Raw genomic sequence first — 121,896 nt, forward strand, 5'->3', positions numbered from 1 at the left:
ACTGGGGAGGAAGTAAGGAAAGAGTAATGGATGGAACGGGAGGTGAGAGACAAGGCCCGCAGGGAAATCCGGAGCGAGGACAGCAGAAAACGTAGCCCTGCCGGCAGTGCCTTCTCCAGCCACGTATGGACAGCGAGGTCTCCACGCCACCGGTCACGGCGGATCCAGAGCCACATGCTTCCAGAAAAATAAGGCAGCTGGGGCCCTCCCCTCCAGGTCCAAATAGGCAGCTGCACAGCCCTTCCCTGGGTGATTTATTGTGGCTCAGAACCCTAACCCAGCTCCAATTTCAGCGGAACCAGGGGGATTTCAGCCCAGTGCTCTGAGCTGCCATCAACAAGCAGCAGGGAAGTGAGTTGAAATAACGGTTTCAGGGGCACCTGGGTGGCTCAGTGGTGTGATCCCAGAGTCCTGGGATCGAGTCCTGCATCGGACTCCCCACCAGAGCCTGCTTCTCCCTCTGCCTGTGTCTCTGCCTCTCTCTGTGCATCTCTCATGAATAAATAAATAAAATCTTTTTTAAAAAATAAAATAAAACTGTTTCAGGGCATGCTTCCTCCTCCCACTCCCCACTCCCAGGTGTCCCCAAAGTTCACGTTGAGCCCCAGGCAACGCACTTCGACTCCTTGTGAACACACCTGACTCTGACATCGCCGCGGACCTGCAGAGGGACAACGTCCCGTTCGCCCTAAGAGAAGGCTGGGCACTCGGAGGGTGCTGAGCAGCTGTGGCTGCCGCCACCAGGGAGCCTCCAGGGAGGTGGCAAAAACCAGGTGAGGAGTCGCAGGGAGCAGTGCCCTCCAGGCAGAGTCAGGGCTTTGTTTGTGCAAAGAATGGGTGCCCTTTGAGCTATCACTGGGTGCCAGGCACTGGGCTAAGTGCTTTGTTTCTGTATACCAAGGGACAGAAACCATTGGGACTTCACAGGCTCAGGTACCCAGGGGTAGTCCTGGCGCCACTAGACCCAAGAGCATAAACAGTGAATGGTACCATCAGCCATGTGCTTGAGCTCTTGCTCTCTTTCACTCTCGCTCTTACTCTCTCTCCCCTTGTCTCTCTTTCTGTCTCTGGATGTGTGTCTCTGTCTCTGGCCCTGTGTGTGTCTCTGTTTCTCTCTCTGTCTCTCTCTCTCTGTTTCCTCCTTCTCGCATATACTCAGAGGTATTTATGCTAAGTGGGGGTTTTCAAAGAGCTTTCACAACTGAGTTATCATCTGGGATCTCTCTCCGACTCCATCTGCTCCCAGAATTGTGTGCAAACAGCAACATCCAAAGCTCCAAAAAAGAGGGGGCATAAAACATTTTTATTTGTTCTGACCTGAAAACCCATATGATCCACAATGTATGAGAGAAAGTCAGAAAAAGGAAGGAAGAGCAGATTGTCAGGCTTGGAGCCCACCAGGAGCCCCTCAGACCCAAATCCTGTGGCTCAATAGTACATAAAGGAAGCCTCAAGAATGTGCCTTGTGCCTGACAGTGAATCTTTCCAAGCTGCCATGCTTTGCCCATTGGAAGAACTTGCAGGCCCGGGTTGAAATCCTGGTTCTACAGCTTTCTGCTATGTGACCTTGAACAAATTACTTAACTTCTCTGAACCTCAGTCCCCTCCACTGTAAAACAAGACAAATAACTCTCACTGAGGAGGAGTATTGTGAGGATGAAGTCCCTGGAAAGCCATTTGCATGGTGTTTGGCCTGTTACAGGACCTAAGAAATGGTGACCACAGTGACAGGGGAGACCCTGGTGCTGATGGTGTTGGCAGTGGTCATGTTGGAGGCAGGGGCAGAACCAGCAGCCGTAAACATGGCAGAGCTGGATGTGGTTCGCGGTGGGTGGGGGGATGAGGATGCTGTTGGTGGAGGGAGAGATGGTGGAGAGCATGTCAGTGGGGGTGGTAGTTTTGGAACCTGCCTGTTGGTTCCTTTCCTTTCTACACCCTACTTGCACCTTAAGAAGCCAACTGTGTGAGCCACAGTGCCCCTGCCCTCCAGATGCACTTCTCTCTTGGAGCCTTCCAGAATCACCGTTCAGCATCCCCAGCCCCTCAGCCTCATTCTCTGGGTCACTGCAGATGAGTTGCCTTCCCTGGCATCACTGAGCCAGGCTCCAGGGTGGGCCCCAGGAGACCAGCTGAGCAACGATGCACGCGTTCTCTCTCCTGGCTCTGCCCTTGTCCTGTCCGTGTCCTGCCCCCATCCACAACCTGGCTTCCTTACTAGCTCCCCCACATTTCTCCCCACCTTTCTTTCTGCTCCAAAGACCTGATCTCTTGGTTCCTGTTGTACCTGAGATCTTGCCCCAGGGAAACCAAAGTGAACGACAAAAATACAGATTTTCTCAATACAAGAACTTCTTCTTGCCTTGCCCTGAAGTTACCCTGAAGAGATCCCTCAACATTCAGAGGACAAACTGTAAGAACCAAGGAAAGCCTCCTAATTGCAAAGCCAAGTTGGATTTAGAACAGAAGTATCTAGAATGGAGTAGTGTGGAAAAAAGGGAACCTGTTGGTGGGAATGTAAGCTGGTGCAGCCACTCTGGAAAACACTATGGAGGTTCCTCAAAATGTCCAAAATAGAGCTAATCTATGACCCAGCAAATGCACTACTAGGTATTTATCCAAAGGATACAAACATAGTGATTCGAAGGGGCACATGCACCCCAATGTTTAGAGCAGCAATGTTCACAATAGCCAAACTATGGAAAGAGCCCAGATGTCTACCATAGACAAATGACTGGTTAAAGAAGATGATGTATACACACACACACACACACACACACACACACACACACACAGGAATATTACTCAACCATCAAAAAGAATGCAATCTTGCCATTTGCAACTATGTGGATAGAACTAGAGGGTATTATGCTAAGTGAGATAAGTCAATCAGAGAAAGACAAATACCATATGATTTCACTCATACATGGAGTTTAAGAAATGAAACAGATGAACACAGGGGAAGGGAAGGAAAAATAAGATGAAAATTGAGGGAAAGGCAAACCATAAAAGACGCTAAATTCTAGGAAACACGCTGAGGGTCACTGGAGGGGGGCGGGTAACTGGGTGACGGGCATTAAGGAGGGCACTTCATGTAATGAGCACTGAGTGTTATATGAAACTGATGAATCACTAAATTCTACCTCTGAATTGAATGGCAAACCTTAAAAGACAATATTTACCCAGAGCTCATTTTACCCTTAAGTGAACTGAAAGTTCTTATGAGCCGGAGAGACATTGTCCCATCAAGTTTTACAGAAAACATATAATCTTTGGAGATTTCAGTGAGTCTGATGCAAGGAGGGGAAAGAGCAGGTCCAGAACCAGAGGCCTGGGTTCAGGTCCTGGCTCCTTAGTAGCAAATCATGAGCCCTCCTCAAGCCCCAATTGCTATACCTGCAAATGTGAGATAAATGGGAAGTTTATCTCCATGCGCCTCCATGAGGGTGAAGGGCTTGGTTTGAAAGCTCTGCAAAGATAAGCCTTTTTTTATTCTCCTGAGACATTTGAGCATCTTTCTAGAATAACCAAACTTTCATCCTTCAGGGCAGAGCTGTGGCTCCCAGCTGTCCCAGTGCAATGTCCAAGAGCCAATCTCATTCTGTCTTCAAGCCCCTTCCTGAAAACTTAAGTAGCAATGAGGTCAGTGACGAACTCCCCTGAAAGAGGGTCAGGCAGGCCCATACACTGCCGCGAATCCTGGCCTGTGATTGAGTGTTATTAACAGAAGCCTCTGTGCATTGATTTCAGTGGGCCAGCGAATGTTCTGCTCACATATGTGTATATTGTCCTGGGCCTGGCAGTCTATTCCTGAGGAACTTTCCAGGGAAACTGGGAATGGAGGGATTTTTTTTTTTTTTAATTTATCGTGCCCTTCTCTGACAAATGCCATTGCCACCAGCCAGGAAATTTGTATGAGGTAGGGTGCAGCAAGAAGCCTGAGCGACACCACCAATTTCAACGGAGTCTCATTTAGAGAAGATTGTTGTAACATAGCATGGAGGGCAACACCGTAACAATTTGTGAAATGCTTGGGTTAGCTGGTTACTGAGTCACTGAAAGCCCACATCCACTCTCCACTCTACCTACACTTTCCACCTGTCCCCCTCCTTACCTGTCGGTTTGGTTTTTTTAAAACTCAATTCATGTTTCCCTTTTCTGGGAAGCCTTTCTTCTACCACCAGCCTCCTCTCCCACTTCCTCTAAGTGATGCCTGAACAGCTTGGACATAAATCTCTAGACTCCTTTCATCCTGTGCTGGAAGCCTTACTTCAGCTACGTTCCCTACACATGACTATGAGCACCTTAAAAACAATGTGCCTTCTTTCCATATACCTCCATGTCACCAAACCCAAGGGAACTGGGACGAACCTGCTAACTGGTGTCAAGGACATGTTTATAATTCAGAATCCTAATGTTGCAGGTTAAGAATTGCATTGATGGGGACATAGCTCAAAACAAAGGTCAACGTTTTGCCTGGAAACTTTTTAAAAGATTTTATTTATTTATTCCTGAGAGACACAGAAAGAGAGACAGAGATATAGGAAAGAGGGAGAAGGGGCAGCCCAGGTGGCTCAGTGGTTTGGCGCCTCCTTCAGCCCAGGGCCTGATCCTGGAGACCCGGGATCGAGCCCCACGTCGGGCTCCCTGCATGGAGCCTGCTTCTCCCTCTGCCTGTGTCTCTGCCTCTCTTTCTCTCTCTCTCTCTGTGTGTCTCTCATGAATAAATAAATAAAATCTTAAAAAAAAAAAAAAGGAAAGAAGGAGAAGCAGGTTCCTGTGGGTATCCCCATATAGGACTCAATCCCAGGACCCTGGGATCATGACCTGAGCCAAAAGAAAGCTCTCAACCACTGAGCCACCCAGGTGCCCCTTTGTCTGGAATTTTTTTTAATTTAATTCGAGAAATCAGTGGTGACCAGGATGCATGTCAGAAAAGGTCTTCTCCTCATGCATGGCCTTAAACACAAAGGGACATAAAAGAGGATGAATTGGATCACCTAAAGATCAGAACATAAACAAGAGACTTCTCTGCAGTGACTCTGGCTTCCCTAGTAACAGGGTGGTCTGGTTACTGTTGAGCCAGCCTGGCTCAAAGACACTTGACTTCCTTCTTTTTTTAGAGAGAGAGTTGGAGAGGAGGGGCAGAGGGAGAGAGAGAGAGAAAATCTTAAGCAGGCTCTACATTCAGCACAGAGCCTTACTCGGGGCTCAATCCCACAACCCTGAGATCATGACCTGAGCAGAAATCAGGAGTCTGACACTTAAGTGAATGAGCCATCCAGATGTCCTTTGGTTTCCTTCTTCAACTCACTAATGATCTTTGACCCCTAAAAGCATTGGAGAGTCCTCAGCAATGCAACAGGGATCCTCACTTCTATCCCCTATCTGTATCTCACCACTTTTGAAAACATGGATGGATTGTGTCTCTAACCATAGGGAACTATCCTAAGCTTCTCATAGCCAGGTGGTGTTCCCAAAAATCTTCCCTGTCACCAACCACCAGTGCCTGCCACTGTCACTGTTAGAAGCTGGATCTGGTTGCAAGCCAAAAAATCTTCAAGAATCCCAAACCAGAAGATTTTTTTGTACCACCTTTCTATGTTCTTACTGCTGTGTTTTCAACCCCCAAGTCTTGGCCAGTGAGGCAAACGGAGCCTGTGCCTTCTTGCTAAGCAGTAGATGTCCATCCACTGGCCAAGTAGGACAGTCTCTTTTAAAATCATGGCACAGAGGGGCACCTGGGTGGCTCAGTCAGTTAAGTGTCTGTTCAGGTCATGATTCTGGGGTCCTGGGATCATGTCCCACATTGGGCTCCCTACTCAGTGGGGATCCTGCTTCTCTCTCTCCCTCTACCTCTGCCCCTGTTTGTGCTTGCAGTCTCTCTCTCTCTTTAAAATAAAATAAAATAAAATAATAAAATAAAATAAAATAAAGGTACAGAAGAACATAACAGAGGAAAGTGACTCAGTTTGTCTTTAGTCAGAAAATGTAGCTGGATGGCTCCCCTGAAAAATATCTGGACTGGATATAATTCAGCTCTGCAAATGATTTTTTGGCAACTTTCCAGGGCACTGCTGCATGCTGAATAAAGAACTTAAGATTATCCCAGAGAAAAATAGACAAAGCACCTAAAGAAGATAATTAAAAAAGAAGAGGTACAAATGGCTCTAGAACATGTAACATGATACATTACTTCATCAATAATCTTTAAAAGGTACATTAAAATGACCATAAGTAACCATTTTATCATCAACCAAGTGACTACCGATACTACAGAATTATACCAACAGTTCTGAAAAAAGATACATAAACAAATATCTTTATATCTTTATCCACTGAAGGCAGGAATATGAAATGGTACCATTCTGGTAGATTACTTAAAAATATTGAGGGGCGCCTTGGTGGCTCAGTCAGCTAAGCATCTGCGTTTGGCTCAGGTCATGATCCTGGGGTCCTGGGACAGAGACCCATGCTGGGCTCCCTGCTCAACGGGGAGTCTGCTTCTCCCTCTCCCTCTGCCTGCCCCCCAATCCTGCTCTCTCTCTCTCTCTCTCTCAAGTAAATAAATAAAATCTTTTAAAAAAAAAGAAATTAAAAAAGAAAAAGAAATATTGAATCAAATTCTGCAAAATGTACCATCTTTTGATTCAGCAGTTCTGCTTCTAGGAAAATATCCTAAGCAAATAAAAAATTCTTGTCTTTGTGATATATGTTCAAGGATCTATATCTCTGTGTCGTCAAAATAGGAAAAATCTAGAAACAATGCAGTTGAACATTATGAGCAGAAGAATGTTACTATATGCACATATAGAGAATATTATGCTGCTCTGAAAAGCCATTCTAAGTAATAGAATTCAGCATTTTCTTTCAAGTGCCAGAGAGTAAATATTTTCAGCTTTGTGGGGCAAGAGCAAAATCAAGAATACTATGTAGTACTTATCTCAATGAGAGCAAACACATTCCCACAGACCTTCATTGACAAATTCAACATGGAAGAATGATTGAGTATGATTATTTTGTAATACAGGCCTACTAGTGAGAATAATTTAATTTTCTTCAGACTAATAACATTGTGCTTAACTGAGGTTCAAAGTCAGCTTTTCTAATTGTCAAATTGATTTCAAATGTTCATGTGTAAAAAAGCATGCTTAGCTCAGAGGCTGAAGGAAAACAGACAGCAGGCCAGTTTTGGCCTGTGTCCTGCAGTCTGCTGACCCCTACTAAGGAGGAATGCTGGTGAATGTGGGAGAAACTTCCTGAACTATTGGTAAGCAGACTCTAAAATAGTATGAGCAGTGTGTGGGGTGGTCATCGTTCTGTTCACCAAATATCTTCAGTCCTCTGCTTTTCCAGGCACCAGCTAGCACTGCACCTGCCAGCTCCCCTACACTGCATCTGACCACATGACCAGACCTGGCCACAGATCTCAAGTGGAGATAACATATGGCACGCCAAGGGCAGACTGGGGGCAGGGAGGAATATCTGCAAATCACATATCTGACTCCAATCCAGAATATATTTTTTAACACTCTCAATACCCAATAATAAGGAAACAAACAACCCAATTGTTTTAATGGGTAAAAGATTTAAAGGCCCTTCACCAAAGAAGACATATGGATTGCAAATAATGACATGAAGACATAGTCAACATCATTAGTCATTACAGAAATGCAAACTAAAACCATAATAAGATACCATTCCATACCTATCAGAACAGCTTAAATAACTATTTTGAAGATTTCATTATTCAGTAAACAAACATGGAGTTTCAACTTACAGCCCCAAGATCAAGAATCAAATGCTCTATGAACTGAGCCAGCCAAGTGCCCCTGAAACAATATTTTTTTAACTGACAATACCAAGTGTTGGGGAGGAAAAGAGGTAACTGGAATTTTCATACCTTGTTGGTGGGAATACAAAATGATACAGCCACTTTGGAATTCTTATAAAGTTGATCATATTTACCATATGACCCAATAATCCTGCTCATAGATATTTGTATATTAAAAAATGTATGTTCACATAAAAACCTATACCTAAATGTTTATCAGTAATCCCTCAAAACTGGAAACAGCCCAAATGCCATTTACCTGGAGGATAGACAAGGGATCTGTCACATATCCATACAATGGAATACTATTCAGCAATAAAAAAGAAGGGGACATTTGACAAAAGCAACATGGATGAATTTTAAATGTATTTTCTAAGTGAGAGTAGTCACACCCAACAGGTTATTTTAGGATTCCATTTATATTACAACATAGAAAAGGTAAAACTATAGGGACAGAGTATGGATAGTTGTCAAGTGCTGGGTATAGTGGGGGGTGGATTAACTACAAAAGATGACATGAAGGATACTTTGGGCAATGGGGAGTGATAGAACTGTTCTTTATCTTGATAGGGGTATAGGTCAAAATTGCACACCAAAAAATTTAATTTTACTGTATGTAAATTTTAAATAAAAATTGTTTAAAGTTTTTAATAACCATATCAAAAGGAAAAAGAGAAAAATATAAACACTACAGCCTACACCACATGGGTGGGTGGGCAGCTCAGTCCTGCTCGGTCTAAAGAGCAAGTCTCTCTGAGTCCAGCATGGGTGTAAGTGGAGGCCGAAGTCCTACTGGAGAAGTTGATTGGGCATTATTTGCCTAGAATGGCATCTTCCAGCACCTGACTCTGCCCTTTGCACAGTCTGGTCAAGCAACTCCCTACATCTGTAGGCAGGGGCTCAGCCACATGCACCTGAGCTTTCTGTTTCTCTTCTGTTACTCCTAAATCCTTTTAACCAGAAGCAAATGGAAAGAGAAGAAGAAAAGAAGCTAAAAGTTCATGGCAGAATCAGCAACCAGGGTTGAATGCCTATAGCTGAGGCCAAGTAGAGTGTAAAGAGGTTACAATAGGTACTGCGGAAGTCTTCTTCCCAAGCCCCAAGCTCAAGGTCTATGCTGCTGAGCCTACAGCATTCTGCAGGTTCAGTGAAATGAAACTCAATGCATAGCCCCAAGCAGCACCTAGCAAGTGTTGGGTGCTGACTTTTGTCACTGTGCCTTTTGTTTGACCCCTTGATCCTAAGATCTGCATCCTGGGGTGGGAGCCATGGTAGAAGGTAGAATATAAGCAATGAACTCATGTTGTATGACCACTTATATGGCCAAACATCCTACCACAAACCGTAGGGTGCACCCAGGTACTTCCCCCAACCCCACCACTCACAGAGCCAACAGGTTCAAAGAGGCTATGTGCTTCCACGAATGAGTGTGCAGCCAAAGCTCAATTCTGTATGAAACCAGACTCTCAGTCTCCTGGGGGAGGGAGAGGGGTCTCACCCAAGTTCCCAGTAGGCTTGGCAGCAAACATACACTTAGGCCACATAGGGTGGTAGGTGAGTGAATGAATGAATGAATGAATGAATCTTGCTGCATGCGCTGTCGTCTATCTGTATGTGTCAGATGGAATGATCAAAATTGGTGAATAAAGTATAGAGCACAAAGTAGGTAAGTTTGTGACATGTCCCTCCAAGAGCTGTATGAATAACAAATGAGGGAATTCATGAAAAGCATTTAGGACAATTCCAAGAACAAAGCAAGTATCAACCAATAGTGGCTCTTATTATCATTATCCTAATCATTATCACTATTCAGCTGTATCAAAAGAATGGAGTAGCCAAAATAGGAGTGAAATGTGGATGCTGCCTGCCTGCAAGACATGGATTGCAGACAGACTTAATGAAAGAGGTTGGAATAGCAGATTGCCTTGTAGTGCCTCTATCCCTGGAATAACAAGGAAGTACAATGGATAGGTTTTTAATGATCCTTTTTCCATCGTGAGCCTCCAGGAAGGAAAGGCAAGAGCCCAACAGCTCCCACTTACCACATCTTATATATTGTCCTCAGTCCCCTTTGCATATTGTTGCTATTTGTGCATTTATGTGTTTCTCCATTGCTTTGTCTGAGCAAATTTGATCTCATCAGCAGCTAGGAAACAACCAGCTGTGATTTCAAGTCTTTGGAAGGTCAGCTGGAGAGGCTGCATCTTCCTAGCAACAGTTGCCAGGCAAGATTTTGGGGGTGGACTCAAGACCCACTGGAGATGAAGATAGATGGACGGCTATTAATAATTGGTATTTGTCTGAATGGGGGGCTGGGGAGTTACCCCTACGAGGGGCATAAGCAATCTCTAGGTAGCGCGCAGCTCATCCTTTTGGTTAGGAGTTCAGGCTGAACTCCTTTTTGTCTTATTTGTCTTACTTGATGGCAATATTTCCTAAAATATTCAGATTGAAAACTATCCAGGGTTCCTACTTCTGTTAGACCCAACATTCCATTTTTGTAGTCAATATTTTGCAAATATCTCCCTTGCTATTCTTAAATAGAATCACAGATGTACAACTGACCCAAGCACATAATTTTAAAAATAAATATAATGAAAAAAATAAAATAAAAAATAAATATAATGCCCCATAATAGAGATGACATAAGTGAGAAATAAAGTAATTTCTAATAAGATAAGATGAATTTTAATATGCAAATGCTTATGAAAAATATACTTAAAAGACATAATGAATAAATCAGATGCTTATGTCTACTTTTGATGTATTACCCACATTCATTCTTTCTAGTTGACATTTTGAAGTAAGAGCTAAATAAATATACTAACAACAGATATAGACTCACCAAGAATTCAACGCCTACAAGGCGCAGAGTTAGAATACTATATTGAACCCTAAACACTAAGAATAGCATGAGCATCAGTGACATGATTTTTTCAAAATGGTGAACAACTCTTGGTAAAGCTACAATCAAACAAAGTATATGCTTCTTCCATATACATGTTACTTGCATAAATTCAGTGCATATTAAAACCATGAAACAATGGTGTGAGTTTATATGTAAAACAGAGTTGGGTTTGAGACTCAGGTGATCACAAACAAGTTTTTTTACCTACTTGAAAAGGGGCTTGGGACATGGCTCAGGATGCCTTGTACACTATAGGATACCATCACTCCCTGGTCTGTACCCACTAAATGCCAGTAGAACCATTCCCCATCACAGTGACAATCTGAAGTGTTCCTGTAATTTCCAAAATGTCCCCTAGGAGCACCAGTATTTAGCCCAATCCAATTTGTTATAAAGGTATAAACTGAGGTTCAAAGAGTAAGAAGTGGCTTGTTCAAGGAAAAGCCAAGATAAAATTCAGAGTCTTCTCACTCTCACATTAGGGATTAGAGCACTAGCTGAAATTTTGTGAATCCCCTTCACTCACTGGATATGTAAATCAGTTAAGAGATGAGGCATGTTGACATTATCCATGGTTCTATTTATCTCTGCCTCTATCCAGTTTCAGAAGTAACCTTGACTTCTGATTGCCAGTGATTTCTTGCCTCTGTACTCAGTTGTGAACTCTTTGGAAGCTCTGACTTTTGGCAGAAAGGCATCGTTCTTTAGAGAAAAGAATAATTTCTTTATTTGCTTATTTCACTTAGGATGACTCAACAATAGAATCTATCAATGCTCAACCAACAAAGGACCATAGAATAAAACCATATAAGAGGTCATAGTGAAGAGTTTTTATTTAATTCGCATACAAAAAAGGTGTGATATTGATATATATTAAGAAATATATATATAAAAAAAGAAATATATATTTGATTTTCATCCCCAGTTCCTGGACAGAACTGCTAAAACCCTTGGAATTCCTGAGTGGTAAGAGTACAAGGAATGTCTTTTGTTATTCACAGGCCCCTTTCAACCACACCTGAGTTTATGCTTAGGAGGTGACTCTTGAAGGAAGGGGGCTGGTGGCCAGGGAAACCAAAAATGTTATTAGAGGGGCAGAACTTCCAGCCTCACCCCCTAGCCTCCTAGGAGAAGGGGCTGAAGGTTGAGTTAATCACTAATGACCAACGATTTAATCAATCATGCCATGTAATGAAGCCCCCATTAAGAAAAATCTGAACTGAAAGGTTTAGAGAGCTTCCCTGTTGCTAAACACATGGGAGGTGCTGGGAGATTGGTGCCCCCCCACCCTACCCCACCCAGAGAGGGCATGGTAACTCCACACTCCTCCTCCTATACTTTGCCCTAGGCATCTCTGGAGGCCCAGATTGAAGGGTCATGGTGAGGAATAAGAGAGTTGACACCACAAGATTAAAGTAAATCACCTCCAAATAGACATGTAGAATGGGGTGGCGGGGGGTGGGGGGCTGGATACAAATTAAGGATAGAAGAAGCTTCAGGAAAGCCAAGGGGCGGGAAGAAGCAGAATGCTAAGAAAGGGCAATGAGAAGGAAGAAGCAAGAAAAAACAAAGAAAGCATTGTTAAAAAAGAAGAGCCACCAAGGACAGGGTCTTATGAAGTTTTACAACATACACTGTCTTGTTTAGTCCTCACCACAACACTGACAGGGAGGTAATATGATGAGACAGAAAAGAAAGGGTAAGTAACTTGTCCAAGAATGCACAGCTAGTAAGAAGCACAGCTAGTATTTGAAACCAAGTGATTGGACCACAAAGACTCTTCCCTCCAGCTAAGTTAAAGGAAACTACAGACTAAAAATTGTGCCTTGGATCAAGCATTTATAACAAAATGCTAAGGAAAACCCAGGGTTTCAGCCCACACAGTTGAGTTGGGAGGTGATGACGCCTGTTCCACGTAAAGCCCCTCAGGTGGGGGGGCAGAGCCAAGGATGAGAGTGAACTCCGCCATTCTCCCTTCATAATTCCTACCCTCATGCAGTCTTCAGCACAAGCATAAAGGTGGAAAAGCTATCACTGCAGATTACATTATCTTCCCAACAAAACAAGAATTACTCCCTCAAATAGATCTTCCCAAGTGAGTAAATGGATGAACAAAGAAAACATGGGTTCAATCTAGTCTATAGAGCAAATGAATTCGCTATTAAAATGTGGAAAGAAAAACTGATTATATCTCCAACACTGCTAATTTCTCACTCCTATCCTTAGCAGTCTGGTCATCCAGGCCTAAACTTAGGACTCATTGTAAGTGAAGAGCCCCGATCTCATCCCACAAAAGAAAACCAAGTTTGGACTAATTGGTCCAAGCCATTCCACAAGAATGGAGTCCTGCCATACTTAATAAAACTATCTTTATAGAAAAAATGATGAAATCCATGGCCATGAAATCCATGGTCCTCGACTTTGAAGGATATTTAACTTGGCCAATCTCCTTCAGGAGAGGAGAAACCAAGTGATGTTCAAACCAAAATAACAATCACAGCCCTAGTGAGGCGGTGGTGATGGAGATTAAGAGAAGTGGACAGATTTGAGAGAAACTTAAGAGGTAAAAATCAACATGAGTGTGCATGCATAAGATGTGGGAAGTGAGCGAGATGGAAGCATTGAGGATGACATGTAGGTGCCCACCTATAGAAATGGGGTCAGTCACTGATTTTGGAAAAGGATAGATTGAGGCAGAAAGATCACAATTGTGGTTGTGGGCATTCTGAACTAGAACCAAGAGGTGGTTAGGATTGGTCAGGATTTCTACAGAGGGGTCTGAGTTGAAATACAAATGACTGGGCCATCCTCATGTAAATGGTACCAGACACCATTAGGATGAAGGAGACCTCCCACGGTTTAAGAGAAACAGAGATGGCAATAGCACCAAGAATCCAGCACTTAAGGACCTCCCAACATTTAATGCCAATTAGAGGAGGGCAGTCCTGCAAAACTGGGGAAGTGTCACAATAGTCAAATGAAGAGAGTGTTTCGAGCAAGAGGGAGTGATCGTCATTGCTCAACACTGTGGAATTGTCAAGAGAGAGAACACAGTGTTTACAGTGACAGATCATTCATGCTTTTAGTAGGAACTGTTTCCATTGTTTCCACAGTGTAATGGGGGCAGGAGCAATATCGCCATAGTATGCACAGGGGCAGTAAGGAAATGAAGGTGTAAGTGCACCCTCAACCATACCTCCTACTGTGCTTAAATCTGGGCCATTCCGGAGTTTCCATACATGCGCAAAGCTGCATGCAGAGGGTGGCATGGCTGAGCCCTGCATCCTGCCTCCTGCACCCTGCACCCCTGTCCTGGGTCCTCGGTCTTCAGCAGACAGAGGTTCCTTTCCCACTTTCTCAGCCCACTTCCCCCAGGGGAGCAGAGAGGACATAACAGTCACACGTCTGGAGGTGCCTTACTGGCAGGAAATGAAAGCCATATGTTGGCCCCTGGGCTGAGCCCAACTGACCTGTGGCAGACCTCTCTAGGTTTCCCTTTCCAAACTGGGTTCTTTATATTTTAATGACAAGCTTCACTATCTTTTTTCATATACCCACTGCCTTTAATATCAATAACCAATAGGTTACTAATAACCAACCTTTGGAGCCACTGCTACTCAAAGTGGGGTCCCCGCAGCAACAGCACGATGTCACCTGCCAGAGAGGCAGAAGCATAGGCCTTGCCTCCGACTTGCTGAATCAGAGGCAGCATTTTCACAAGACACCCAGGTGGCTCATGTCTACTTTCAAGTCTGAAGGCATTCATTTGGAGAACACCTTATAGGCATCTATTCCTGATCCCTCAAGACAACCCTAGAAGTCAAGTGGGTTATCCCCATTTGGAGAAACAGGTTCTAAGAGGCTACATGGCCAATGCCACAGAGTGGGGGAGCCAGGATTTGAACCACTTCTCTTCATTACCACATACTTGCCTTGCTCAACTGTGAACCAAAGGAGATGCTAGTGGGCCTTTCCCACCTAAGGGAAGGCTTGGGGCTGCAGGGAGGATCCAGGCTGGCGGAACTCCTCTTCTTCCGCAGAACATAGCTCTGCACGAATTAAAGCCTCAATGGTCCTCTGCCCACCATCTCTGCAGTTCTGTACATTGGAGGGAATCAGGGCAGGACACTGGGAGAGATGTCAGGAAAAGAGACAGAGATTGTAGCAGTGAGTTGAACCTTGACATATGGGAGTCCCCAGGCAGATCTAGCAGACAGGGGGCACATCCAAGCAGAAGGAGACTGAAATGCAGCAAAAACTGGGGATCGCTGGTCTTAGCATGCAGCAAAGTCACCTGGGAGCTTGATTAAAAATTAAAGCCTGCTTCTCTGGCCTAATGACAACAATGACATCAAAAGCCAGCTCTGTATATCTGGATGGGGTGCGGAGGATGGGGGGGAAAAACACACCTGAGAACATGCATTTTTAGCTATCATCCCAGATAATTTCTATGCAGGTAGTCTCCAAGAGGAGCTCAAGAAACAAAACTAAGTGGGCGTGCCTGGCTGTCCTCCAGGGAGGAAGGAGGAAGCCATAGGAAATGAGAGTAGAGAGGGAAGCAGAGCCTTGTATTCCTGGAGGCTAAGAGACTGGGGAGAAAAATCCAGAGTCAGAGGTCAGATGGCCTCTTAGAGCATTCTCATCAACGGCTGCCTCTTCCGCTGAAATAGTAGCTCGCTGCTACCGCATTGCAACCCAAATGTTAGTGCATAGTAGGTGCGAAGTATTTCTGGAAGGAAGGAAAGGAGAAAGTGAGGGAGGGGGAAAGGAGGAAGAGTAGCAGGGTGCAGAGTGGTTTGGAAGGAGGTTATGGGGCTGGAAGTCTCTTACTGCGGTCTGAGCAGAAGATAGGAACCTGTCTGTGGCAGCGGAATGGGAGGGGAGACGAGGCACAGAACGTACTATCATTCTGGCTTATTCGAGGCCACAGAGGCCTTTCAGTGCTCTTTGGAGGCATTTCTATATTTCTGGCATATTTGAGAATGTCTATGAAACTAAAAAATTTATGGGACATAATCAGGACTGAAATGTATTGCAAAGCCTGAGCTCTACCCCACCCCAACCCTGGGAAGTAGTATTCTTCAAGCAGAGACAGCTGGGCAGTGGGATGGGGCGCCTGTTTTATCCAAACCAGAGCACACCCAGACCAGGCGGACATGATCGTAGCTGTTCTAGCCAGAGGTTTCGTTCTGGGTTTGGCAGTCACTTTGGGGTTTCTGCATCCTAGAGACATTTAACTCTGTACTTAATTTAGGTTTAATAGGCAGCTGTTATATTAAATAGAGACCAGCTGAACTGATTATTTAAGACCTAGTTATGGTCGTTTAACAACTGTGGTTTGACTACTACATCTCAATAAAGGTTTTCCAGTACTCCATTATTGTACGATTTTGCACTGGGCCGCTGTCCTCATCTCACCACGGCCCTCTAACTACTGCCCGAGGGCCTGGAAGCTCCCTGCTCTGCTTCTTCCCCCAGTTCGCAGCCTGCTGAGCATCTGAGAATGAATGAGTGATTACACAGATGAGAAACACAGAGCAGGAGGGCCAGGCTCTGTTGACACAGAGCAGGCTTCGGCTGCAGGCCAGCTCCAGTTCTACATCCCTGGCCATCAGGGTTCAGGACCTGCCTCCTAAAAGCAACTTTCTGTGGCTTTGCTGGGCAGCTCGGGGCCATAGCAGAGCCCAAGAAGGGACTAAGGCACTTGGGAACCATCTGGGAGAAAATAATCTGTACATAAGAAGGAGAACAAGGAAGAAAGTTGTATCGATGCAAATTCTCTGGAAGTCTTTGGTGTGGTGTTACTGGAAGTGTGATTCATGGCTCAGTGCTGGCGTGAGCCCTGTTCTCGCCAGGCCCCAGACAGAATGAGCATTGAGGAACGTGGAAAGTAATGGGAAACTGCTTGCTGCCAGCATGAGATCCATGGACCTGGCTGGTCGAACAGGGTGTAGACCAGTGTGGGCATCGTTGAACTCGCATGTGGAGGAGGCGCACATGGTCCGACCAGTTACCAGTCCCATGTACTAGAGACCTCAGAGCTTCCACCAACATTTGGAAATATGAAAACTGATCATTGTGCTCAGTTTGAGAACCGCTGCTGTGGTGCTGTATCCCCCACTTCATTTGTTTCCCTGCCCTACCTGCATGCTTCAGGGCACACAGCAGGAATTTTTAAATCTTCTTTGTGTACATTTACAGTTAAAATGGCAAATCATATGTGTGTGTATTTTTTCCACAATAAATAAAAAAAAAAACTTCCTTAACCTGAATACTTCTATTTCCACAATCAAATAGAACCAATCTGTTACTTTAAAAAAAAATCAAGAAAACTATGTATATACTAAAAATCACTTAATTGTACACATTTTAAAAGGGAAAATTCTATGGTAATTTTATGTGACTTTTATTTCAGAAAGCTACCATTTTTAAAAAGATATAGGATACGTGGATATAGACAGTGGATAGATGGATATAGATATCAATAATATGTATATATAAATACATAGACGATGGATGTATATAAATGATATATAAATACATGAATATATAAGTGGATGGGTGGGTAGATACAGATGATAGATAGATAGATAGATAGATAGATAGATAGAGAACAGACAGAAAGTCCATAAATGTCTTTGTGTCAAAAAATCATAAAGAAGAGTATGCACAGATGTGTTTTGCACAAACTATGTTGGACAGTCTTCTCTGGCCCTTCCAAACCCACTCTCCACCTTCTGTGCTATACCCAGGGCCTGGTCTCTACAGATGGCATCACTCCGAAGGACATCTTCTTAAGAGTAGAGGTCAAAGATCAGAGAAGTCAGAGCATTTGCCGTCCGGCACCCTGCATGTGTCCTACAGCTAGAACTCTAGTCCCAGTACCCGTGTCCTCTGGGTGCTAAAAGCTTCCTGCTGCCGCCAACCCCAGAGTACTTAACCATTCCCAACTGGTTTCTCTCAGCACTGCCCACACTTAAATACTCCTTCCACTAAATCTTGCCAATCATCCTTTTGGTAAATGCCATCTGCCCCTTGCCAGGAATCTGATTGAGACACGATGCACACAGATATCATAAATCATCTGCAAGCCGCACCTACTTTGTCCTGTTCTATTAGAAACAAAACCTTCCTCTCAGTGAGAGACAAAATACTGGTTCACAGGCCTAAAGGTAGGTATGAAATAGAGAAAAATGTTAGCTGTTGCAAAATTATTGGATATCCTTATCCTGGGTACATATATGACTTCTAAAAGATGTCTTGAATCTGTTTTATGCAACCTTTCAAACATAGGATGTACTTTTACCCAAGAGCTGCCTATACCCCAACCCAGATATATAGCTGGGGGGTCAGCACACACACACAAAAAGAATATCTCTGAAAAGAGAGCCCCAAAGGGATTCCCAGTCTATCTCTGACATTCACCACTGGGTTTATAACTCATATTTCCAACTGTGCACTGAACCTTCAGTTCACATTTCTCCACGTTTCTTTGTTTATAGATGGGGATACAAACACTAACCTAGTTCAGATTTATTGTAGGAAAAAAAAAACACAGAAAAATATGATTGAAAAACATTTTGAAAAAATAAGAGATAAATCAGTGTCTTATTTTTGCCTCAATATCTCCTAAGTGCCTCAGAATGCCATGTACACAAAATTGGCCAGGAACCTGATCTCTCCTCCTACTCCCTGATCTCCCCCCCAAAGCAGCTGCTTTTGTCAGACCTTCTTCAACATCTTAAACATCCATTAAATCCAAAGATCCATATTTCATGGGATTTGGGTACATTGTGTATGCCCGGAAAGTGGACCACTAATGGGAATGTGGAATGCACAAGGAGGTTTAAATACCTGAGTTTTTCATCTTATTACTTCACCGCCAATTTTTTTTTATTTCAAGTATATTTTTAATTGTCTCATTTGAAGACTTGACACTGTATAACAAACCTTGGTTTGTTTCCGTTTGTTTATCTTGGTTTGTCATCTTCTCTGACCCATCCTGTCACTGGCAGCTGGCTCAGGAGCAAGCACATGGACTCAACTCTTTCCCTGAGCTGGGAGAGAAGATGTTTTGGGGGGACTTCCGGGGAAGTATTCTTGTCCTTAAGGGAGATCAGAGAGTAAAGGGGGTCACTCTTTCTCCCCCTGGATGTGCGTTTGGCACCAGTAACTCCTGGCAGCCCTCTTACAAGCGCCTGAGGAACAGCCTTAGCATGAAAACATCTATATTCATTTCCTATCACTGTGTAACAAATTGCCACAAATCTAGCAACTTAGAAGACCAATGTATTATGTCTCATTTTAGGTATATACTAGGGGTGGATTCTGCTCTGGGTCTTACCAGGCTAAAATCAAAGTGATTCTAAATAAGCCAACTGTCTTTGATGCTGCTGCTGATTATAATATAAAAATAATAGCACCAGATATCAATAGCACCTATTCTGCACTCTTACCTATATGAACTCCCTTAACCTGACGAGGCAGTTACAATTCCGAGCCCATTTTACAGATGACAGAAAAGAGAAAAGTCAGGAAACTTGTCAAAGGCAGTACCACTAGCTAAATGAATCCTGGTTCTGGGTGCAAACCCAGGTAGTCCGGCTCCAGGGTCTATATGCCGACCACACAGGTGCCAATGCTTTGCTTTCTGTGTCCCCTAGTATGTGCTAATGCATTTCCTTATTGCTTATCCTGACTCTAGGTGAATTTTTTTACTTGTACCCCCAAAGCATTCTAATTGATAATAGTTCATCAATCAAAATCTTCACAATTTGCTGCTTGTTCATTCTTCATCCTTTTCATCTACTTTCCCTCACCAGGAGATTTTATTGCTTTCTTTTCCAGATGATCCTGAGTCCATAATCAATCCTGTCTAGACCATTTTGTGTGCCCATCCAGAGTAAATATTCTCAACAGGGCAGACAATCCTAGAAATGTGGGAGGTTTTCTATCATCTATGATTTAGTGGCCAGGAGACTGACTGAGATGTTAAAGATTTCAGTGCAGGGACTGTTTTTGCACAACTTTCAAATGTACCTATGGATATTTGTGTGAGTCAAAAATCTACTTAAAATATCTGAACTTAAAACCTAACTCCAGTTTAGAGGCACCTGGCTGGCTCAGTCAGTGGAGCGTGTGACTCTTGATCTTGGGGTTGTGAGTTTGAGCCGCATGCAAAGTGTAGAGATGGCTTTTAAAAAAATTTTTAAAGTCTATGGGCAGCCTGGGTGGCTCAGCAATTTAGTGCCACCTTCAGCCCAGGGTGTGATCCTGGAGTCCCGGGATCAAGTCCCACATCAAGCTCCCTGCATGGGGCCTGCTTCTCTCTCTGTCTGTATCCCACATCAAGCTCCCTGCATGGAGCCTGCTTCTCTCTCTGCCTGTGTCTCTGCCTCTCTTTCTCTCTTTCTGTGTCTCTCATAAATCAATAAAATCTTTTAAAAATTTAAAAAGTCTAAAACAAAATCTAACTCCAGTTTAGATATAAAAACAACGTCATTTTTTAGACAGTTTTCCAAAAATACAACTATAATAAAAAGTGTTTTAAGACTTTTTAGAAAATTTTAAAATGTTTCAAACTAAAATGTTAAGACGTAAAAATGTTTTATTTTTTTAAGAAGATTTTATTGATTTATTCATGAGAGAGGCAGAGACAAAGGCAGAGGGAAAAGCAAGCTCCCCGTGGGGATCCCAATGCGGGACTCGATCCCAGGATCCCAGGATCATGACCTGAGCCAAACAAAGGCAGATGTACAGCCACTGAGCCACCAGGCATCCCAAAACATTAAAATGTTTTAGAAAAATGCTATCACCTCTGGCAACACCATTCACAGCAGCTCCATGACCAGGAAACACACTTGAAACAGGTCCACAGTCTGAAGTAACCACACTCACAGTAATCCTATGAAAAGTCCACAAATACACATATTAACCCCTTACTTCAAAAGGTCAAATATTATTAAAGTTTCTAAATTATTTAGTTGGATATTATCTTATATTTCAAACAAACAAGATACAGTCTCCTGCAACTTTTGTACTTCATTGTTGAATACAAAATATTCTCCTATAAATATTTCTCATTATTTCTCCTTCAGGTGGCAGTGAAAGCCATATTTTTTAATTATCCGGGTAAATAGGTAATACAGACTATGAATTTCATTTCAGCAGAGTAGACAAGGCATTGCAACATGATTGCCATGGAAAGAGAAGGCTGGCCTGGTAGGGTTGCCTGTCTGGTTTGCCAAACACCACTGTCTCATATACACCACTGCGGGGCATAGATGGATAATTTCTCTCTCTCTCTCTCTCTCTCTCAGCTTCACAAGAATATTATAAAAAGAAATTAAATGGCTAATGAGCTCTTTAGAGAACTCACTGTATTAGGATTTGGTGAAATCATCTTCTATGAGCTCCTTTTACAAATGAAGTCAAGATGAAGTGCACATGTCGCTCACTGCACTCCTAGAAACCCCCGTGTCTGTGCCCTTGGCACCTTGAAGCCTAGCCCACTTAGAACCTCTCTGGTTTGGGATAAGTCTCAAGGGAGAAAAACTGCATAAAAGTGACCTTGGCCCACAGGTCAGGGATAGATCATTGACTCTCCGTTTGAGTTCTCCAGAGAAACACAACTAATTGGATAGACAAATGGATATTTATTATAGGAATTGGTTCATGCCATTATGAAGGCTGAGAAGGTCCATCATCTACCATCTGCAAGCTGGAGAACCAGGAAAGCTAGTGGTATACTTCAGTCAGAATCAAAAGTCCTAAGAACTGGAAGAAGCAATTGTGTAAGTTCAAGTCCAAATGCCCAAGAATAAAGGATGGGAAGAGATAGCATGAGACTCAGCCCAAATCTGAAGGTCAGAGAATCGAGAGTACCAATGTCTAAGGGCAAGAGAAGATGGATGACCTAGCCTGAGTAGAGAGAGCAAACTCACCCTTCCTCCACCTTTTTGTTCTGTTTAGGTCTTCAAAGGATTGGATGATGCCCACCTACATTGGTGATAGTGATCTTCTTCACTCTACTGATACTAATGCTAATCACTTCTGGAAACACCCTCACAAACATACCCAGAAATGTCTTACCAGATATCTGGGCATCTCATAAATAAATAAAAATTTTAAAAAAAAGATATCTGGGCATCCCTTAGCCCCGTCAAGTTGGCACATAAAATTAACCATCATGTATGTACTCACTCAGTCATTCAACAACCATCTGTCAATGCCAACTATTCCTCACTCACCAGCCAGGAACTGAGGATTGGCCTAAAACATACACCCTGAACTCTGGGGGCCAGTATTAGCCAGCAGAAGAGAAAAACTAGCTGTGACTCTCTGGGTTGAAAACTCACCCAAGCTGTATGAATAAAGAGCACTAAAGAGGGAGTAATAAATGCTTGTCTTGTTCACATCAGGGACCCTATACCATTGCAGATAAAACTTTGCCGCTTCTCCCTTTCCAGTAAACACAGGTCCATTTTAACAAGGCTTTTGGTATACAATATTTTGACCTTCAGGCGCTTTGCCCGGGTCCATCTATGAACTAAGGCTGCTCTGTAGTGCATGGGCTCCCCACCAAATGAGTCGACACTCCGCACTCCGCTCTCCCAGACTGGAGGTCTGGGGTTTTGCTGATTTTGACAGCAACTAGCTTTGACGTACTAAAGCTGAAGACAAATCTGGGGGAGAAAGGCTTCCCTGTGGGCTCCTCACGGGCCAAGATACTGAGCATCAGAAACACATGTTTCAATCTGAGACTCCGTGGAATGAAAAAAAAAAAAAAAAAAACCTGAGTATAAATCCCAAGAACAGAAATTAAAAAAAAAAAAAATCCCAAAGTTAGGATAATAATGCTTAGAATCTTTTCATTCATTGTCCAAAAAAAAGAATCATGATTCACGTTGACTTGTCAGCTAGAACTGTGAATGAAACACTTGAAGGATTTTACCAGCATCTTTTCAGATGAGGGAAATCAGACTTTTGGAGACAAGTCCTCAAAGGGTGCTTATTTTTTTTTAATGTTTTATTTATTTATTCATGAGCAACACAGAGACACAGGCAGAGGGAGAAGCAGGTTCCCTGTGGGGAGTCCAATGCAGGACTTGATCCCATGACCCCGGGACCACACAACCTGAGCCAAAGTCAGACGCTCAACCACTGAGCCACCCAGGTGTCCCTCAAAGGGTGTTTATTTTGGGCCTTGACAATGAGCAGGTAGCTTTCTGAATGCCTGAGAACAAATCAGAAGTCACGCTGGAATTACAGTAGCACCCCCCTTATCTGCAGGGGCCATGTTCCAAGACCCCTAGGGGGTGCCTGAAACCATGGATGCTATGAACCCCATAGACACTATGTTTTCCCTATACATACATACCTTTCATAAAGTTTAATTTATAAATTAGGCACAGGAAGAGGTTAACAACAACAGTGGAAAATAAAATAGAACAATCATAACCATGTACTGTAATAAAAGTTATGTGAATACGGCCTTTTCTCTCTCTCTTTCAAAAATCTTACTGCCCTGCACTCCCCCCCCTTCTTCTTGTTGGGCTGATGGGAGGTAATAAAATGCCCACGTGGCGAGATGAAGTGAGGACAGTGACGTAGGCAATGGGACATAGGGTTAGGCTACTAGTGACCTTCTGACGTCAGAAGGCGGGTCATCTGCTTCCAGACCACACCTGACCTCGGGTGACTGAACATGGAAAGCAAACCAGGGGTCAGGGGAGACTACTGTGTTTATGCTCTAATCAAGGCCAGCCTAGTGTGGATGATTTAAACCTAAACCCAGCCCAAAACATCCATCTGTCTCCCCTTCCCCTAAGCTAACTGTTCCTCCCTCCCCCAGCCCATGCACATTTCTCACCAACCCGTTTACATGCCACAAAATGACCCAATTTTGATTCCATCTTCTGTCCAGAAAACACTCTTGCCCAAAACGCTTATTCAAATGTTGTCCCAAATATCCCACTTCGCATTTCAAAAAACAAAGTCGCTTTCGCTAAGGCAACTTGTAACCGAAACCACGATCTCTGATTTTTGCTAGAAAGTTAGTGACTAACTGGTGAGTCGAAAAGCTGCTTTCAGCCAGTTCCAGCACAAATGGAATGTGCCTTCCCCACCTCCCTGCATTACAGACACAGGACTGTTGTCCATCACAGACCCCTGGCTCTCAAGTCCAAGTTTTCACCATAAATTCTGAGAGAAAAGACTGGCCTGGGTGTCTACATCATCCCAACCCGTGTTCCCAGACAATTCACAGGCATCTGGGCCTACGTATGTCTCCCCAGAGGCCCAGCACTGCAGACCTGCCAACAGCTGAAAGTTATAAATAGGACAGTTGGGGGGCAGGGGGCAGGGAGGATTGAGAAGCAAAATCTAATAAGTATTCAGATGCAATAGGCCAAGAAAGCTCTTTGGAGAGACAAAGAAGAGAAAGATCAGTGGTGTGTTTCTAAAACCCACAGAAATGGTTCGTTCACACGAACTTCATCGATTAAACCCATGGACCCTGAGGAACCAACTGTCAAAGAAAACCTGAGGAATGTCCCTAACCAGGAGACATTACCTGGGGACTGTTACTCCCTCAGATAAGATCCTAATCAGGTTAGTGTCTGGGGGGCACTGGTAGGTCCCTAGAGAATGGGAATTCGAGGTGACACTAGGAACCTCGGCATGATGGCTCATGCTAGACACGAAGCATGGCCTCATGGGAGGGTGTGACTGCGCCAGGGCCACTTTCCATCAGTTGGGTGCCTCATAGCATCTCCCCACCTGCACCTTAAGCTTTATCTCTGTCCTACTTGCCACTCAATCCCCGGCAGCACCTAGTACAGTGCCTGGCCCAGGCAGGTGTTCACTGTGTCCCGCCCTCACTGCCCGGCATGGGCCACCCCCGTCCTGAGCATGTGCCCGTCTCCCCAGAGCTCTGGGCTGCACTGTGCTGTGATTCTGCCTCCCTGTCTGCCTCCTCGTGGGACGTTGGCAGGCTGGTCCCGGGCAGCCACGTGGCCCTGGCGCCTTGCCTGCTGCCTGGCCACCGATGCTATGGAAGGATGAACTGGTCCCTAAGGAAGACACACAATCAAAAGAGCCCCTGCTTGTGATCCTTTAACAACTTAGAACTTCTGTGTTTATCCATGATGTCATATATTCCTTCCTTAGAAGTATCTTTGGCTTGGGAGCTATGAGTAAGCTGTTCCTTTATAAAACAACACAGGGGAGATGAGAAACCACAGGAAGGGAAGCAGTCCTATAGATATCGTGCCCAAACTGCTTCCCTAGTGATGCTTCCCTTTCTGACATACCAGGATTGGCAAGTTTTGTGTGACTGCAAATTTCCCCACCCAGGGACCACTCATCGATTTCCTTCCACAAGACTAAGAATCTTGGGACTTCAGGATCCACCCTGAACACACAGGAATCAGATTTTTCCTTTCATGCACCGACCACACTTTGGCTCCTTCCTAGAGCTCGGATGTGAGTGTTCACTGAGTTCCACTTTGCCCACAGTCCAGGGAGGCAGTTCCCTGTGTGTCAGGTGCCCTCACTCCATGTGGCTGACCTCGTGCCCTCAGAGGTAGGCCGACATGACCAGCACAGCTGAAATAAACATCAGCCCACGTGCTTCTCTCCCAAGGCCCGAAAGTCCTGGAGTGTGTGACAGAGGAAAGGGGCAGATCTGAATATATCTGCCCTCTGTCTTTGGGGAAGAAGGTGATGATTTTCCCCCTGCATCTTCAAATTATGTTTTACACCAAGAAATTCACTTTTAATCACCATCCAGTATATACTCACACTTATTCTGATGGTCATTTTGATGCGTCAATATGTCTAGCCTACAGTCCCCAGAGATTCAAACACAAAGCTAAGTATTGCCACGAATGCATTCTGGAGATGTAATTAAAGACTATAATCAGTTTACTTTATCATTTTTTTAATGATTTTATTTATTCATGAGAGACAGAGAGGAAGAGGGAGGCAGAGACAGAGGGAGAAGCAGGCTCACCATGGAGCAGGGAGCCTAATGCAGGACTCGATCCCAGGACCCTGAGATTATGACCTGAGCTGAAGGCAGATGCCCAACCGACTGAGCCACCCAGGTGCCCATAATCAGTTTACTTTAAATAAGGCAGACTATTTTAGATAATCTGGTGGGCCTGGTCTGATCAGTTGAAAGGTTCTACGAGCAGAGCTGAAGCTTCCCTAAAGTAGAAAAAATTCTGCCTGTAGACAGAGACTTCAGCTTAAGACCTGAGAGGTCTGGCCAACTCTTCCTTCAGGTCTGTGCTACGGATCTGCCTAGGCAGCCCCCACAGTTACGTAAACCAATTCCTCCCAATAAAGCCTTCATTCTCTCTCTCTCTCTCTCTCTCTCTCTCTCTCTCTCTCTCTCTCATATATACAGATCTGTAGATGATATATACATATATATTCATGCACCCAGATCTGTGTGTGTATAAATATTCTACACATAAATACAGATATAGATATAGATCTATTTCCTACTGGTTCTCTTTCTCTGGTGGAACCCTGAACACTACACATATGCACAAGTAAAACTAAAGCAAAAGATACTCAAGACAATATTTACTCTTCTTATTTCTAATGAACTCTATATTCAGTGTCAGTTCAATAGGCTAAATCAATTTTATATCCTATTTAAGGATCATAAGTTGCAGTGTGAAAAATTATATGATGATAGTGAAACTTCACACACACACGCACGCGCACACACTCACACACACACACAGGTCTCAGGGTTAGAAAATTCACCTTTTTCCAAAAGGAATTTTGAGGGAAAATGCAAACAGAACTATAATTCGAGGTTCTGTCCACTTGGCATCAGCAAGGCTCTGCAGGGCAGCCTCTGGAGAAAGAGGGTGCATGTGAATCTCCAGAGGAAGGGAGGAGTCTCTCCAAGGTCACTTGAGAGACAAAGAGAAAAGACATACCAACGGGCTCCCATGGTGAACACAGCATTAGAGGGATTAAGTTGTTCCTGCCCAAGAGCGGAGAACAAGCCAAGAAAATCCTTGCAGAAATCTAGTGGGAGACAGCATCATGGAGCGACAGGACAAGGCCTGGGCAGTGAAAATAGTGCAGGTGGCAGGCTTCCCATAGAGACGGGGACTCAAGAGAACCTCAGCCGCTGGGTTGATGGGCCCAGTGGAAGGGAGTTATATTGATCACAACACACCCAGAACAGAGGGTCCCTATCCTGAGAATACTCATGGGAAAAGAAATATGAGGGCTTTAGCTCCTCGTGTGCTCAGTCTGAACCAATAGTGTTTAAAAACAAACAGATCCATCATGATATATCAGCAACAAGTTGCAGAAAACATGACACACTCTACCTAGTTGACATGGAAAAGGAGTCGGGTCCTTATGAAACTGGTGGTGGGGCTGGAGGAGCAGGCCCAGGGCTGAGCTTCCAGGAACCATTCCGGACAAGCAGCCGCTGCCCCAGTCATGACTAAGAAGCCGGGTAAGGAGGAGGCCACTGTCTCAGCTGCTGGCACCAGGGCCACCTCACATCCCACTCAGCCTCCCATGTACCTGCTAGACCCCGGGACCTCTGCTGCGGCTATCATTGAAAGCCCAACACCTCCAGGATGAGGAAGAAGCAAGTGCAAACACAGCCCACGCATCATGCTGTCAACCTCTCCTTCCACATCTCATGGGATGCATCCATTAGCCAGAGCCAAGCTGCAAGGAGTCCACGTGAATACAGAGCCTACAGCTCAGCAGCCTCCCAGGAGGGATGCAGGAGTGCTATCTGCAGGAGCTGCCCCACCCCACTTACCACTTATGTATCTAGGAACGCACAGAAAAGCAAACAAGCCAACAAAAAATCCAGAAACCATAGCACCACTAAGAGCCTGGAATGCACAGCAGACCTGCTACTAAAATCTTGAAAGAAGTGGTATCAGGGTGTGTTGGGGGTGTCTTGGGGACCCAATCAGTGGCAGGCAGAGGACTTTGTCCTGCACTAGAAGCAGTTTGTGGATTAAGATAAGGTAAGGAGATCTTTCCTAGGGATCAGAAAACAGAACAACAATCTTGGATTCTGGGGGACTATTTTCAAAGATAACCAAAATACTGTATTTTTACCCCCAAAACCCTCCCTCCAGCCCACCTGCAAATCAACAGCACAAAGTTTAAATAGCATAAGCTCTAGAAGAGGCAGACTACCTGAGTTTAAATTCTGACCTCCCCACTTATAGCTGTGTGACCTTGGACAATTAACCTCTCTGTGCTTCTGTGTCCTTTAAAAAAAAAAAAAGGAAGAAAGGAAATGCAGAGAAAAGAAAATTGTAACCATCTGCTTAAGTGACTTAATACATATAAAGCTCCAAGAAGCATGGTAAATTGTGAGCTGTTGCTGTGAGAGATTATATACCCATTTAAGACTGAATCTCACAGTCCCAGAAAGGCAGCGACGAGAGTAGGATCAGTATGCAGGGGTGGCAGCAACAATCAAACAACACACACTAGCACCATGTGGTGCAGATATCACATGGGGTTCTTTGGGGGGAATTTAGGAACAGGAGAAGTGGTGGAGAACAGGGGATCCCACAAACTGTCTCCCCAGCCTGGGTCAATCAAGGGCAGACTGCATGTCCCAAGACCACAGCTCCAGGAGGAGAGAAACCCCTCCCACATGCTCCCCATATTCATGGGGCCATGGGCAGCTACAGGTAGGTACTTTGGGAACTATGTGGCAAGAGAAAGCAGACAGTACCTGAAATTCAGAGGCTGGCTCCAGCGCTTCTGCCATTGCTAAAGCAAGCGGGCTATGCAGCCAAAAGGGAAATGAGGAAATGAGTCTCCCGCTGTGCAGACATGTCTCCCTTCTGTCCACTCCTGGGCTCTTGGAGATTTATTAACTACATGCTCCTCCATAGGCTCTGGCTGACACCCGGATTAGTGGTTTCTTTAGTAATGTCAGACGGAGGGTGGACATAGCCATACTCATGAGCAGATGGCATTGAGTCTTTGCCTGGGGCAAAGCCATTTGGGGCAGTGCATATCCATGCCTGGAAAACAAGAATTATTCATAGATCCCCATTAGCCCTTCACACAATTCCCCAGGACAATATGCTCATATCTTTCTAATCAAGTTCTCTCTTCCTTAGCTCAGGGGATGAGCCAGACAGTTTCTCCTTTCTTCCCAGTGATAAAGTCTATAAGGATCCAGGTGCCACCTTTTGTCATAGTAAGTGATCTTAGGGACTGGGGAGGGGATTGCAGAATCACCCAAGGCAAAGTCAGTTTCAAGTTCATGTCTATTCGGATGTCCTGAATCTGACCAATATGAACCCTCAGATGACATAACATAAATTACCATCTATCTCCTGAGGCCAAAGTAGGTAAAGAAAGTAAAGCGAAAAGGGCATGGTTCTTCTTTAAATGTGTCCTGTTTGAAAGAAAGGGGGTGTATGCAGTTGCCAGAGTCAGTCGGACAAGCAGGCTCTTGGAAGTTGTCACTAGAGATGCTGGCAAAGTTGACATATAGCCACCTCTGTGGGGAACACTGGCCTCTCCTTCAGCACCCCAGTCCATGATGAGGCCTCTGTTCCCCCAGTGGATTCCAGCATGGATCCAGGGGGCTAGAGTAGAGGCGGTAGTCTCACATGTTGAAGCTCTGGGTACAGTTAGTTGTTTCACATACCTGAGTAACATGTGTAATGTGTACATGAGTAACATAAAGATAAAGTTTGTGATCAGCTCCTTGCATTCATTTCCATAGGCAATTGCCTCCATTGAGTGATGATCGTAATGGTCTAATCCCAGATGCCTGGTCATATAGTTAGGTCATTAGCAACGGTCTGTGCAATGGTTAAAGCCAGGCTGGGGCATTAATTGGAAATGCTATTTCCATCTCACAATGGGATTTTCTAGAGTGTGTGCCACCTTCTGAGAATTTAGTTCCACTCAGTATTGCTACAGAATCCGGGACAGTGAAAGTGAAAGTATGCTCCTTGCAGGAGGAGCCAACTGGAGAAGTAGAGGCAGCAGAGGCGGTTCACGTACACCCAAGGCCACCTACCAGATGCAGCAGTAGCCACCCAAAGCTGGTCATTAAAGTGATGCAGATTCAAGAGTGAGGGCCTGCTGGTAGTCTGGGAAGGGGGAATGGCTTAGCTGAGTCTGGGGAAAATCTACAAGACTGTGCAAGCTTTGCGGCTGAAAGCCAGGGACAATTGAAAGGAACAAGATTGTAGTCAGAATAAAGCCACAGATTTCAATGTTTCCATTAATTAAAATAATACAGAAACTTAACATTCAATTTGAGAACTTCTAAGTCCAAGGAGGGTAGATGAGAGGGTATGATAAAGATAAAGCAGAAATCAAGGAAATTAACAGCCAGCAGAAATGATTGAAAATTCTAAGACCAGCTTTTACAAACATGCATTTCAATAGAGAAATGTCTGAAAACCCTAATACAGATTGAAAAGGAAAGAAAAGAGTGAGAGAAATCATACACAAAACAGGGGACTAGGAAATACGATGTCATAACAGATATGAAGGAAGGTTTTTTTGGCTGTAAGAATACAGTGGTACAACTTCGTGCTAATGTATTTGAAAGTCTCAAGTAAAATGAATCATTTTCTGAGAAAACACAAATTACTAAATTTGTCTCAAAAAGAAGTTTTAAAAAAATCTGCAATGACCAAAAAGCATGGAAGAAACCAAATCAATTTCAAAGAAACTGCCTCCCCCTAAAAGGCTTTGGGGTCAGACTTTTGTCACAGGGTGTTCTTTCAAATGCTCATGGAACAGATAATTCTCACGTTATATAAAGGGTTCCAAAGTACAGAAAAAGATGGAAAACAATCCAATTTATTTTATAAGTCTAGCACAGCCTTAAGAACAAAACCTTTAAAAACAGAAAAGGGATATAGCAGCAAAGTGAATGGATTAATTTCAGTAAGAAATAAAGACACAAAGACTCTAATTAAACCCTAATTCAATATTAGCACGTTGAATTCAACCGTACAACAAAAGACAGTGGCAGCTTCTGGGGAGACACGGTAGGGTGCACAAACTCTTCCATTTGCCACAGCAAGGGCACAGACACCTCCTGCACCCCGAGAGGGCAGGGGCTCCCCAGGTTCCCCCAGAATAACTCCTCTGTGTGCCCAAGATTCTCATGCCTGCCAGAGAGGGAGCGCTGAGAGCCAGGTGGAAAAAGAGACACAGGGACTAAAATGACAGAAGGAAGATTGCTGTCTTCTCTCTGCTCCTCATCCCAATGCACTGAACGAGCTGCCTCGAAATGGAGGGGACACTGGGAGATAGTAGTAGGTCCAAGAGCCAGAGGTCCACAATTGAGTCTGTCCCGAAGAAGGCAAAGCAGCAGGATTTAAACTAAATTTGAAATTAAAGTGTGAAACCAGGCTGACTATCCGTAACTCAGAGGGACCTGAAGGCCACTGTGGGTCCAGACAATCCCAGAGTCTGCCTGAAAGAAGTGCCCAACAAACTGGTCTTATTTTTTCTTTTCTTTTTTTTTTTTTTTTATTGCCTGTGTTTTCCTAATTTCCGTTATGAGCATACATCACTTTTATAAACAGAAAATTTTGGGATGAAAACTGCCCCTGCTGTTCGTATGGAAAGGAAACGTTTGCCATTTAAGGAATGTGTGGAGGAAGCTGTGATGTTTCACCCAGGGAAGACTTAGGCCCTTAGCACATATCTACAGAGGTATCCTTCATAACCATCGACTCCATACCAATGTAAGCTATAAACGATAATAGTAATGATGGAAGAAAGGATGGGCTTGTTCTGGGATTTCGCAGATACCACAACAAGTCACTGATTTCTAACCTCAGGGAGACAGATTTCAGTTCCATGTGAGAACATTTTCTACCCACTGGGGCAGCCCAGCACAGACCAGCTGCCAGTCCATTGTCCTATACTAAGCCATATTACCTGCTTCCAAAGAATGGATGGCCTCAGTGGTCTGTCCAACACCAGTGTTCCAGGATTCCTGCCTACCAGGCTGGCCTACAGCTGGCTGTTGAATGCTAAATCCAGCTGAGGAGGGCAAGGCCATAGCTGGCATCATCAGCAAATAGTGGGGGCCTCAGATCACCTCAAACTCACATACCTGAGGCGGTGTATTTAAAATATTCACTCTGATATGCTTGTAGGATATGGTATCCCAAAAAAGCTCGCTTGGGGTCACAGGGATAGATGGCGCATGATGGGGGCAAGGGGAAGGCAGTGGAAGCCTTTGGAAAAGTTTGGGAGGCAAACTTGCCCTCCTCCCCAGAGATGGGCAACGGGGCCACCCAGTATGCCCATGCCTGGACAGAAGCCCAAACCCAGTGGTGCTGGGAACACTCCTCTGTGAAGTGAAGCTAGGCTCACCATGCCCTGCTGAGTAGCCCCTGGGCCATATCAGAAGCTTGACCCAGAGAGGCCCAGGGGCCCTCTTCCTTTATCAGCACATGGGAAAATAAGAGCCCCAGGCCAGGCCTCAAAGCCCTCAACAAACAACTCTCCACCAGACCCTGGCCACCTTCCAGCACAAAAGGAAGAGACTCTGCTTGGCCCTGAAGTCCTCCTCCCCCCAGGCCCCTCAGGCTTCTCCAGGCAGGGTCACATGCACCCAGGTGACTCGATTGCAAAGGACCCGAGGAAGAGCGGCACAACTTTGTCTCTCTCTGTTCTTCACAGTAGAACGGTGAGATCGTTCAGGAAGCTGAAGCAGCTGGGAGGAAGCTGGACTTGGCGTGTGCCTGGGAAGTGATGGCTCTGGTTTAGTGGCCACGGAGCCTGACTTTGCAGGGACGCTTCGGTGATCAGGCTGCCATTGGTCCTATGGGTCATCAGCAACTCAGACTTCCCCTAAAGTAATGAAGGATCATGCCCAGAATTAGGAGGGATCAAGCCACCAGAGTTCCCAAGACAATGGTGACGGTGCCCTGCAGGATCCTTTACAGTCAGAGACTCTGAGCTAGCGCCTGGCTACCCGTCCACTCTCAGCAAGTCCAGCCTCCCTTCCTCTAGCCCCCAGCACCAGGCTCCCAACATGCCCCCCTCCCGGCTTTCTGCAGCAACCCCCCAATCAGCCTTTCGGTCTTTCTGGCCATCTCCTTGCCTGCTCAAGATGCATTTTGTTGCTACCTCCCCATTCTCTGCTAGTGACTTGGGCATGCCTCTCTCAAAGCCTTGATGACACTTTGCTCCCACTCCTGTGGGCCCCCAAGGGTAGGACCTCTGTTGTCTCCTCAACTCTGCACCAGGCCTGGCACTCCACAAGCCCGGCTGACTGATGGAAAAAGCAACCACACCTCCCAGAGTAGATGTGTCCCTTTTGTAAATCCATGCAGCCACTGGTATTCTAAAGCCAAAGTGACTGCATTTGGTAGTGCTTAAAATCCTGATGGCCCACCATCCCTTCCATAACTCTCTAAAGCACACTCTCTGCCCCGTAAATCAATCTAGGTGGACACAATTATTGTGCACTTTGGTTAATTGCAAACCCAATCAGCTCCCATAAAAAGCTGGCATTTTACACAGAGCTGAAACGGGCCACTGGTTTTGGAAGTGCAGGTGATGCGGTTTCCTGATGGGCAGAGGAACTTCAGGGAAATATTTATCGTGTTCATGAATGACTTTCGAGCTATTGTCCATGTTCCTTTTTATGGCATCGTAAAGATTACTTTTTACGGTCAGGCCGGCTGACATCTTCATCAAATGCCCTAATGTGGGCACTCACCGAAGGATCGTTTGTACCAATGAGTAATGTTCAGCAACATTCAACAAAGGCTTATTGAGTGCCTGCTATGAGCAGGGCACTGAAGAATGAGATCTGTCTCCCAAGCTTTCAAATCCACTAAAAATATTCTCAATTTCACCAGCAGTGAGGACAAATATATGTATGTATGTATGTATATAGTCTGCTCTGGTCTCCCTGCTGGAGCTCACTGGTTGAAAATGCACCTAGAGTGGCCTAGGGAAATAAAACCTCCGTTCACAGACCTTCCAGGCCTCCTGCAAGGTTTTGTTCCCCACTAGCTCTGGAGAACTCGGTGTGGCACTCCTTGTGGAAGCCCTGTTTCTAAGCAGTGGAGCAATGCCTCAGCCCCAGGAACTTGCTAGTCCAGACCCAGAGATGGGGCAGCGGGGACACTGGCCCATCGTTTTCTCCCCCACCCCTGTCAAAGTTCAAAGACACCTTCAAAGCAGAGGGAACCACATGGTTACTTAACTCCTGAGTCCCCAGCCTTACCTCCTGGGAAGGTTATGAAAATTAAACATAATATACTTAAACCACTTAGCGTAGTGTGAGGCATCAAGTAGGTACCCATAAAAGGTTCATCTCTTTGCATTTTCTTGGGTCATGCAATGGCTAGACAAGATCCCCCACCAGCCCCCTCCCCACAGGCCAGCTACCATGCAGAAGTGGTAGAGAAGACACAGAAGAGAGGACCAACCAAGGAGGAACCTGTCAGAAGGAGACTCAGGGACAGACCAGGCATGGGAGGGGAGAGGGAGGGTTGACGATCATGCCAAGGCTTCTAGCCCAGTGACCATGTGGATGGTGACACCGTGCACACAGCAAGGGCAGAGCCGCATTTGCTTTGAAAGCTCCTGGCTCTGGCTCTTTTTCACTCACCAAGCTCTGCTCCCTAACCCACCCACTCCTTATAGCTGCAGTGCCACCTCCAGGAAGCCCTCCTTCACACTAGAAAAGGAAACAAATCTCTCTCTCCTTTAGGATTGTATTTGTCACAGCATCCCAAATCATTGGCCCAATCCCTCTGTTAGAGGGGAGTGATGTATCTGGGTGCTTGGGATAAGAAGACAAGTAGTCCTGAAAAAAAAATCAGGAATGAACAAACTGTACCCATCAGCACTTCAGCAGAAAACAGAATCCAACTCAGTAGATCAGATCAAGAGACTACTGAGGGAGGTTTTCAGAGATTCTAGTAGGGTTTAGGGAAGAAACTGGGGATGCTGAGGCACCCAGAGGCAAATACCAATGCCAGGCTGAGGGGCCCTCTTACCATCTGTGGGGGGGAGGGGAGCAGAGGAGGAAAAGACGCTCCCTTTGCCCATTGGGTGCAGATGCAGAAGGGGAGGAGAGCAGGCTGGGCCCTTCCTGCTCCCTCAGTTCTCAGCCCATGGCTCCTATTGGCTACTGCTGGGGGCTGAGTTGTACCCTACCCCCCTCTCCCACAAAATTTATATGTAGAAGTCTTAACCTGCACCACCGCAGAATGGACTGTGTCTGGAGATGGGCCAAAAGAGGTAATTAAGGTAACTGGGTTCATTAGGTGGGCCCTAGTGCAATAGGACTGGCGTCCTGATAGCAAGAGGAGATTTGTACACAGGAATACATGTGGGGCTGAGGGCGGAGCCATGTGAAGACAAGAGAAGACAGAGGCAGCATCTGTGGGCCAACAAGAGACACTGTGTAGGTGTCCACTCAGTGGACACCTGGATCTCAGATCTCCAGCCTCCAGAACTGTGGGAGAAAATCACTCCATGGTCTAAGCCTCCTGGTCCGGGTGGGTCATTAACAGCGGACTGAGCAAGCACATACAGCTACCCAGCTGGAATCCAGTAGGCAAAACAACAAGGCTAGATGGTCCTTAGGGGTCAGCCTCCTGGATGCCAGAGCAAAGGAGAAGAGGACAGGGCACAAATAGGGGCTCAGGGCAGGGGGCAAAGGAAGATTAGCCACAAATCATCAGTTCATCCTGGATACTGAGTGTGAGGCTCAGAGGAGTCCTTTCTGTGCTCAGAACTCAGCATGAGGGGCACCTGGGCGGCTCAGCAGTTGAGCATCCGCCTTTGGCTCAGGTTGTGATCCTGGGGTCCTGGGATGGAGTGCCGCATCAGGCTCCTCCCAGGACGCCTGCTTCTCCCTCTGCCTACGTCTCTGCCTCTCTCTCTGTCTCTCTGTCTCTCATGAATAATAAAATAAAATCTTAAAAAAAAAAAAAAAAAAGGACTCAGCATGACTTTGGAAGTTGGAGCTGTTTCGGAGGGAAAAGCCTCTGCTTATGAGCCAGGTAGTGCCCCAGCAGAGGGGAAACCCAGGGTTCAGAGAGCCTCGGCAGACAGGAATACAGAGATCACACTGAATCACACCTGGAGAAGCAACATGCATAAGTGGTTTACCCCGCAAGTCCAGGACACAAATGGTACCTACCGGCAGGTCTACTCCACAGACTCTGTGAGCTGGTGTTTCCAGGAGCCGTGCAAACTGCAAGCACCATGACCAGCATGGAGGTGCTGCCATCACGTAGTACCTTCCACACGTCTGACTGTGCATGCGCTGCATTTCATGCACGTAATCTCATTTCATGATCCCAAGATGTCCGAGCAAGAATTGAGCTCTAATTTGCAGGGAAGGAGACTGAACGATGCTCCAGAGAGAGTCTTGGATGTGCCGAGAGAGAATCTTGACTTTGTTCTTGGCACTGGACCCAAAACCAGTGAACCTAAGAAGCACCAGAGGAGCGCATTCAAAATGCAGATTCCGGGACACCTGGGTGGCTCGGGGGCTATTATCTGCTTTGGGCTCAGGGCGTGATCCTGGGGTCCTAGGATCGAGTCCCACATTAACCTCCAGAGAAGGGCCTACTCCTCCACCTCTCTCTGTGTCTCTCATGAATAAATAAATAAAAGCTTTTTTTAAAATGCAGATTCCAGGTGCCCTCCTCCTAGATAGACCCTCTCCGCCAGCACTTAGAACCACCTCCCTCCAGAGCCATGCGGCCCGCCCACCGAGCGACTAGGCCCCACCCCTCACGTGTCAGCAAGCAGCCCCGAGCCACCAGTCCCTCCTGCGGGTGCTGGACCGGCTGGAGGAAGGAAGGGAAGCACGATCCTTCTTTCCTCTTCCCCTTGTCCAGCCTTTCCCTCCTCCTCCGGGTCCTGTCTGGTTGGTGACCCTCCAGGCCAAGGCCTGTTAGGGGAGAAGGGCCTAGTCACGTTGTCTGGGCACTGCTGTCCAGCTGCCATCACTCCTGCACCCCACAATTCCAGGGACGGGACTCAGAACTCAGTCCTCGGTGTCCTCAAATCCAGGGGAGGATGAATCTCCACCCGTCTCTCTGAGGTCTGCCCTTTCCAGCCAGGCTTGAGACAGGGAGAGCTCCGTCCTCCCATACCTCTTCTTGACCCTCTTCAAGGAGACCCACCTCACAAGCCCTCCCCTTAGGACTCTGCATCTTCCTCATCCTCCAGGAGGTCATGGAGAGGCTCAGGAGTCTGCAATCATTCCCAAATGCCTGCTTGGAAAAATCAGTGATGCAGCTGAGCTCTTCCCTTTGCTATGGGAGCTGAAGTCCTGTAGAGTTGACAATCGTAATACCCTGTTGATCACACTTGAGTGACTTCAATAACACTAACCCTCTGTTTGCTCCTCTGTCCTTTTGGTTTTGATGGCATTTATTTATTGCACATCCTTCCTGACCATCTCTGGAATCTAGGACCCACTTCCCCCTATTGAAAGACCAGTCTTCATTATCTCTAAACCCATGACTTGTCTCTACTTCCAGGCCAACACTCTCTGCCCAAGTCCCTCCTCCTGCCACCAGACAACCTATTCTCTACCAGTCAGTTCTACTCCTTGGCTTCAAGACCTTCAGTGGCTGCCCACTGTCTGAGAAAGAAAGTGAAGGAAGGACTCCAGGAGGAAGTCCTGACTTCTAAGCATTTTACAAGTGAGCCTCAGCCTCTTCCCTCCAAAGCCTGGCGGAGGGACTCAGGCTCTCTGGTGAGGTTTGCCTCCTGGGGCCTCAGCCATTTTGCACTGCTATTCCCTAAACCCAGGAGGCTCTTTCCTACCCCCATTCCTTCCAGCTAGCCTGAACTCAAATGTGATGCTTTTTGCAAGTCTTCACGTTGTAAGATGGGTTCGCTTGGTAAACTCCCAGGATAGGGTGGTTTTTTAAAGTATTTATTTAAATTCAATTAGCCAACATCTAGTACATCATTGTTTCAATGTAGTGTTCAGTAATTTATTAATTGCATATGACACCCAGTGCTCAACACATCATATGCCCTCCTTGATGCCCATCACCCAGTTACCCCATTCCCCCACTCACCGCCTCTCCAGCAACCCTCAGTTTTTAAACCCCATCATCACTGTCTTTATCTTACCACACAGCAACTGTTTGCTAACACGTTGGTCTCCCCTCTGGGTGGTGGAGGGTCAGGCTTGGGGGCCCAAATATGTCATCGCTATGTGCCCAAGACCTAGCCTGGTGGTAAACACATTTGAAATGGAGGGGTAGCTGGATGGATAAATGGATATACAAATGGATGGATCTTTTTTCAGAGTCACTTTTTAAATAGATCTTTTTAAAGATCTATTTAAAGATCTCTTAAAAGATCTTTTAAAAGATCTTTAAAGATCTTTTTAAAATAGATCTGATCTTTTTAAAATAGATAAATAAAGGTAAGATAACAATATAATAACAATGATAATAATAAAAAAAAAACAGCTATTGGACAAGCATCTTCTGTGCCGTGGGGTTGGGGTCCCAATTTCTAACTCCTTCCCTGACCTTCCTGGCTCAAAATTACAATTCTTGTCAAATCCTCTGCAATTAGGAGAGGCCACCTACAGCATTTGTTCTCCAACATGTGTATCCGAGAGCACAGAGGACACCAACACAGGCACACAGCCATGTACCATCACTCCCACTGCTAGGGACACTCCTTAGATGGCAGCAGCCCCTGCTCATCTCTCAGGCCTCTTATTTCTCAGCTGGTTACTCCTTCAGGAGCTATCCCACAGCCTGAGCCTGTCATGATGACAGTGATATGACACCACTTCTGTGAGGTAGGCAGGCCTGGGTCTGGCATCTGAGAGGCGGATTTCCTACCACCCTTGTCCAATAGATTTTTCTGAGACTTTTAGGACAACGAAATCCTTTTTTTAAATGAGAGCCTCTTGGGCAGCCCGGGTGTTGTGGCAGTTTAGCGCCGCCTGCAGCCGGGGGTATGATCCTGGAGAACTGGGATCAAGTCCTGCGTGGGGCTCCCTGCATGGAGCCTGCTTCTCCCTCTGCCTGTGTCTCTGTCTCTCTCTCTGTGTCTCTATGAATAAATAAATACAATCTTAAAAAAAAAAGTATATTCTTTAAAAAAATAAAATAAAATAAATGAGAGCCTCTCAGCTGTGTAGGGACCCTCTTGAACTAGGGCTGCTCCTCCTCATCCCTTCGCCCTTCAGCATTTTCATGGATATGAATGTAAGATATGTAAATATATAAACCTGAGGCTTTAACAACTGTAATACAACCTTTGAATTAGTTACGTGTATAGATAATTAAATTCGTCATATCAAAGTTTAAAAAATAAAAAATAAAAATAAATGAGAGCCTCTTATTAAGCTGGGTACAGTTGCCAGATCCACCCCCCTTCCCACCGAGCAGCCACTCCTACCCTGAGATGTCACCAAGCCAAGCCACAGGGCTCTGTGGCAGCAAGTTTAAAATCCACTGCCTTTGTCCTGAGTCTGGGCTTGAGACTTGACCTCCTCCTACCCACTGAAGGTGCACGGGCATCCTTCGGGCTATCACAGGCTTTTCTAAAACCAGTGTCCTGACTGAACCCCAGGAACCTAGCTGGGCCCCAGAGGCCCCACCTGCCCCAGGCAGTCTCCTCTTCTCATCATACTAGGCCCCTACCACGAATGGAGAGATTGCCCAGAATTATAATGTGACCCAAAACTTCTGTTGCCGAGCTCTACCTCATTGCAAGACTCCTATTGTTTTGTTTTACTGATTCAACTGGTTCAGAATATTTCTTGGAGGAACATTTTCCCCCCATCACCACCACCACCACCATTTCCATTCCCATTCCGTATCATTGGGATAGGGCTGTCTCCATCTCTCCCTATCTCAACATGGAGACACCCTACCCAAGCCAGATCAATCAGAGCATCCAGCCCTCTAACCCAAATGAGATTCAGTTCTGGGATGTCAACCAGTACTTTTTTCCAACTGATATTGCTAGGTTGCATGAAAGAAACCACAGCTGCTGGTGGCCACTGCATGAGTAAAGCCTGTCCCACAAAGGGGTCACACAAAGGAAAGAGAAAAGAGATGACAGGAGACATCTCGGTACATTGGAGCATCTGTATCCCATCACGCCTGATGCTGGCCTGCCCCCGGACTTCTCAGTAATAGGAGCCAACATTACTTTCCTTCCCTTAAACCAGTTTGAGCTGGCCATGAATCCAATCCTCCTAGCAGCTGGATTCCAACTCTCCCTGACCTTGCTTAGAGGTCATATGCCCCTTAGAGGGGAATAAGTGTCCTTCTTTACCCAAGCAGCTTCCCAGTTCTTTGTCCCCAGCACCTTACCTCCGAGGCCATTGTGGATTGGGGGCATCCTCCAGGGGCTGTTGTCACAAGATGCCTGGGGCCCTCATCCAACCACGCTCCTCTTACGATCCACATTGCCACTTCTTCCAGCCCTCCAACTCAGTCTTCCTGGACTCTGATGGCTGAAAGGATGAAACAATCACTCAAAACAAACAGGAACATTTTTTCAATGTGTTTTTTTTTTTTCCATGACTGCTGCATGCACAGCCCTGTTTGCCCACTACACCTGTCACTCCCGGCAGAGGCATCTGAGGCAGAGTCGATGAGGGACATTTAACTTGTGAGAAAAACTATTGATTGTTGACACACTGCTGGATCCCAGCATATCAATAGCTCATCAGTGCCTCTTCCTGAGTATTGAGGAACTTACCCCCTTCCCTGCTCCAAGAGAACAGGGGCAGGTCCCACCCTGGGAAAGAAACAGGAGTTGGCTACATGGCACATAAAACAGATTTTCCTTGTTTTAAATGCTTTGTTTCAGGGATGCCTGGGTAGCAAGGTGGTTGAGCATCTCTGCCTTTGCCTCAGGGTGTGATCCCAGGGTCCTGGGATCAAGTCCCACATCACAGTCCCTGCAGGAAGCCTCCTTCTCCCTATGCCTATGTCTCTGCCTCTCTCTGTGTGTCTTTCATGAATAAATAAATAAATAAAATATTTTTTAAATGCTTTGTTTCAAATTATCTGCATCCCACGACCTCAAGACCAAGCCACCACAATCTCCAGCTTAGGTATTCCTTGAACCCACAAACAGCCACTCTGATACTAAATACACCAAATTCAGACCCTGAGCCATCTACGCAGAAACCATGGCCCAATTTACACAGGCATCTTACCCCATCAGCAAAGTTTCCATGCAAGTCCAGGGACTGACCCTTACTGACACTGAGACAGCTTCTCTCCTCGGTACAAGGGATGCTGCTGCCTCTTTCAACACCATAAGGGCAATGTGTGTGAGAAATGTTAAATGCAAATGCTATTGTCCAATGAGGCTCCATTGATCTGTAACCTCCCTGACAATCTCATCCACCATGGATTCCATTTCTTTTTTTTTTTTTTTTTTTTTTAAATTTTATTTATTTATTTATGATAGTCACACAGAGAGAGAGAGAGAGAGAGAGAGAGAGAGGCAGAGACACAGGCAGAGGGAGAAGCAGGCTCCATGCACCGGGAGCCCGACGTGGGATTCGATCCCGGGTCTCCAGGATCGTGCCCTGGGCCAAAGGCAGGCGCCAAACCGCGGCGCCACCCAGGGATCCCATGGATTCCATTTCTGCTCTGAAGCTCTGTTCCCAGGTCTGAATGTCTCTGATGTAACAATATCTTTGAACCCCAAACTTCAGGTCCCTACCTTCAGAGCATTTTCAGATAACCTGCAGACACCTCAGACTTGGTCTGTGCAAAACCGAATTCAGTATCTTCCCCACAAACTTGATCATCAATCCATGTCTCCTGTTTCAGTCTACTGAACCACATGTGAGCATATTCTTGAAAATCATTCTCAACTCTTCCTTTGACCAACTGCCATCACCAGAGCCTGTGTGTGCTCGATGCTTGACATCTCTCTGTCACTCACTTTTCTCCATCCCGACAGCTGGGCTAGAACCACAGCCTTCCAACTGATCCCTCATTTCCCCCCCAACCCACCTTTTGCCCTCTAGCCAGTGTGATCTTCTCTAAAATGCAAATCTAGCCCCGGTCTGCCCAGTGCTGACCTGCTAGCATAAACGATACTTCCAAACCTGGTGGTCCAGTCGGATAGATATACCTGCAGTTCCCCAAGACATTTCATGCCTGCAGCCCTCATTCAGGCTGTCTGCTCCTCCAGAAAGCCCTTCTCTGGGCCACCTTCCCTGACACTTGTCCCCACCTTCAGTGTTGGTCACTCCACCCTCTGGGTCCCCCATTACTCAAGCCTTCCTCTAACATGGCATACACTGCTATGTGCCTTGCGGTCCTTCACTTCTGGGTCACTCTCACTCATTAGGAATGTGAGCTCTGTGCTTTACCCCTGGGTGGATCTCCAGCATCTAAGCAACATTCAGAAAATCCCTTCCAACTAAGGATCAGAAGGAGAGTTTCTGCTTTATCAGTAATGCTGCCCTTCTTAGGATGGCTCTGAAATGGCCTAAAATGCCTCCAGTCTTTAGGTCCCCAGACTTGCATAGACTCTGTGAACAAGAACTCTTAGGGCAATTCAGATTGCCAGCCTGAAGGAAGGTGCCCCAAAAGCTTACAGCAGGGGAGTCTGCCCTTTAGGGGAAGAGAAAATGATGCAAGCCCCCAGCAAGCCCAGTATACCCCCCAGAAAACTCCTCCCATCCCCATTCATTCTCTCTGGTCACCTAGAAACCCTGCTCGGGGGATCCCTGGGTGGCGCAGCGGTTTGGCGCCTGCCTTTGGCCCAGGGCGCGATCCTGGAGACCCGGGATCGAATCCCACATCAGGCTCCCGGTGCATGGAGCCTGCTTCTCCCTCTGCCTATGTCTCTGCCTCTCTCTCTCTCTGTGACTATCATAAAATAAAATAAAATAAAAAAATTTAAAAAAAAAAAAAAAAAAAAGAAACCCTGCTCGGTATTTATGAGTGCAGGGAATGCTACTGTTAAGGTCTTTTTCCTTCTATTCTATTGTCCAGAAACATGTTATGATTTAATGCTTGCTGTTCTTCTCAAATGCAGAAATGTTAATGGCTACTTACCCTGAAGACCTGACTTCATTCTTAGAGGATCACTTCACCTGGAAGTAATCTACAGAATGGCCTGTTCAAGAGTCCCAGCCTGTCCTCTGGAAAAGCCACCAGGATGTGGCCTTCAAACCCCAGAAGCCCCAGCTCACAAGACAGCTTCGTCCCCAGATGAAAATGAAGGAAGAGATGAAGAGCAAGAATCCATGCTTCTCAACAGATTCCAAAACACCAAGTGATACCTCATCCAAAGGCATCATAAAGCACACATACTTTTTTTTCATACTTCCCATCTATTGATAATATTCAAATTAACAAAAGTAATAATATTCATGGCTAGAAAATGGACAAACCAGAAAAGAACAACATGATAGAATGCGGTTCTTCCCAAAAAATTATGCTTATTAACATACATTATTTGTATAGATTTTTTGTTTGTTTGTTTTAAAAGTTAACACAAGGAGCACCTGGGTGGCTCAGTGGCTGAGTGTCTGCCTTTTGCTCATGTCGTGATCCCAAGGTTCCGGGACAGAGTCCCACATCAGGCTCCCTGCAGCAAGCCTGCTTCTCCCTCTGTCTATGTCTCTGCCTCTCTCCTGAATAAATAAATAAAATCTTAAAAAACAAGTTAACATAAAATGAATCATTATTCCACATATTGATTTTTTACTTAGTAGAATGCCTTGATCTTTCTATACAAATATATATAAAGTTATATGTTCTTTTTTGCTTTTTAATGAAGTCATAATATTCCATAAAATATATCATATATAAGTACCTTTATTATATATGGAATACAGTGTATATAACCACAAGCATTTACATCCTCTAATATGCCTTCAGAATTCCTTTAATGACAATCACTTAGGTTTTTTTCCCTATGTTTTGCTTCTACAAGCATTGCCCACAAAAAAACATCCTTGTCCATATATCCTTGTGTGTTCGTGTGAATATTATTGTTTTATAGATTTCTAGATTTGGGATTCTGACTTAAGGCATATGAGCACTTAAAATTTTGCAGACTACTATCTACCTTCCCTTCCAAAAATCTATACCAGTTTACACTTCTTCCTTTTTTTTTTTTTTTTAACAGAGGGAGAGTGGGGAGGGGCAGAGAGAATCATCTTAAGCAGGCTTCACACCCAATGCAGAGCCAGAGGTAGGGCTGAACTAAAGCACACATACTTTAAAATGATATTCTCAAATAAGTGCATTCATTACAGAAGTCACCACATGCCACCAGCCTTTACTCAAAACACTGGCAACCCAAGGCCTTCAGTGAATTTAGAATCAGATGGTCAGAGAGAGCAGCAGGGAGGCTGAGGCAGGAGTAGAACCAAACGATCAATCAGTCAACCAATAGCTACTAAGCTCCTACTACATGCAGGCCCTGGAGGCTCAGAGCCTCATGGGTCAGAAGAGTCCCTGCTTTGATTCTACTGAGCGGTGGCAGACAGTGGACAAAACTAGGAGGTGCCTAAAGCCGAGAGGAATATAGATTTCATTCTAGGGGCAACCAGAGGTCGTCAGGGGCTCTTAAGCTAGAAAGTGACTTTCTCTGGTTTATACTTTTTTTTTTATTTCATTTACTTATTTGAGAGAGAGAGAGATCATGTGTGGGGAAAGGGGCAGAGGGAGAGGGAGAACCAGACTTCCCCCTAAGCTGGGAGCCCAACTCAGGACCCCATCCCAAGACCTTGAGACCTGACCTGAGCCAAAGGTAGACATTTAACCTGCTGAGCCACCCAGGAGTCCCCTAGTTTATACTTTGAATGTGCCACCAGGCAGTTAGGGAAATAATGGGTTGTTGGAGGACAACAGTAGATGCAAGAAGGTCAGGTAAGAGTTACTGTAGATCCAGCAACTAAGGGAGTTAGTCTGGGGGCGGCTCTGGAGATGCACAGCTTGGGAAGGAACTTCAGGTGCACCTTTGGGGAATGCCAGTGAATGCAGTGCGGTATGTGAGAGGAGGACAAGCATCAGGTGCAAGAGGAAGTGTTGTCCAATCGCGATGTTGTACACCTAAAGCTAGGTAATAAGGTAATATTGTATGTCAGCTATACTTCAACAATAATTTTTTTAAAAGCATCAAAGATGCCTCCTCACTTGAGCAGCAAGGGGAACAGTGGTGCTATGTATAAGATGGACAGAACGAGTGCAGGGAGGAATCGTTTTGGGGAAGGGGTCCATCAGAGTCTTCTGTTAGTCATGTCTGAAGTTTGAGATGTCAGCATAACCATGTCAAGGAAGCAGTCGGTTCACACGAGCCTGCGGCTTGTGGGCTATGATCTGTGTTGTAGGCAAGGCCACCACGAAGCCCACCAGCGGGGGAGGGTTTAAAAAAATTACCTAGTAAATCCTGATTCCTTAAGCTCAGAGCCTGGCATAAGATCCAAAGGGCTCGATAATCACTCAATGTAAGAGTCTGGTCCCCACAGTGGGGGGGGGGGGGGGGGGAGGCAGGAGAGAGGGAGGGGGCGGGATGAAGGGGAGAAGGTGCTATTGCTAAAACTAATGATAAATATTGATTCTTTCAAAAATAAAATAAATGTATGCATGCACACGTCTGGAACTGAACTCCAAGTCAACGAGTGACAAGGCGAGGATGAGGGAGTAGCGGAGTAGAACTGGCTGAGATTCGGCCATGACGAGGAATGAAGGCTGATTCCTGCTCCCCCTGCCCCATGGACGTTATGCAAAGCGTAACAAGCAGCTACAGAAGACCAGATACTACATAAGCCCATTTACGTGAAATAATTGAAATGTTACAATAGCTAAATCCACAGAGACAGAAGGTGGATTCGTGCCTACCTGGGGCTGTGGGGGAGAGGGGAATTGGAGGGGGTGGTGGGGAGAATGATGAAAGGGTCCAGGGTGTGTTTTGAGGGGAATGAAAATGTTCTAGAATTGACGGTGGTGATAGCTGCGCAACTTTGGGAATATACTTTAAAAAATCATTGAATTGTCTACTTTAAGGGTAAATAGCATGTTATGTGAATTACATCTCACAAAAGCAGTCATATATTTTTTAAGTGCGCTGAGGCTCTTGTTCTTGTTCTATTGGCAGGGTGGGGATGGGGAGGGGTATAGATCCGGATTAGCTCTAAGTGATTATAGATGAAATGCCAACTATTAATTCAATTACTGAAGAGCCACTCCTCTGTCACAGGAGGGCAGAGGCTAATCAAGAAATATTGCTTTCAAAACCTACTTGCTGAACACATTCTATTCCTAGATTTATCTGGAGGGGGAAAGGAATGTCACAGCTGGTTGTTGGGGAGATGGGATAAAATGAAATCCATGTTTTATAATAAATGTCACTTCTGTCAATTCTGGCAGTTGCAATGTGTGCGAGGCCAGAACTCTCCCCACAGGGTGTGAAAGAGACCCTGTGCTCTGCGGAGCTGGGGGGCAGAGCCAGGGAGAGGTGGCCTCCCCTGTGGAGATGGCACTGGACACACAGGGAGCAGGTGCAGGCGAGGCTTGCTGGCTGTAGGAGGAAAAGATGGGTGCCTTGCCACCCATAATTCTGGGGGCCAGGAGAAAGTAGACTTGCTGGCTATTAAAACTGAATTCTACTTACACTTTCTGCTCTTCACATCTAGTTTTCCCCTCATCCAGTGGGTTCTCAAATGTGAGCATGCATCAGAATCATCCAGAGCGTTTATTAGGACACAGCTTCCTGGGCCTCATCTTAGAGTTCCTAACTCAGTACTTCTGGGGTGGGGCCCCAGGATTTACATCTGGCCTCACAAGGGCCAGATGATACTGATGCTAAAATGGAATCAACTGATCTGTGGACCACACTGAGTAGCATGATGAAAGGAACCTGCCAAATGCATCCCAGTGCTGGACAGGAAGACACTAGGCACTCTTCAACAGGCACTTGGTAAGACCACTTTGGAGATGTTCCAGGAACAGAAAGGGTTAAGAGAGAGGCGTTGTGTCCCTAGATGACCAGCTGGGGCCCTCATGCAGTTGAGATTGGATTCTAGGCTTCTTGCTTATTGATTGTCATCAATCAAGGTACCCCTGTAACAAATTGCCTTAAATTATTGAAATGGTAATAGGCGCAGCTGGGTAAATAATGCACAGGATGGTGCAAGCCTATATTCATTAAAAGGTTGCCCACACTGCATGGCTCCCACTGAGTCTGACTCAAACTGATTTGTTCCCACCAACCTGATATTTCTTGGTGCTTTGCCCATCTGCAAACTTGCCATTTGAGGAGATTGAAATCCCTCGTGGATTTCTTGCCAGTCTCTGAACACAGGTTTCAAGGTTTTGATGCATAGATCCGTGCAGCAGTCACACAGACACACATCCCCAGTGTCATCAAGCTGCTTCACAGCATGTATGCTAAGTCTTTACTATCTCCTGATGATAACACCAGCTCACAACCAGAAACAAGTTACTCTCAACTATGGGATGCATTAGAGAGAGGCAAATCAGTGAATTTGAATCCAACAGGTCTCTGCTTCCAAAGTACAAATTTTTTTTCCCAGCTTCATGGAGATATAATTGACACATCGAATGATATAAAGTTAAACGTGATGATTTGACACACATTTGGATCGTGAAATGATCACCACAGTAAAGTCAGTTAACACATCCATCACCTCAAATAGTTGGCATCGTGTACACGTGTGTGTGTGTGTGTGTGTGTGTGTGTGTGTGTTGAGAGCATTTAATATCTACTCTCTAAGCAAATTTCAAATATATGTAGTACAAAATTGTTAACTCTAGTTACTATGCAGTACTTTGGGATTTTTGCCCTGGTGGAAGAAGCATTAGGAAATACATTGTTTTCTTAAGGAAACTTTCCCTGTAATGAGATACGGTGGAGACTAGTCTCTATAGGGCTGACGAGATTAAGATAGGCTCCTTAGAAAGCATCATGAGACAGAATGTGCAAATCACCATGGAAACCAAGCCATGTTTTCATTGTATAATAGGTTTGCTAATTATCCTAAAAAGGTAAGAAAGCCCACTGGCTCGGGGGAGATCCGGGTGAGTAGTAAGGAGTACTATGCCCAGCAAAAGGATGAACAGGGCAACTAGAAGTGCCCATCTCTCCCAGACCTGCCAAGCAGGGGTGATATGTGGGGCTGGGCAATAGAGTGTCTCACTGTCCCATTGGAAGCAGAGACAGGGCTCTCAGCTGTGGACTAATGCCCAGTTTCCCCAGCCTCTGAGGCTGGTTGCTATCTCTCTGATGTTTCTGGTACCCAGACAGCCCATGGGGGAGCAGACCAGTGGAAGCAGCTCTGTTGCTGCTGTGCGAGCAGGGGAAGTGAGCCTGGCCCCAAAGCAGGTGCCCTACAGGTGAGAGGCTGCAGAACACAAAGTCAGAAAAGGAGGGTCCAGACCCATCCTAGGTGCCTGCCCTGGGAACTTTCACCCACCTTAGCTCATTGAATGCTCTCTTAAAGCCTGGTCCAGACAAAACTTAACACTTGCTCAAGACCACTGATATGCCACATTGACCCCTTTACTTTTTAATTTCTGAGCATAAAGGGATATGAAGTAAGACATCAGGCAACCTTCTAGATAGACACAGGCTAGATTTAACATATATAGACTGGTCACATTTAATTCAGACCTTTTTATCTTTTTTTAAGATTTTATTTATTCATTAGAGACACACAGAGAGAGGCAGAGACACAGGCAGAGGTAGAAGCAGGCTCCCTGCAGGGAGCCTGATGGCAGGACCCAATCCCAGGACCCTGGGATCACGACCTGAGCCAAAGGCAGATGCTCAACCACTGAGCCCCCCAGGTGCCCCAGACTTTTTATCTTCTAAACACACATCTCTGATATAATTTGGTAACTTCTGAAACACTAACCTACAGTTGGGTAAATCCTTCCACTTCTCCATGCTTTTACTCTTCTAAATTTCCTTTAAAAAAACAAACAAATAAAAAAAATAAAAAATAATAAAATAAAAAAAACAAACAATACTGTGTTTTAGATTTTACATAACTGGTATCAAGTTGTATTTCTATTCTGTCCCTTCACTTTCTCATTTGACATTGAGTATTCAAGAACTGTGGGTATTGACAGTGTAGATCAATAAGTGAGTTCAGCAACATTGCTGAGTTTATGCCATGAATACAAGGAATACAAGGCTGTTGCAAGGAATACAGTCAGTACAATATGTATTTTTAAGGCTTAAGGCTTTGAGACCTAGAATACCATGAGTCCACGGAAATGTCCCATGTGGGCCCAAGAACATGCATTGTCTCTGTTTATGGAGTCCTGTCTAATGCTTATTAGATGGAGCATGTAAGTGGCATATACTTACTACTGTGTGTCTATTTAATCTAGTTTCTAAGGAAAATTGAAATCATTGAAATCTTATTGTGCTTAATATTATAGTAATTGGACTTGATCTGTGTCAGTTATTTGCTTATCCTAACTCTTTAGAAACATATATGATAGGAGTCTTGGAGATGAAGAAACATGAAGCTCAACACCGGGAAGTAACAGACTCCGGATTGGAAACTATTTGCTTTCAAAGGCAAGCATTCCTCCAGGAGTCGATGTCCACAACTGAAGAAAAGCTCTAGCCACCTGTGCAAAGAGAGGCTTCTGGGCCTACATTTAAATCCAGGCCAGTGAGGCCCTGGATTTAAATAACTCTGGACCTCTAAACCATTGTACAAAATCTAGCCAACAAAAGTCTGGCCTCTCTGAACAACATCCTGCTCTTCTGCACTTGGCCTTTCAGTTGACCTTGCTGGCTGACATGGGACTGGTCCCCCTGACTTTCCCCAGTGTGGACTACCTCCCGTGGATGTCCCTAGAAGTACTAGACTCTCCAGGCCTCATGCCCACCCTCTCACACCTGTCAGGGTTCCCCGGACTGACAGTGGGCTAGCAAGGGCAGGTTCATAAATCAATAACCAAAGCCCAATCCCAAGTGTCTTCTGATTATATCTGCATTTCCTCCCTATTAGAATGGAAATTGAAAAGGCAGATTGACCATGACATTAACATGGCTTATGCATACGGCCCCTCCCATACAAGGGGCCCCTGTACTTAATTCTGTATTCATAATTAATTTGTTTTCTCAAAAAGAACTCCAAAAATTGTTAGAACTTCAGGCCACCCAAAACCTGGATCCTCCACTGTAGAAATAACTTCTCTTAGGGATCTCCTAGTCAAGTGGTGAGGCATTCTTGGGGAATTTACAGGTCATAATCTCAGGATTAAAGTTTAGATCAGAGGCACAGGCTGAGGCCTCCCTGTGCCCAGCCTCCTTCCACTGGTGTGTCAGGCTGGGTGCCTTCTCCAAGCCTGTGGGACACACTGGCCTTGGTCAGCCCTGTGGCCGTCAAGCCAAGAGAAGGCCACAGCTCCCAGCTCAGCAATCCGCCTGGGCCCCGCCCTGCTCCAGCTGTGTCCACTGGGCTCTTGGGGAAGGGCCAGCCCAAACCAGATGATCTGACATGATGAAAAGGGAAATTCTCAGCATTCCTTCTACAGAAGACATTTGCCAAATGCAATGCAGTGAGGAGAAGCAGGCTGGGGTTTTCTTGGGCAGCCAAATGCATCTTCAACCCCAACAGAGTTCAATGTAGCAAAAACTGGGTCACATCTAATTAAGTTGAGTTTCAGGGGGAACTAGTGTCTGCTGTGGACAGACCAGGGGGCCACGGAAGGGAGGATGCAAGACAAAGCATCGAGATACTCTCCCAATGCACACGGACTTCCAGTGTTGGAAAAATGTCTTCATATTCCCAGAAATGACCCAATGGAACAATCAGATTACATTATTTTCTCCAGCCATCAATGCACAGTGATGGTTCCAGTTGGAAGAGGACAGAATCCTGTTTTTAACTCTGTCTTGACTCTCACACAACCAATTGCCTGAAGTTTCTCATAAAGGCACTTTCTCCCAGATGCTCATTTTCCTTTCTCACCAAGAACAAAGGAGGTTTGGTGGGGGAAATGTCAGTCTATCAGTTTGAACCTTCCAAGCCAGCTTCAGCTGGTCAGCTTCTACCAGGATATCTGAGGGGTTCTCCAGAAAGTTGACCAGAGCTCTCTTACGCCCACAGCTAGTGGGCAGTCTGTGGCTCTGGAATTGCCTCCTAATCGTCCCTCTTAGAAGCTTGTGCATTGTAGTTATTAGAAGTGTTAGATGACCTGGTCATGTTGGCAAAGCCAAATATTCCTTTCAAGATTCAGCTGATCACCTCCTCCATGAAGCCCTATCTGACTGCCTCTCACCTTGAAGCTGAATCATCTCCTCCCCCCACCCCCTGCCATGAACATCTCTATAATAGCAGTTATGATTTTATATGCCACCTTCCTCACCAGCCTAGAGGCACCATACACAGAGGCTTTCTATATCCCCAGCACCCTCTAGAGTTCACAAAGATCTGTCACTTACCACCCGGTTAGTCATGATGATAATCCTCCACTTTACAAACAAGGAAGCTGAGACTTGGAAAGATGGCTTCTGCTAGTCCTACCATCACCAAGCACCTGCCACGCCCCATGTCCTAATCCTCATAGAATCTTCCCAACAATCCTCTAAGACAGGCCCCAGCCTGTCCTCTCCTATAGATGGGAAGAACAAGGCCCAGAGAAGGGGAAAATACTCAAACAGTAAAGCTAAGAGTTGCACCCAAGTCAAAGAAATCCCAGAATCCACCCCCAATGACACCAGTTGTACAATCTCCATGGGTGCTATGATTATCCCCATGTTACAGACGGCAAAAGAGGTCAGAGAGGTTACGGATTTCCTAAACATCACACCCAACCTGCAAAAAAGCAGAGTTCACGATTACATCAGGTCAACAATAAGCTCAGACCCAAGGAGCAGTTCTCCATCCACTTCTAAATTTTAACACAGGCTTAGTTGAAATGAAAAAAAAAAAGGACTACAATAAACAGAAGAAAAAAGTTTAATGCTGGCTTTGCTCTAATCCCTACTAATCATGCCTTTAATTAAAAAGCTACAAAAAGGTACACATGAGCTTAACATGTTGGCTCTTTCCCTTCATTGGTGAGTCTGATTTCTTCTCTCTTTACAAGTATGCTCTTGCCTCGACGCCTCTTGCTACTCAATGTGTGGTCCATGGAGCAGCAATAGCAGCAGCTGGGGGTTTCCCAGGAATGTGGGGTCCTTGGCCTCAGCCAGACTCACTGCATCAGAGTCTGCACATTAACAAAATTGCCAAGTGATTTCTGTGCACCTGGAAAGTTTGAGAACTGGGCTATATGACCCCAAGAAATGTCAAATGTCAGCTATTTTTGTGAATAATTCTCTTCCATGTATCTAAAGATGACATTGAAGAGGCGCCTGGGTGGCTCAGTAAAGTGCCCAACTCTTGGTTTTGGCTCAAGGCATGATCTCAGGGTGGTGAGATCAACCCCCACATAGAGCTCCACACTCAATGTGGAGTCTGCTTGAAGATTCTCTCCTTCTCCCTCCACTGCCACTCTTTCTGTCTCTCAAATAAATAAATAAAATTAAAAAAAAAAAAAGCATTCACTAGTCAATGTCATCCTTTTTTTAAAGATTTATTTATCCAGTTTTTAAAAAAGATTTTATTTACTTATTTGAGAGAGAGAGCACAAGCAGGGGGGATAGGGAGAACCAGACTCCCTGCTGAGCAGGGAGCCCGACACACATCATGATCCCAGGACCCTAGGATCATGACCTGAGCCAAAGGCAGACACTTAACCAACTGAGCCACCCAACTGCCTCAAAAATGCTAGTTTAAAAAAAAAAAAAATCTACCCACTGACACAGCTCCCAAGCAAGAACAGCCTGAGGACATCACAATGAAATATCTCAGAAATCTCAGTTTACAGGTGAGTGAGTGCACTTTTGGGGGCCCCAAATTAAACCTGAGCCCTCAATTGCCCTGCACCCAGCCCTTAGCATCATCTGCCACAGCTACTCTGCCTCAAACCTTTACCCAACACACCCAACATACCCATCGAACCTTCGGCAAGTGTTCTGAGTCTGTTTTTCATAGAGCTACAGGGTGTCATGGCTTTCAGACTCCTTGCTGAACAACTAGAGAAAAACTGATCTTTTGCCACATGGAAAAATGCACCCAAAAATGAAGTAATAGGGGAATATCCATGAACCTTAGGGGCTGTCCATAAAGCAAGCCTAGGATGGGTTTGAGAATGTCCTTATAAAGCCATATGGTGATTCCTTGGTGGCCGAGCTGTGGGTGGTATGGGGCTGAGACCAGAATCATGGAATCCTGGGTTATAGGAAGGTCGGAACTACTTTGGTCACCAGCCAAATCTACAATTAGTCCTTGGGGGAGATGCACGGGGAAGGGACCCTTGGCTAGAAGAAGGACCCAAACCCGGGAAAGCCAGAAGCCTTCCCCAGAAGGCAGTGCTCAGCTTTTCCTGGGGCCTGCTGGAATTTCATTATCCTGTTCACACTGTACAGATGGGAATTTAATAATTAATTAGGGAATAACTCACCCCAGAGCCCAGGGAGGGGGATTATACAAATCAACTGAGATGTGGCAAGGGGCTGAATATTTCATAGTGTGTTTAATTTGCAAATACTGCCCACTGAGAAGGCTTAGGCAGGAAACCTATCGACATAATTATTATTACTCCTGCAAAACGACTTGAATTCCATCAGGCCTCCTTCCTTTCGATTGTTTTTGCCAAAGCTTCTTCCAAGAAATGTAATATTTTCTAAAAGGGGGGGGGGCGGAAATGTAAAAGAATATTTATTAGGAATGAAATGAACCTGTTCAGATAAAATAAAAACTAACCCTAGACTTACTACATCTGCTCAGCCTGCAACTCTAATGTGCAAATAGTTCCATCCTGATCATTTCCTCTCCTCCCCTGTGTATTCTGAGAACCAACTGAGTGAGGGAATTGGACACCAAAAGAAAGCAAGGCATTATTTCTCCTGTGTTCCATGTGACTTTATGTATCAATTAAGCCACCCACCGATTCTGAGCACCCCTGATATCCTTCCTATAAATTCTCCTCCCCTTACCTAAGCCAGAGTAATTCTCTACTGTCTCTGCAACAAGAACCCTAACTACCCTAGCTCACATTGATAATGGGAGCTAGAGAATCACACATCCATGGGCTTCTAGCTACTTCCATCTGTTCTACCACCACTATCATCACAGGTTGAAAACCCAATCATCTAGCACAGGGTCAGCAAACTTTTCCTATAAAAGGATAAATAGTAAATAGTTTAGGCTTTGCAGTCCATATGGTCTCTGTTGGAACTTCTCAACCCTGCTATCTTAGGAGAAAGCAGCCACAGAGAGTATGTAAACAAATGAACATGGCTGTGTTTCAATAAAACTTTATTTACAAAAACAGATAACAGGCCAGATTTGGCTGCCATCCAAATTTTCTAGTACTTGAGGTTCTTCTATTGCATTTCTTAAGACTTCATCCAATTTTATTCTTTAAAAAAGAGAGAGGGAGAGAGAGGCTCTGGGAGAGACTGTAGTGGCCTATGTAGTTTCCATGGGGACTGAAGATGGCACCAGGAGGTGAGTTTCCAGAGGGAAATGGCTGGTGTTCACCTCCACCACTTGAAATCCTGTTCTTTCTGAACAGGTGGTATTATGCTACCCCATTTCTTGCTGGAATTCTTCATATTTCTGTATAAAGCTCTCCTGCTACTATATCCAATGGCCAATATAGTACTAGGTGTGGTGATGCTTCTTTACCTTGGAATTGAAGTATTTCGACTATTTTTTGATACAAAGGGAAATGGCTGCCAATTAAAGATGCCACTTGGTATTAGCATGGCCTTGAACCTTCCCATCTGACATGATGGCCTCCTATTATCTGCTGCTGCCTGGAAGCCATTCTGAACAGCATCTCGCTCTTCTGTGTTTCAGAGCTGCTGCTTGAGGTGCTCACCCTGACTACTCTTTCCAGTATGGACAGGACTAGAAGTACAAAAATTTCAACCAGTAGCCCTCAGTGGGCTGAGACCACAGATACTTCTGGTCTTTATCCACACCAGAGAGAATTCATGGGTCAAGTTGTCCTGAAAGGTTGCAGCTTTTCCTTAGCACAGACATTTGGGCAACAAACTGAGCATGACACCACCAGGTATCATCTTCCTAACCAAGACCATCAGTCTAAGAGACTGTTCACTCCAGTGTCAGGGAGGAGCAAGGCTGTCCTATCCCGGCCCTTGTCAGAACCAGTTCCCTGCGGTCCTCAAGTTCTCTTTGATCCTCAAGGCCAGAGCATCTTGTGTGGACCATGGAGGCTCCCCATATGTGCCATACCACACCTGTCTCAGAAGCAGAGAGCCTCAGGATGCTCTGCTCCTAGAGTGACACAAAAGCCTCTCACCTCAGTCCTCAGAGACCAAGCTCTGAAACCTTTTTGGAGCTCACACTCTTATTGTTCTACTCTTATCATAGAATAAACATTATTTCATAATAAATGTGCATTTACTGTCCAAAAAACCAACAATGAAGGATTTTCTCTATGACTCTGAGTGTGTGTCTAAGCAGACCAAAGTCTATTCGATTAAACCAGTGGTTCTCGAATTTGGCAATGTCTGGAGACCAGGGTTAGCCTCGTGGGTGAATATGTTGCACAGTCGAATGGGGTACCATAAATAGAAGGGCCCCAGCCCCACACTTGACTTAATGCTCTGCTGTCACTATCTTGAAATTCTCAATAGTTTTTATGCAAGAGGCCCCACATTTCTGTTTTGCACCAGGCCCCACAGATTGTGTTGCCAGTCCTGCAGGAAACATAGAAAACATCAGAGATTGTCACACGTGGGGAGGTGCGGCCGGCATCCTAGCGGGTCAAGGCCAGGGATGCCACTCAACATCCTAGAACTCATAGTACAACCCCCACAAAATGGTATTGAAATGTCAGTAATGCCAAGATTGAGACATCCTGGGTGTGACCACGTGAAATCACCGATATTCTGCTATCTTTGACCTACAGGTAAAGTCATTTGATATGGTGCAGCATCATGGAACTATGCTTTACGTCTTTGAAACTCTTATTTTATCAAAACATATACAGACCAGGAAAAAAAAAAAACCTGTTTAAATGTTTAAATCTGCCCCCAATTCGTGTCCTTGTGTGTTTATTTTTCCGTTTCCTGGCTTTTGCGGGAAGTAATAAATGCAAGTGGCACAAATATTTAAGATTCTGAAACATTCTAGGTAAAAGTGTATCTCCTGCCTGTCCTGTCTCCAGTCCCTGCTGCCCTTTTCAGTGCAACCCCATTTATCATTTTTTCACCTGTCCCCGCAGACATTCTATAAATGGGGCATTCTGCACATGCAGTTCTGCTCCTCTTTTCCTTAGGATGTCCCTTATCGGTGCACCTAAAATGTTCATCAGTGATCCCCTGTGCCTGGTCCCAGCCTGCTTTGTTTCCCATTTTTCTGGGGCCACCTACTTCAGTAACGAGGACCCCAAACATTCCAGAGTCTTCTCCAGCCACTCTTCTTCCTGATACCAGCTTATTGGATTCCCTTACTCCCTCATCTTTTGAAGTCCTGGCTGAATAAAAAAATAACATTCCATCTTCCATTTCCTAATTTCTCTCCCTCGGTGCTCTTTGTCACAGAATGTATGATTGCTCTATTTAAAGTCTGCTGGGACCCAGCGCCTGTCAACGTTGCTGAACAGAATAAAAAGCTCTTGAGCTTGATTCAGGCCAAACCTATACATAGACTTGACCCTCCTTTCTGTTCCAAGAAGAGCAGGAAAGAGCCGGATGTTGGAGGCTCTAACTTCCCTCGTATTGATTTTGACACGCAGAGTAAAGGGGGGGGCCTCCTCTCCCTCCGCGTGACAGCATGAGTGTATGTGACCACACGTTTGCTCATAAATTATTAATACCACCTTTGAATCAAAAAGGAAAAAGACAAGCAAAAGCAACCAGAAAAGCAGAAGCAGGCAGAGAACACCAGTTCAAGAGAACTATGAATTATTTAGAGGTATTTAACCACTGTGTTGATGCAAGGGCAACATTTCTAGTTGGGAGAAGTGAGAAGCCTGTAGGACAATGGGGCTGCAGCCCCAGCCAGCAGCATGTGGCTGCCGAGAGGACAGCAAGTCCCTGGGAACCTGTCCTACCTTTTCTTCTCAACCTTCCATCTCTCACGGCCACCATACTTTGTCTCCCAGAAGGAAGGCTGCAAACTCTGGTTTCCTCTGGTCCTCCAAGGAGGTGACAATGGGGCGCCCCAGGAATGGTCATCCCAACTGCCTGATGATGGAGGTGGCAGAGAGAAGGCCGGGCCCCACCTATGCTGATGGGGAAGTGTGGTCTTAGAAACCCAAGCAGGTCTGGCGATCACCTCCCCCAGGCACTACTTGTGATCCTGCCCCAGACAGGATCTGGGGCTCTGGGGCTTGAAGGAAGGCCCTCCACCAGCTCTCCTGGTTTACCTTTTCCATCTTCCAGCACTTTTTTGTCCTTCTGGGCACCATTGGGTTTGTCCTAGTCGTGGCCACATTCCTGTCTAAATGAATGTCTTGAGATGGTGATGTTGGGGAGACAGGTGCAAGGTAAGCTAGGGTAAAAGAATGGAAAGTAAGCTTTTGGGATGGTGAAGTAGTCTCAATGTTAAGTTCCCAGATTCGTTGCCCTAGAAAACGAATTTGGGGAGGGGGTTGGTAATAAAATACGTATAACATACAATTTACCATTTTTACCTAATTTATCAACTTTAGCCATTTCAAAGCATACAGTCCAGTGGCATTAAGTGTGTTCACATTGTTGTGCAAACTTCACCACCATCTGTCTCCAGAACTTTCTCATCCTCCCAAACTGCTCCCCACTCTCCCTTCCCCCACCCCCTGGCATCTGGCATCCTTTCTCCCTCTGTTGCATTTGGCTACTCCAGTTACCTCATGCACATGGAATCATACAGTATTTGTCCTTTTGCGACTGGTTGATTTCACTTAGCATAGTGGCCATCTATGGGTCCATCTATGCTGGGTCAGGATCTCATTTTTGGAACATTCTGCTCAACATCTCATCTTCTAACCATGAGGAGCGTAGACTCTGGAGTTCCTAGAAAGGGGGACTTTGTCTAACCAAACCTGCAGTATGTATTATCCCAGCTTGTATAATACTTATTTCGTTATTGCTTCATCAGATTCTACAGGGCATTTTTAGGGAACCATCCTGTAGGGGTCTGTGATATTTTACAAATCATGCCCAGTGCCCTTCAGAATGCTACATACGTATATTATTCCTGCCTAGATGAATCGATGAGTGGATGCGTACTCCTCATATGTCTTGAGCTGACCTGTTTGAGTGCTGCAATAGTCACGGTCCTCCAGAGAAATGAAACCAGATATATACAAGCAGAGATTTATTTTTAAAAATTGGCTCACATGATTGTGAGGGCTAGCAAAAAATTTTGCCAGGCAGGCCAACAGGCTGGAAACTCAAGCAGGGTTTCTCTGTTTCAGTGTTGAGGCAAAGCTTCTTATCCCTAAACCATCTTTCCTCTCGATGAAAGGAAAGGAGGTCGGATGAGGTCCACCCACATCACGGAAGACACATTCTTTAAAGTCAACTGAATGCAAATGTTAAGCATATCTAAAAAATACCTTCACAACAGCATCTAGACTAGTGTTCGGCCAAACTGGACACCATAACCTAGCCAAGTGGACACACAAAATTAGCTATCATAAACACATACCTCCCAAATCAAGAAATCTGTAAAAATGCAAGTTACTATGGATACTCCTAAAAGGGAGGGAAATAAGGATATTAAAGACTGACAACTATTAAAAATAAGATTACTATGAACTTGTAATCACAAAGTCTGGAGTTGGGATGTTGTTGCTATTTATATCGTGCTCACTTACAGAAAATATTTGAAGAATCAGAGTCAAGAGCAAAAATCCAGAAATTGTCAAGAGAACTAAAATTGAGCTTCACCGAATATTCACTCTAGTGAGTAATAAAATCACATATTATTTTATGTTTACTAACCCACAGGATTTGGGGAGCTAGGAAGATTTGATTTGGAAACCACTCTTTCATATCAATAAAATCCAGGACTAGAGAGAGAAATTTACTGAAGATCATACCGTGTGAAGCCATGGGCCTCAGCTGCTCTGCAACCAATCCACACAGTCAAGGCCCCCCGACCTTTACTGAGCACCTACTGCATGCCAGGTTTTCTGCCAAATACCTTGCTAGGTACTGGCAACATGTGCCAGGCTTTTTAAAATCACTACTGTCACAATGCTACTTTCAGGAATGTAACTATTGCCCCTGATTTCCAGAAGAAAATAGTAAGCTGTAGAACATAGGGGATTTGCCTGAGGTCACAAAGCTATCAGGCCAGCTGTTGGAATTTGAACCCAGGCAGCAAGGGCCTGAGTATATGTTCTTGTCCATCATATGATACTGTTTGTAGTAGGGAAAATAAAAGCACATACAAAGGCTTTCAGGTTTTGCTTTATTAATGTGTTAGGAGGGACAATATGAGACAGGAGTCTTAGAACGTGCCTGGCAGTTATGAAGCTAAGACACGTGAGCAGAGAAGTTGGGCGTGGGTAAATTCAGATTTTGTGAGAACTGACACTAATGTAATCTGGGGAGTGTCCTTTAAAATACAAAGTTAGGAACACAAATATAGGTGCCAAAATGAATAGTCACTTAGCACAAGAAAACACCACACCGTAAATTTTTAAAAGTTGATCAACTACTACAAACATTACACTATCAAGAAAGAAAGAAAGAAAGAAAGAAAGAAAGAAAGAAAGAAAGAAAGAAAGAGAATTACTTCTTTCATAATTTTTCGGATCCACTTCTACAATACTTTTATCCCTATATATTTGTCCTGCCCACTCTTTGGCTGCCTCATCCAATGACAATGCAATTATTATTTTTTTTTTTAAAGAGAAAATGGATAATGTAGTCCTTCTTCTGACATGGATGATCGAAATTTTATTTTTATTCTTAACAGTTTAGAACAAATTCTTTGCACTTCCCGCTAATTTCTGGTGTGGTCATGTAGATTTCAGGATTTTTGTCAAAACTGAGAAAACCTCTGAAAGTTTATATATGAGCTGTGAGATTTCAGGATATTTCAAGTATTCTTAGGCAATGACTAATCTTGCAGTCCTCAAATTCTCTGAATTGATGAAACTTATTAACCAGTTTGCTGTTGATTCCCTCATTATAATGTGTTGTAAGTTTAAATTACATTGTTGATGTCAGTATTTTGAGGCAAATCAGTAAGAAACTTAAATCTTTTCCCAGTGTGTTCAAATGATTAACTCCTCTTATTAACAGGTTTATAAAAAAAAATCTGAGGATTTAGTCATCACTTCCATTAAAAACAGAATATCTTTCTCTTAATGAATTTCTGCCTTTGACATATCTTTTTTAAAGTTTTACAATTTTTTAATGTCAGGATGATTTCTATTGATTTCATTTTTGTAATCATATTTTGTATATAATCCATTAAGTTTGCCTGAATTTGCTCTCAGTTCTTTTTTGACTTGGTTTTGCATTTTCATTTTTTATTTGTTCTTTTGAGTAGAGTTGATACATGATGTTACATTAGTTTCGGGTGTGCAGCATAAGGATCCAGTTTCTCTATACTTTTGTTGCTCCCAGTTCTTTAATAAATTTAAAGATGACACAATACGTTTACTTTCATCCAAATTAGAAGTCTGTGATTTCTCACTTTTATTGAAGTGTTCCAAAGCATCTCTCCAAATTCTAAGAAAAATGCATATTGAAGGTTTGTCAATGTTTTGAGAAAGCTTTGTGCCCTTCGTTTATGTTCAATCTCCTTTTCCAAGTCTTCAAAAATATATTTTTAGGGCTCTTGACACATCCTATACTGCAAAGCTCGAACAGCTTCATCGTGGGCAGACGTTCTCATGACACTTAAACTCCTGAAAGAGAAACCCAAACTTGGCCAATCCGAAAAGAAGACATGTAACAGAGACATCTGGGGTGGCTCAGTGGTTGAGTGTCTGCCTTTCGGTCAGGTCATAATCCCAGGGTCCTGGGATCGAGTCCCGTATCGGGTTTCCCGCAGGGAGCTGTTTCTCCCTCTATGTCTCTCTTTCTCTGTGTGTCTTATGAATAAATAAATAACATCTTAAAAAAAAAAGAGGAAGAAGAAGAAGACATGTAACAGATTCAACAAAGGAAGTAGTCAACAACTTTAGGCATGTCAAGGGCAGCAGGGAACATGACCAAGACTCCTGATTGCAGTGAAAAAAAATTTATTTTTTGCAAATTTACAAAAACCTATGACTATGTGAACATGTTGGTCTCCCCCTGGTCCTTAAAAGGACCCTGAAACAGAATCTGCAAGGTGGAGAGGAGGTATCCCAACAAGGATGGGATGAAGAAAGACAGGGTTCAAAGGACTGTGGACAGATCGAGGATGCTGACAAAGCTCGCTCTGTGGGTGATGAGATGCTCAAGAGGGTTTGGTGTTTTTCTCAAATGTATGGCAGAAGGGAGAATGGGAGGTGAGTATTTAGTGGGTACAGTATGAGTTAGGGAAGATGAAAAAACTCTGGAGATTTACAGTGGTGATGGTTACACAACATGAAGGTACTCAATGCCCCAGGACTGAACACTCATGAACTGCTACAGTGATAAGTTTCATGTTATGTATATTTCACCACACCGAAATAAATTTTAGTATCAGTACATTTTCAAATTTTAACAATTTTTTAATTGAGATCATTATGGATTCACAGTTGTAAGAAATAATATGGAAAATTTTCTGGGGCACCTGGCTGGCTCCAGTCAGTAGAGCATACAACTCTTGATCTCCGTTGTGAGTTCGAGCCCCACATTAGGTGTAGAGATTACTTAAAAATTAAAAAAAAAAAATCTTATACTTTACCAAGTTTCTCCCCTGGTAATTTTTTTGCAAGACTCTAGTACAATATCATAGTCAGAATATTAACACTAATAAAATCAACATACTTGGATTCCCCAGTTTTACTTGTGTGTGTGTGTGTGTGTGTGTGTGTGTGTGTGTTCATCTCTGCAATCTTATCACCTATGTAGGTTCTGGTATCCACCACCACAGTCAAGCTATGCAACAATCCCAATGCTACAGGGACCCTTCATGCTGCCCTTTTGTGATAATGCCCACACCCCTCCAACCCTGCTCTCCATCCCAAACCCCAGTCCTCCATTTATAAAATGTTATCATTTCAAGAATGGTATGTAAATGGAATCGTACCTTCATCTCATTCATACACAGCTTCTTGGCTTGGCCTTTTAGACTCAGCTAAATTTCCTAGAGATGCATCCAATCTGGTAAACGTATAAGTGGTTGGCTCCTTACTATTCCTGGGTGGTGCTCCATGGCACAGATGTGTCCCAGTTTTTTAACCACCTTTTGAAGGACACCTGAGCTATGGAAGGACAACTTGGGGCTATTACAAATAAAGCTGTTCTCGATGTTTGTTTATCGGTTTCTGGGTGAAGGTGAGTTTTTATTCTTCTAGAGTAAATGCTCAGAAGTGCATTTGCTGGGCTTTCTGGTAAGTGCACGTTTGTTTGTTTGTTTATTAAAGATTTTATTTATTTATTTGAGAGAGAGAGAGCACAAGCAGAGGGGAGGGGGCCGAAGGAGGGGGAGAAGCAGGCTCCCCACTGAGCCAGGAGCCTGATGCAGGGCTTGATCCCAGGATTCTGGGATCATGACCTGAGCTGAAGGCAGACATTTAACTCACTGAGCCACCCTGCCCCCCCTCCCCCCCAGCATGTTTGGTTTGTTAAGAGACTACCCAAATATTTCCAAGAGGGTTTTCCAGAGTGTGTTTTTCAGAGCTGGTCCATTCTACATTCCCCAACGCGACGTATGAGCGATCCAGGTTGGCTGCATTCTCACCAGCATTTGGTGATGTCACTATTTTTGTGTTACCCATCCTGATAGGTGTGTAGTGGTGTCTTGTGATTCCGATGTGCATTTCCCAAATGACCACGGAGGTTGACCATCTTTTCATGGGGTAGGGTGTTAAGCACAGGAGTAGGGTGGCAAATGGGCACTTCCGAAAGGTTGCTCTTGGAAGGGATTCCAATAGTCCCTGATAACGGCCACTGGGGGCCTGAGCCAGTACATGACAGCCAAAGGACAGAGAAAGGTGGGCATGGGGGATTCCAAAAAGGCTTTCAGAAGTAAAATGGGCCAAACGTAGTGACCAGGACAGGGGGAGGTGACTTCCTGCTGAAGAAGAGGAAGAAATCCAGAATAGAATTTGGTCTGGAAATGTTGAGTTTTGCCTCCAAAATATCCATGTAGCTCAGAGCATTTGGATGTAAGTGTTCAAAATCAGGACTGAATCTGGGCTGAAGACAAGGATTTGTAAGCTCCTCGATTTCCATCACTGAACCCAGCTGGGGAGGGGCCTGATGTCTTTGAATTTCGAGTCTACTGGTTGCCCTGGTAGGCAGGCGGTGGGCCCCGGGCATCTGGGGACAGAGGCAGAGGACCTACACACCAAGCATTCCCCAGAGCACATGACACACCTCACACACCTAAGTGCTATTTTCCAGTTATATGTAGATTGGGTTGTACTTTCACAAATCATTTTAAGAATTTAATTTTAGATTTTTTCATTATGACTATTTTTTGGATAATAAAAGCACTCAAACTATAAAAGTGTGCAGAATGTTTAATCAGCTGAAGCAGCCGTGACTTCAGGATAGTTCATCTTCCCAGACACCGGGGGTCTCCACGGCTCTGAAGCACCAGCTCCCAGGTCCCCTGGATATTCTTTCACTGAAGGCAATCTTCCACCTGCTTTCCTGGACGACTCCCTGCCCTTCACCTGCCCCCCAGGCTTTCCTGTTCCTCTGCAGGGAACAGGTGGCTGCAGACCTTCCTGTTGGACTTGAGAATCTCCCTCCCCAGTCTACCCCTTGCAGTACCCCGCCTGCCCCAGGGCTGACCCCTCTGAGTTGTGCCTGGACCCCCCTCTGCGAGGCATGCACTGCCAACCCCCAGCCCTCTGGGAAAGATGCTGCCAGCCACGCATCCCAGGAGCTTTCTGCACTGCTGTGAGGTCTCCTTTGTTACCTTTACGAAGACTGTAATATTACCTTCTGATCTCCAAAAGTACACCTGCCCCGCACACCTACCTTCACCCCCAGCTCTGTAGTATGAAAACCAGCAAAGCCACCAAGATGGGCAGAAAAGCAAACCATGGGGTCTCCATAGGACTCAGTGCCACAGAGCACCAGGCGGTGCCTATCGACGTATAACACAGAAAACGGGGAAGTTGGCTGAAACACAGTGACTGTGGATTCCAGCCTTGCCTCCCGTATCTCATAAGATTAAATATAATTCCAAAGAAATTGAGGTTATCTTTGAGAGGGAAGGAGGGAGGGAGGGAGGGAAGAAAAAATGGGCTTGACCTGTTCTATTACTGAATTGCAATCACTGATCCTTTGTGACACAGAAGCCATAGGTCACATCCAAAATCTTACTGCAGACCCAAGGGGATTGTTCTCCCAGAAATATGAGACTGGCCTCTTATCTCGTAATAACACCCCTAACGTCTCCGCGCTGAGAATTAGCAAGGATGATGACACGGAGAGCGACAAGGGGACCCCTGTCTGCCATCGTTCTGCATCCATTTAACTGGTTCTGTATGTTTTCCAGCTGACTCCGACAGCTCTGTCATGCTTTTCCAACGACGGGAAAAATCGGGAAGATTCGATTTACTTATATTTATTTTTTTGCCTTATTTTCAGCATTTTCTAAAATTAAAAATCCAATGTCCAGACCCCAGTTATTTAAAAACAGGCCAGTTAACTTCCGCTGCCTAAAATTTCCCTGGAGGCCCTGAGATTCCTAAAATGAAGCCATCTGAGGAAGCTGGGAGGTAGGGAAGGAGAGAAAAAGAAACAGTCATTGAGGAGATTCTGCTCTTACTTTGCCTACTTGGTTTTCCTTCCGGAACCTTCTCAGGCCTGGGATCAGAGAACTTCACACCACCATCCCCCACACCCCATGCTACCTCCCATAGCTATGTCAGCCCAGGAGCCAAGAGGAGGCCCACCAGAAGTGGGGAGCACTGCTGCCTCCTCACTATGGGTGAGGAAAAGACCTTCTTGGCAACTGAAATGAGTTGATGTCACCCTTTTGGGGCTCACTGCAAAAAGTCCCCTGGGATCCCCATTAAAACAGACCATCATAGGCACAATTACATGGAGAGCCTATCCATGAAATCAGTAGATCCAATGATTTAATTTGGAAGCTCACAGATCTTTTGAGAAAAAAAAAAAAAAGGAAAAATACACATTCACTAGCTCTTCATTGTGCCAAGAAAGGATATTTTTGAAACAACTACTTTCTACTAGCACATTTTTAAAGAAAGAATGCTTTAACTCAGGCACATACGTGCATGCACACACATGGAGAAAGAGAAACCCTCCAGAGTAAAGCATAGCCCGTGAGTTGACAATGAACCTCAAGCTTTCTGAAAAGCCAACCACTGTTCCAGAAGCCTTGGTTTGGGGTAGAAGCTTCGGGTCTCCCCTCCCTTGGCTGTGTGTGGGAACCTAGCCTATCTCTCCATCTTCTCTCAGCGAAGATTAGACAGTTTGAGGGTCCCAATGTTTTCTTGTGAACTTCTCTGGGAAACGTCCATGAGAAGGAATCAACTCCTCTGAAAGCCGTCCCCTCCCTGGAGAAAAAGCAGACAAATGAAAGACTAATGACCAAAATCTTGTGGCCATTACTCATCCGTTGTTGGGCACCGCTTCAGTGTGGGTTTCCCAGACCGGTGTACGCCTGAAGCTTTAACTTCCATGGGGACAGAGGCCTGGCCTTAGCCCTGTGGTGTGGCTGGCTCGGGTGTCAGCCGTGGAAGGAAGGCCTCCTGCTTTCATCTTACCATAAGGCCTACGTTGCTCCAAATGCCCCACAAAGACCCAGCACGGCATCTCAAGACCTCGACCAGTCCCCAAAACTTCAGTGCTCAATGGATACCCCTCGGATTGCAGTGTAGTTGGCTTGACACAGATCTACAGAATGGAGAAATGGATGCCTTCTTTCTGATGAAGATCCTGATGCTCCAACTCTGTGCTAGGCAGGCGGTGAGGGGCTTTGTCATCCCAAAGCAATTTGTAAGGGATTGGAAGCCTTTGAAAGGGGAACCTGCCTGTGACCAGAGTTGTATCACACTGGCCTCTTAGTCACAGTTGAATTTCTTCACAAATGCACGTTTCTAGCATGGGCCCTGACCAATTTAAATTCTAATGGGAGGAAGGATGAGGCCTCTTGGGAGACTGGCATGCAAGGCGAGAATCAATTTCCTTCCTGCCTGCCAATATTCTCTCACCTGAATATGTGCCTCTGAGGATGAAAGAGGAAACTGACCACCAAGAAATAACATAGGGAGGTGAAGCTCATTTTGAAAAGGGGACAAGCGGGTGGACAGGCCATCAGAAACAGACAAAAGACATAAATACAAATACAAAGGGCCAGCAAATAGATCTAAAATATTTAGCACCGTTGGTAACTTTTTAAAAATGTGAATTGACACAGTGAGATTTGGTGAGTGATACAGTGAGCGCACTTTTAGTGCATCCAATTGGCAAAATAATGTTACAATAGATCTTGCTTCCTAAGTTCTGAGGAAACCCACCCCTTAGGAGAAACAGAAACAATGGCTGTTTTTCTGGAAGCCAGTTTTAATTCACAGGGCAAACCTCAGGAACCCGCATATCCTCCAATACTTCACCTGCATAAATGTATTCTAGGAAATAATGAAAAATGTCATATAAAAAAAAAGAAAAATGTCCAGAGATATCTTTATGTAAGGATGGTCTCTAAATATCCCAACAGCAGGAGTTGATTAAATCTGCTTTGGTATACCTAAGTGATGGAACAGGGGAAGCTTACATGATATGGTAGCTGTTCATTTGTTGAAAGGGAAAGCAGTTTAAAATATACCGTTAAGTTATAAAAGAGTTTCAAGCATAGGAAGTGTTGGGGCACCTGGGTGGCTCAGTCGTTTGAGCACCCGATTCTTTTTTTTTTTTTTTAATAATTTTTATTTATTTATGATAGTCACAGAGAGAGAGAGAGAGAGGCAGAGACATAGGCAGAGGGAGAAGCAGGCTCCATGCACCAGGAGCCTGATGTGGGATTCGATCCCTGGTCTCCAGGATCGCGCCCTGGGCCAAAGGCAAGCGCCAAACCACTGCGCCACCCAGGGATCCCGAGCACCCGATTCTTGATTTCAGCTCAGGGTGGTGAGATCCAGCCCCGCGTGTGGCTCTATTCTCAGCATGGAATCTATTTGTCCCTCTCCTTCTGCTCCTCCTCCCATTTGTGATCTCTCTCTGTCTCATATAAATAATCTTTTAAAGAAAGAATAGTAAATGTACATTCTTTTGTGTTAACTCATCATTTCAATAATAAATATTACTAAGCAAGAAGAATGCATCAAAGATCAAGATGGATCATTTCCTACTCTTATAAAGATTGCATTTACTGGGATGATGGGGACTGAGGATTGGATAACAATAAATAAGTTGGTGAGACAATTATCATAATGTGAGAACTGCTATGCAAGGAATTAGAGTAGCTGACATACTAGTGATGTTTCCAAATTTTAAACTGAAATCTGAATAAGAGAAGGATAAAGTAGAGTGGTCCAGGCATAGAAAACAGCTTGTGCAAAGGTCCTGAGGCAGGACTAAGCTTTAGATGACGTGTTTAGATCTAGCCAGACCATGTAGGTAAAGCTAAGTGAGAGAGAGGCAGAGTGGTCAATGAGGCCAGAGAGGTGGTAGGGGCTGGATCATGTGGGGTTTAGTAAACCAGAGTAAGGAACTGGGATGTCATTCTAGGTGCTATGGAAAGAAATCCAGGTCTCAAACAGGAAGTATGATCGCATCAATGTTACTAAACTTCACTCTGGCTGCTGTGAGAAAGAATAGATTTAAAAGGACAAGAATGGGGGATCCCTGGGTGGCTCAGCTGTTTAGCGCCTGCCTTTGGCCCAGGGCCTGATCCTGGAGACCTGGGATCAAGTCCCATGTCAGGCTCCCTGCATGGAGCCTGCTTCTCCCTCTTCCTGTGTCTCTGCCTCTGTGTGTGTGTGTGTGTGTGTGTGTGTGTGTGTGTGTGTGTGTGTCATGAATGAATAAATAAAATCTTTTTTAAAAATAAATAATAAATAAAAGCACAAGAATGGAGTTAGTACCAACAGTATTTGCTAATGGATGGATGACTCTGAAGACTTCACCTTCATTCTTCTGGTTCCCCTCAGATGCCTCCAGCTCCACTTCCAGTCCTTTCCTGCCAAGGTTCATCTGTACCTCCTGCCTCTGGGTTCTGTGGGATGACTGGCACCATAAACTAAATCTCCCTTTCCTCAAACTACCTCGGCTAGTTTTCATTCCTTGCTAGCTCAACTGAGGCCATCAAGCACCTGCTGTGTTACAATCCTCCCACAGCCCTTCAGGATGGCACAGCAGTTGAAACAAGCAAAGCTCAGAGGGATGAGGTAGCCCGCCCAGTTCAGAGTGGCAGAGACTCAAGCCCAGGTCTTCAGGGTCCAGAGTCAGTATGCCCTCCTCTCTGCCATGCTGGATTACCAACATATCCCCAAATGCTAGTTGAGTAAGAAATATGGCTAGGTAAGCCCCGAAATGTCAGCTCCTTTGTAACACAGAAGGAGCACAATGGCTGCCTAACTACACTAATTTCCCAGCTTCCCTTGCAGCTAGGTGTGGACATACAACTTTCTCCAGTGGAACATTAGAAGAAATGATGATGCAAGCAGAAGCCGTGGCTCCTCTGCACTCTTTCCCCTTCCTACAGGCTGCAAGCCAGGCTTGGCAGTAAGCCAGCTTCAATTATGCCAATCACAATAAGGCTTTGGAGAGATTGTGGAACAATGACTCAGAAGGAACCTGAATCCCTGAATGACCATGTGGTGCTAAGTCTGCCACCAGTCTGGAAAGCTCACCTGGCCTGGGTATGTGAGAGAGAAAAAATATCAACTTTAATCTTCAAGTCATGCTATTGTCAGGTCCCTTCACACAGCAGTCCAGCCTTGCCTTAACTAATACATCACCTCAACATGATTCATATATTTTAAATACCAGTGGCTTCTTTTGTTAAATAATAATTAAGCCCCTCAAACAGTACCTCCAAACAATACATAGATGCTTGAGTTTCCCCACTCTGGTCCATGGTCGAATTTGTCTAGTCTGTGGACTAGAGTCAATACCTTCAAAACCCAGTTTAGGGGCGCCTGGGTAGCTCAGTTGATTGGGCATCTGATTCTTAACTTTGGCTCAGATCATGATCTCGGGGTCATGAGATCAAGCCCCATGTTGGGCTCCAGGCTCATCAGGGAGTCTGCTTGAGATTCTCTCTGTCCGTCTGCCCCTCATCCCCATTTGCACACACACACTCTCTCTCTCTAAAATAAATATTTTAAAAATTTCAAAATTAAGGGAGTATCCGGGTAGCTCAATGGTTGAGCATCTGCCTTTGGCTCAGATTGTGACCAGATTGGTCCTGGGATCAAGTCCCACATTGGGCTCCCCACAGGGAGCCTGCTTCTCCATCTGCCTATGTCTCTACCTCTCTGCCTCTCTCTCTTTCATGAATAAATAAAATCTTTTTTTATTTTTTTTTAATTTTTATTTATTTATGATAGTCAGAGAGAGAGAGAGGCAGAGACATAGGCAGAGGGAGAAGCAGGCTCCATGCACCAGGAGCCCAACGTGGGACTCAATTCCGGGTCTCCAGGATCATGCCCTGGGCCAAAGGCAGGCGCTAAACTGCTGCACCACCCAGGGATCCCAATAAAATCTTTTTTAAAAAATTAAAATTAAAATTAAAAATTAGGGATGCCTGGGTGTCTCGGTGGTTGGGCATCTGCCTTCGGCTCAGGGCGTGATCCCACAGTCCCAGGATCGAGTCTCGCATCGGGTTCCCTGTGTGGAGCCTGCTTCTCCCTCTGCATATGTCTCTGCCTGCCTCTCTCTCTCTGTGTCTCTCATGAATAAATAAATAAAATCTTTAAAAAAAAATTAAAACTGAGTTTAAGTTGAAAACCAAAATCAACAAGACTGCAACCATGTGTGAAAGATTTTGTTTTACATGCCATTATTTATAAAAATATTTTAAGTTTTATACTCTTTCTTAATAAATGTTTAACAATTGATAGAGCAAAATTTTAAAATCATGCAATCTAATATTAGATCTGCTGGGAAAAGATTTTTTTTAGGGGGGGGGTAATTATTGAATTGAGCTTGTTCCAGAGAGGCCAGTCTGTGGGATCTGGCTCTCATATGTTAATGAATCAATTACTTTTTAAATGTGGTGGGTTAGTCAGGGAGCAAGCCAAAAACCCTAGTTGATTACTATGAGAATTTGTTTATATCAGCCTGTGAGCTTACTTCCCAAAAGGTCCAAATTTAGAGACCAATTTTAAGATCCCCAGAAATGTGTGACTCAGTTACTTCATAGTAAGTTCCACTGAATACTGAAATAAGCCCAGGATCTCCCTACACTTCTCCGTGGTTCGCAAAACTGACAAAGCTCTCCAAGTCCACTAGGAAAACAATCTGTGGACACTGGGTGCATTTGGCTGAAGGTCATACTCCACCAGCTTTGACAGCGCTATAGGTAGTGGAGCACAAGCTTGTTCCCCAGAGTGGCAAGTGTAGGCATTTCTGGCATAAGCCCATCAGGAAAGGTAGGGAAAGGACAGTAAGTAAAAGGGGGCCACATGTTTAGTGGGAAATGCACTGGTTTAGGATTCAGATGGATGTGGATTCCAATCCTGACTCTACTATACACTCATCAACTCGCTTAACTTTTTTGAACCTCAGTTCCCTATAAAATATGGATACTTATACCCACCCCATAGAGTGTTATGAGGACTGAGGAAGCACCTAAAACACATAGAGAATGTTCTGGCAGGCTTGGGACTCAGTCAATGACTGCAAAACAAAACCCAGGCTGATCCTGCCTCGAGATAAAGAAGTCAGCAAGCCTGCCCTCTTCACCAAGTCGCCATGAAGGAACACAGCATGCCAGCTGGCCTCAAGGTTTCTAAATTGTCAAGGACAGGCTTCTGTGGGTGCTGTTGTGGGGTGGGTAGATATGCTCGCTGACCACATTCCAGCTGTTCTCCTGCAACTGTGGCTGTCTAAACCTTCCAACTATTCTCATGGCTAAAGCAGCCAGCAAAGCACAGTCAAGGCCTCATGGAAAAGTCTGCTTTCCAGTCACCTTCTTCTGTTGTCCAAATTCATAAACGACTGTGAAGGACTGCCTTATTTGCTTTTTATTCCTGATGCTAATAATTCACTTCTTTAACAAAAATTTAAAAATTAAACCAAAAAAAAGCAAAAAACAAAACAAAACAAAAAAAATCCTTCATTTGTGTTGATTATGACCATTACCATTAGACAGCAAATGACTGGCCTAGAGGAAAGAAGGCCAGTGAATTAATTAGGCCTTCTTTTTATGATGGGCACAGGCACTGTGTTTTTAGCTTCAACACATGGACATAATATCAAATGGAAAATCAAGTAATGTTTTCATTTTTGAGGCTCCCTCCCATGCTGAGACTATGATGGTTGGTCCAATGTTCATCCACCCCTACTCCTTCCAAGCTTCTCCTCATGACCTCCTGGTCTCTGTAATGAGCACTTACTCCCTCTGACACTTTGATACCCCCCTATCTCCCAATGAAGCATCTGGGTCTTCCATCAGTCCCTACTTTCCCATATCCCCTTAGCACCTTAAGTTACACTCTCGATAACATTGTGCCAAGATTATTAGGGTCTTCTGCTGGCCTCACACCTCCTATTTTTCCAAACCATCTTCTATTGACCTACCAAAAGTGCAGCTTTAGCTGAATCATTCTGCATCTGCTCAATAACCCTCGCTGGCTCCCTATTGCTCATTCTGCAACCAAAGTCCTCCACAGTATGGCCCTAAACTCCCTTCTCTATCACATCTCTTCTCCAGTATCCACATTCCAACTAGATTTAATCACTCCTTATTGAACTTACCCACCTTTTGCCATCTCAATGCCTTTTTCATGTGATTCCTCTGCCTGGAATACTCACCTTCTTTCCCATTCACCCACACATGAAACTCAGATCCATCTATCAGAAACCATCTCAAGGGACACCTCTTTCACAAGGTATTCCTTCCAACTAGCAATCAACCTAACTCCTAAATCTCATGACCTTGTATTTGCACTTACTTTCTTTTTGTTCTTGTTCCCCTCTACCTTGCAGTGTCGACTCCTACATGTCCATGCTCAGGCACACACAACAACCCCCCTCGCCCACGCCACGCAGCCCTCCCACCGGACTGCCTGAGGGTGGAGGCTATGTTACTTAAGTAAATGCCTGCTACAGGGTCCAGCACAACACCGGCTGTGGAGGAGCTTCTTGACACCAAGCACGCCGGATTTGTAAGAGTAGACAATGCCTCTGGGAGCCTTCCAACCTGAGCAGCTTCTTTCTGTCTGTGCAAAACAAGCAAGTCTCCAGCACCCTTTCCCTTGTGGCGTCTCACTGAGGCCAAGTGTGGGACATAAGACAGCCCCTCCTTCTTTAACAGGCTACTCTGAGACCTTCTGACCTGCTTCTCCTTTAAGCTGTCTTTTACTTTTGAACCTGCACTTACCCAGGAAAACATAATGGGGTGATCCCCCCCCAATCCAAAAGGACAGCCCCACTGCTAGCCCTAAGTGAAGAGTTCTGCCAATTGGCTTCTCATTGTGCCATCTGCTGGGAGAATTCCTCAAACAGTTCCACCAGGAATCCACCTTCTGCGGGTGCATGCCTGGCCAGCAGGCGCCACCCCTCATCTGAAGCAGCCAGAGACAGCAAACTGCCCCATACCCTGGTAGTACCGGCTCCCTCTGCGCTGGGTGTGATGCCTCCTCCTACAGATCGAGCCCAGCAGCCCCACTGACCCTGCGCCCTTCTCTCCAGGCTAAAGCTCGCCCCATAATGTAAGGACTTCCAGAAGGGGCGTGGAGAGGGATCCAGCCACTGCACATATTCCTGACAAAAAAACAGAAACAGAGAGAGAGAGAGAAAAGGAAAGAGTGGCCAAGACAGGGTGGAAGCCCCAGCTCTCCCATTTTCCTATACAAATGTGAGGCCAGATTGTAACCTTTCCCTTGGCCTTTTCCTTGTCTGTGCGCAGGACAATAGAGAAACTAATAGGAACATGGCTCTTGCACTGCGTTAGGCATTCGTTCCCCCACCCCTTTTTTCTCAATGGCCTTACCTTTTTTCTTAACACTTGAACCCAGGTTAGTCTATTTCCTATTCCTATTTCTAAAGAATTCAGGCCCTCTGCAGTAAAGAAAGACAAGCATTCCCCAGAGCTTTATATTAGGAATGCTGCTAGATTGTTGGTTGAAAGCATGTACATTTGTTAATTTGCACTCTAAACACACCCCATGGTCTCATTTACCTCTGAGCACTCGTGTGTATTGCAACTACCTATGCACAGTTCCAACTTAATCAAATACTTAATGAGCAGCATTAATATTCGTTGTCTTCTCCACAGGAGCCCACGCTCATCGAGGTAAATATTGGCTGCCTCTACTGCCTGTGGTTGAGTTAAGAATTGTCTGTCCTCATCGAGTCAGTGAACTGCTGGTCCCCCAACGTGGGAAAACCCTGCTGGGTGCTCTCCAAAGGCTTCATTTTAAAACGAGATGTTTCCACTTAACAGATCTTTTGCCAACATCAAGCAATTTGGAAGAGCAGTATGAAATCCACCATCTGGGTGATAATCAGAGATTCTTGTAGATGCTATTACATGCCAGACGCTGGGGATGCAATGAGGACCTGCCCTCACGGTGCTTATGGTCTGGTGGGAGAGGCCTACACTTATGGAAAGGTCAGCCTAAGGAATACATTACTGAGAAGTGAGATCAGTGTTTGGCAGGAAAAGCATGGGGTGCTGGGAGAGCCATTCCCTAAAGAAGAGATATTGGAGTTGGGCTGAAATATGAATGTGGGGAGAGATTAGTTATTCACCCATTTTTAGGTCTGGAGCCCCCCCCCCCATACACACACATACACACACACACGCCAGCTGGGGGTGCCGGCACATGCACACACACGTACACACTTAGTACAACTCCATTTATTCCTGAAGAACCTAAGGCCCAGCAGAGCTCCATGTCTTGCCCAAGGTCAGGGCTAATTATAGAAACCGGCCATCCCAATATCTAATCCCTTCCTGCTAAATCACATGGATTTTATTTACATCCCCACCGTAGATTATTTCAATACATTTGGCCAATAAAACGCAGAATATTCAGTTAAAACCACATCCTTCTAGACCACAAGCATAAATAACGATCGTGTTTTAATGTGGATGATACCTCTTCATTTTGCAAATCCAAGTTCTCATCATATCAAAATCCAAGACAGTTTGTTTTCAGTAAGAACGGGAAGGTCATAACCCTGTCTAAAACGCACTGGCAAATCTCTCTAACCGTGCAATGCTAATTTGGGCGTGAGCTGTGTGTTTAGGCTGACTTCACGCCCCAGCTGGGGTTTCAGATTTGCACATGGCGATTGGGTGGCTTTTTACTGTTGCCCTGCGAGGATCTTTCCCTGGATGCCCGAAGCCTCTGGGGATTTACCGCTGTCCTCGCTGATGTGTGTGCCTGCGCTGCGCGGTGAAACATTCTTCTGAAAGCCTTGAAAAGCCCGTGAGAATCCACTTGCAGTCTGTGCGCTTGCACGGAAAAGCAAGGACTCGCAAGAACCGCAGAGGATCACAGTCTGACCCAAGGTTACCTCTGGGGAGCTGCTGCAATGGGGAGGGGATGTGATACGGTCTTCTTACTCTACACACGCCTGGGTTGGGGAGAATCGTACGCAAGAACGTACTGGTGTATGACACATTCAATACGCATATGTATTTAATGCATATATGTGTGTGTGTGTGTGTGTGTGTGTGTGTGTGTGTTACTTCCAAGAAAAATCATAAACAAAACTAACATCTCAACAGAACAAAGGTGCTTCTCCGCAGGGAGCAGAAGCGTTTCTTCTGGATGGAACTGTCCATTGCAGAAAGCTCAGAGTAACTCCGGATTGACCAGCCCAGAACTGAAGGTGGAAAACGTGCCCCCCGCAGCATCCCAGCGGGAAATTTGGAAAGTTGGAGGCGCCCCGAGGGTCGCCGCGCTCGCGGTCCGCGCCCGCCTTGCCGGGGCACCTGGGCAGGTCTTGACTTTACCGCGCGCGAACCGCCGCCCAACCCGAGCGGGTGCGGGAGGTGCGGCCGCGGCGGGGCGGGGCGGGGCGGGGCGGGGCGGGGCCCTGAGAGCGCGGCCCCCACCCCACCCCACCCCCCGCCCCCGCCCCCGCCCGCGTCCCCTCCCCCCAGCCCCGCCCGCGCTCGCCCCCCGCCCGCGCCCGGGGCGCCCGGCCCGCCCCCTCCCCTCGCGCGCAAACGAACCTCGCGACGCGCTCGGCGGCGGGCGGGGGCCGGGCGGGGGCCGGCGGGGGCCGGGCGAGGGAGGGGGCTGGCCCGAGCTGCCCGGCTCCGCAGTTGTCTCCGAGCGCGGGCTGTGCCGCCCGAGCCTCTGGGCTGCGGAAGCGCGGGCCGTTGGCTCCCGGGCCGGCTCCTCCAGGCGCTCGCAGGCATGCAGCCCGGGAGCAGGCGGCGCGCCCGGGGCCGCTGCTGAGCCGGCCGGGGCGGCGGGGAGCAGCGCCGGCCCAGCCCCTCCCACCTTGCCCCGGGGCCCACGGGCGGCGCCCCGCGCCCCCTCTCCGCGCGCAGCCCCGCCAGCGCCACCCCCCGCGGGCCGCAGGGGCCCATGCAGCCGCCAAGGTAAGCGCGGGCCGGGAGCGGGGCGGACCCGGCTCCGACGTCCCCGAGGCGCCCCGGCACCCGCGGGGCCACGGCAGTGCGGAGCCCCCAGCCCCGCGTCCCGTCTGGCTCCCGTCTGGCTCGCGTCCTGCTCGCCGCTCGCCCAGATTCGGAGCTTTGCTGCGCCTCGACCGCTCCAGCTCTTGGCAGCAGTAAAGTTTCTGTGGCTTAGTATTTGCGCTGTTTCCCTGAGATGCTCTCCGCGGGCCGCCGGCGGCGCGTGCTCGTGCTCGGGCTCGGGCTCGGGCGAGCCGGCGAGCGCCCCTGCGGCCGTGTGCGGGCCGGAGCGGGCCGGAGCGGGCCGAGGGCCGACCCGCCGTGCACCCCCACTGGCCCGGCCGCCCCGGGCCCCCTCCTCCTGCTCCCGCCTGGCAGCCTGCCCGGCAGCACGGTCGCGAGACGAGCGCCTGCTCCCGGGGGCTTGGGCGCTGCTCGGTCTGGACCCGGGTCGGAGCGGTCCCTAGAACCGCGCGCACCGGAGCGCGGGAGGGTCCGGGACCTGGGTGTGTGCTCGGGGATCGGAGCCCCGAGGGGCCCCGGCGCTCCTGAGGGGACGGCGTGGCGGGCGGGGCATGGACGCGGCTCCACGCCCGGCTCGCGCCGGGGCTCCGCCAGGGAACCAGCTGAAGCCGGGGCACAGGTGCATTCAGGGGGAGGGCCGACGGGAGGGAAGGGACGCTAGGTTGCAATTCTGGGTTGCATCCCGCTCGTGAAATTGCGTTAGATTTGCTCGGAGGCACAATCCGTTCCCCCAGATTGAGATTTTTAATAGGAGCCTGCGAGTTGCTATTATGTGGCGTGGTTGCGGAAGGCGTTGAATTGTGTTTATTTAATAAATCGGGTGCCTCGCGGACGGAGCAGGGGAAGTCGCGCCATCTAGCGGGGATGGCGAGCCGCGCGTCCCTTTTAGGCAACGAAGTTGTGTGTCCTCAAAGTGAGGAGGCTCCATCCAGCCCCAGGTAGAGAGGCGGGATGCGCTCCTCCTGGGAAGAGTCGTCCTGAGGGTCTCCACAGTCTGGTTGAGCGGGAGCGGCCCGACACCCCCAGCTCAGCGCGCCAAGCTCAAGGGACAGCACTGCAGGTTGTACTGCGGGGCAGGAGATCCATCACCTTCTCCATCTGGCTTTAGGGGCCACTAGCAAAAACATAAAATGTTAGCTGCCAGCTAAGTGGATCCCCGTCGTTCGACCATCTATTGTAGAAACAAAACAAAACAAAACAAAACAAAAAAACAAACGATGCATGGACCTCTTTCTCTTCTCCAGTGCATCACAGAGGGGTGATTTTTCAGGCAGATCTTGAGCCATGACCCCTAGGAAAGAGATCTGCGGTGAAGGGCAGCTGAAGGACGAGTTGGGAAAGGACCTCCTGCCAATCTGTGCAGGGACAGGACAGTACACCAAAATGAAAAATTTTAAACACATATAAAGGGTCTCCTGATGTTCCACTGCCATAGCAGGTGCCAGGCAAGCCCCCTCTATGAGGGCTAGGGGTCCCCAGTAAAAGATGAGGGGGGATGACTTTGCTGGGTGACAAGCAGAGCGGACAAAGGCTCTGGGTGGGGCACACACCCATCCAGGCGGACTCCACAGTCTCCGTGGCTGGTTTTTGCTGCCACCTTCCAGGCAGGATGATATTAGCAATGAGCGGATTCTCCCAGTACTAAGGGATACGCTGGTTCCTTGGAGAGCAGCATGGTGGTCCCCTTGTGGTGAAGACCATTGCCCCCTTGCAGTCCTCTTTGCTGTGGTGGTGGTGGTGGTGGTGGTGGTGGTGAGGGAGGTCCCAGATTCCTTTTAACAATAGCCTCATGCCTACCATTTCCCTCCCAGGTGATAGACAGCTCCTGGGTATCTGTGGATATAGACATGTGGATTGGTGGGTGGCGGATCTGCCTCCCCCGTTGTTGTCTCTACCCCTGCAAGTGTCTATTTAATAACCAGATTTGTAACAAAAAGGGTCTTGCGGTAACCTGGCATCTTATTCAAGGATGACTTATTCTCTGACCTTTGCTTAGAAACCCCTTACAAGGCATGATGACTGCTTTCCCCCCAGGGTGTGTCATAACACAGAATGGAGCCAGGAACAGGTCCTATTTGACAGGACCCTTGACTTGGCCCTTTGGCCACCCTGGGATGGGCCAAATACAGGAATTCTTAGATGAGAAGATGCAAAGTAAAATGAATAGGTACTCAACATCCCTAACATTGGGACAGGAAGTTTTTTCAAGCCACTGTCACACTGCTGCTCACCAGAACAGGTGCTGGCATTTCCATTTCTCTAAAGACACTCATGTCCAGAGCAGGATAGCTCAGGTTCTGCAAGTCAAAAGTGCCGTTTCCCCTTTGACCTTGCTACCAAATGAATTATACTCAAAGCACTTCGGCAGCCCAGGTGGCTCAGCGGTTTAGCGCCGCCTTCAGCCCAGGGCGCAATCCTGGAGACCCAGGATGAGTCCCACGTCAGGCTCCCTGCATGGAGCCTGCTTCTCCCTCTGCCTGTGTCTCTGCCTCTCTCTCTGTCTCTCTCTGTGTCTCTCATGAATAAATAAATAAAATCTTTAATAAATAAAAAATAAACTCAAAGCACTTGCTGTTACCAAGTGTGGCCCCCAAATGTGGTCATGCCTTAAGTGGTAGGATCACCAATCTCTTGAGAAGTCTGCCATCCAGGGAAAAGAGACGGGGATGTACCCAAGTGAAACTGAGCATAAACGATCTGGGATCACTGGAAACCAGTGCAGGCTCATTTGAATCTCTTGGTTCTATGAAAACAAGGCACCACTCCATAAAGATCATTGTTCTAGAACCTGACTTATAATATCCCAGAGGTCATTTCAAATAACTTTTAAGCGACTCTGGGTGTTTCTGTGGCTCTTTAAGGAGAATGGTGTTGCCTTTCAAACAACAGCCATTGTTTATTCATTCGAAGGACATAACATAAATTTGCCCCGAAGAAGGGAGGCTCCAGGCTCCCCCACCTGTCTGGTATCCAGCTCTATGCAAAGGACAGACTCCTTTTTGACCAAATGACAGTGGAATTTCAGCCTCCGATCCTTTCATAGCAATAGAGGTAGGAAGGAGCAATGAACAGGACAGTGGAAAAACTAAGGACTGCCTTACTCGATTGTGCATACAAGGTCAGGCCGAAGTCAGTTTCCTTGGTGATGAATAAACGTGTTTTAAAAGGATGCCCAGTTTCTTAGCTAGGTGTGACCCTATGAGTAGAGCCGAGGGGTCTTGAGGCAAGAATGCCTGCTGACATGTGAAAGTTTTTCTAATTCTAAGGGCAGTGAGAAGGCATTTTGAAACTGGGGCAGAGATTAACAAAGCAAATGCAAATACCTTTCATAGCCTCATTTAAAAAATTTAAAGTCACTGCTACTTTGACGAATATAAAAATGCCCTCTGTACTTACTTGTCTTATAAAATTATTATCACGTCCAGAGTAGGAGGGTGAAGAATTAAAGTGTAGCAAACACTGTTTATGCAGGAAAAAAAAAAAAAAACAAAGAGTCCAGTGAGTTTATTTCTTGTTTATCAATTGTCTGTTTAAAGCAGCGCTGCAAGATGAAGAACTTTCTAGAATCGGGATACTAGATTTGCCAGAGTCTGAAAAATCTGGCAAAAACTTGGAAACAAAAGATTCCATCGCCTGTCGGGTACATCAAGGCCTATAGATTCCGCAGCCTCCACAGGGCAGAGCAGAGATCAGCAGGTAGGAGTAAAAATGCCCTAAAACGTATTGATTTGTATCTGGGAGGCATTGTTTAGGGGTTACCAGCCCCCATGGCTGCAACTTGGGTTTTATTTTTCCATCCTCGGGAACTCTCCTACTCAAGGTCTTTGCAGCAGCTTGCCTGGCTGATAGCAGCAATTTGCCCTCTTTCCTGATAATGCTCAGCTCTTCTGCCCTCCTGAACACAGAGACCCTGGCCACATCCTCAAGAAACATCTCAGTACCATTTATTCTTTATTCTCAGCACACCATTCTTCTGAAGATGGGCCCAAACAATTTTTCACCCTCTTTTGGCACGGTGAGGACTTTTGTCTTGCTTGGTGACTTTTTGAAAGGAGCTCAGGTGGAAGCACACCGGCATACAAAGACTTACCATTATGGCCTCCTAAACATTCCTGTCAGAGGCGTCGTCGGCCACAAGGCAGGCACTCCACTTTTACACATTTGGCTCATCTGTGCCATGGTGTGTCTCTGCCCAGCCAGTTAGCTGTTTAAAAACCACGATGCCTCATTGTGCCAGGTGCTTCCACAAAGTTCTATGCTCTCTCTCAAAGTCTAATCCTCTTTTGCGATCACAAGGTGTTGCTGGTTACCTCCTGATGGGATGGATGCCATATTACTTGGCAATCTGGGAGGCTTGCTCAGAAAACACCTGCTGGGCAAAAGTGACTTTGAGATTTGCTGCCAGTGTGCATTTTCAGCGCCTAATGCTGGCATCCTGGAGAAGAGACTGCTCTCACAGGAACATCTCCCTTGAGCTGCTGAGAGCTTAAGCTACACCATGGTGTTGCTACCTCTGCAGCCGTTTTGTTGGGGGGATTTTAAATCGATCATAGCCCCTTGGTCAAGTGCATGCCCTGGACAGCAGCCACAGAGTCCCAAGCAAATATAAGTCCTAATGACTTCCACAATGGCCTTTGTGATAAAGAGTCTCCCCTGACTCCCAGGGCTGTCCCTTGACGCGCCTCTTAGAAAAGACCCTCATGGGGCTCACCAAAAACCCACTCTTTTGTTTTGAATTGACCAATCTGGCCTTAGCACAGAAACCCTCAAACGCTCTACCCGTGGACCCTAATAAAGGCTTGAGCCCCGGTCCAGCCTGTCTCTGCACTCTCCCTTGACCCCGACTCCATGGGGTCCCTCCAAGTGTGTGCCATGCTCTTCCTTTAGGATCTGTTAATAATAAACTTCTCTATTTCAATTTCTCCTGTAGTCTACCTTTGAACCATGGCTCACCATCCAGCACCCTGTGCTCTCCTTAACAAGTGATAATTTGACAGAGTCTCATAACAGAAAAACACATGGAAATGCATATCTCTTTCACAGAATCATAAACACTATAGGGTTTCCTCAAAACAATTGGTACTTTGGAAACAATAAGAATTAATGTTTGTTTGAAAGTGTGGGCATATAATATACTTTCAGTTAAATTTAATTTAATGTCCATATGGAAAGAGGTAGAGCATAAATATAATTTATTATATTTATAATAATAATAAATAAATATTACATTTTCTCAGATTGGCTTCCATTTATGCAAGAGAGGCAAAGCAACAAGAAAGGTAGAGTTTAGAGACCAGGCTTACCTGTAGGCACTATGAGGTTCACAATGGCCTCCCCTCAGCGGGTCCGGACCTGCCAGTAACCCCTCACTGTTACGTTTGGCAGGTCATTTTGTTCCAGAACAAGGGATTCGTGGGACATTAATTACTTATGTTGCTTCACATCCTTTAGTGCAGCCAAGCAGTTTGATATTCACATTTCAGAATACTGAGTTCAAAATGTGTCTTTAAGTATCTCAAGAGCATATGGTAAGGTAAAGCCAGCTGCCACCCTTTCCTCGGCTGTGAGGGTTTTAGCTTGCTTTTATTTTTCTCTGCTGCGATCTCTAAGCTCCCAAGTGTCTGATTTCTTTATGAGTAAATGGATGCTATTGGCAGAATCTACTTCAGGCGTAGTTAGAAATATATTACCTTTCCTGAGCCTGGGCCAGGAGTCAATGAGGATAAAGCACACCCACGCCAAGATGGCACCCAAGCCTTCCCTTTCTGAGGCAGTGACCAATCTCTAGGGGCAGAAGCACACTAGTTTTGAATTTGAGACAGGGTTCGAATGGCTTGTGGTTTGAAAGGACAGCAATGAATTAATAACTCCAGATAGTTTTACCTAAACATCTTGTTGTGTAATATTTACTTCATCATTCAGAGGCTACATCCAAGTAAACATTCTATGAAAACTTGACCTAAAAATACCATTTAATACCCCAAAGAAAGAAGAGGAATTCTATAACTATTCCAACTGCCTAAATCTTAAAGAGGCTGGAGGAGATTGTTCAGGGAAGTTGTTCTTTTCTTAAAACATTTTTAAATTTGTGTTTATTTCTGGAAAACAGCTATCTCCAAATACATCCTCATTTCTTGCATTCTTTTTTGGTTTTTGAGGTAGGCCACACTCCAACGTGGGGCTCAGCCTCACAGCCGTGAGATCAAGAGTCACATACTGTACCAACTGAGCCAGCAGGTGCACATTCCCCACGCCTATATTCTCATTTCAAACACAAAACCAGCTATTCTACAAGTGGGAAATATTATTTGATTAACCGAAAAAAGTAAACCCCAGATGAAGATGAGAAGCAGCTGTGGTTTGGTGGGGAAAAACACTAAACTCAGCATCATAAGGCCAGGGTGTGAGGCTCTCCCTGCCCTTGGTTTTTTGTTCTTGTTCTTGTTTTTGTTTTTTTTAGTGACCTTGAACAAGTCACTTAATCTCCCAGAGTTTCAATGTCCTCCTTTATGAAATGAAGACAGCTGTTCCCATGACACAGTTGAGACAACTCAACAGTTATATGGGAGTCTGCCGCATAGTGGCCACTCAAGAGAACTTGAGTGTCACTGGTAATGCACTTAGAACCCACGCAGGAGTCAGGGGTATCCAGGAGTCCCTGGAGAATTCTGCAGATTTCCCCTCTGTGCCCACACAGACAAAGGCTCCAGCAGAATCTGGTGCACAATAGACACTATGTTCTAATCCAAACACCAATTCTTGCCCATGGTGTAAAACTAATATTGTCAGCTACTTACCAGCACTCACTTTATGCCAAGTGTGTGTTCTCAAAAGTGTGGGCATATAATAACTCATCTAATCCTCCTAGTAATACTTGGAGGGAGCTAAAGCATATCACCACTTTACAGATGAGATAACTGAGATTTAAGGAGAGCCGGTGTTCAGACTGCGTGTTCTTAGCCGGCATGCTGTGTTGACTCTCTCGTGTCCAAGTGAAGCCTCTGACAGATTTAAAAGAGAAAACAATGCTGGGGGCGGGGGGGTGGATGTCCCATAAAGCGACACATTTGTTCAATGTTTCTGCATTGGCATTTTTCCCCACCTCCCATCAGCCAGCGATCCTCTTTATTTCAGCTTTGCATTAGCCATTCTAAACAGTTTTGAATTTGATGAATAACTTGGTTATCTGTTTCTATTGCTAAATGTCTATGGTATTTGTGCTTGGCACCAAATTGTTCATTAATCCAAATCCTCCAGCCTTCTGCTGGTTGAGAGAGACAGACTCACTGTCAGTTCAAACAGTTGCCATTTGGTGGATAAATGGTTCCAAGCTGGTTCTTCTCCCCAGTACTTACTGGAATGGGGAGAAGTAAACACTGGGTGGTCTGTTCTCCATTACAGGAACCTGGTGTGTCTTGGTATGGGTACCCAAAAGTTTCTTTAAAACAAGAAGGTACTGGGGCCCCTGGGTGGCTCAGTTGATTAAGCATCCAGCTCTTGGTTTCAGCCCAGGTCATATTCTCAGGGTCGTGGGACTGAATCCCATGTGCGGCTCTGCACTCAGCAGGGAGTCTGCTTGGGATTCTCTCCCTCTGCCCTTCCCCCCACTCTCTCTCTTTCTCTCAAATAAAATAAATGAAGAAGAAGAAGAAGAAGAAGAAGAAGAAGAAGAAGAAGAAGAAGAAGGAGGAGGAGGAGGAGGAGGAGGAGGAGGAGGAGGAGGAGGAGGAGAAAGGAAGGAAGGAAGGAAGGAAGAAAGAGAAAGAAGAAAAAGAAAGAAAGAAAGAAAGAAAGAAAGAAAGAAAGAAAGAAAGAAAGAAAGATTATTAAATGTTTTTAAGCCATGGTTTCAGGTGTACAGTGGTACTGCTGAGGATCCTTGCTGAAGAATTTCATGGTGACACTAAAACATGAAAGTGTCACTCTTCAAATAACATTTCCTACTAGCTCGGCCACATTTTTACCTGGAAAACCCAGAAATGTTCCAGATGAGGCCTCAGAATGGCTCCTTGGAGTCAGGTGTGGGCAAAGCCAGTTAGTGACAGAGCCAACAGGGGTTCCCGGGACCCCGGGGGCAGCTGGGCCATGATTCTGCCACGTGCAGAGCTGAGGGTCCAGAGACAGGACAGAGCATGCAGAGGTGAAGCCGCCCCAAAGCCTGGGCCGCTTGCTTTCTCCAGATCCACCGCAATGTCTCAGAAGTCTCAGTCTCCACACTGACAATTAAGCAATGCACAGATACTGTCATTTTCATACTGGCTTTGTAGGCAGAAGAATTTGTGAGTTGTAGACCAGGTGGTAAGTATGCTCCAGAGTCACAGTCATGAGGCTCACAAGAAAAGTGAGGGGACACTTTAATATATGAAACTTCCAACTATACGCTAGTCTGTAATCCCCAGAGGGAGAGACGCGAGAAGCCTCAAAAGAAAAAGTGTAGGCTGCCTCAAGAGTTTACTGAGAAACTCAGAAGTCAAGAAGGGAGGTGAGACAAGGTGGGAGGGGGTGCTCAGATCCAAACACCATGGAAATGCGCCCCCAGAAACTGTTAGCAGGTAAGCAGGAAGGAGGGCTCCAGCCCAGCCTCGGTAGGCAGGGATCACCAAGGGAGTCTAAGCAAGAGGATGAGCACAGGAGGGGAAGTAGGATTAGTAGAGGCAGAGGGAAGACCTGACATCTCTGTGCCTGGGAAGGAGTTGGTGAGCTCATCAGAGGTGGCGTGACCGCCAGGAGTCACCCGTACCCCACTCTGCCACCAAGCCGTCCAGGTGACCTCTGGCGGCTTACCGACCTTCTGTGGTGTAAGTGGGGCTGAACATAAGTGGTCTGACTTCAAAATGAGAGAGGATGGAATAAGCATCTTTCAAGAGGAATGGAAATCCAAGAAGAGGAAAGGATGAAATCTGTCCATATATCTGTAAATCCCTTTTGTGAGCTCAATTCTCTGACTGCTTAGCTCCCACCATGATGGAAGAGTTCACAGGAATATTAAACAGAGAGGAAAAGTAAAATAGGAAATGCCTACTGGGAGGTTGCTAATCATTTTGGGTGAAGTGATAGCTACGGAGGTAGATTGATTGCTTTTTTATATGTGACTATGTGCCCATGGAAATGTCTAGGGAGATGCACATGAAACTCTTGATAGTTATTACCTCCAGGGAGAGTCACCTAATTTCACTTGATGAGAAGCTGACTTTTTTTAACATGTGCATCTATTACTCTTTCCATTTTTAAGAAATAAATTTTATGCTGGACCGAAGGACATGGAAAGTGCAGAAAATTGTTACTCTGGCATTTCCTTTAAAAAAACAAACAAACCCTTTTATATCTTCCCAGCACAGTAAATGTTTCCATGCCCACCATCAGGGGTGTGTTTCCTAGAGGTTCTGTGGGGGGTACTTCATACCAATGTCCCAAGCCCAGCCAGTTCACCAGGCTCTGAGAGCCAACAGCCTCTGTTCCTGGAAGTGGACTCATGAGCAGGAGTGCTAACCCAGGCGGCAGTCTGATGTAGTATCCCGACAGGTGAAATTTTGATGGAAGGTGTTCCAGACAGTGTGAGGTTGACAGAATGTAGTTGTCACCAGTCTTCACCGTCAGTGGTCCCATTTGTCAAAGAAGTTACAGAGACCCCCCACCACACCCCAACTCTGAGACACTCATCAATTTTGTAGAGTTCCAGGTTGATTTACAGTAACAACGATGGAGAGTAAATGTAGGGTTCCCGAGACACCACACAAACACGCATCTCAGAGTACTGAGCATGTGGTGCGGAAGTCATTTGTCTCTATTGAGACAATAGACTCAATCTACATTGAGTCTCAATCTACAGCAGACATCTGACTGCTCCCCTGAGCTGCCAGGAGGTGGTGGGTGGTGGAGGGGGGGAGGACTGTCTGCTACTCATCTGAGAACCCCCAAAACCTCTGGAGCTGAGTGCTCCAGAACTCGGTGAGTGCTCGTTGAATGAGTAAAACAGAAATGCAGTAAATAAATGGAAAGAAATCTGTCTTCTGTGGGGCAAAACAATGGACTGATCTGATCACATACATTTAAAGCCATGTCAAGAGTAAATAAAATCAGCTAATGTGTCTTAAATCCATATGAAAGAATTCAAAGAAAAAGTGAGATAGTTCTTCAGTTTCTACAGAGAGCTAGGAATGCCAGGGAAATCTGTGTTTCAAAACATCATTAAAATATTGGAATAAAATCTCACGTTTCAATTACTAAGAATAAGCATCCATCACGGAATAGGGTGTACACAGAGACAAAGGAAACCTTTGGCAAGAGCTAAGAGAACAACATAGGCCAAAAGAGGAGCACGTTAAGGCTTTCTGAAATCTACAGGGAAGGGGTTCTTTGTGCCACACTAAGGACAAGACTCATAAATGCTCTGGAAGAAGAGAAGCAGGGAGAGGCCCTCTCCCTCAATCTCATGGAAACAAACAGCTCAAGAAAACTCTACGGACCCTACCCCCAGCCATCTGGAGGGAAGGGAGCAGGGGTAATTAGAGATGGCAGCCATGTCCTGGTGGCCAGAATGTGCACTGGCCTTCCACACCGGGCCTGCCACCCAAGGGTGTACACCCTGGGATCCTCTGCCCACAAAGGGAGCCCAGCCATCTAGGAAGGGTTACTCTTCACAGCCCCTCTGTGGAATAGATACTAAAAAGTAATATCATCAAGCACATTCTGAAGTCCCAATTAACTGGACATAGCACAACACACTTTCTGAAAGAGAACATGAAACCAGAGAAGTCTATTAGCATTCTTTGAGGAGGGAGAAACAGGCCTGGAGACGAGGGAGAAACCCAGGGCTGAATTATGTTTAGACTTTCAAAATTCCTCCTGACAAAGTCCCACCCCAAGGGTCATTTGCAACAGTGAGTCGCTCTAGAATGTGCGGGGGTAAATCGCCATGGATTGGAACTGTCCTTAGAGACAGGAAACAAAAGATAGCGTAAACAGGTACTTTTCTGGATGAAGAATTATAAACAGTGGGGATCCCCAAGGATCACTGGTACTCCCAAACTTAGTTTAAATGTCCGTAGATCATCTGAAGGAGAGAATGCTCAGATGCTTCCAGGCCTGCGGTTGAAATGAAGGGTCTGGAGACAGATGGCAGACCACTGGTGGATAACTGGCAGGATAAGCTGATGAGTTAGCAAGGAAGGGCACACTGAAGCTTTAGCGGGGACAAGTCTCCGTCAGTGCATTTCGGAGAACATCGTGCAACTAGTAACAGAATGGACTCTGTCCAGCGTGTTTACAGCCCGGGACAGGATCTTGGGGTCTTTGCAAAGTGTTTGTTTGCTAACAGCCGTGCACAACCAAGTGTTCGGAAAGTGCTAAAAAGCCTTCAGAAACTGCATTGGAAGCTAAGCCAAAAATAGGATTCTCCCTGGGATCCACCCAAACCTGGCGGTGTTATGACTTGCCCCTAGGAGAAAAACACCTTCATACCATAGAAGGGTAAGTAAAGTAATCAGCCAGGTACAAGAATTTTCCTGGGATGCTGGACTGCTTTGTTCTTTTTATTATTATTATTTTATTTAAATTCAGTTTGCCGACACATAGTAGAACACCCAGTGCTCATCCCATCACATGCCCTACTTAGTGCCTGTCATGCAGTTACCCCCATCCCCCGACCCCCCTCCCCTTCTGCAACCCTTTGGTTTTTTCCCAGAGTTAGGAGTCTCTCATGGTTTGTCTCCCTCTCTAATTTTTCCCCACCCAGCTTCCCCCCTTCCCTTATGGTCCCTTTCATTATTTCTTACATTCCACATATGAGTGAAACCATATGCTTTGTTCTTTAGAGTGGAAAGATGAAGCCAAAAAGATGATATGGTCAAAGTCTATAAAACCTTGCAAGTTACTATGATGAAGGGGCACCTGGGTGGCTCAGGTGGTTGAGCATCTGCCTTCAGCTCAGGTCATGAGCTCAGGGTCCTCGGATGGGGCTCCTGCATCGGCTCCCTGCTCAGCAGGGAGTGTTCTTCTCCTTCTCCCTCTGCCCCTCCCCTCCCCTCTGCTCATGCTTTCTCTCTCTCTCTCTCAAATAAAATCTATTTTTTTTAAAGTTAGTATGATGAGAAAAACAACTTTAGTTTTTCCAAGTTGCTGCCTGTGCATTTTACAGTGTGAGAACCCTGCTGGCACCCAGTGCCTGGACATTTAGATCAGGACTCAGGTTTAGGGTTCATTCTCTCCAGTAGCTCCTGCTTTTCTTTTCCCAGGATACCTTTTGAATTAACCCTTAGAGTTAAGCCCAAGAAAAGTTAGTGACCTCCACCCCCACTGCCTTACAAGTAGTAGGTGCTTGCTACCCCGCTCTCTGTCTCCTGCTCTTAATTGACCTGGGATCCTGGGATGGAGGGCTGCCCCTCACCTAGCTCACTTCATGCCCCCCAACCCCACTTTTTCTGAGATCTGTACGTAATTAGGCTTGTGACTCCAGTTCCCTTATGTAGGTTATCGAAACTGTGCCTTCAGTCAAAACCACCCTGTGGGTCTCGCTTGCCCAAAGTAGGAGCTTGGATGCTGAGGGAACCCCATGCTGACCCCTTGTAGGGGGCTTGTGCCCCCTCATCGCACAGGTCATAATCTGCATATTCCTAATGCAATACACCTGCTCCGGCTTCTCAACACAGTTACGGAGAGAGTGAACAAGGCCTGGTTCATCAAATCTGAGACAGCCAGACCCACGGGAGCCCCTGAAGTTTGAAAGAGGAATTTGAAACTAAGTTTTATTTCGATTAAGGAGGATTGGGTCCCACCCTCAGTTGCAAATTGAAGCAAGTAAGTTCCTCAAAACATGGTATATAAGCAAAAATTTGGGGGTTAAGGTGATGAGAGTAAGTGCAAGCAATTTTACCAGTAAATGACTGATGGCTTAGGAGCTGTTGGCAACATACCCCTGTACTCGTGAGGTTGGTAAAAGTATTTCTTGGGACCAGTGTTGGACCGTTAGCTCCCTCCTTGTCAGGAGTCTGGGCACACATGTGAGAGAATCCTAAATCAAGCCAGTTTCAACAGAATAAGGAACTTTGTTGGCTCCCACAGCTGGAATGGGTACTCACAGAGCTCGGAGGAGGTGCAGGGAGCCCTGAAAATCTCCACCAGTTCCAGACAAAGCTCACCAGATAAAATGCAATTTTAGTAAAACCAGTATGACCCTACCAACACAGCTTCCAGGTGCCAACACTCTCCCTCAGGTTGCTACCTGCAGACCTATCCTATGCAGGAACCAGAGACCAGGCCAGCCCCTCCCCCCCCCCCCCCCGCCCCCTGCAAGTCTCAGGACAGACTCTGATTGGTCCACTTGGGTCATGCACCAGTCACGGCTTTATCGGAAGTGCTTATTAAGTTATCTGTCTCACCTTGACTTTTAAGTCCAAGAGGATAAACTGACAGACTCAACCTGAGTCTTCACATGTACCCAGGATTGATGAAGCGTGGCAGGACTTCTAAACCTAGCAAATTCCTACCTGTTAGTCACCTGGGAGAGCTAATGAAAAATGCTGATGCCCAGGCCCTACCCAGGGATTCAGATTCGGCCACTCCGGAATGGGTCCTGGGCAGTATTCCTGCTAAACTTCCTCAGAATGATGTCCCCAAAGACTAAATCCCTCCTGTTCTTGAGATCTCTGGTTGGGCTCCCAGGTGCTAAGAATGGACACCCTAGCAGAGCACTGTTGGCCCTCCAAGCACTTTCCCAAACTCCTGCTCTGTCTTCCTGTGGCCTGATCTCCAACAGCCACCCTCCTGCTTTCCCAGCTCCACAGGCAGGCCACACCTTGGGATGTGTTATACTCACTGTGCCTTCTGCCTAGAATCCTTGCCCTGCTCCTCCTCCCCCCTCCCCTAGCTCTCACCCCCCCCCAACTCTTCCACACTGAGAACACTCCCCCTGCCCGTCCTGTGGGGAGTCTGGGCTGAAGGCCCCTGGCGCCTGTGTTCTCATGTCTCCACTGTCAGAGTCTGTGTTCTGCTTTATTGAAAGCGATGGTCACCTGTCTAGCCTTGACTTAAAGCCCAGTGCAGACTTGAATCACTGGAATGAGTGGCCCCGTACTGCACATCAGGCATGTGCTTGGTGTGCTCAGCTCTAGGCTTGTCAGCCAGTCATTGGGTGAATCCTTAACTTTACTCAGCCTCAGTTTCGCATCTGTAAAATGGGGATGATCGTAGAACCTACCTTAGCTTCAAGTTGTCTAAAAACATACTTAGCTAGCACTTGACATAATGTGAGAGCACATTGTAGTATTTGCCATTATTACAGTCACTCTTACTGAGAAATGCATCCTTCAAAAGATCCTCAAGAGACACCCTACCTTTTTGGAAAAGCCTTCCCTGACCTTCCTCTAATCTCTGCTTCTACTGGCAGTTCAAAGCTAGGAGCTGTCTTAGTTAGGTCTTTCGTCCTCCCAGAGACTACCATGCAATAGTCCTGATTATACATTTATTGACTGATGACTCAGGCCCTGGATTTGGGAGCACCCTGTTTGTACCCAGAGGCAAGGAAAGCTAGAGTCTCTGACACCCCTCACCCCCTGGGAGGACTTCAGCCTTATGTAGAACCTCGCCTTTCCGAAACCCCCTGCCCCTCTACCACACAGCCCCATTGCCTAAAGGGGGAGGGTCAGGGGGTAGGGGGAGGGGACCAAGGTTCAGTGCTGGGCCCAACAGCCAGGGTTGGGGGGAAGGGAGCAGGAGCCATGCGAGGGAAGATCTCTAACCTGAGGCTCAGAGTACAGCCTGGAGGAGAACCCATAAGGGTCATCCTCTATAACGCGAACTGTTTATATGAAGTCAGCTACACCTTGAGTTAAGTGAGTTTCTTTGGCGAATGGACTGCTGAGTTCCATAGCCCAGTGTTCCAAGATTTCTTATTGCAAAGACCTGTGGAGTTGGAATAAGCTGGTTGGTTTGGCCCATATAGACAGATTGCTCAAGGCCAACACAACCCCATACTGCTTTTTTGTGGGGGCTGGATTTCTCCTGATAGTCTAAACTACAGAAAGGCCAAATCTCCATTTTGATGGTGTCCAAATTCAGCCTCACACGTCTCTCCTCGTGAGAAAAAAAAAAGCCTTCTGTGTCCCTTTCTTAAATCATTTGCTTATGTCCTAAGAATTGGATCTCCTCACAAAATGGCACCCAATACTGTAGCAGGAACTCTGGGGAATTCCCATGGCCCAGTCAATGCCCCTCCCAAATTGTACTGTTGCAGTCTTGCAGTGACAATATTATCAGTCTGCCCTTCCAGATGAAGAAATTGAGGTACAGGGGCTCCAAGTCCTGCTTCCAGAGGTCCACCTCCGGCAAGGACTGCATGGCAAAGGCCTGCTTTCAGGTCTTCAGAAGCCTCCATGGCTTCCCCACTGGGCCGCATTCCCCACTGGAGATGCCACAGCAGTGTCTATGGTTGACTCATTGTTGGGGCTGCTGAGGATCCTGATGAATCCCCTCTCTCTCATTAGCAAGAAGCTTCAGAACTAACTATGAAGGGCACAGTCCAGCAAATGGTGTGAATTGACGGATGGACCTCAAAGGTACCACTGTGCAGACTGGCTCCGTGCCTGCCTCAGCCGGCCAGGGCTGTTCCGGAGAATAAACCCCTAGGTCTGGCCCAAGGATGGGGCCACGCTCCAGAGAAATACCAGTAGAGCCCTGGGCTAGCATTTTGCAAATCGGGGCTTAAAATGAACCCCAGTTTGGGGGAATGATAATTACAGCCCATTGCGCCCAGACCTAACTCTTTGGGGGAGATGTGGGGGTGCAACTTTACAGGCGAGCAGTTGCCTTCATGGCATCTTGCCCCAAGGAAACAACAGCTTCCTTTTGCCCCATGGCACAGCTGGCTGAAACAGTGAGCTCCCTTTCTCACCTGTTTTTTTGCAGAAGCCAGATTGAGAAGTACTAGTGCCTGGGTTGTGAATTCACGGGAACTGGGGCTTTCTTCCCCTTGCCCAAAGCTTGCGCCTCCAGAGCAACACTCCCTCCTGGCAGGCAGAGTCCTGAGTGCAGGCACAGCCTCGCAGCCTGTGTGGCCTTTCGGCAAGTGAGGACTGCGATAGTGCTTAAGAGAAACATCAAAATTGGATAAAAATTCAGGTTTTTTTTCCAAAGAACCAGATGAGTCGGCTTGGAGGAGAGGTGAGGGGGGGCCAAGGGAGGAATTGGTTCGACTCAAAACACTTGCTCTGGCCTATTTGTGTTCCATCCAAAAGATGTTTCTTGGGGAAAGTTGCCAGTCTCTTAAATATCCCAACAGCGGCAGAAGAGCCCCAGGTCCTAGGCAACCTTGGGGAGGAGACATTTTTCTCCTGGAAAAATAAGCGACCAAGTTAGGGGAAGTCACCACCCTGATGCCCTCCCAAGAGCGGCCTTGGTGGCCCTACCGTGGCAGCCCCAGGAGGCCGGCCCCGGCGCACCGAAGAGACGGCTGCGTCCACACCTCCTCCGGGGTGGCAGCCGTCCTGCCGCCTCCGTCAGGCTCACAGGCCGCCAACTCGGGAGTGCAGCCCGGGCAAGTACTGGGGAAGCAGCGAGGCGCTTGAAGGGGGTGCGGGAGGCTCGGAGCCCAGGCCGGGTGGGTGGCCTGGGGTGTCGGGGGAGGGAGCCGCGAGGTGCCTTGGCTGCTGCGATCCAGCGGGCCACCCCGACACCCCCGGGCATCTCCGAAGCGGCTTTTCCAGCCTCCTGCCTGGGGACACGTCTGAGCCAGGGAAGTGAACCCGGGGGCGGGGGTGGCGGCTTCGGGACGGCAGTCGGAGTGGAAAGGGGTCCCGGGGCCGGTCTCCGAGCGCAGTTTCTACTCGGGTTGGATGTTTACAGGTCGGATTCTGGGGGCCTCTGCAGGCCGTCCGGGGGGGGGGGCGGGGCGCTGGGCCCCCTCCGCCTGGGCCGCCGCGGGGACCGGGGAGCCGGGGCGCGCCCTGCGCCCCTCCCCGGGCCCGGGCTCCCGAGTCCCCCGAGGCCCGCGTCGGAACCCCGCCGCCTCGGTCCCCGCCCAGCTGGGCCCCCCCACCCCCCGCGGGCCGCGCTGAAACCCGAGTGCGAGGGGGCGGGCCGCGCAGACATTGGAGGGGCCCCGGGAGGGAGGGGCGCGCGGGGAGGGGCGCGGGAGGGGGGGCGCGCCGGGCGCCCGCGGCCGAGGGGGACCGAGCCTCCCGGCTCGCTGCTCCCGCCGGCGGAGCGAGGCTGCCCTTCCTCCGCAGCGAGATTTATTTTCCTCTTCTTTTCTTCTAAACTCTTCTTCCAGGGAGAGGCTAGTGGTCACAGGCCGAGCTGGATGGATGGGTATGGGGAGAGGGGCAGGACGTTCAGCCCTGGGATTCTGGCCGACCCTCGCCTTCCTTCTCTGCAGCCTCCCGGCAGGTAAGGCGCTGCCCGCGGCCCGGCCGCAGTCCCCGGGCCCGCGCGCGTCCACCTGGAGTCCGCCCGAGCCCCGGGCCCCCGCCGCCCACGCCCACGCCCACCGGTCTTTGTTTCTCCCGCGCCCCGCGGACGGCGCGGTGGATGCCCGCGGGGACCCGGGGAGGGGGGCGGGGGGCGGGGGGCGAGGGGCAGGCCCCCGCCCGGGCGGCTCCGGGAGGGAGCCGAGGCGGGGGGCGGGGGGCGTCGCGGGGGCCGGGCGCGCCTCCCTCCTTCCCAGGAAGGGGGTCCTGGGGACGCGCCCCTTAGGGGCCCCGAGGGAGGGGGGCTCGCGGCGGGGGGCACTTTCCCGGGCTACTCGCCCAGGGGCGTGCGGCCCTGCGGGTGCCCGGGGGTGGAGCCGCCCCCCGCCCCCGCCCCCGCCCCCGCCCCCGCGGGGAAGCCCACGCACGCGGCTCACGCGAGCTCGGGTGCCTGTTTGATAACATTCCGCGTCGCCCCCTGTTTGTTTTTATTGTGTCAGAAAGGGAGAGAATTTCAGAATTAAAGCTGAAAAAGCCATCTGTTTCCAATGAATCCCCCATAGTTTTTCACAATGTTTTTGGCAGATCGCTGCTTTCAAATTCCTCCGAGCCCGGACCTCTTGTTTTTGTTGGGGGAAGGGAAACCAGCTCCACAGAGAAGCATTTGTTCCTTCCCAAACGCTCCAGTTTCTTTACTTTCCCCCCCCTCCCTTTCGGGGGGAGGGGGGAGGCACGAAACTTAAATCCCCGGTCTGTTTTCTTTATAATGTTTCATAAAACTTTATTTTATTTTGGCCATATGCTGCTCACAGCCTGGAAAGGCCAGTTAAACCCTTTATACCCATTTTACTCCTGCTACGAGTACAAATAAACCCAGTGTCACGGGCCGAATGGTCCCCGGTGCGAGGCGGGACCCGGGCCGGCCCGTGGGCTGCGGGGCGCCGAGGTGCCTCTGCAGAAGCGCGAGCTCCGGGGCTGCGCGGCGGCGGGACGCGAATCCGCGGCCCCGCGCACGCCGGCCCTCGGCCGGGAAGGAGCTGGGTCCGACCGGGAGGGGGTTGTTTTGTTTTGCTTCGCAGCCAACTGGGTTTCAGGGACTGGCGGAACCGGGCAGCCCGGGGCTGGGCCTGGCCGCGAGCTGGGGCTGCGGGCGCGCGGACCGTGCCGGCAGCGGCGGGCGGCCAGGGATCAGTTTCCCTTCTCGCCCCAGCCCCGCTCCCTGGGCAGCTGCGCGCCCTCGGGGCGTCCCGGAGAGCCGCAACCTGCTCCCGGCTCCGGATTCCGTCGGGGAGGCCCCGGCCGAGGACCAGCCGGGGGTGTCAGCGACCCACCGAGCCCTCGGAGCCCCGTGCGCCCCGCGCGCCCCCGGCCTGTAATATGAACACCCCTGAGCAGTGAGCCCCGCTGCAGGGTGGCCTACGCCTCCCACCACACACACACACACACACACACCTTTTAAAAGGCAGTTTCCTCATCTACGGAACGAACGGTCCGCCCGAAAGGCTGATTTGATTCTCTTCCCAAAACTCAAAAAAAATAAAATGAAAACGTAAAAGACAGCCTTCCTTAAAAGGAAATCCACCTTTTGGTGAAGCAGGACTTTGCTCTGCGTGTGCATCTCGGTTCGGTCTAGATAAAGATCCGGCCCATTGGAAGTTTTATCAGATGGGTTGATAAATAGCTTTTGTCCCTTGGCTGCCTTGGGGGATGTGATCTCAGCTCTGAGCTGAAATTGAGAAGGGGGGCTTAGAGGCCCTTAAAACAACACCTTCCCGCTCTTAAAGGGGCAGCACTTGTTAACTTCTTGAATTGGGGAGAGGAAAAGGAGGGCTGGCAGAGGGGCGGCTGCCAGCCCCTGGGGTGGTGGTGTTTTCTTTGTTGCTCATTTCATGTCTCCATCTGAAGAACTTTATTTTAAAGTATTCCCCCCGCTGCCCCAGGAAAGCTGGTGGGTTATATAATTCACAGGGCGAATTCCATCACTTTTGTTTCCTAGAAGCCCATTTTGTTTTTTGGCTTCAAGGCTGGTAACTAAAACCTGGCAGAGGGAATGGATAGCCGCCGGACTGTCATGCCAACTGGCTCGGGTTTCTTCTAGTATGAGGCCTTGACAGCTGCATTTAGTCAAAATTGCCCACCTTACTGAAAACTGAGCTTCCAGTCTCCCCAAACGAAATACCTCCAAAAGGGAGGAGCTCCAAAACCTTGCGTGCTCAAGAGATCAGGGTCAAAAGACAGTTTCTTAAGGAAGAGATGAAATGGGTTGTCTTCTTGCCACATAGAGATGGACTGTTCTCTTCTTAGACCCCAATGGCAGGAAAGCGGCAGGGCTGATGGAGAGTGGGGAGCGCCAGGTGGGTGTTGGAGAAAACGCAGAGCATTGGCCAAATGCAAGCCGTGGAGACCCCCAGGAGCCCTGCGAGGCCTCAGCCTCTCCCACTGAAGACAAGTGGAATCTGGCTAGAGCAGCCCAGTGAAAGAATAGGTTTGTTCAGCGCTAGTTAACTTGAGTGGCTGCCAGGAGTAAACCCATAGGAGTGCAAATTAAGTTGGACATGGTGATGTGAAGAAAGATGCCTTAACCTCTGTAGACTGAGAGGGTTTGTGTTTTTGGAGAGTGTTTACATGTACTCACTCAGTGCATATGGCACCCTGGCACACCTACTGTGTTCCTGACTCAGTGATGGGCATTCGGGGCCTTCCTCCCAGCTCGGCCAGCAGATCCCCAGCCTCTAAATGGGAAACGGCTCTGCAGTGTTCCCCAGACCGCAAGGGTGTGTGCTTGGACGATGCTGTGCCCACAGTGGATGTGGATGGACCAGTAGCCACGTCTAGCTGGTTTTGGGGGGTTGGGGAGGAGGCCTAAAAAGACTTCTTAGAGGAGTCTTCCACAAATAACATCTTGTTCAAAATACAATTAATAGGTACTTCTTCAACTTTGAAAGCATTGTGACTTAATAATAACAGATTGCTAAGAGAAACCCATCAAAGGGTTGTAGATACGTTGGCATGCCTCCCGTTAACATCATATGGATGCTGTGTTCTAGCAGTGGTTCTTAAAGTGTGGCCCCTGGACCCGCAGCGTCAGCCTCCCCTGGGAGCTGGCTAAACATGCGTTCTGGGCTGAGGCCAGACCTACTGAAGCCTGTGCTCTGGGGTGGGACCTGCAGTCCCTACTCCACGAGGCCCTCTAGGGGGTTCTGATGCATGCTTAGGTGGGAGGACCATTACTGCCTGTCTTTCCCCCCCCCCCCCCACTCCTTTCTTTTGCTTTAACTTTGAAACTGCGCCTGTTACAGGAATGTTAGCCCTCAGGAGAGATGCTAAGGCTCGGGGAGACCAAGGCTCTCTGTGGTGTCCAAGCGCATCTGGGTCATTGCAGAGATGAGAAAAAGCTGGTATTTAGAAATGTGCAAGCCAGTTGGTTTGCTCACATTTTTGTCCTCCCCGTGGCACTCGGTGTCCTAAAGGGAGAGAATGAAGTGATGTCTGGTTGCAAGAGCCAGGTGACAGCAGAGCCAGCTAGCATGTGGGTCTGCACGTGACACACCAAGGGGTCTGCAGGGCAGGGCCTTAGCTCCCAGGGAGGGCAACGCATAAAGTCCTATGGACGGCTTGCCCCTTAGCCCGTGAGCGGAGAATAAGGAGAGGATCTCTGGTCTTGTGGGTGAAGAAGGGAAACCTGTGTGTAAGGTTTAAGCAATTGCTAGCAGTCACCCCAGAGCTCAAAGAAGAAGTGGAGACAGGTGATCCATGGGCTCAGATGAGGATGCTCCGTGAGATGGGGAAGACGAGGGGTGGTCCCAGGACCCTTTGGAGGTAAGAGGATGGGGTGGGGGCCAGTTTATATAATGGGGGTCATTCAGTTCCTACGAAAACTCTCTTCAGTGAAATATGCAAGGCCCTGCACAGAACTGGGCAGAGAACCCCAACTTTATGTTTTCATTGAGTGGTTAGCTACTTTGCCGTTTTCCTGCTTGGCCGAATTCAACCTGCGGAAAACTGAAAGCACTGTTTCTTCTAGGGTGACCAATTCATCCTAGCATACCCCCAACTTTCCTAGTTTTAAAGCTGGAAAGTCTGGTGTCCTTGGAAACCCTCTCAGTCCTGGGCACACCAAGGTTGTTGCTCACCTTAGATTCTCCCCATCCTGGCCCCAGGACTAGGGGCCTGGTTTGAGTCTGTTAGGGACTGCCCAGAACCGTGAAGCCCTGAGCATGAGGCAGGTCTGTCCATTCAAGCCAGCTGCTGGGGCTGGGCTTCTTTCTTACACCCCTTCCTGTCTGTTCCCATTGTCTCCTGGCTACAAACAGTTGACCAGCCCTGGGACCTGCCTCTCAGTCCCCCAACCCCCGTGCACACCTCCAAATGAATTGCCCTAAAAGTCCTGCTCAGGAACCTGTGCCTCCTCATAGTCCTCTTTGGAGCATCCAAAAGGGGAGGACCCTCTGACTTCTGCCCCCCACCCACTTTCCCCAGGCTTCTGGCACATGCCCAGGCTCCAAGTCACTGCTGCCCCACCCCCAACTCTGCCACCACCCCACCACACCTTCCCTGTGGGCCACCTCCAGGCCTTCCTTGCTCGTGCCACTCCCTGGTTTGGAATGGGAATGCCCGCTTGATCAAAGCCTAGGTTCAGAGCCATTTGTGGGGGTCCAGTTCCATCTCTCCAATGACCTAGACACCTGTTCCCTTGGCTGCAGACACCTCTGCTTCCTCCCAGGTTCATTATTTTGTGGGTCTTGGGTTTTTGTCTTCTCCTCAATCACTAGTTCTGCTTATAAGGAAAGAGCCCATTTTCTGTTTCTTCATACCGTTCTCCTTGCTACACACCCTGAACACACCTGGCACAATCTGGAAATTGTAGGGCCCTTGGGCTTTTTGCATTTCTGTTTTGTTTTTTCTCAAGAGACAGGAGACCAAGGGGGTGGGGGGTTTCCCCAGTTGCCCCAATCTTTTTCTAAACTTGCTTTTGGTTATAAAAGCAATACTCATTTTTTAAATCTAAAACCCAAAAAGGATAAATAAGTAAATGAAAATAACTCAAATTCCCACCTCCCGCAGACAGCCATCACTACCTAATATTATGCACATCCTTTGAGACATAATACCTTATATTGTTCTCTCCAAAGTCTGATCATTTGAAGGGGAACAATAATTTTGAAAGCTCTTTTCATTTATTGAGCAGACACAGTATACCAGGCGCTCTGCCAAATGCTTTAAATTCAACACCTCATGAGATCACCACACCTTCTTCACGAACATCATCACTCCCACTGCCCTGAAGAGGAGACAGAGGGTCAGAGAGGTTGCCTGATGTTACAAAGCTAAGTAGTTACAGAGCCAGGGGGAGAACACAGGACCACCCCCTTTCCCATACACCGGATTTTGAGTAAACATGCTCATTAAGTTTGCTTTGTGGCATATGAGAGTTTGTGCTATGTGGCATATAAGGCTTTAAAGTGGGGAAAAAATTAAAAACAAGGAACAAAATTTGGAGAGATAGGAGATAGCAGAATGAAGAGTGACCACATTTTCTGCAGACCGAGCATGTTTGCCCCCATCCCAAAGGCCCTCTCTGCTCCCTATCCCTCCCTGGCTGAGCATTTCAAAGAAGAAGATGCCACCCAGCCATAGGTCAGGAAAACAAGTTGGCAGGGCTGTCATGGTGCAAATTTTCCCAAGTCAGATTTATGTCTTTTGGGTTTTGCTTATTTATTCATTTCATGCACCATTTCACCCAAGCAGTCGGAATACCGAGACGCCTATTAAAGTGATCCGTCTGCACCCAGGTCCTTGCAGAAAGGAGCCCATTATAGCTCCCCATGCTAAGGAATGTCCCATGAACACAGGCTCACACATGTGTGCGCCAGCCGGGCGTGTGCCCAGCTGGCGTGCGTTTGCCCTCCCACTGCATGAGGCAGGCGGCGAGGGGGGCCGGGCTGCGGATGGCGGTGAGGGAGAAAAAGCCACTTCAAATGAACTTGGACCTGGAGCGGCTGAGCAGATGAGCCCAGGGTTGCTGGAGGCAGAGCCAGGATGGAAAATTATCATTTCTAGAGCCAAGCCCTAGACTCAGGAAAAGGGGTTATGCCTCAAAGCACGGAGAACAAATTGCTCACCTGAAAGCTTCGTTTATATCAGAAAAGTGATGCCTTTGCCCATTACCACCCTCCTCGTGGACCTTGTGGAATCCGGGGTAGCTTAGTTCTGTACCCTAAGGCAAGATGCTCTTGGTATGGAATCTTGCTCCAGGCTCAGCCCTCGGCCGCATGGGTCCCTCTTCACCCACCTGACTGCCAGGCCTGCTAGGGGCCTGGGGCCTGAGGTGAACACAGGTGCCTTGTCAATGTCCTGTTTGCCACTGATTTGGCTCCGCATGGCTCCAGTGTGAGGGAGGGGGGGTGTCCAGTTTGGCAAGCCAAGGTGTGCCCTGTTTCTTGGCATTCGGCAGGGTTTCTTGCAGCAACTTGGCATGTGTGACCAGGGCAGAGCAGCCCTGGCTGGGTGTGACGAGGGGGGCAGCGCCTCCTGCCTCAGTTCAGTGGGTGGCATCCGGCCACCTCTTTCCTCACTGGACAGTGAGTTCACCCCCCAGCTCCCCAGCCTACCCACCTCCCCTTCCTCGATCAGCTGAGAGCGTCTCTGTAACTTTCTCTTGCCCGGCTCTTTGTCCTGGAGGCCACCTCCTGGAGGAAGCTCCCAGAAAGGTCCCTGTGCCTTCAAGGGAGAGGCAGGCTAGGTGGGTTCCCTGGGAATTGATCTTGGGCTGCAAGGGCAGGAGTGCTTTTTAGGAAAGGTAATCACCTCTGGCCTCTTGCAGGTTAGGTAAGGTAGAGTCGGCTGCACCTGACCGAATATCCAGTCTCCCACCTGGGTGTGTTCCTACAGGCATCTGATGTCAAACACCTGGATGTTGACGCCAGGGTGATCTAGTGCAGTTCCTGCAGGACAGGCACAAACAGGCAGTTTCCGGGCAACTCCTAACTCAAGGAGACTCCGGGACCCTGCCCAGGCCAGGGTTTGCCACATACTGGCACCAGATCCATTGGCTGCCCTGTCCTTGATTCCGTGCTAGGGGACGGAGGAGGGTGGGGAGTGGCCTGCTGTTCCTGCTGCTGCAGGGACTGGCTGACCCTCCGGCTTGGTGCTGCCTTCCCTACCTCCTTCAGAAGCCCCCCAATAGAGTTTTATGATGACAGGGGAGCCCCAGTGCCCCTGCTGCCCAGAGTGGGTGCAGGACGGGAACAGGAGGTCTCAGGGCTTCAGTGGATGGATGCCTTTCCACAGAGGCCGGGTAGTGACTGCTCTTTTAAGCCATTCTGCGTGTGCTCTCACTGCTTCCACCCGGACGAAAGCCACCGCCTCCTAAAAATAGGATTCTGCTCCTGCCATGCACTTACTGAAAAATTTTCCGGGGGCTCCCCATGATCAGCCACGTAGTCTGAAATCCTTAGGCTGGCACGGCAAGGTCCAGGCAAGAGAGCAAAACTGGCTGGGGTATTTCCACAAAGGGACTTTAATACAGGGGATTGTTGGGCGCTTTGGGGAGCACCGAAAAGTCCACAGGGGACGACAGAGGTACATAAACTGCAGGAAGCCCATTCCACCCTTGGGGCTTGGGGGACAGGGAAGAGGAGCTGGGGGGCAGGCAGGTGTCCCAGGAGGGTAACTTGGGCACCGTGATAGAAACAGCCTGGGGCCAGCGCCCCCTTGTGGAGGAATCTAACAGAACTGGGGGACCAGAGGAGAGCCCCCAGGCCCCCCAATCACGCAGCATAGGAAAGCACTTGGGCGCTTTGGACGCTTGCTACCTGCAACCAACCAGCATGTCAGCTCCAGCCAACCTTCCGGTGTGCACCTGCCAAATCGCACTTGCCCTCTGAGACCTGGCAGAAACGCTACGTCCCAAATCCCTTCTCTTGCCTCCATGCTTCTTTTTATAAAAGATTTTATTTATTCATTCATGAGAGACACAGAAAGAGGCGAAGACTTAGATGGGGTGAAGTAGGCTCGCCGCAGGGAGCCTGATGCAGGACTCGATCCCAGGACCCCAGGATCACGACCTGAGCCAAAGGCAGATGCTCCACCACTGAGCCACCCAGGCGTGCCTCCATGCTTCAATCTCTCTTGGGACTGGGATTCCAATGAAACATGTTTGTTCTGCCTTCCAGAAGTCTGGTAGGTGACTCCACCTGAGCAGAGAAACCCACGGAGGCTGGTGGCAGAAGCAGAATGATTCCAGAACTTTCAGCAAGGAAATGATTTCAGGCAGTTACCCTGGTAGCCCCAGAGCTGGACCAAACCGACGCAGCCACGGGGCTTGGATTCAAAACGAGCCTTTACCCCTTTAAGAGAAGGCAGGTTTTCCCCTGTCCCGGCTCACCCCACCCCTCCCACACAGCCACTGAAACCCGATCTAATCCCTTTGCACGCGGGTAATTTATTGGTCTATTGGGCTTTTCTTGGTGGCAAATTGCATTGTCTTTATTCCTGGGCTCTGACTGTGGAGCAGCTCGCCGCATTCCTGAGACTCATTTCTCAGGGCGATCCTTCACACCCCCTCTGCGCGATGTGAAATAAGTTTTATTGGGCTTCTTTGTTATGCAAACAGGGCGGTAATAATCAGGCTATTATTCCGAAAGATTGGGCTTGATTAACAGTTCAAAGGAGGTCCCTGAAAGCAGCTAACGCCGCGCTGGTGCATAAATATTTTCCTCCTGCCCGGGTGGGTACGGCTGATGCTGCGAGCTCCCTGCCCCCGTCTGGCTGTTTCCAAGAGGCACTGGGTTGCTATTGAAAGGAATTAAGTCAGGCGGGTTGTGAGGCTGTGATTTCTCTCGCGGGCACGTCTCAGCCCACAAAGGAGGCACTGCGAGCCCACCTCCCCCCAAAAGTGCAATGTTGCATATGTGGGGGGCTGGGGCACCCAAAAGTCCCCAGAGACCTAGCAGAGCACTGGTTGGGGGGGCTTTAAAAAGGCATCAAATCTGCTAAGATGCTTTGAGCGTGGGGTGTGCAAGATGAAGGGCCCCAGCCCTGGGGATTTGCAGGCAGGAGGTGACCCCTCCGCTGGGGCGTCAATGGAGGTCACAGACCTTTCAGGGAGGCCCACGGCAGCCAGAGGGAGAAGCTGAGGAAGGGGATCCACGGGAGCCGAGGGGTCATCTTTAGTATTTGCAGGGTGGTCACCTGTGAGCTCTTTCTATGTGGCTCTAGAGAAGAGCCGATACCCCTGGGATATACCTGGAGCAGCAAGGGCCAGCCCTGTCTTGGCAGACTTCTGGTGGTGGTGGAGGCCGGATGCCCCCCAGTCCGGGATGTTATAGGGAGGTTTTCTGCCTTAGAGGGTAGCTGGAGGCGGAAACTGGTGACCAGTGACCCTTGGCGTCCCTCAGATCCCAAGTTCTAAAACTTGGGCGTGTCTTGAGAAGCCAAGATAGTTTGGTCACAAAGTGATTGTTAGATAAAGTGATCTTGATTAAGGAGATTGCACACAGAGGCCAAGAGTTCCAGCCCCAGTTGCAGGAGTCAGGAGCAGATGGGTCCAATGTTTCCTGGGGTACCCCCACCTGAGCACCGAGGGCCCACCCCACCACCTAGGCATTGCCTGTGTCCCACCTTTAAAGCCATCACCTACTTCATGGGTCATTTCGGTGACAGGGGCTTTCTGTCATGAGTCCCAGCTAGTCACCATCTTCGCTTCTGGATTCCCCTCTGTTTGTCCCCTGCTAGCTAATCCTGAAGTTCTAAGTCTCAGAGGCCTGGGTCAAAACCAGACATAAATCATGTGCTTCTAAGAAACATAGTTCTGTGAGGCACCTTTGCATTTCCCTGGATGTCTGAGGTGGGGCCCCAGGTACTGAGGCTTTCTTTAACAGAGGCTCAGAGCCACCCTGCCCAAGGACACAGTGGCTAGGATGGAAATGGAGCTCAGGAGAACTTACTTCCAACAGGTTCCTGATCCCCTGGCTCTGGGCATATCAGCCAAAGAGCCGGAAGGGGCCACTTTGCCATCTGCAGGAACGAGGCAGGGAGGGGGCAGCTGTGCCCTTCTGTCACCCGGAAAGCACCAAGGGCGGCTCCCCCTGCATAAGTTGCAGTAAGATTTGTTTCATACTCTTACCCCTTCCCTCTCCTTGCTTCCTCCCTTGGACGTTCACATCAGAAAAAGTCCACGGTTTCCTGCCTGGAATTAAAGTCTCGTGCTTTGCTTTTTTTTTTTTTTTTTTTTTTTTCTTTTTTTTTTTTTAAGATACGGTACATAAAAATCAGCCCCTCTGTGGTTTCTTTGGCAGGTGACACCACAGCCAAGAGCCTTTCCTTTTGATGTTGGGCCAGGTTACATTCAGGTTCCTGACCTGGGGTGGCCTCCAGCCCATGATTTAGTGGAGTAGACATGGGGCGGCAGGATGACTCCAGCAGGGGGGGATCATGGGCCTCTTGGCTCTCCAGCCGTGGGGACTCTCCAGCTCTGGCATGCCCGAAGCCCTTCCTTGTGACCCCCAGGAAATGACAGCTCATGCGTGACCACTTTAGGCAGACAGGCCCAGGAGGTGGTGGGTTTTCCCCTCTCCCGGCTTTCTCTCCAGACTGCCTGGAGAGAAGACAAGGGGGGACAGGAGCCCTCAATTCTGGTCCCAGCCAGTCACTGGCCTCCACCCCCCATGTACCCTGAGATCTGGCTCATCCATCTGTGGTGGGAGGGCTTGGAGGGGAACCTTAAACTATCAGAGGATATGAAAGACTCCGGCTCCCTCAGGGGTTTGGGGCAAATCAGGGAGGGGTCATTTTGCAGCAGGACTTGGCCCTGGTGGCTCCATGCAGGCCTTTCTGTAGAGAAGGGCTCATGGTCCATTTAGAGGATGGCCACTGCCCTGAGAAGAGAGGGGTGGTGATGGCCCCATGTCAGGACCTGGCATGGCCAGAGAAAACACATCTTGCTTTTGGGAATTTCAGGGCCTGGATCATCCCCAGCTGGTCCCAAGAAAGGTATGATACACGCACTTTGAAAGGCATAGAAAGAGCCTCAAAGCCTTGTTGGCTGTGGGAGCCAGACGTGTGTGCCCCTATCAAATGAAGACAAAAATTCTTGCCCACCCATTCAGAGTAGCAGTGAGGATTTAGCATTCAAGTAGTTTGCAGTCCACACAGGAAGTCCAAACGGAAGTAGGAGGTGAACGAGGACGGGTAAGCAGCCTGGAGCCCGAGAGCTGTAGTTTGCCTCCCTCCTCCATCAGAGCACATGGGGGGAGGGGCCTATGTAAGCCCAGTAGGCCTCAGTTTGCCTGTCTGTTGAATGGGGGTAACAGATAGTCCCAGGGCTGTCATAGGGTTAATGGGGATACCCGTACAATGTGTTGCACATAGTAAATGCTCTGCACACGTTAGCTGATAGGTACAGCTTAGTCTCTCCCAGGAATCACTATTTAAGCAAACCTCGATAACACAAAATGGGTTTCCACTGAGCTTCCTTCCAATGTTCTCAGGGTTTTTTTTTTTTTTAAGATTTTGCTTACTTATTCATGAGAAACACAGAGAGAGGGGCAGAGACATAGACAGAAGGAGAAGCAGGCTTTCTGCGGGGAGCCCGATGCGGGACTCGATCCCAGGATCCTGGGATTACGACCTGAGCCAAAGGCAGACGCTCAACTACTGAGCCACCCAGGTGCCTCTGTTCTCAGGGTTTGCTTGCATCGCCTCTGCTGGTCCCTGAAGTACTGATGAAGGTACTGATGAAGGTACTGATGTGTCTCCGTGGCACAGAGAGCAACCCTGAGCTCACAGGGGTCAGTGGATTTGCCCCGTAGCCACACAGCTACTGAGCGCCAGGGCTGGAATTGGACCTCAGTCATCCACCCCCAGAGCACATACCGTTAAACCCTCCCTGTCAGCACTGCCTCCTAAAGTGAGGTCCCCCAGTTCCCGAGAATCTCCAGCGTGCCATTGCCCGGTGACACAAAACCTGGCGCCAGCTGCCTTGTTGACACTGAATTCACCCGGTGTTCTCTCTGGGTGGGGAAATTGCAAATGCTCTCATTTTTCTTTATAGCATGGAACCCAAGCTCTGTTCCTTTATTCGTTAGTAAGAGCAAAGGCGACCTTGTTGAAATTGTGCTTTAGTACCCAAAGTTTCTGATTCTACCATCTTCCCGGAAATGTAGATGGAAGAGGCCTGTGAGGGTGCCTGGGAAAGTAGGGAGGAAGGGGTGGCCAGAGGGAGAGACTGGGTCACACGGGCCGGCGTGTTGGAGGGGCACCAAGTAGGAGATCAGAGCTGGGTTCACCACCTCCTTGATGCCCTCTCCCCACTCAAGAGCCCTGACAGTCGTCCCAGCCCGAGCCACCCCTCCGTGACCACAGGTCCTTTTAGGGAGAAGGCACAATGAAACAGGTGAAACTGAGTCCACCCAGTCTTCTGGCCCTTGGCCAAGTGAACCTGCAGTGATCTGGCTTCTGCAGGGGGTTTTGGGAGGGTCTGGGAGGGGGAAAAGAGATGGGGCAAGGCCTATAGTTCCCGAGGCTGAAAGTGAGGGTGCCAGCATGGTTGGGCTCTGGTGACAGCTCTCTTCCTGGCTTGTACACAGTCGCCTTCTTGCTGTGTCCCCACGTGGCCGAGTGTGAGCCAGCGCTCTGGTGGCTCTTCCTAGAAGGACACTAATCCCATCACAGGGGATCCACCTCATGACCTCATCTGAACCTTCATCTCCCAGAGCCTCCCCCACTTCCAAGGACCTTCACGCAAGGGTTGGGACTTCAACACAGTGATTGTGTTCAGTCCACCAGTGTCCTCCCCAGTGAAAGACAGTGAGTGAGGTGGTAGGTGAGGTTATCCCGGGTGCCCTTGGGAAATGTGGTGCCAAGACAGTCGTGGTCCTGGATCGATCCAGGTGCGCTGCAGGAGCGGGTGGTCAGTGCACTGAGGCAGCTGCACACACAGCACATCCCAGTCCAGTGCCCTTCCTGACCCTCCCCTGTCCCTGCCTGAGACTGCTAACCTCTTCTGTCATAGATGAGGGTGTTTATCGCCCTCAGATCTTTGTGAGGGCCCCCATTTGTTGAGCACCTGCTGTGTCCCAGGCAGACTACGTGCATCTTCTCATCCAATCCTTAGCAACTCTCTAAGGTAGGTGCTACGTCCAGTTCACAGATAAGGAAACTGAGGCAGAGCCAAGTTCACACAACTACTGGTAGGGGACAAGAAGGGGACTTTGAATCAGACACTCTCTCTCCAGTGCCCACTGCCTGTCACCCCATCTGACCCATGTCATCCTCACACCTGTCCAGTTCTATCCCTAGTTCTGGGTCATAGCATCCATCAGGAACATTCTTCAGATGGCCAAGAAATGGGATCAGCAGGACTTCAGGGGAGTGAAGGGCTAGAGGAGTGCATCCCTCTCTGGACCCTGCCTGGGGTGCAAGGGCAGCCCCAGAATGACCTCACTTGTCCCCTGGGGATGAGTGACAGAGCTGCCATGTTCACTCTTGGGAGGCTGGGGGAGGGGGGCACAAGTAATGGATTCCTCTCAGAGTTTGAACTGAGAGATGAAAGACCTAGTTCTCCAAGGGCTGAGGGCTGCTCAGGGTTGCAGCTGTGTCCCTGATGGGTTTGGTCCCTGAGAGAGCTGTCCCCTCTACAACCCTCCCACTGCAGAGAAAATGCCCCATTCGCGTACTCCACACTGGCTGGGCTCCAGCAGGTTCTAATTTGGCCCTTTTGTGACTATTGGAAAGAAAATGGCTCAACTCTACCAAGGCGTGGCTTCTGAAACCAGCAGCATGGGCCTCCCTTGGGGGCCTAGAAATGTAGAGCCTCAGGCCTGCTGAGGCGGGTGACTCAGCCCAGGGGGTCGATATGCACAATGACCTTTGAAGGGCCACACCTGTGCTGGCAGATCCCACTTGATGACCTCAAAGCACGCAAGGGACCCCCTTTTTGGGGCGCCTCTGTAGGATTTTGGTTGTGAAGTCCAGACACACTGGAGAGCTCTGCTGCCAGGACACTGCTCTGAGCCACTTTTAAGGCTGTGAAGACATTAGATGCTTCTCACCACCTGGGGAGTCACCCATGGTTGGGGCTGGAGCCAAAAACGGGGGTCAGGAGCGAAACACCCTGCATACCCTCCACTGTCTGTGTGCAGGCTGGCCCTGCCCTAGGCCCCTTTCGTGACCCCTACCTACCCTGAAAAGCAGCCCCTGGGTGCTGGTCTGCTGGGGGCCAGGCCCTGGAGAGCCCAGGGACCACAGGCCTCCCAGCCGGTGGGGAACTCTTGCAGGCAGGGTCCTCAGGGAGAGGCTGCAGGTCACTCACTGGAGGTGAGGTGTGCCCTTGGACTTTTTTTCTTTTGAGAAGTTCCATGTTTACTTAAATGTGTATTCAGGAAAATAAAGCAAATTTGATATCAGAGTTACAGACTTCCCATTGTGATAGCTTTAAGTTGAAGAAGCGTGCTGACGTAAGCAGATGTGGTTAATCATAGGTAGTAATTGCCACAAAGAGAAACCTGGGGTGAATGTGGGAAGAGCACCAGGTGAGACCCCCGCAGGGTCTCCGTCCCACAGAGGCAGCCTCAGCAGCTGGCAGAAGCAATTGTGAATGTGCTCATTGTATAATGACGTGGAGCTGCCCACGGCGTGGACTCTTAGGTCTGACAGGCCAGGTACAAATCCTGCTTCGGGTTCTTCACCAGACTTTGGGGAAGAAAAGCAGCCACGCCGAGCCTGGCTCTGCCCCGCAGGGAGTGGGAAGGCCAGTGGTGCCTGGCCCTGGGGCTGGCTGAACTGAGGCACCAGCCCGAGACGGAGCAAGGAGCTGGGACTTTGCTTTCTGCTGTCCCAGGTCAGCTTTGGCAGAGCCCAGGCCAACACAGCTCCTGCGAGGGTGGCAGCCGGTTGTAAAGGGCCAGGTGGTGGCCTTTCGCTCCTTTGGGTACACCGAGCCTGGCTGCAGGCAGGGCTCCCGAGGCTGGTGGGCAGAGCCCAGAGCCCAGGTAGCTGCCACTCCACCCAGGCCCGTGTCTGCACACCTTGCACCTGGAATTAGTGAGGCCGCCCAAGCAGCCTGGGGGCGGGGGGGGGGGGGGGTCAGCCGACCAAAGAGGGGGAGTTGGTGGTCCCTGCCCCTCCCAGCCAGTGCCTTTGTACCTTGTTCCTCTGCACAGCACCCCGTCCACGCACACCTACCCCCCCACCTCACTTCACCTCACCCTGAGGGACTCTTCTACCTTCTCCCACACTGACCACATTAGCATTTTGCAACCCACAGGAGGGTTGGGCCTTGGGTGTCTTCTGTCGGTTGGTGAAATATGAACACAGAAGGGCCAGAGCATCTTTTAGTTGCTTTTCCAGGGACACCTGCCCCTAGAAGTACGCTTCTGTGGGAGGGAGACCATGCGGGCAGGGGGAGCGTCTCACCTAGTGCTCTTCCCACGTTCACCCCAGGTTTCTCTTTGTGGCAATTATCACCGATGACTAACCAGATCTGCTTATGTCAACACGCTTCTTCAACTTAAAGCTATTAAAATGGGAAGTCTGTAACTCTTCTATCAAATTTTCCTTATTTTTCCTAATACACATTTAAGCAAATACGTAATGTCTCAAAAGAAAAAAATGACCACCCAGATTCCACCTGAAACAACCTGGTTTGCCAGCAGTGTGACAAATACAGGTGAAGTTAGGGGAGGAGTGTGAATTTTTGGACAAGTGCTGGCTCTCCCCCGTGCCCAGGTGTGTGACCTGGCAGGTCAGCTTCAGGTCCAGGCAGGTGTCTGTCGAGGAGGCAGATCTCTAAGAGATAGGCCATCCAGGTGTCCAGGATCAGGGCAGCTGCTCAGATGTTTCTTCCCTCTGCCTGCCCTTTCTGTCCCTGGCTTTATTGGCAACTTGATTTTGTAAAACTCAAGGTAAAGAGGCAGCACCAGAGAAGCAAACTGACTTTTCCAAGGGTTTGTGAGCCAAGCTGGCAGCCCAATCAGGAGTGCCTAGAGCAATAGCCCCATCCTCCTGTTGATGATTCCAGCATTGGGCTATGACCCCAGAGGCCAGGCCTCCCAGCTGGTTGGCCAGCCAGCCCCTTTGCTCCTGGAACCTGTGTAGAACTTTCCTTCCTATTACCCATCTGCATGCCTGGCCACTGAAGTCACTAGGAACGGTGCAAAAGAATCTAGGGGGCCAGGAAGGAGTAGGTTCCACGTGTCCAGGTACAAGACACAGGTGTGTCAGAGCCACAGTTTTCAGGCATGGTCATTTGTAGCTAATTGTCACTAATGTCTCAAAGCTTGTGAGTGACTTTAAAAAAAAAAACAAAAAACGAATTAAGGCAGATCCAAGGTTATGGCTCTCAGTTGCTGCCCTTGCTCTGCAGACAAGGTGACCAGAACTAGGCCTTCTGTGACCAAAGCTCATAGAGTAAGCACACTAACCTGTGTGCACTGACCTTGTTCTCTACACCAGTGCCATTCTTACTCCTTTACTTAACACTTTGACCAACCTCATAAGGCCCATACTACTATTAGCCATTTTCTTTTTTTTTCTAAGATTTTATTTTTATTTATTCATGAGAGAGAGAGAGAGAGAGAGAGAGAGAGAGGCAGAGATACAGGCAGAGGGAAAAGCAGGCTCCATGCAGGGAGCCCGATGTGAGACTCGATCCCGGGACCCCAAAATCATGCCGTGGACGGAAGGCAGGTGCTAAACCGCTGAGCCATTCAGGCGTCCCTATTACCCATTTTTGAGGTAAATCTAATGAGGCACAGAGAAGTCTGGTGACTCGTACAAGATCACCCAGTAGTGAGGCTTAACTCCCAGGCTGCTGCCTGTTGCTTTTGCCAAAACACTTTAACTCCCAGGCTGCTGCCTGTTACTTTTGCCAAAACACTTGGGGAGAGCCGTCAGTGTCAGCAGATGTCAAAGACCCAAGGGTAGTTCCCCAGCTCCCAGAGTCCTGCTGCCCAGAAACACTGACAGTCCTCTTTACAGGCTGAGAACTGTAGGCTGGGCCTCCCCTGGCCCTTGCAGCAGGTGGCTCTGCGTGCCCGATGCCCACTGGGGGGTCACCCTGAGCAGAAGGCTGGGAAGGGCAGGTGCAGCCCAGCCCTCCCACCTGTGGGGATTACCTGCCATCAGGGTGTGAATGTGCCACTCGGGGAGCTCCGCAGCATGGGCCGAGATGTCCCCCGGGGGCAGGAGGCCTTGAGCTGCTGGCTGCCCTTGACAGCGTGTGTCCCTTCCTCTCCCCACAGCCACGTCCCCGTGCAAGATCCTCAAGTGCAACTCTGAGTTCTGGAGCGCCACAGCGGGCAGCCACTCCCCGGCCTCGGACGACGCCCCTGAGTTCTGCGCTGCTCTGCGCACCTACGCCCTGTGCACGCGGCGCACGGCCCGCACCTGCCGGGGCGACCTGGCCTACCACTCGGCCGTCCATGGCATAGAGGACCTCATGAGCCAGTACAACTGCTCCAAGGATGGCCCCACGTCGCAGCCGCGCCTGCGCACCCTCCCGCCGCCCAGCGACAGCCAGGAGCGCTCCGACAGCCCCGAGATCTGCCACTACGAGAAAAGCTTCCACAAGCACTCGGCGGCCCCCAACTACACACACTGCGGCCTCTTTGGGGACCCGCACCTCAGGACTTTCACAGACCGCTTCCAGACCTGCAAGGTGCAGGGCGCCTGGCCGCTCATCGACAATAATTACCTGAACGTGCAGGTCACCAACACACCTGTGCTGCCTGGCTCGGCCGCCACCGCCACCAGCAAGGTAAGGGTGAGTTTGGGTTGTGTGCATGCGCGTACGTGTGCTTGCATCGCTGTGCGAATGCTGGGGCCAGGTGTAAAGTGGATTTCTTACTAGGACTATTGTCCGCAAATTTTAGAAACATTTGCCAGGGCACTCAGTTTCAAGCTTTTGGAATATTCTTTTCTTGCCTCCAAACTGTGTTTGGTAGAACTCCAGTATTAAAACTTGATAAAAGAGAAGCCTCTCTACAGGTATGTCTCCCATCGTTGCCTCAGGGAGGGCGAACCCCATCCGCTGTGGACAAGTGGACTCGACAGCCCCTGGAGGGGACGGTCCTATCCAGGGGTTCTCACATGGTTGTACGTTTACAAACTAAACAGATTTTATTTTTCTTTTTTAAAAGATTGTATTGATTTATTTAACAGAGAGAGCAAGCACGAGCAGGGGAAGTGGAGGCAGAAGGAGAAGGAGAAGCAGGCTCCCCGCTGAGCAGGGAGCCCAATGTGGGGCTTGATCCCAGGGCCCCAGGATCATGACCTAAGTTGAAGGCAGATGCTTAACCATCTGAGCCACCCACACACCCCAAACTGAATAGATTTTAGATAGTGATCCTGGGCCTCCCTACAGGCTGGTATAACACCAGATCTCTGGGTGGGGTCAGCATGTCTTGATTTTTTTTTTTTAAGCCCCCAGTGATTCTGGCACATGGAGGGGTTAGGGACACCAGCTTAGATGCCAGGGCTGTAGGATGTTGATGGGACCAGCAAGGCTGCAGGGTACCATCCTGCCCTCTCTTTGCCTATACTGACAGGCTGCAGCCCAAGGCAGGCGGGCTGTGGTGTCTGGGGGCAGAAGGAGATGGAGCAAGTGAGGATAGAGAAGCAGCTTACTGAGCCTCCGAGGGGCCACCCATGCAGCTTTTCCCTCCTCCCTTGGGCCAGCCCTGCCTGGCTGGGGCAGCTCCCTTTGACACATCCCAAAAGTGGGCTGTGCCTCTCCACCCAAAGTGCAGTGGGCTGGGAATGCTGAGCTAGCATTTGACCTGGGCTGGGTGGCTGTGGAGACGGGCATGTTCTCATTTGCCTTCTGGAGCCCCAGGGGCCACTGAGAGCTGGTCATCTTCTGACCCCAGAAGGCCTCAGTCTCTGGGTGGCAGGACTCAAGTCCTGCTCATGGGGCTACAGCCAGAGGCAGCCACAGATGTGGCCTGCGGCCCAGGCTCTTGGACATCCCCATCTTCCCCTCACCATCACTTACTTCCAGGAGGGTCTCCCTTGACCTCATACTCAGACTCAGCCAGAGGGCGCAGCCTCAAGCCCCGGAGGCCAGTGGGTTCTCAGGGTGCAGAGGATGGGGACGCATGGCCCTCCTCGGGGTCTGGCCCACCAGATCCCCTGGGTTTCCGGGTTGGCAGTGCATCTGTTTTCCTAGGAAAAGCACGTTGCAAGGCAGCACATTCGGCAGCGCCACACTGGTCCACAAGGCTGTTTCTGTTCCTTCCTATCCCTCCACACCCCAGAGTAGGACAGTGAGGTGACCTGGCAGCCAGGAAAACCCCGCCATCTCCCTCTGCCCTGGTGGCCCTGCATGCCTCCAGAGGGTCTCTTTCTGGGCCCCACTGCAGGATAAGAAACAAACGGGTCTTGGCCCCATGGACGCCCTTACAGGCCCTTGGCACCAGGCCATGAAGCCTAGTGGGCAGCAGAATCATGGCCAGCACGCTCTCCACCCTGTCCGCCCTCCCAGCACTCCACAGAATGAGGGGGGCCCACGTCAAAGACCCAGCCGCCTTCCCTGGGGCCCTTAGCCTACCCGCCTCCCTCCTTCCCTAGAGCCAAGATAAATGAACGCCGGGAGCCTGAGGCTGCAGCTTCTAAATCCAGCAGCAAACATACTGCGGGAGGGGACCCCGCCTCCCTGTCCACCCTGGCAGGGGCACACGGACAAGTCTGAGGGTATGAGAGCGACATGGACTCTAGAAGCCCTGCCCCCTCTTCACCCAGGGAGCTGTGAGCAGCAGATGTGATAACAGAGCAGAGCACAGACTTGAGAGGGAGTGTGGCTTGTGACCAGCGGGGCTGGGCTGCTGCCCCCACTGACCAGGGGGAGAAGAGTACAGGGGTGATAGGGGGGATCGAGCCTTTAGGCCCCATCCCATCCGGTCCTGCAGGCTGGGGCAGCGTGCCTGAGCTTAGAACCCCTGGATACCAACCTCAGCTCTTCACTGGCATGCACTGGGACCCTGAGCCCAGCGACACTGTCCCAAAACCAAATGGGTTAATGATCCAGTCACTTGTCTGTGTTCTTCAAATGTCCACTCTGCTCCAGGCTCGCTGCTGGGCCACAGCCAGCGGAAGTGCCCACACAGGGATGAGAGCCCCTCTCATCCCATCCCAGCCTGGAGGTTCCAGAAAGCATGGGGCTCTGCTGCAGAGTTTGACCCACCCAGCCCCTTCCTGCCCAGCGGCCTTCGTTTACACCCCCATTGGCCAGGAGGCAGCACGGGACTTGGACCCCGGAGACCCAGCAGCGACAGGGTGGGTCTGTGGCCAAGTCGGTCTCCGGCCTCAGGGCAGCCTGGGTTCCCCGGGTGAGAACCGCCAGTGGCTGGTTTCCAGCGCCCTTGGCCTGCCCACACCTGTTCTTTTAGGCCTCTGCTGCGCAGGTGTGTTGGTTTTGTTCATTCATTGATTCAACAAACATTTACGAAACACCTCTTTTGTGCCAGCCTCTGCGCTGGGTGCTTCCTCCCTCCTGGCAGCTCCCAGGCTGATAATGGGGAACGAAGGCAGGCAGAGGGGTGCTTGTGGTGGGTGCAGGATGCTCTGCCCAGAGCACTGGGGAGGGCTTCCTCCCAAGTCCTTGGGAGCAGAAGACCAGGGGAGAGACAGCAGAGCCAGGCCAGGCGTGGGGGAGCCGCCTGGAGCCTCAGGGGAAGCACAAGAAGCCAGGAGGCTGTTATCTCTGAGGGGCTTTCGTGCCTCCCCGCCAGAGCCCTCTGCCAGCCCCTTCTGGCCACTTGAACCCACTGCCCTGTGTACCCCCCTCCTCACCCGAGGGGGCCTCGGCTCCTTTTCCATGAAACCGGCATCATCCAGCCCAGCCCAGCCTTCTGTCCTCATAGATGAGCAAGATGTCCTGTTTTCCAGCCCAAGGTGAAACATTAGCCAGCTCCCCGCCGCCGTGGGCCTTCCTTCTTGCTCAGCCCCCACTCCACCACCCTCCTTCCAGCTGTACTGGGAGCACCCCATTGTACAGATCGGAAGACCGAGGCTCAGGGAGGAGAGGAATTCGTGTGTCTGCCGTCCCCTCCCCCACCTCCTTGCTGGTTCCGCCTAGAAATTACCACCCATCTGTTCACACCGCCTGACTCATCTCCTTGGTCTGTCACCCCCACTCCCGGAGTGTGAGCTCCTTGAGGACAAGGGTCTTGGACTCTGGCCCCCTTGTGTAGATACAGCCCCTGGTGCTGGGCCTCAGGCCGCTCTGGGCGGGGGCCGGGGGGCAGCAAAGGCAGGAGTGGCAGCCGCACCCGTGGCCGTGCTGGCAGCCAGCCGCCCGGCTTTCGACAGGCCCCTTCATGCTGTTACTTGTGGTTGAGTCCCTGGCACTGGTGCCAAGAAGAGTCTAGCAGGCTGTCAGCCTTCCAGGAGCCTGTCTCCACGAGAGATGACGGTTAGAGGGAAACCAGCCTTTCCTGTTCCAGGAGACTGATGCACTTGGAAGGCAGTACCCCCCACCCCCAGCCCCGCTCCCCAGCACGCCAGGCAGGGACACCAGAGCCCCTCGTCGCTCGCCCCCTCCCCAGTGGCAGGACCACCCACTGCCCAGACCACCCTGGCTGCACCCCCCCCGCCCCCCGCAGGCAGCCTCCACATCAGGGCGGGAGCTGTGGGATGGAGAGAAGGGAGCAGCAGGAGGTGGAACTAATAAGTGGCCATCTCTGTAGGCCAGGGATGGCAGCGTCGCGGCAGGATGGAGGGGCTGCGGCCACCTGTGACATCCCACAGCAAACCAGAAGGGCCCGGCCACCCGGGACCAGGCAGTGGCCCCAGAGGGAAGGATGGGGAAATGGAGTCCAGTGCCCAGGGTGCCCTGTGCAGGCCAGGCCTCCCGTGTAGCACCCCCAGGCTCCTGGCAGGGTCCCCGGCTTCCAGCTTGGGAGCACCAGCTCCTCGTGTCCCGTGTGGACAGCAGAATGTGCCCCCGTCCATCCTGACCATTCACGTGGCCCCACGGGCACAGCACCAGGGATCCCAAGACTTTCAGGGAACCACGAAAAGACCTTAATTTGTTTTACAGTCAGAAGGAAAAAATCAGCATAATCCAACCTCGACTATATTAGTCTTCGCACCAAAGCAATCAACAAAATGTAGTTTTAATATTTTTGATGGAGAAAGGGGCCTGCAAAGGCCGAAGAGCCTGGAGTCCCCAAAAACCCAGCTGCAGTCTGTCTCTCATCCTCAGCTTTTTGAGTATCAGGGTGAGAAGGGGGAGTTTCTCCCTGAAGGTCCAGTCCCCTCGTGCACCCTGACTCTTTACCAGCATGGAGGGACCCGAGATCAGTGACGAGACAGCCCTGGACACCTGCAGCCGGGCCCTCGGTGACCCGTTGGTTTGCTCAGCCTAGAACTTCAGCTCCATGGTTGAGGCTCCAGGCTGAGGCTTCTTCCTGCCTGCTACCCCCTCGTCCTCCTGTCTGTGCCCCTGGCCACCCCTGCAGCCCCCTGAATTGCAGCCACACTGCCTGGCCTGTGGCCCGGCCATGCACCCCACCCTGGGCCCCAGCCTTTCTGGACCCTGGGCCTGAGCTGAGGTCCCTCACGGCTCTCCAGGCTCCCTTTGCCTACAGGACCCACTTGCAGTCTCCAGCAGGCCTGGGCCTTGCCTTTGTCTTACCCTGTGCCTTTTGGCCAGAAACTCCTTTAATGCTTGGTGGCACCGCCAGTCCTCTCTACCCCGAGGGCTGTCCCAGGCCTTCATTGTGCTGCTCCAACTGCCACATCGCCCAGGGTGCCCAGGCACAAAATCCAGCCACAGCCAGGACATCTGGGACCTGCCTCAGGCTGCAGACTCTCTGAGGATGTGGGGTACCCTTCAGGGGTCCCATTAGACAGCTGGCTAGGCCTCTCCCCTCCTGGGGGCAGGGAGAAGTTCTAGGAATGGTGGCCAAGGGGATGGGGGCAGTGCACGGGTTAGGAGTGGGGGTTTGCCAGGGGGCCCCAAAGGGCCTGAGCACTACTTGCCCCATGAGACAGCCTCCCTCCCTGGCTTTGGGCTGGAGTTCAGGTCCCAGCTGCCCTTGGCTCAGGGGGCAGGGACCTTAAAGCCACCAGTGGTAAAAAGCTGGTACCTGGGAAGAGAAATGAAGGAGGGTGTTGTTTCTCTCCCAAATGTGACTCCTGTCTCCAGCCCATGCAGTCTTCCTAGTTATGATGATGGGGGGAGAAAGCAGCCTGGCACTTGACCCAGGATAACAAGGGGAAGCATGCTTACTCCCCAGGCTATTTGTCTCCCATCCTTCTCCCAGGCCTCCTACTCTGTGGGCTTGTGGCCAAGAAGCGCCTCGGGGCTGGAAACCAGGAGAATGAAACCCAGCTCTACCTCTTGCTGGCTGTGTGACCTTGGGCAAGTCACTTGACCTCTCTGAGCCTAAATTTTCTCCACTCTAAATGGGAGGTAATGTCATCCTCCCCTGCCACACCACACAGAACTAGAAGATGCCTGTGTCTGTGGTTCACAGGAGGATGGTTACTAGTGGAGCCGCCCAGCCATCTGCTTCTCCTCAAGCAGCTCACCCAGGCCCTCACCCCCGGCTGCAGCCACCAGCAGAAATAGGCCTCCCTGCTCCTGCCCTGGCCAGGGCTGCGTGCTCAGCCTGGAGCCCCCACCACCCCCGTTCCCTGTCTTCCTTTCTCTGACTGGTGCCTTTCTCCTCTCCTCCCCCCTGCTTCCCTCCAGGGCCTGGCCAGGTGACTCCTCAGGGCAGCCCGGCCACAGTGGCCTCTGCCTGCTTGTTCTTTCCTGGGGCGCGAAATCTCCTCTTCCACCTGCTGTTACCTTTAGCCAGTGGCTTACAGTCCTTTTGAAGGCATTTAGCTGTAAGTCCCATGTTAGATGGCTGTGGACCATATTAGTTTCCTGTTGCTGCTGTAACAAATACCATGAAGTCAGTGTTTCAAACAGGCTGAAATGTCTTCTCTTGTAGCTCTGGAGGTGAGAAATCTACACTGAGTCTTTCAGGGCTAACATGAAGGTGTTAACAGGGTCAGTGCTTTTGGCTTCCAGGAGAGTATGTTCAGGGCTCTTCCAGCCTCTGGTGGTTGCCAGCATCCCTGGGCTATGGTCTACCCCTCCAGGCTCTGCCTCCATGGAAAGAGCCTTCCTTCCGTCTTTGACGGTCCAACCTCTTTCTGGCTCCATCTTAGGAGGACACGTGTGCTTGTATGCAGGGCCCACCCAAATAATCCAGGATAACTTCTCCATCTCAGTATCCTGAACCTGTACCACACTCGGTGCCCATCACAAGTATGATCTTCATCCCCTCCCCGTGTCCCCCCCATTCCCGCACCCCACTCCCGTCTGGTCGTCGTCAGTCTGCTCTCCGTGGTTCAGAGTCTGTTTCTTGGTTTGTTCTTTCTCTCCTTTAACTCCCTTTGTCCTATAGTAAAACACGTTGTTTTAGAGAAAGCTGTTAAGTGCTTAATAATGCCGGTGGCACCAAAAGGTGACCGAAAGGGGCCGGCGGCCTGGGGCACGGTGGGGGCTCCTCCGTCCCGCCCCCGCACACGCCCTGCGGCACCACTAACCCCGTCTCCGTCCCCTCCCCCCCAGCTCACCATCATCTTCAAGAACTTCCAGGAGTGTGTGGACCAGAAGGTGTACCAGGCCGAGATGGACGAGCTCCCGGCCGCCTTCGCCGACGGCTCCAAGAACGGCGGGGACAAGCACGGGGCCAACAGCCTGAAGATCACGGAGAAGGTGTCGGGCCAGCACGTGGAGATCCAGGCCAAGTACATCGGCACCACCATCGTGGTGCGCCAGGTGGGCCGCTACCTGACGTTCGCCGTGCGCATGCCCGAGGAGGTGGTCCACGCCGTGGAGGACCGCGACGGCCAGGGCCTCTACCTCTGCCTGCGGGGCTGCCCCCTCAACCAGCAGATCGACTTCCCGGGCCCCGGCGCCCGCAGCCCCGCGCCCGCCGCCGCGGACACCTTCCCCTACGAGGCGGCGGCGGCCAAGTGCAAGGAGAAGCTGCCGGTGGAGGACCTCTACTACCAGGCCTGCGTCTTCGACCTGCTCACCACGGGCGACGTCAACTTCACGCTGGCCGCCTACTACGCGCTGGAGGACGTCAAGATGCTGCACTCCAACAAGGACAGGCTGCACCTGTACGAGAGGACGCGGGAGCCGCCGGGCCGGGCCGCCGCGCCCCGGCCGCGCCCGGGCAGCCTCGCGCTCCTGGCCCTGCTCGCCGCCTTCCTGCGGGCCGTGGCCATGGCCGTGGCCGCCTAGGCCCGAGGGCGCGCTCCTGGCCCCAGCCCCGGGGCGGCTGCGGGGGGCGGCTGCGGGGGGGGGGGGGGGGGGCCGGGGGCTCCCTGCAGCGTCTGCGGAGCTCAGAGGCGGACGGAGCCGCTGGCCGGCGGGCGGGCCGCGGGGCTGTGGACGGGGTGACCTCCCCGGGCCCCCGCTCCCCACCCCCTGCCTGGGGGGGGCCTGGTGCGGTGCCGTCCGTGACAGTTGAGCTGTGCGAGGGGGGAGCCGCTCCCCTCCACCCGCCCCGCAGTGTGAATGTGCAAAACAGCCCCTCAGGCCCGAGCCCCCCACGCCCGCCCCGCCCCCGGAGACACTGGGAGACCCAGGACCGATCAGAGTCGAGCTCCTCCCCCACCCCAGCGATGCACTGAATCAGGCCCAGCTGACTGCTGCCCGCGCCCGCCACACGCACACACACACTCACACGAGCACACTCGCACACACTAGGCCGAGGTGCCCAGGCCTCCGCGAGGCTGGACCCCCCCCCCCCCCCCCCCACCAGGCAGGGCCTCCTTTCCCCTCGGGCTTTGGGACGACTCCGGGGCGGCAGCTGCTCGGCGCCCCCGGCGGGCTGTAACCCCTTTGACCAGCAGGTGGCGCCCGCCGGGGCCCGGAGAGCGGCCGCGCGCAGCCCGGGGCCTGTGTCCGCGCCCAGGTCCCCGCTTAGGGCCCGGGCCGCAGGCTCCCCAGGGGCAGCGGTGCTGTCAGCACGAGGTCTGAGCGACGCCACTCGTGGGCCCGGGCGGGCCTCGCCGGCCCCCCATTGTCCACTGTGCTTGGGAGCTCACGTCCTCGTTTCTAGCCCTTGATCCCTGTTCCCTTCTCTCCAGCAGGTGGCAAGAGCCCTTGGGCAGGGAGCTGGGCCCGCAGGGCGCGGGCGGGAGACGCGGTGGACAGGGCCAGCTGGCCTGCCCTGATCCTCGCCCTTCTCCCCACCTGCCCGCCAAGCCCCGCCCCCCACCCGGCCACCCACGTCTGCGTGCTGGGGAGGCGGAGGAGCAGGGTCTGCAAGCTTCTCCACCCTGAGCATCCCCGGATGGTCCCACCTAGTCCCCGCCCTCCAGCCCGTGGCCACACAGCCCGGAGACGCTTGCCACCCAGAGCCCTGGCCCCCATCCGAGGAGCCCTGAGCCAGTCCCTGCCTCTGCTGCTGTTCCAGAGAGCCCAGGGGCCAAGGCCGGCTCGGGCTCCACTCCCAAAGGTCCAGGAGGGCGGTTCCCACAGCCCCACACCGACCTGGCCCCCCAGCCTGGCAGCCCTCCTGCTGTTCCCCAGGGACCTCTCATACACTGGCCCAGGAGGCTCCCTGCCTCCCCTCCAAGAGGTCCCCTCTCTGCCCCAGCAGGGGCCGGCAGGTGGGAGGCGCGGCCCCCCCGCCCGCCCTGCTGGTTTTTAGATGGTCCCTATGTTGGAAGTAAAAAGTGAAGCACTTTATTTTGGTTGTGTTTGATCGCGTTCTGCTTGGAAGTGGGGACTCCTCACTGCGTCCTTGTGTCTGCGACCTGTGTCGAGTGTCACCGCATGTACATATTGTAAATTATTTATTAACGGCTAAATGCAAGTAAAGTTTGGGGTTTTTTTTGTTTTGTTATTTTCTTTTGGACTGCGTGTTGGAATTTGCTTTCTGATTAGACTGGCCCCTTTGGAAAGGTGGAGAATAGGCTTCGGTCGTGGGAGTCCACTTACAGTGTGTGCACCTGGATGCAACTCACGCACGTGTGCGCACGTGCCCGTGGAAAGGGGCGTCGCAGATGCTTGTGGAGGGTGAAGCCATTGAACACAAGCTTCCTACTTCTCCAGAACAGCTTTTTCTCCTTATGGGGCTTGTGGCCTCCCAAGTTTTCTTGCCTTGGCTAAGCCGGAACAGTTTCAGGAACAGATGGCCATGTGGCAGAGGGACATGAAAACAGGGGTGTGGGGTGAGAGGTTGGGTGGACTGGACTCAGATCCAGGATGCTGCCATGTGGCTGCCCACCCTCCATGCAGGCCCCTTGCTCACACAGCCCAGGGCCACACTGATGGCTCTGCAAAGAGGACCAAGACTTGCGTGGCGCCAGGTTCACTGCTAGCTGTCCTCACATTTCATCGTTTAAAACCACCCAATGAGAGAGGAACAAATTCATGCCCATTTTACAGACAAAGAAACAGACACTTGGCGTGATGATCTGATTTGCCTAGGGTCCTTAGCAGGGCGGGGCTTAGCCGTACACCTGGGTTTGTTTTGCCCTGTCTGTGCCTCTTCTTTTTTTTTTTAACTTATTTTTTATTGGTGTTCAATTTACCAACATACAGAATAACCCCCAGTGCCCGTCACCCATTCACTCCCATCCCCCACCCTCCTCCCCTGTGCCTATTCTTAACACCAGATGTCATGAAGCAGAACAGCAGCACCATTAATTAGGTCAGGCCGCATCCCGGGGGTCTCCCCTTCTCTAGCCCGGTGACCGTGGGCAGGTCACTTAATGTCTCTGAGCCTCTGATTGCTCCTCTATAAGGTGGGGAGTGCCTATCACATAGGATTGTTGGGAGATTCCATGAGTTTTTCTTATAAAGGGCTTGGAAAGGGGCCTGGCACACAGGGAGTGTCCAGGGCTGGTAGCCCTGTTTTCCCAGAGCAGAATGGGTTGAGTGAGCCAGTGGGCGGGATGAGAAGGGAGAGGGTCACACAGACTCTGGGAGCTTGGGAGGGAGGTAAGCGGAAAGGCCAGCCAGCGGAGGAATCCAGAGGGTGAGCATGTAACCAGTCTAAGCCAAAGGAGAAGGTTAAAGGCAGGGAGAATTTTCTAGAACCCAGCTCTTACACAGGCTCCCAGAGAGGGCATGGCATTGTGGGCATGGGGAGGAATAACCAGACTGGAGGGGATGAAAGGAGTCGGAACATACGTACACATCTTATCCCGTTTCCCAAACTGTCAGGATCGAGAGGCACCTCTCACTCTTGCTCTCATTCTCGCTCTCTCTCTTGCTCTCTCTCTCTGTAGCAGCCAGGATGGAATAACTCACAGGGGAGGCGCCATGGAGGCAGCACAGCCACTGGCACTTGGCCCTTGCAGAAGAACCGATTATTGAGAAGCCAGGGCGCACAGGATTGAAAATAAAAAAATCCCGTTCGCCATCAGATGAAAATGCTATGGCACTTGCCAAAAAATATTCTTGGTTTGGAATTTGTTCAGGACCCTAAATTTAACCAGCTGGAACTCTTTCCCAGTACCATGCTACTGGTTGCCCATGAACATGGAAATTTGCATTTCATCATGAATATGGAACACAGAGTCTTTAGCTAAAATGATCCCCAAGAAGTGGCTTCATCTTGCACCGCAGGCTGGGTTTGGAGCGGCCTCCTCTGCCAGCGAGATGGAGGCCAGGCGGCCCGGAGGTTAATGCACTAGCAGATGGGGGGGGGGGGGGGGTGCGTCCCTCCTCACTGCACCCCTGCACACTGATGTGTGGCAAGAACTCTTGGAGATTTAGTGTGGAGAACCAAAATTCATAAGAGAGGAAGGGCAACCAGAAACAAATCAGGGAGGGTCATTTATAAGG

General features: G+C 48.8%; 1 protein-coding gene, 1 long non-coding RNA gene and 1 pseudogene across 5 annotated transcripts; 2 read left to right on the forward strand and 1 right to left on the reverse strand.

The window, feature by feature from the left end:
- Positions 1–27,943: 27,943 nt before the first annotated feature.
- On the reverse strand, positions 27,944–75,319 carry LOC140595465 (uncharacterized). Its single transcript, XR_011997096.1, has 4 exons — positions 75,253–75,319; positions 40,091–40,233; positions 35,920–36,211; positions 27,944–28,783 (listed from the first exon to the last, which is right to left on the reverse strand). It is a non-coding gene; the product is annotated as an uncharacterized lncRNA (long non-coding RNA).
- LOC140595392 (transmembrane protein 216-like) lies at positions 54,475–63,712 on the forward strand (annotated as a pseudogene).
- Positions 75,320–75,374: 55 nt separating the features above from the next.
- On the forward strand, positions 75,375–119,947 carry RGMA (repulsive guidance molecule BMP co-receptor a). Of its 4 annotated transcripts, XM_072737208.1 has the most exons (5): positions 75,467–75,627; positions 79,227–79,383; positions 92,951–93,066; positions 110,327–110,841; positions 117,655–119,947. In XM_072737208.1, the coding sequence occupies exons 3-5, from the start codon at positions 92,985–92,987 to the stop codon at positions 118,333–118,335; spliced, it is 1,278 nt and encodes a 425-aa protein (XP_072593309.1). In that variant the 5' UTR covers positions 75,467–75,627; positions 79,227–79,383; positions 92,951–92,984; the 3' UTR covers positions 118,336–119,947. The 4 variants fall into 4 exon arrangements, with proteins under 4 accessions (XP_072593308.1, XP_072593309.1, XP_072593310.1 ...); XM_072737207.1 differs by lacking the exon at positions 79,227–79,383 and having other exon boundaries at positions 75,375–75,627; XM_072737209.1 differs by lacking the exon at positions 75,467–75,627 and having other exon boundaries at positions 79,224–79,383.
- Positions 119,948–121,896: the final 1,949 nt, after the last annotated feature.

The sequence above is a fragment of the Vulpes vulpes genome, chromosome 14, assembly GCF_048418805.1.
Source record: "Vulpes vulpes isolate BD-2025 chromosome 14, VulVul3, whole genome shotgun sequence".
Lineage (NCBI taxonomy): Eukaryota > Metazoa > Chordata > Mammalia > Carnivora > Canidae > Vulpes > Vulpes vulpes.

Excerpts from the sequence above, each read along its gene's own strand:
- RGMA (XM_072737207.1), top strand. Across the intron at positions 93,067-110,326 it reads TCTCTGCAGCCTCCCGGCAG|CCACGTCCCCGTGCAAGATC; the intron begins GTAAGGCGCTGC and ends CTCTCCCCACAG. Across the intron at positions 110,842-117,654 it reads CCGCCACCGCCACCAGCAAG|CTCACCATCATCTTCAAGAA; the intron begins GTAAGGGTGAGT and ends CCTCCCCCCCAG.